The following is a 144,179-nucleotide window of genomic DNA, read 5'->3' on the forward strand; positions in this document are numbered from 1 at the left end:
TGTCAAAAATAAAGGAAATATATCGCATAATGGACTTGATAAATAATTTAATGAAAACAGAGTTATTGTCCTTGGATTCAATATTTTGAAACATATCATTGACTATTCAAATATAAATAAGACTTTTGATATATTTTATGGCTAACAAGATTTTTTATAATAACTATTGAAAAAGGTTCCAACAAAATTTATGTTCCTGTCATTAAATCATTGACTGTGCAAAATCCCATGACGTCACAGGAGTGTGGAATTACGATAAAACTATAATATGTTCACTCTCTTAATCCGTTGGAGTGAAACATTGATATCAGTGAAAAATGAATATATGTTACTTTTCAGAGATCTGCGGTCCAAATGAATTCAGGTGTAGTAGTCTTCGGGATGAATGTATCCCCATTGCTAAAGTTTGTGACCTAGAGACAGATTGCCTGGCAGGGGAAGATGAAGTTCAATGTGGTGAATATTCGTAAATGTATATATAATCCGGCTTGTATTTAAAATATTTCTTTGGTATTCATTAACTTGCCAGAAACAAATTTTCCAAATTCTGAAGAAGAAAAAAAACAACAACAAAAACAAATGAGCAATACTTGTAAACTACAATTAAACAAACCTGATATGTATCCAACAGATGAAAATTGGTTGAATTAGTTAACAGGAAAGTTTGCATATTTTCTGTGTATTTTAAATCAAACATTGTGATTTAACGGCCAGTAACTTTTAGATGTTCTTTTTTCAGATTGGACATTTATTAGATCGTCATGCAAACAAAATATAACCTCTCATGATGCATCGCAAATAGATCCGCAAGGAAACAATGATACCCTAGAAGTCGACAAGAGACTGTATCTTCCTCGTTGGAATCTTTGCGATGATGGATACAAGTGTCCGCTGAATTCTTCCAATAAATGCTATCTCAATTGTCCTATCAATTGTTCCTGTTCAGGGTTATCTTTTGTTTGCTCCTCTGTTAGTGCTCCCCAATATGCAACCTCAATAACTTTAACTGGAGTAGTACACGAGTATCTGGAATTTTACGAGGACATGTTCCCAAATTTAAAAGAACTTAATATTTTGTACTCAACAATTGGGATGCTAAATATAAGTCAAAAAGTCAATATTGATACGATCTCAATTAAACACAGTAAAATTGAAACCATCTTGTTGTACACGTATTTTTTACGGTACCTAGATATAAATCAATCTAATTTTGAGACGATGCAATTCCTTGATTCTAGATATTATAACTTTGAATTCCATGTGTACAATAGTTCGGTGAATATAACAGATTCTAAACTACCGCGTACTTCGGGGACACACATGATTATATCAGAGTCGCAAAGTTTTCCTAGTATAGCGGAAAAACTTAGCTTTATGATTGTTAATTTCAGTAATTGTAATTTAACTAAACAACCCGCTTCACAGTATGATACTGTTACACTTGATCTACGTAATAATATGTTAACAAAATGGCATATCCTATCTATCATGCAAATTTTATATCTCCAACATAATTTACTCATATCAATGAATTACACAATTGATATTTCACAATCAGAGGCCCGGTTACAATATATTGACCTATCCTATAATCAGATTGAATATATTAAAAATGACGATTGTACTGCATTGCCTAACCTTCTTTATCTTATGCTTCAGCATAATTTTATCCAAAATGTGGAGGGAAAAGCTTTTTCAAAATTATCAAAACTCATATATCTAGATTTGTCCAATAATCGATTGCGTGAATTAAGACGCAGTCACTTCATATATCTCGCAAATTTAAAGTATCTTTATCTTCAAAATAACAATTTAAAAGTTGTAGAGGGCATGTTTGATGGTCTGATGAATATTCTATATCTTCAGGTCGATTCATATACACTTTGTTGTGCACAGCCAAAAGCCGTGAGCAAGATACAATGTTTAGCACCGGTAAACAAACTATCCTCTTGCTCTAATATAATTGATCTTCCAGTCCTTAGCATAATAATTTGGTACATGGCGCTTTTGGCTGTAGTGGGCAACGTTTTTGGTACATTCAATAAACTTCAATTGATGAGAAAGAAATCCATCACGTCATTTGATATCTATTCTGTAAATTTGGGTTTTGCAGACTTTTGTATGGGTATATATCTGTATATCATAGCGGGAACTAATCTAAAGTACAGTGGACGATATGGTTTAGAGGATGACTCGTGGAGGCACAGTTCTCTTTGTACTTTTGCTGGTATTTTGGCTACTCTTTCTAGCGAAGCGTCCATACTTTTCGTTCTCTGTATCACTATTGACAGAATTCTTGTCATTCGATTCCCAGTTTCCAACCAAACAAAGAAATGTTGGATTGCAAAATTCATCTCTGCTTTTGTTTGGATCATCTCTCTCCTTCTGTCGTTGTCACCAATAACCGGAAGTGAGTACTTTTATGACTATTATTCTAGTTCTGGTGTCTGCATTTCTTTACCTCTGTCTGTCGTACGCAAACCTGGATGGGAATACTCCATGTTGCTGTTTGTTGGAGCTAACTTCATCATCTCTTTCGTCATTCTCATTGGACAAATCATTATATTTATGGATTTGATTCGAATTGAAAAAGACATGTTCTCACAACATTTTTTGCAAAGACCAAAGGAAGTGGTTGTAGCCAAAACTTTAATTGCAGTTGCAGTTACGGACATGTTCTGTTGGATAACAATTGGAACTTTAGGTAAGAATATGTTGCATCTTATCATAGTCCAGTAAAATGACTTATCATGAAAGAAGTTAACCGACGTACCTGACAGCATTAAATTAGAAATGTATCTATGTTTGTCGACTTCTCTTTAAATACTTGTACAATAAACCAATTCCAGGTCTTCTGACTTTTATGGGCATTGATGTCACGTCTCAGGTGTACGTCTGGGTCGTTGTTGTTGTTCTTCCTATCAATTCCGCTCTGAATCCACTCATCTACACCTTTTCTGTGATGGGAAAACGCGACCACCGGCAGGTATACCTATTTTCAATGTATTCCTGTATGAAACCTGTAACATTTTCAATGTTTTCCTATATAAAACGTGAAACATTTTCAAAGTGTTTACTTTCTACTTGACAAAACAACACTATCCAAAATGCATACGTCTTGTAGAGTCTTTCAAAGACATCAAGTGACATCAAAACGAAAGAGGAAGTGGAAATACACCAGGTATATTCCCTATTATGTCATTACCGACGTCTTCATCATTCCGTATTATGTCATTACCAACGTCTTCATCATTCCCTATTGTCTTCATCATTGATGTAATGCTACTTACTGTTTATAATGTAAATTATGATTTTCAGAAATTACAATCAGAAAGAAAAGGAGGTTCATCCAAAGGAACATGGATCACGATGAATGAAAGAAAAAGGACAACGGTTTACACTATATCAAAAGAACACATCAAAGTCGAGTAAAGTCTACATCCTTGGTTATTCGTTCGCAGAACTTTCCTTGTATTTTCGATGTTGTTCTTTAAATCTAAACTTGGTAATGATAATAGATGTTGTATATTTTGTAATTGTATGGATAATAACTACCTGTACCCGGTCAATAGCTATTGCTTTGAAGAAACAGATTGTTGGAGTATCTTTTTCCTTCACATACTAAAGTGTACATTTGGTTATAGACTAAATTTCAAAATAAAACCATAAAACACATCATTTTAGAATTCAAAAATAGTTAAGTCACATGATATGTTGGCGATGTGAATTCAATTTTTGTAAATTGATGGTTGAAGAATTCGATCATGGGGTAAATATAACGTCTGCAATCGTCCGAGAAATGCTTCAGTATTAAGGTGAATTCAGAATACATCAATGTACTTCCTGTTGGGTCACACTAACTTCAACTACTACATGTATCAGTCTTGCTGCATATTTGTACAAATGGATACTATTTTGCATTTTATCAAACATCCAGGGCTACTGCCCGTACAATCTCTCTTACATCTGCCGGTGTAGATTCCACAATATGGAAAGGTAAAGATAACAAACAGTGATCAATCTCATAATTCCTATAAAGAATGCAAAATTATTAGTATAGAAAACACGTAACTTTAGAGATAACCGAGGCGGGGCAGGATCCTAGAAGGAGTAAGCATCCAGTATCGACAGGTCACACCCGCCCTGAGCACTGCATCTCGATCCAAAAGCGGAGTAATCCGTAGTCAAAATCAGTTTGCAAAGAACAGTCTCAATTGGCATGAAACATTTCAGACAGTATTTGACCCAATGGCAGGCTTTATTGGTAAACTAGATTGGTATAACGGCCATAGGATTGTCTAAATGTTTTAAATGAGACTATTGAACCCCTTGGAACATTCATTTATTTGTCAGTAGCATGTCTCAATTTAAAAATTGACAATACGCAAAACAAGGTTTTGCGTATCGAGCACTTAAGAGAAATGAAAACCATATGTAGGTGATAATGGAATATTGCTACATAGATATGGAAAGTTGATTATGGAGAAGCTGAAGTCATCGCGTTTGTCTTAAAGTCGAGTTGTTAGAATATGCACCTGACAAATATGATTAGTATGTATATGTATGTATTATATAGAAAGTGGTAATAAAAATAGTATATTCCTGATCATATATTGCACGATTGTATACTGCTTCATACTCAGATATTTTATTGAAAGTAGACATTAATGGCAAACTGACAACTCAACTTTATGATAAACGGGATGATTTCAGCTTCACCATCATCAACTTCCCATATTTATGTAGCGATATTCCATTATCACCTAGATATGGTGTTTATTTCTCTTAACTGCTCGATCGTTTTTGTAATAATAGTAGGGGTCTATACATGTACTATACCACCTCCTAATAAAAGTATCATGTCCCCTTATTAGGGTGTGGTATGTTATAAACCCCTACTATTTTATTACAAACAAAATTACCAGTTCCTGTGCTCGGCCGCACGTGCACAGAATGAAAACAAAGCTTGGTTTTCCATACCCGTCTCAGACAACACTAGTGCACCTCATTCGATGCCAGAGAAGTTTATCTTACCTCTAATGTGGTTAATATCACCAAACAAACACAAGAAATTAATCCGAGTTCGAAATTTTTTAACAAATCCTCTTTCCGTAATTGTACTTCCAATTTCTCGAAGTGACATCATGACCGAATAGCACCTATAGTAATTATACCTACGCTGTTTAAAATCAGATATATTTGAAAAGATGGTAACTGTTTAAACCCAGTTCCGATTGTATAACTTTGATAAGTTAATGTTAACTGAACAATTAATCTTTTCTTCAGCATTGTGCACTTTATGGCATCACATTTTGCCTTCCATGACTGTTTCGTTAATCTCTACTTACCCCAAGAATTAGACGGGAGATTTAAGGTACATGTATAAATGAAAAATGCACTGTACACATTAAAACGGCTTCAAAAATGTAAATATAAGCAAACAAATTTTTTTTTAAAAGATGTAGTCTCATAACTGCAATGGTGTGTGCAAACCAATTTTCATAACGTGCGTTATTTAATTTGAATACACACACCGTTGCAATTATTAGACTACAACTTTCAAAAAATAAGAATGTATTACCCAGCAGTGTATAAGAAAAAGAAACGAAGACAGAAGCTGTATCATGCATGAAGCAGAAACTCAAGGTGGCGTAAGTAAATCGAGAATATCTGGAAAACAATTAAGGAACTTAACTCCCGAGCTTTTGAGCACAACTGCACAGGATGCTACAACTAAGTATTTACTGGTCCAATACTGATCCCATTCGTGCAAACATATCACACATCTATCACTGAACCCTTTCCAGTTGAAAAAAATGCTGTCAATTAAATTTTGAATGGGTTTTCCAGGGACTATATTTTGTGGCGGAAGGATTGATTAATCATGGAATTCCCATGGGCACGAATTGTGCTCCTCTGTTAGCTGACCTGTTTTTATATTCATATGAAGCAGAATTTATTCAAAACCTTCTACGTGAGAAGAAAAAATCTCTCGCTGTGACCTTCAGTTCGACTTTTAGATATATCGATGACGTTTTGTCTATTAACAATAATAGCTTTCATTCATATGTCGATTTGATATATCCCTGTGAGCTCGAAATAAAGGACACCACAGAGTCGTCCACTTCTGCTTCATACTTAGATATTTTATTGAAAGTAGACATTAAGGTCAAACTAACAACTCAACTGTATGACAAACGGGATGATTTCAGCTTCTCCATCGTCAACTTCCCATATTTATGTAGCAATATTCCATTATCGCCTGCATATGGTGTTTATATATCTCAACTGATTCGATATGCAAGAGCTTGTTCTGGGTATAGTCAGTTTTTAAATCGAGGTAAGCTACTGACAAACAAGTTGATGGTACAGGGATTTCAACAGTCTCGATTGAAGTCAGCATTTCGCAAATTCTATGGTCGTTATAACGATCTAGTTGGTCAATACAACCTCGCATTGGGTCAAATGCTGTCTGACGTGTTTCATACCGATTGTTAAGCCGTTCTTGGCACACTGATTTTGACTACAGATAACTCCGTTTACCTGATCAGGATATGTGGCTCACGGCGGGTGTGACCGGTCAACAGGGGATGCTTATTCCTCCTAGGCACCTGATCCCACCTCTGGTGTGTCCAGGGGTCCGTGTTTGCCCAACTATCTATTTTGTATTGCTTGTAGGAGTTATGAGATTGATCACTGTTCGTTATCTTCACCTTGCATTAATCAAAAAGTTCTAATTCTGCATGATATTACAGTTTCTGTTTCATCCAATATATCTTCTACTTTTATACTTCTATACGTGTTTTTCAATTTTATAATTTATGATACAAGTAGTTGAGACCTCTAACTAGTTTAAATTTTGTAATTTATTAATTTGGTTGATATATGTTTCCAAACAGAATACCGATTCTTAAAAAGGTTTCGAAATTTTCTATAAGAATTCAGTATTTTCGCAAATAATCTAAAAATTTAGACTCTAACCCCCACTTTTTATGGTCCATTTTAAATTCTAAGACAAGACCTTCAAAATTATGTAAATTTTTATTTTTAAAATGACATAACTTTTTAAAATATGTCCTTTTAAACTCTCAAATTTGATATTATGACTTTTTTCGTATATCAGATGCAAAAAGGTCATTATTTATTTCCAGTACTAGTAATAAACTTTTTTGTCGTCAATAGTGTTAGAAGACATGTTTATGTATCTATTTTATGTAATGATTGATTTGTGTTGCTTATGCTGTATTGACATCAACAGTCAAATCAAGTTTAATTGAATAAATTTTAAGTGCAAAAAGGTCATGTTTAAAACACTGTAGCTCAATAACAAGGTGAACATAACGAACACTATAATACAAAAATAGTGATTCTATCAAAGAAAGATGAAAAAAGATGTCATATGGCGGCCATTTTGAAATTGGCGGCCATATTGAATTTTGAGAGTGGGTCCATAGCTAATATTGCTTAGTACACCTAAATGCACAACCATGCCAAATTTGGTGCTTTCCTCATCAAGTGAGCAATTTTTTCACTAATCAGCCGGACTAATCATTCCACCTTAAATACTTTCCATGGTTGTGAGACAAATGAAGAACTATGTGCTGCCGTGTTGTATTGAGCTTCTGAAGATTTGAAATGAAAGCGCTAAAGCTTTACTGAACGTCTTCGTGTATCTTTTTAATTTTTTTTTACCTATACTTTTACCGATCATTGCGAAAAGTAATTATCTATCTAATCTATCTCTCTATCTCTCTATCTATCTATCTATGCAAGGTGAAGATAACGAACAGTGATCAATCTCCTAACTCCTACAAGCAATACAAAATAGATAGTTCAGGGCAAACACGGACCCCTGGACACACCAGAGGTGGGATCAGGTGCCTAGGAAGAGTAAGCATCCCCTGTTACCAAGTGTTACGACCCCAGTTTTTTGTTTTTAATTTCCTAATTCTCCTTCAGTGTAGAAATCAAAAATACACTTCCCAAAAAATTGACATTACTCCAAATCTCAGGTGCGAAACTCTTTAAATGCAAGGTGTACTTTTAATTGTTAATCAGTTGATATTCAAAAGCAACTGATTTTTAAAATCATTATGATTACTAATCGATTGCATCAATGATGTTTCAGTAATCTTTATTATTTCTAATTAGAAATACGTTTAAGAATTGAAATATGAGAGGTGGGGGTCATGTAGAACTGATAATGATTTTGTGCCGTCAGAAATTAACTAAAATTAATCGGGATTACATTGCAATTTCAGATGTGATTGATGAAATTAATTTGTATAAAATAAAAAAAAATCTTCACCACTTTACTTTATAAAGTAATGTATTACAGCTAATCACCGATTGCGATTACCCCCAAGTGTGTTACATGTAATGATGATAATAATAATAAATTTATTTTGTAAAGCGTAAAATCCATATTGCTCTAAACGATATTTGAATAACAATAAAATAGGTTGTACAAGAACAAATGACTAGTAGGTGAAGATAAGGAGTTGGTTATGATTGCACAACATAGTAATCTTAACTTAGATTTCATCTGCACAGACTAGTTGTAATGAGTTGTAAACAGATGAGTCTTTAGTTTAGATTTAAATATACAGACTAGCAGCAGTTCTGATATCATATGGTAGAGCATTCCACAGTTTAGGGCCAGCCACACTAAAAGCTCGAGTTTGAATATTAGATGAGGTGGTAAATGGCACTTGTGGTAGGCTCTTATCACTGGACCGCAGGGTTCTGGAGGGAGCATAGGGTGTTATGAGTTCCTGCAGATAGGATGGAGCCATGATGTTGACTGTTTTGTACACTAACACCAATACCTTGAAGATGACTCTTTGCTGAACTGGCAGCCAATGGAGGAAGCGTAGTACTGGTGTAATGCTGTTATATTTGCGGGTGCCTGAGATGAGTCTGGCTGCAGCGTTTTGGATGGATTGGAGCCGCTGGATCTACTTTATATTACATGTATAAATGCACCTTTATTACATACATGTATGTTGTTCTGCATTAATGTAGTGTAACTTTAGTTTACAAGACATGGAGATTACATAATAATACATCTCTCTTTCTTACTTTTTTCTCTCTCTCCATGAAGATGGAGTTATGCAGGATTTTCATATTTACATTGTTTTAAAATATAATTCAAGGGACAAAACAAAGAACAAGGTATGCTTTATCGTGTTTTATTGGACTATTGACCATGACACGTTAGGACACGTGGATTTTTCTCTTCATAGATCGACAATCTACTTTGTACAAGGGCTGTTTGAAGAGTTCGCGGAAAAATTCTAATGAGATTGAATTATACGGACGAAGCCAATAAAATTCTGTATACTTAAACCTTGGTAGATTCCAATTGATATGCAAATATTTGATGTTTACAGATGAATTTTAAGAATTATACAGCCAAATAAATATTTGAAAATGAGCTTCACAGAGCATATTTTTGGCACGTTTTCCTACGAAAAGTATTCTTCATTTTGATTCATCTTACTTTTTCAGCTCTTAAATGGAGTGGTTCACGTTTCTTGAAATATATAGTTTTTGGGAGTTGAACTATGTTCAATCTCCCTGGGTCATCACGCACTTTTCTGCGCAGTAATTTGTATTGATTTGTATAGTGGTCGTCAGCGGGGGTTCTGTGTCAGCTGATTTACTCCTAGGTAAATCAACATAAACTTTTATAAACATCCGCCATTAAATAATCCATGTAACTTTTCTGAATTAATCTAATTTTGATAATTGACATGCAAATAAATGCATTGATATTGTATTCAAATCAATTTGAATACAAGATTTCGATCAAATTGATACTGATGGACATAGAAAAATAAAAGATAAGGTTGAAAATTGTCGTTTGTAGCGCAGCGTCACCTATAAACATTGATAGGGAAACGAACGATAACTGCACACAAGCCCTATTGACACCGTGGCGCGAAATATCGAATATGGTGCGAAACCTCAGAAAATTTACAAGAAATAACTCTACAACATTGTGTATGTGTATATATTTGGGTTTTTTTTTTTAATGTGATATAAAAAATGCTTGATGTTACATGTAGATTGAATTAAAACACGCCATTCCCAGTCAACAACTTTCGATTGGGATCGGAATACGAAATAAAATTTCTTATATCCGGTGGCAAAGTGAAACTGCTTCATGCTTCAAGTTATTGAATTACGTAGTAATTGCACGTTACACATTAGAGAACTGTTCCTTTTAATAAAGAAAGTCACAAAATAGATACAAAATGAATGTACCTTATTCATTACTGTTACCGAGCTTTCGTCGACTATAATCTCGAAATGGCGTGTTTCGCTGCGCTTGATGACTGTAAGGTCCACATTTTCTACGTGAGTAGTGTGATATTTGTTTATGAATTTTTTGCGAATACATGGTATGTCTCGGCTAAGAATAATGGAAACTTTCTCACCTATGTATCTAAAGACATATTAATTTCTATTTTTAAAAATGTAGAACACTTTTATCAAATGACAATGTTTGAAAACGCTTAGAGCCCCGATGTCAGAATTTCCTTTTCCAAGACATCAATATGTCAAATTCATTATCCTTTTTTAATAGTATGTACCATATTTTGTACCAGTTATCCATTTTGAATCCCCTATTACAATGGGATTTTGCTGCACTCTGCAATGTTTGAGTGGATGTCATGAGTGTGTGTCAAACAGAAATTTTAAGAGCATGGGATAAGGTGCTGCCATGTATTACTTCACTATTAAAGTTTAACCCAGTTGCCACAATGTTGAATTTATGCTGCAAAAAGGATTGGAAATTGCTCTGGTCAAAACACATTGTTTATTTGTCTACAGATGAAAGAGACATGAGGATTCTCCCTCACAAACTGGAAAAAAAATAGTTATGGATCTTGTACATGTATAGTTTATTAATCACTATAGATTTCCAGCATCACAAGTCTGATTCCACTATATGCTTTCCATACTGTCAGATTCATTCACCCCCTGTTTGAGCCACAGTATAATATCCCAAATACCTTGGCAATAAATAACATTATTTGACTAGTGTTTCATTTTTAGCGGAGTTGCGGTGAAGTCGAACTCGGCTTATGATCTGATGAAGTGCCTTTGGGCGGGCGGGCAGGTGGGCACGCATCAACATTTCATTTCAGCACCATAGCTCTTGAGCAAATTATAGGATCTCATTCAAACTTAGATGGATTGTCACCCTCAGTAAGATGAGAAAGCCTATCGATTCTGGGGTCACTAGGTCAAAGTCACTGGCTATAAATAGACTGAAATTTGGAGAAAATTTTGTTTTTTGCACTATAATTTTTTAACAAATTATAGGATGTCAATTAAACTTAGATGGATTATCGCCCTTGATGAGACAAAGAAGCCTATTGATTTTGGTCAAGGGTTAAAGGTCAAGGTCACAAAGGATTTAAGTCGGCTGAAATTTATGTACGCAAAATTTTGCTCCCTGCTTGATAATTCTTGAAAACTTTTCTGCCGGTTCCCTCTATGCCCATTCCTTGCGCAACTCGGCTTGTGCATTTTCGATGCCCGACAATTTTTAATTTTTTTTGCATTTCATTTATTTTGAGTTATTATACAATTATTTACCATTCCATTGATCCTCTACAGGACTGTAGTATACTCAGGTGACAGTTTAACATATTGGACTACCTTTTCAAGTAATGAATCCTTAGAATTAGCTATAACTAGGATTAAACTTGAATGTATATATACAGGGGGAAAACTTCTTCATAACTGCAAGGCATTGATAACCATATTGATTTGAATGTTTGGGCCATAATATGTGGTCACATTTTTCATGAGAATATAAAGGGGTGAAATTCTAGAAAACAACAACACGACTTCAGTTACTCGAGGAGTGTTGTGGCCCATGGGCCTTCCATTATCCATGTTTGCTGTTGTAACGCTTTGAAAAACAACAACAGTTGATTTGTATCTAAAATCATGATAATATTCAGTCATTTATTCCCCTACCCTTCCAGTACTATCTTTTCTAACTGAATTTCCACAATGTTCAACTCCCACGAGTACTTTAAGTACTTTGATTCATTTTTTATGTTAAACATTACAAATATAACTCATTTAATATTGACAACAAAAATTTTGACCTTACGAAAGCAAACATAAAAGCAATACTTTAGTCTCAGTTCGGTAGTATGTACACAAAAACTCAAGTTTTTTTTATGTTTACAAACAAACTATTGAAATGTTAATTTTGTAATTTTAAAGCATAATAATTTTGCACAGTCAAAAATTTAATATTTAAACGACACATTTTACCAAAAGAATACTTGAAATATGATAGATATAATAAACTTATATCCATAGCCATTTCTTTCGAAAACTTCGTAAACAATGACATACTACAATCTTTGTTTACAAAACAAATAAAAAAAACTTTCTAAAATGAGCTTCTCTGATAATGTATAACCTTGATTTTTTGTGAAACATTTTAAACACATTAGACAGTAAATTCTGATCATTAAAAGTGAAAAACAAAATTTGAGGGAAAATTGTGAATCAGTTTCTTTAAAATCTCATTATATTTTATATCACGTCACAACAGTAATTGGACGTCATTTTGTAAAAGTTTTAATTATATCAGAGACATTGTTGCAGTAGAATCGTTCATTGTGGATAGTAAGGACATATAGCAAAGTTAAAAACGTCATCGTCACCTGATGTCATGGAACACCGCGCTATTATAAAACTGTGTATGCCGGAAAATCAGCGATCGTGACAGAAAGGTTTATGAATGCTGCTGAAGATAGATCTGCTAAAACCGTGGTGTATGAATGGAATCCCCGTTTTAAAGATGAAAGGAATGCTATTATTTCGGTGTTTGGAAGTCCTGAAACACCTCCATATACGTGTAGCCCGGATATCGCAGTCACAAATTATTTCCCCGTGTTCAGTGATTCTCGGATCTAACTGAGCTAAAATACGCAACAAAAACACAATGAAAAACACAGCATATCGTGTTATAGAGATCTATTATACATTTTACAATCGGCTGAAATGACACAACAAGTGTGTGAAATTGCACAAATAGAACAAATCTTGCAAAAGAAAACAAGAGTGGAGGTCTGTATCTTTTCATTATTGTTATCAAATATCCATGATAAGTAGACTCTGAAATAAAGTAAAATAGTCTAATTTAACAAAAATAATGGCATTAAAGTTTTTATCATGCATGTTTCTATATCATTTGTGACGGTTGAAATTTGATATATTAAGAAATTTTAGATATAGTTTTTGTCTTGCTATGAGAATCTTCAAAGTCGTAAATTTTGTTTAACTTGTGAAATTAACATTGCTATAGGATTTACGAAAGGCTGACATTAAACGAGACTGTTGAAACCACTGTAACATTAACTCATTTCAAAGTACGTAACCTGCCTCAATTTAAAAACTACCATTAACAGAACAAGCTCTTGTGTATCGAATCAGTTGAGAGACATAAATACCAAATGTACTACATTCAACTGATTCAGATAAACAACAGGATGAGTGGAAATGTTTCAGTGATGATATGTATGAAAACAAAAGAACGGTTAAAAGTCCAACCGCACTGGAAACACATTGAGTTAATGATCCGAAGTTTCCTCATAGTTTGCTTCAAGCTGTCATCAAGGTGTTGTATACTGTATCTTAAGATATACAAAACATGAAATCACTTAGTTTCGTTTGGAGATCAAATGCATTAATTATTCTTGAAGGCCTATTTGCACTTGAAACATAACAATTTACAGAACTTTTATTTCAATATCCGCGTTAAGACTGCTGCTTTCACATCTTCATGATACAGTGTACTATACTTTTTTTCTTGTGTGTACTTTATCATTTTATATTTTTCACTTCAAATGTTTTATCTATTGAAAATTTTCACGAGGAAGCCATAGCAAACATTTCTTCTAAATTAATAGTTATTTCATATCCAGTAGCTGACAATATATTGTAAAAAATACATGTAGATACAGGTAAAATAATGATTGAAACATTTTTCAATATATAGGGTGTGTACTGAAACATAGGTGGGATTCAACTAATACCGATAAAAAGAGTGGAAAAGTGTTGTATTTGAAGGTAGACTATTTGAATGAAAAATGTAATTTTACTCATATGAATAGGAATAAGTTTTATTGATTTGGGATAATTTTTCGAAGCAATTGAAAAGAGGAAATCCATAATAATAAAATAATGCATTGGTAATACATTTTAGTCTTAAGTTTTAAGTGCAAAGTGAAAGTGTAATTCACAGTTTAAATGCTTTTTACACTGCTCTCTCTCTCACTATGTCGAATTTCTTTTTATATTTCTATCATTTCTTCATCATTTGTTATGGTTTGCAATTGTTTTATTGATGATAGACGTTTATAAGCGTATTGAGCTGGGGTTATACGAGGGCTGTTCGATATATAATGTGTATTATACGATGTCTCAAAAGCATTCGACTCAAAAAGTGAAAGGAACATTTTATCCCTTTAAAGTATTCTCCACGGTTTGAAATACATAATTTCAATCTCTGAATCCATTTCTTAAATCCATCACGGTATATTGATTTAGGTAGACCTCTGTGGCACTGACTGATGCCTGAGCCAAGGGCTTGTTGGGACTTGTAACGACGACCAGATGAGAACTTTTTAAGTTTTAGAAAAAGTCGCATGGGATTAGATCTGGAGAGTATGATGGGTGTTGCAAGACGGTAACCTTCTTCGACTTCAAAAATTGCTTCACAAGCTCAGAGGTTTGTGAAGGAGCATTATCACGAAGTAGACGAACATGCCTAAATCCTGACACCGGGCATCGTTTATGATAATATTTCCTGAGCTTTTTTGGCATAACATCTCGGTAATAACGACCTGTAACACTTTTGCCCTTCGACACAGAAATTTGCACGGCTATACCATCACATTGCCAAACTATGAAAGGCAAAGATAACGTACAGTGATCAATCTCATAACTCCTATAAGCAATACAAAATAGATAGTTGGGTAAACACGGTCGATCTGTCACAGCCGTCGTGAGCCCTATATCCTATTCAGGTAAACGGAATTATCAGTAGTCAAAATCAGTGTGCCAAGAACAGCCTAACAATCGGTATGAAACACGTCAGACAGCATTTGACCCAATGATAGGTTGTATCGACTTACTAGATCCTTATAACGACCATAGAATTTGCGAAATGCTTACTTCAATCGAGACTGTTGAAATCCCTGTACCATCAACTTGTTTGTCAGTAGCTTGCCTCGATTTCAAACTTACAATACACAGAACAAGATCGTGCATATGGAATCAGTTGAGAGATATAAACACCATATGCAGGTGATAATGGAATATTGCTACATAAATATGGGAAGTTGACGATGGAGAAGCTGAAATCATCCCGTTTGTCATACAGTTGAGTTGTCAGTTTGCCGCCAATGTCTACTTTCAATAAAATATCTAAGTATGAAGCAGAAGTGAACGTCTCTGTGGTGTCTTTTATTTCGAGCTCACAGGGATATATCGAATCGACATATGAATGAAAGTCATTATTGTTAATAGACAAAACGTCGTCGATGTATCTAACTGTCGAATTGAAGGCCATAGCAAAAGATTTTCTCTTCTCGCGTAGAAGTTTTTGAATAAATTCTGCTTCATATAAATATAGAAACAGGTCAGCTAACAAAGGAGCACAATTCGTGCCCATGGGAATTCCAACAGACTGTTGGAAGATCTGATCACCAAAGACCACGAAGGTATTGTCAATGAGGAACTCTAGCATATTTTTTATTTCAACTTCAGAGTACTTGTGCGTGGAATCAGAGTGGTGTTTAATAAAGTAAGTTTTTGAATGACTGATCACTAGATATTAATATTTCCTTTATCCATTGTTTTTGAAAAAGCAACTGTCTATGATGTCAAAAAGTCTACTCTTTTATTTATCGCGAGAAATGGTCGTGTATAGTGTTGAAAATTGATAGGTTTTAATGTTATTGATTTGGGGGAAATAAGATATAAGATTGAACCTATAATTCTGAAAGGGTGGAATTACCTTATAATAATAATAATAAATTCTTTTATTTAGACAGGATAGCACAATTAGTACAAATGACTAGTTTACATTGTGGTCCTGTATAAAACATATTCACAGACAGGTAAATGAGAGAATAGAAAAATAGATAACATAATATAAAATATATACATAAAATACACACACCTTCAACTTATCATTGCCAAACCTCTACAGAAGTTCATATGAAAATGTGAAGATAACGTAAATCCTATAAACATTACAAATTCGAAAGAAGGGAAAACATGGACCCCTCAATGCATCAGAGGTGAAGTCCGGTGTCTAACAGGAGTAAGAATTTATATGAACTTTAAGGTGTATAGCGATACAGCTACCATGTATATTACCCATATAAGCTTCCTAGTTACGAGTTTAACCAGGGTGCTTAGTGTGTTCTCGTACTTCTAGATACAGTTCACTTTCACTTTCAAAATATCAAAAATGCAGTTGCTGCCATAGTCATGTTTGTCGATTAGTACCAAGACAACGTACACAGCAAGCAGTTTGTGTACCAAGTGCTTCTACTAGACATTGTCTTCAATTACTTTTCATATTTTGCACGTTGTTGAAAAGATGAATCGTAATAGAACCGAATATTGTATGTATATTGATAAATACATTAATTTACGTATATACAAAAAACTATGATTATCTGATATTTTAAGGACTTTAACGACATAATAATTCAATCTTTCTGACTTGTCTTTCTCTTGCTGATATCTTAGCTCTTGGCTAATACAAAAATTGCACTTTAATACGATTTACTCATTTGTCAGTTCTACAAAATTTAATTAACTGAGAAAAAAGCGTTTGATTGAAATACAATGTCGTCTTCAGGCAATTCGGAAGCATGTAAAAAGGTGACAGAAAAGTAACTTATTCATTCTTTAAGTGGTTCAGTTTACAGGAAATCAAGAGGAAATGAAAGCTAGTCAATTCAGAAGAAAACATTAAATCTTAATTACTTAAACTACCACAGGGTGACGAAATGATAAAACATATTGATAGTGTCAATAGTAGTGAAAACTACATTCCTTTGAAATATGACTTTTAACAATGTTTATCGTGCGTCGATCATTTTTATACCTAAACAAATGAAGATACCAAAAGTGGTAAATCTCATAAATCCTATAAAAATACAAACTTGAGAAAAGGATAAACACGGACCCTTGGATATGACAGAGGTAGGATCAGAGGCCCAAGAGAAGTGCTGACTGGTCACGAACGTCGTGAGCCCAAAATCTTGATACGATGAATGGAGTAATGCCTTTTCAAAATCAGTATGCAAAGAAAGGCCTAACATGTTAAGAATGGATTACATAGCTACTCAATTAATAATGAGCCATGTATTTAATATATTTCATGGTAAAGCCCCACATTATTTCTGTAATCAATTTGTTGTAAACAATAATAATACTAGAAGTGCTACCAACAAAAATGTTATCATACCTAAGATAAAAGGCAAAGAATCTTCTTGTTTTCTTTTTTGTTTTTTTTACATTGATTGGAATAATTTACCTTTAGATACAAAAGAGTTGACACTTAAGCAAGGTTTACAAAGAATATAACAAGATGATATGTCCAATTTTGTTTAATACTTATTTTGTAACACTTTAGTATTCTATTATAAATTACATGTATGCCTGAAGCTTGTCGCTGTTTAACGCATTATGCAACTATTAATCGAAACCTGCCAACATTCCAATTGTTAGTCATGTAATTTTTATGCTTTGGAAATAAGCTATATCAAGCTTTCATGGGTTATCCTTAGGTTATCATATCATCATTGGTCATGTTATTCATACAGTCACTTATTCTTTAACTGTTATAACTGTATAATGCTTTAGATTAGGCCAAGTTTCAATTTGTTATTTTAAATTATAATCATGGCATTTTGTGATATAATATACCTAAATAAAATAAAATAAAATGAATATTTTGGTATGAAACATTTCTGAAGGCAATGGACCCGGTGGCAGGTTGTATTTGCAAAGTTGATCATTGTAACGACCAAAGAATTTAAGAATTTGCAAAATCTTGACTTTAAATGAGATTGTTGTAACCTCTTTAACATCAACTTATTTGTTAGTAACCTGCCTCGATTTAAGAATTGATCATACGCAGAACATGACCTAGCGTTTCGATTTAGTTGAGAAACATATACACCAAATGCTGATGAAAATGGAATAATTTTATATCGATGTAGATAAGGGACGTTAAAAGTGGAGCGAATTAGGACATGCCTTATTTGTCCAAAGAGCTGATAAAAAAATGTTGGACATTTTGGATAATTAGATGCATTTTTCAAATATTTATACATATTCACATTGAACACCTTCGAACTACATTGATTGTAGGGGCGTATGTTGAGGAATGTGTTAAAGATTATAGCCTGCTATAAAACCACCAATCTAAGTGTGACAGTATTGGAACATAAAAAGTTGTTTTATTGTATTTCACTCCTTGGTGTGGTAATATTGATAAGTTTTATAGATAAAATAACAAATCGTAAGATCGAATAATATCAAACGATATTCAATTCATGAGACGGCAATATAAGAATACAACAATGAGGCCTCAACCGTGCAGATGTTTTTGGTGCGCCGTAAATCGAAGGTTTTTATAAGGGATGAATATGTAGCTCTCTGATTTTCACAGAGAGCTACAGTTCTGCAGCTAGTCGCTCATGTGAAACAAAAATCAATAAACCTATTGATGAAGGGAAACTGTTCTTTTATAAAATTATTGTTTAAGTTCTTTACATCACTCTACTGAAAAGATAATGAACAATATCAGGTTGGTTGCCACCTATTGGTTAATGGTCTTTGGCGCAGAATGCGTATTGTGTACAACTAATGAAGAGGATGCTTCCAAATACCACCCAGGTATGGTTTTATATTGTGTAAGTAAGTAAATGGTTTAACATAGTGATATGTGTTATGATAATTATAAATAGTTGATGCCAAATCAAACATCCGGTCCATTAAAGAGATTTGTCACTGTAAACGAAAGATTACAATACAAATTTGTATACTATACACAGCGATTTCTTTTTAATATAGATTGTACATATGAACTGATATTATGAATTTAGCAGTTTGTCTTGGAAAATTCATTAACTAAAAAATAATAATATATAAATAAGATATAAATAATATATGGTTACAACCAATGTTTTTAAACAAACACCTATTCTAAGAATTCAGTATATTGTAGCAGTACAATGTAGCAGGAGGTGGCAAGCATCTTCTATCATATATAAAGATATAAATTGTAATCAATCAATTATATCCAATTTGTATCTAACGAGTATAGATTTATAACAATTTAGAATATTCTTAGAAAGATAATTTTGTTTTGATATCTTACCTGGTCAAGATATAGGACTCACGGCGGTTGTGACCGGTCGACAGGGGATGATTACTCTTCCTAGGCACATGATCTCACCTCTGGTGTGTTCAGGGGTCCGTGTTTGCCCAACTCTCTATTTTGAATTGCTTATAGGAGTTATGAGATTGATCACTATTCGTTATCTTCACATTTCATTGATCACTGTTCGTTATCTTCACATTTCATTGATCACTGTTCGTTATCTTCACATTTCATTGATCACTGTTCGTTATCTTCACATTTCATTGATCACTATTCGTTATCTTCACATTTCATTGATCACTGTTCGTTATCTTCACATTTCATTGATCACTATTCGTTATCTTCACATTTCATTGATCACTGTTCGTTATCTTCACATTTCATTGATCACTATTCGTTATCTTCACATTTCATTGATCACTGTTCGTTATCTTCACATTTCATTGATCACTGTTCGTTATCTTCGCATTTCATTGATCACTGTTCGTTATCTTCACATTTCATTGATCACTGTTCGTTATCTTCACATTTCATTGATCACTGTTCGTTATCTTCACATTTCATTGATCACTGTTCGTTATCTTCACATTTCATTGATCACTGTTCGTTATCTTCACCTTTCATTGATCACTGTTCGTTATCGTTGCCTTTCATTGATCACTGTTCGTTATCGTTGCCTTTCATTGATCACTGTTCGTTATCGTTGCCTTTCATTGATCACTGTTCGTTATCGTTGCCTTTCATTGATCACTGTTCGTTATCGTTGCCTTTCATTGATCACTGTTTGTTATCGTTGCCTTTCATCTGTATACTAAGGTAACATAGTAAGGTGTTTTACCCTTACCAACTATTCATTTTCATAACACGTTATGGAAACATTATTTTGTTTATGTTTTAATACTTAGTATGTCCAATGAGATCTCGTTTTCAGAGTTAACTCGGGTAACTTTTCAATCAACAACCGCACAATCTGACGTGAGATTGATGCATATAATTCTATGATATCATCGCACAGCGATCGGTTAATAATGACTCAAGAAAATCTAAAACACATATGGCAGACAAAAATACCCGGTATCATAGTTTATTTTGTTGCCTTCCGTTACCAAACATCAGAAACTTTATATATAGAAAGTTTATATATTCCGATATTCGTTTTCTATATTCTGCCAATCCGAAAAAGAATCGGGCAGATATTTTTTAATGAAGATATCATCGTCCTTAGCCATCACTGATACATGTGTTACTATATAAAAGCTGCCCAAGTGACGGATACTTTTTGTAACTTCTATTTCTGAAGAGTTCGAAAATTTTAATAGTTCCTATATTCCGTATCAAAACCCGATTTGTTTTGAAACTCAACAACCTTACACAGCAGTAACTTATAATATATATAAATACAAATCGATTAAACTAATGACTTGATTTAATAGGTTCAGGTAGACTTATTACAAGTTGCTCCTCCTCCCGTGTGTCAATGTGTTTAGTAAATCTGCTATCGTCAATTAATAATTAGCGATTCCAGAATCGTATCGCGTGATGACCTGCTAATTCTAACTAAATATATATCTAGTCATTTTCAGGCGATATTGAATTAAATGTTAAATTACGCTATTGTTATGATCAGCTGCATGATAATCATCACAATATTTGTGTTATTTTTTTTAACAATATGATATCAACATTCCGACGAAAGAGATGAGATGAATAGATATGGGAACTAGGTACAGTGTATTTACGAGTATCAGCGTGTAAAGTTTATTAGATTTTAGCATAAGAAACTACTGTAAGCATATTTAAATCTATACAATACAAAAAAACTTACATAAACCAGGGCTCGAAATTATGGAGAAATACTCGCAAAATGCGAGTGCATTTGAAAAATAGCGAGTAAAGATAGTGGACACTCGAAAATCTTAGCGATTGGTGATTTACAAACTATGATCATATCGTATCCGTTTTATAGGGGGGGTGCACTATTCGCTTTTCTTAAACTTGCACTCTGAATCATACAAACGCTTACATGAACGACCGATTTCAACAACCGTTTCCATCCGGATTTTTCTTTTATGATTTTTTTTAAGAAACTCGGAGTCAAACATTTGCTTTAGAGGTCGGACATCACATTATGATGAAAAGTATAGACATGTGCCACGAGTCCCGTTCACCTATAGGGGTGATTAAATTGAATTCCAAGTATGAGGTTTATGTTATTCATTTATCTAAAAAAAAAAATTGGAGTCTATGTAAGTCTTCCGGTAGTCATTTTTATCAGAATCATGAGAATGTCCTATCTAAATTAATCTATTGTAATATTGGACATGAGGTCGAGTTGTAGTGATGACACGAGTGCACTGCTCACCGCGTAGACGATTATCAAAAAAGTCCATGGGGCTCATGATCATGCTGCTTATAAAAACCATGAGTCCGAGATTCGCTTTAAAAAATCAGTAGTAACAACCCTGATGTGGCATGAAATTGAAAGACTAGATCTAGATCTGCGGTTAATCTCCGCTGATATTCGGCTCGGCTGAATATTTGGACTGACGCCTTCACCGAATCTCTTTCAGCTTCGGCCAATTCTAGCAATTAAAGTGCACTTAAATGACACTGCTGTTCGCTTCAAATAAGTGATTTGACTATTAAACTTACTCTCTACCACTATTAATGCTGTATTACTTACTGTTTAGGTATAAAAAAAAATCCCAAAATGAAAACAGGCACTACATTTTCCGTTCAAATGAAGATTTCCATGGCACAATATTTTATCTCCTGGAATTGAAGAGTTCATATAGTCTGTTTTATCTAGTTACTGATACATCGTATCTCTACACATCTACCTGCATTTCGCTAATTAAAAAAACATACTTTAGGAACTCTTCAATTTTGGGAGATAAACTATTGCGCCATAGAAGTCTTCATTTGAATGGAAAAATTAGTGATGGTTTATTTTATGGAATTTACATATTTAGACGGTAAGTAATATAAGCATTAATAGTGATATAGAGGTAATCAGCGAAATGATATTACCGGCACCTTGTCAGTTACCATGTACATGCATATACATCTAATACCACATTGCTAAAGATGCATTGTCTGTTAAAGTAATGTTTCCCAATTAGTACGAAAATCAAAGATAACAGTAATCAGTATACATCACGTGCTAAACGTTCATACTTTATTTCTAGAGAAAAGAAGTCCATATCTTGTACCATTATTGAACTGAATTTGATATGCAATAATCAATATTAATAACATGAATACTTTACAGTTTTCCTATCAACTCAAAACTATGTGTGTTTGAGATTTCAAATATTCAAAGGACATATTATATTTTTCCGGTTACTATTTTTACTTTGATCTTTCACGCTCTTACTTATTCAACACGAAAATTGCACTTTAATATGAATAACACCTAAGCGATTCTATTGAGTGGAAACATTTGATTGAAATATAATTTAGTATTCAGGCAAATCGGAAGCAAGTAACGAGAAAAGTGACAGAGAACTAATTTATTTACTCTTTTAAGTGGTAGAGCTTACGAGAAAGCATGAGGAAATAGATGCAAGTCAATTCATTGCATAACATTTCAACGGTTGCACTTAACTACCGCGTAGTGAACAAGATATCAGAAAATATTGAAATTTACCTACGTGTAAATTGTAAACCACATTGCTTTAATATATGCATTTTATAATTTTGCGCCGAGTATATTTATATATACATGTAAAACTTATACGGTACCAATTTTGATGCAACAGATGCGCATTTCGACAAATAATGTCTCTTCAGTGATGCTCAACCAAAGTTATTGAAATCCGAAATAACAATAAACTATAAAAGCTATTTTAGGGGAAAACAGAGTGCCAAAAAGTGGAGTCAAATTCGTCCAAGGATAAGAGCTATGCATGAAGGAGATAATCCTTTACTTCGAAATGAATTTCTAAATTTTATCACAGCAATTAAATACACATCCGTATTTTCAAGCTAGTAACGAAGTACTTAGATACTGGGCTGTAGAGCATGTATTTTGATTACAATATGATTTTGTCAAATTGTGTTACAAGACCAGCAGTTATTCAACTGGAAAGAACGAAGAATGGAAAATGGAATCAATAGAGCTGAGACACTTCTTGTAAATTTAACCTCTGGGCTCAGATTAAATTGATCGAAGAAATACTCTGGTTCCTGTGTACTCTTACAATGTTTCCATATTAAACCCGTCAATCGTGCTCCTTACTTGTATCCTTTATATGCTGAACTATGCATTCAACATTTCATGACTTAAGGCAGATATATGAAAGTTACAGCTGATCACAAATCACAATGCTGTAAAGTGCACAAATAATTAATTATGAAAACTTGAACAGCTTTAGGTGATGCTTTTATGACAGCTTTGGTCTGATAACTCGAAACGATATATAAACTTAATAACATGATTTCTGACCATACGTTTGCACATTATTACGTTTTAATTTATCTTTTTTAACGTCTCTCTCGAGCATTTTCCACTCATATGGGTTTTAATTTATAATATTCTTTAAAATAATCATCTAATAGTAGAAAATGTATTCACAATATCTGGAAAATGAAGTGGAATGATTGTAGATACTCGTTCAAGGGATTAAATTTAAAAAGTAGGTAAATAGATAACAAAAATCAGTACCACTGAATTCAAATGAATATACAAAATGGCCAAATGAATGTAACATAGTTACATGTAAGATTCAGAAAAAGAAATTAAGACATGATGAGATAAAAGATACGAGTACAATATCATACCCTGTACATGTAAATCTGATAAAGATTTAGCCAACATTATTTTTGGTGACGTAATGGGTCTTATCTATGCCATAACGAGAGGGAACTCTATTAATAGTTGTTTCAGACTATTGTTCTACCTAAGGATGTAGCTTTGCAGCTGATAGAACTGCCCAGTAGATCGTGTAGCTATCACCAATAAATGGACTATTCAAACTCGACCAGTGCCATTTTAGTCCACCATACTGTGTTCTATAAGTTCGTCCGGTACCTCGAGTATTTTTCTTTGTTTACCTATATCATCCGCTTGTCTTAATGCAGCATACTGCAGGTTCTACCGCATGATTTGCTGAGGGGTATTTATCATTTATATGTTCGATTCATTATTCATAAAATGTGAAAAGGTGAAGATATATGAGGAATACAAAATTAAGAGTGGGAAAACACCAACTCCTGGACACACCTGAGGTGGGATCAGGTTCCTCGGAGGAGTACGCATCCCCCTGTCGACCGGTCACACCCGCAGTGAGCCAGGTAAACGGAATATTCCACATAGATTAACATTTGTTGGCGCAAGAGGAATTTGTGAAGATAACGAACAGAGATCAATCTCATAACTCCTATAAGCAATACAAAATAGATAGTTGGGCAAACACGGACCCCTGGACATACCTGAGGTGGGATTAGGTTCCTCGGAGGAGTACGCATCCCCCTGTCGACCGGTCACATCCATCGTGAGCCCTATATATCGATCAGGTAAACGGAATATTTCACACATAAAATCAGTGTGCAAAGAACGACCTAACAATTGGTATGAAACACGTCAGACAGTATTTGACTCAATGATAGGTTGTATTGGCAAGCTAGATCGTTATTATGACCATAGAACTTGCGAAATTTTAACTTTAAACGAGACTGGTGAAACCCCTGCATTGCAAATTTTTATCGACTTGTTCATCAAGTACGACAATTAGAATTTAGAATCTACATCGGTATGAAAGTAACTTGTGAAATATTCAGCTTGTATCACCAAAACATTTTACCAATGGAATAATATCGGTGGTCATATCTTTGAATCATAATGGATGGCAATTCATACTGGTGTTTTATTTCGCCTACGGGTGTGCTAGCTATCAGAAGAAGGGGTGTAGACTGAGGCTTGTTTTCACTTTAGCGAAAGTAGGTATAAAAAGCACTAGATTAACATTTGTCGGCGCAAAAGGAATTTGTGCCGTTGAAACAAATGTCGCCTGTGTTACTTGCATTTTTTTTCAATAGCAGTTGGACAGAGACCCGGACAAACTGCGAGAAAACGAATATGTTGGAGAAAGGTGAAGATAACGAACAGTGATCAATCTCATAACTCCTATAAGCAATACCAAATATATAGTTAGGCAAACACGGATACCTGCACACATCAGAGGTGGGATCAGGTGCTTAGGAGGAGTAAGCATCCCCTGTCGACTTCTCACACCCACCGTGAACCCTATATCCTGATCAGGTAAATGGAGTTAAGATTCAGCTGCGAACTGATGCTGTTCTAGTTTCTATCACTTCATAAAATCCACATTCGCACCTTCGGAATAAAAAAGGAACATTTCAACTACGTGCTCCCAGCTTCTTTAAAGACATTAACTCACGATATCAAATATAACTTAGTGTTCCTGATTTCTAACGACGTGTAGATCACAACTGAAAATGAAGCAAATATGAAAGAAAGGAATCATATTACTTGCGTTTTTAATCAAAGCATTGGGATTTGTACTCTAGATGTATATTTACCTATTTGATCTTTTACCGAAATGCACACCAAAGTTGTCAACGATAGTATCACAAGATGTTTTATCTTCTTATCTATGAAATGTTGATTGATTGATTGATGTTTTCCGCACACTCAAAAATTTTTCAGTTATCTGGTGGCGCCCAGTTTTTCATTGGTGGAAGAGATAACCCAGATACCATGTACCTGGGAGATGACCACCGACCTTCCGAAAGTGAACTGGGAAAGGTGAAGTTAACGAACAGTGATCAATCTCATAACTCCTATAAGCAATACAAAATAGAGAGTTTGGCAAATACGGACCCCTAGACATACCAGAGGTGGAATCAGGTATCTAGGAGGAGTAAGAATCCCCTGTTGACCGGTTACACCTGCCGTGCGTCCTATATCTGGATCAAGTAAACAGAGTAATACGCAGTCAAAATCAGTGTAAAGTAGAGTCCAACAACGGGGGACGGGTGTCCTTCGTTGAATGAGATATATAAGTAAAATAAGAAATATTAAAATGATAAATATGGGCTTAGTCAAAATTATTATAACTATCACTGAACACCTACACAATTTTATGCTGATCATATTGTAAACCATTTTCTCTCCTTGCCAGTAAGGCTCAAGAATGTGCAATTAGTATGACGTTGTCTCACTTCGTTTTGTCTCGGTGGTATAGAGGTCAGAACGTTCGCCCCGCAAGCGGAAGGCCGGGGTTCAAATCCTAGCCGCGACAGACCTAAGTCGTTAAAACAGGTAGTGACTGTTCCATCGCCATACGCTCGGCATCAGGTGTGAATGGTCGGAGAGGACCTTAAAAACAGATCTCCCGCGTCAAAAAAGGTGTGACACGCTAAAGAATCCTCACTGCTCAATAGCCGTACGTGCCGAGTATAGGTCTAAATTTGAAGCCCTTCACCGGTCTTGGTGACGTCTCCACATGAGTGAAAAATTCTCGAGAGACGTTAGACAAGATACAATCAATCAATCACTTCGTTCTGGAAATTTTCATATGGCTGATTCAAGACTGAAACCACGGATTGAAGAAACGAACAGGCATATTTTATTTATTCAACAATTATCAAAACTTATTTCTTCTGTAAGATCAACCCCCGGTATATCCAAGGGTCCGTGTTTGCCCAACTCTATTTTGATTTTTTAATCTATGTTTTCCGCCACACTCAACAATTCTTCAGTTATCTGTTGACGCCCAGTTTTTATTGGTGGAAGAGAGAACCCAGATACAATGTACCTGGGAAGAGACCACCGACCTTCCGAAAGTAAACTGGCAAACTTTCTCACGTACTGGCGCGAGCGGGATTCGAACCCGCGCCGACAGAGGTGAGAGGCCGTGCGCTTTTGAGCGTGATGCTCTAACCACTCGGCCACGGAGGTCCGTATTTTCTATTTTGTATTGCTTATAGGAAATATGAGATTGATCACTGATCGTTTTCTTCACCTTTCATAAAAATCAAGCATCGATAAATTATGAATTAACTTCATATAGTATTAACTTAAGTTGTCATTAAAAAAAGAAAACTGACTTAAATCCGCCACTTTACTTTCATTTTTGATATTTCAGGGTAGTTTATCGAAAACAAAAGGAGGTGTTTAATTAATTTTACTATATTTATTAATCGAGTAAGATTCTATTATAGCTTACGGACTTCATCTTATATAATTATGAAACAATATTAAAGGTGCAAGCAGTAACTCTGGAGCAAGCGTTTCTAAGTTTATTGGAGAAAAATGTTAATTTATAAATATAGATACTTATAAACTAGGTTATCTTCATTTGTCAAATGGTCCTGTAAATTTCTTTTCAAACGAATGCCTATTATGCATCATTTAACTGAATTGAAGGTATGGGTTGTACCGTATTTGTTTGTTATTTCATATCACAAAACACTGTCCCCTAGTTTTATAAGATTTTCTAATTCCTTTCTTCTTTCTTATAGGATCATGCGATTTTGAAAATAACAATTGTGAATGGACAACATATAAGGATCCAGTTACCTTGAAAACTCATATCCCCCTATGTGGCTGGGGAGGATTGGAAAATAGATGTGGAGGAGAAAATGAATTTCAAACTGCAGTTCGATGGCATAGAACAAGACTTCATTCAAATCACTCATTTTGGAAGTGTTAGTAGTAATAATAGTAGTAGTAATAGTAGTACTAGTAATGGTAGTAGTAGTAGTAGTCGTCGTAGTAGTAGTAGTAGTAATAGTAGAAGTAGTAGTAGTAATAGTAATAATAGTAATAGTAGAAGTAGTAGTAGTAGTAGTAGTAATTGTAGAAGTAGTAAAAGTAGTAGTAGTAGTAATAGTGGTAGTAGTAGTAATAATAGTAATAGTAGTAGTAGTAGTAATAGTAGTAGTAGTAGTAGTAGTAGTAGAAATAGTAGTAATAGTAGTAGTAGTAGTAGTAGTAATAGTAGAAGTAGTAGTAGTAGTAATAGTAGTAAAAATAGTAGTAGTAGTAGTAGTAGTAGTAGTAGTAATAGTAGAAGTAGTAGTAATAGTAGTAGTAGTAATAGTAGAAGTAGTAGTAGTAATAGTAGTAAAAATAATAGTAGTAGTAATAGTGGTAGTAGTAGTGATAGTAATAATAGTAGTAGTAGTAGTAGTAGTAGTAGTAGTAGTAGTAGTAGAAATAGTAGTAATAGTAGTAGTAGTAGTAGTAATAATAGTAGAAGTAGTAGTAGTAGTAATAGTAGTAAAAATAGTAGTAGTAGTAGTAGTAGTAGTAGTAGTAGTAGTAGTAGTAGTAGTAGAAGTAGTAGTAATAGTAGTAGTAGTAATAGTAGAAGTAGTAGTAGTAATAGTAGTAAAAATAGTAGTAGTAGTAGTAGTAGTAGAAGCAATAGAAGTAGTAGAAATAGTAGTAGTAGTAGTAGTAGTCATAGTGGTAATAATAGTAGTAGTAAGAGTAGGTGAATTTTTCACGCATATGGAGACGTTACCATTGCCGGTAAATGGCTGAAAAATATAGACCTATGCTCGGCACTTACGGCCTTCGAGGAGGGAGGGATCTTTATCGTGTCATACCTACTGTGACATGGGACCTCAGTTTTTTGTAGTCTCATCCGAACAACCACCCCATTTAGTCGCCTCTTACGACAAGCAAGGGGTACTGAGGACCTATTCTAACCATGGATCCCCACGGGCGGGTTGGAGTTATGAAATTGATAGGAGTTATTCAAGTCCAATTTGTTTGCAGATTTCTCTTCTCAAAGTAAAGAAAATTCAAAAGAATTGATCAAAACTTTATGGCTAACCTGTTTGAAATATTTGGGGAACAATTTGTTAAGGAGAAGTTTTTTCATGAAAATCTTTCTGAAATCAGTTCAGATTACTATGTAATATGTTACCAAAGGCGAAGACAATGAATAAGTGGTCAATCTCATAACTCTTATTAAGCAATGCAAAATAGAGAGTTGTGCAAACACGGATCCCTGGATATATCAGAGGTGAGATCAGGTGCCTAGGAGGAGTAAGCACCCCCTGTCTATCGGTCACATCCGCAATGAGCCGTATATTTCGATGAGGTAAACTGGGTTATCCGTATTCAAAATCAGTGTGCCTAGAACGACCAAACGATCAGTATGAAACACGTCAGACACCATTCAGGTAATGAATGTTAGCAAATGCGAAGATTCAGAAAAAGCTGTCAAATGTGTAATAGGAAGCGCGGTGATCTCTAAAGATTAAGAGATATACAAAAAAGGGCGAGGTTGAATGTGGAGATATGATCATATATATTGGCTTAACATCATACTTTATGATATTTTCATTTACACATATTTATAACATTGCCTTGTTATTGTAAGAGGAAGGTATTTATAGGCCATTTTTATTGCCTAATCCTATTCAATTATTCATTGAGTGAAATATTATTTAAGGGCATATACTTTGACGTCAAGTAAAAACTTCCCATCACCCTATAGCCTACTAGTCCCTCCTCCATAATTCCCTATGTGAATTTTGGAAACGAAATCAAGCCTATAATCAGATAAATCAGCATTTTTTTTTATCTCATTGACCACAGATTATCAAATTATTTGGATATATACATTGTTTTTTTAAGAATATATTGGTGCAGTTTTATTTATCTATCGGAATATCAGAATGAGTATCAGTTTGAAATTCTTAAGAAAATATCGGATTATTTTTAATTATTGTTGTGCTATAGATGAGGTAAGGTCTATGATAAGTTATTGTAGATCTTACAGGTCTACGTAAAAATGACCACTTATTATGCATGAAGAAACACATATACTCTTTACTTTGAAAAGGTTTGACTTTAACTTTAGAATGCTTATAAACAGCTGATAAAGATATACCGATAGGACGTAAGAGAAATTACCTTAGAAAAAGACATGTTTGTAATTTTCAATACTGATCCCCCGGATTACAACGAAGTGGAACTGTATGACCTGGCAGTTTTTGAAAATTTCGAAAAACTAGGTCAATGTCAAGGTCAACGCATCTGGTATAGTTGGAAAGGTCTTCTCACAAAAAAATTCACATGATAAATATAAAAACAGTACCTCTTATGATTTGAAAGATATGGCTTATATTGAATTGTCTAAAATAGATCTAAGGTCAATGTGAAGGTCACCAGATCAAAGATGTTGATATCAATGCAAAGGTCTTATCACATGAAATATACATATCAAATGGGAAAGGAATATCTCTTGTGATATAAAAGATATGACCAATGTTAAAGAATTTGCCACAGACAGACGGCCAGGCCAAAACCTAGATGTTCCCGAATCTTCGATTCCGGGGGAATAATAAGGGTCATCTACTAGTCAAATGCAAGCACATAAAATTTGAAAATAAATGGAACTCATCTACCCCTTATTTCAAGTTTGATGTCTATATAGCCAGAGATTTTCACGACATTGAGTAGATAATCTCCTGTGTGCAGAAAAGTTTGTCTTCTGACCCTTGATCTTATGATTTCAAAATCAGTCCTGGTTACCTACTTCTTGTAGTTTATATGCAGAATATATTTGGTGTCTTTCAAAATACCTCTTAATTGCTTAAGATTTTAACTATCTTACAATTTTTTCAGTGTTTTTGCATGTGTCAATATCATTAAAACTGAAATTATATGAATTTATTTAATGTGTATTTATTGATCATTTATAAAGGCTAAGAATTTCTGAAAACGTATGCCCATAAGAATATAAACTAGATGATGTACAGATGATGATTATGTGGGGATCCTCACGAAATTATTACACCAAATTTATTTTGTAACAGGTTAATAAAAGTAGCATTTTATTGAAATAAGTAGCTGTCGTAGTGATGGTTGTAGTAGTTGTTCTAGAATATACATCTCTTCTTACAGCTTTTGTGTCGATTCCGGATTCCATTTTCCAATTGTTTCAAAAACTTGACGACAGTTTGGTCATGGCATCAGCAAGAGATTACACTGACTGGAGGGCTGCCTTACATATATCTGATCTAGTTAGTGCAGAAATCCCACTTTCAATGAAGCATCGGTGTCTGCGCTATCAATATTTGATTCTTGGGCGAGGCCCTGCCCTAGTCGTTGCGTACATAAAGAATTATTTTAGACCATATGATCTGTCAAATTATTTGAACGTTCATGGTAGATCATCTGTGATTAAGTTCAGAAGTGCAACGGCTAATCTTCCAGTCGGTATAAAATTTAAGGTAAGGGTATTACAGATACGCCAATCGGCCATTTCGTTTTTTATTTCAAGATCAATGAAGGAATTTTAGTATATTTCATTATACCACGGTATGTTTTTGTGACAAAGTTAAGATTATGAACAGTGATCAATCTCATAAATCTTATAAAGAATACAGAATTTAAAGTAGGGTAAACACGGACCCCTGGACACACCAGAGGTAAGATCAGATGCCTAGGAGGAGAACGCATCTCCTGTGGAAAAGTAACTATCTGTGAGCCCTATAGATTAATTGGGTAAACGGAGTAATGTGTAGTCAAAAACATTCGCAAAATAAAAAACGCCTAAGAATTAGTATGAAATACGTGAGACATCGTTGAACAGGCTATATTTGCAAAATAGATCATTATAACGACAATAGAATTCTTTCAGAAATGCTGACTTTAAACGGGACTGTTAAAACATCTGCCATATCAAAATATTTGTCAGTAGCTTGACTTGATTTAAGTATTGATAACACGCAGAGGATGATCGTCCACATCGATTCAGTTGAGAGACATAAACTTTAGTTTGCCTTTAACATCTGTGTTCAATAAAAAAAAAATCCAATATCAAGCAGATGTGGAAGACTTTGTGGTGTCTTGATTTGAGTTCACCGGGACATATCAAATCAACATATAAATTAAGATGTGTAATATTAATAGACAAAACGTTGTCACTGTATCTAAATGTCAAATTGAAGGCATCAGCAAGATAGATTTTCTTCTTCTCAGGTAAAAGTTTCTGAATATATGAAAGTATCGTTGATTTAATTTCGCAACATTTTGCTTTGAACTAATAGCTTCGAATCACGCTTAGATGCAGATTTTTTCTTATGATTTGTGATTGGTTGTAGAATGTTAAACACGCCATATCCATACATAAAAATTATAACTAAAGCAATGTAAAAGAATATGGCTCATGGCGGATATGACCGGTCGACAAAGGATGCTTACTCCTCCTACGCACCTGACCCCACCTCTGTCCAGGGGTCCATGTTTGCTCAACAGTTTTTGTATTCCTTGTGGGATTTATGAGATTGATCACTGTTCGTTATCTTCACCTTTCAATAAACCAATAAGGACATTTGTGGATGAATTGCTAAGAATTTCGTCATTATAGGAACCAGAATACATAATAGATATACAATACATTGCATTTTCTGTATATTATGGGATATAACGGAAGTCGGAATTATAGGCGATTCTAAATGATCGCAATTTGACGTTTACCGTTTTAACTTTAACTAAATTGCTTTTGGCTAATTGTTCGAGTCACGACCAACCACAGACTTCTTATCGACCCCTTAATCGTTTGATAAACATATTACATAGAAACCTTTACATTTGTATTTATAGTTGGTGTTTCGTGGATTATTCTATAGAAGATCATACGGACTTTTTATCGACAATATTACCATAACCGACGGGCTTTGTGGTAAGCAGAAAATTGCATTATGTACAAAATAACGATTGATATTGCGTAATAGAATTGTATAATGGTATTTCAAATGTGAGGAAAGAGAGATTTAAAGAATCGTTCACATTTGCATTTTCAGAAGAGTGTGGTCCACATGAATTTAGATGCAATCGTAAGAGCGATGAATGTGTTCCGCTCAACAAAGTATGTGATTTTGAATCGGACTGCGTAAGAGGAGAAGATGAAGAAAGATGTGGTATGTATATACACTGGTATTCGTATAGTAGTTTGTGTTTACAAATAAAAATCTAAGGAGGAAAAGGAAACTGACAATTATTTGGAATTCAATTTATCAATGGCTGCTCGTTTCTCTGAGGTCCTTTACGTTATGATTATCAAAGTGATACCCCTAATCAACAAGTACGGTGCGATGATGTATTATACATTTATTGCATGATAGTGAGGGAGATATGAAGATTTATTCACCCAAGAAAAATCATATTCCCCGAGGGCAATAAATCTTCATATTTCCCGAACATTCATGCAATAAATTGTTTATTATACCGAAACAAAGCAAGACTACAAAAGTACGTTTGAAATTGGAGTCCGCTCATCTACATTGTAAGTAGCTGGGATCGTCCTAACGGTAACACCACGCCGTCAACGTATTACGGTAGAAGGTACAAACAACGAAATACAGTGCTATGATAACCAGTTTTTGTATTTCCATTCTCCTTGAGTGCTGATTTACTTGCTTGTTTTGGTATCAACCAAAACCATGCGATTCAATTGTGTATCAGAGACCTGCATATTTTGTGCCTTACGAACTATGAAAGTAGAATGACTCGGACATATTGTGACGTCACAATACACTTCGTCTACCTTGACGTTAAATTTATGTAAAATGCACGAGGCTGCCCAAGGGGTAAATATGATAGGGAGATATGATGTTCGAGAGGGAGATATGACGTTTTGTCCTCCCTGGCACGTGACCGTCTAGACCAATCAGATTACGTGTTGCATGGCATTCTCATACTGAGGTATAATAATTCTATTTCTGAAACATGAAAAGGAGAAGATAACGAACAGTGATTGATTTCATATCTCCTATAAGGAATTCAAAATTAAGAATTGGACAAACATGGACTCATGGATTGATTGATTGTATCTTGTTGAAAGTCTCCCTCGAGTGGAACCCTGGACGTTGCAGAGATCATGTACCTAGAAGAAATAAACATCCCCTGTCGAGCGGTAGCACCTGCTCAGAGTCCTATATCTCGATGAGGTATTACCCTGTATTCAAAATCAGTGTGTAACGAACCGCCTAACAATTAGTATAAAAGACGTCAGACAGCATTAAACACAATCCAGGTCGCAATGGCAAACTAGATCGTAGTAACCATCATAGAATTTGTGAAATGCTGACTTGAAACGTGACTGTTGAAACCCCTGTAACTCCGATACGCAAGAGCTTGTTCTGTGTATGATCAGTTTCTAAATCGAGACAGACTACTGACAAAAAAGATTAGATTACAGGGGTTTCAACAGTCCCGCTTAAAGTAAGCATTTCGCAAATTATATGGTCGTTATCATGATTTAGTTTGCCAATACAACCTATCATTTGGTCAAATGCTGTCTGATGTGTTTCATACCGATTGCTAGGCCATTCATGGAACTCGGATTTTGAATACCTGATCCCAACTCTACTGTATTCAGGGGTCCGTGTTCGCCCAACTCTCTATTTTGTATTGCTTATAGGTGTTATGAGATTGATCACGGCTGGTTATCTTCACTTTTCATCTAATAATATTGTTTTCTTATGCTTTCATTGTTGTTATTACTCGATCATCAAAAAAAAAAAATTTTTTAAAATGTTCCCGAGTGAAAAGAAAAAATACCAGAGAAGGAAATTTATATATAAAACACACAAGGAGCAAACACCATGCCCAGCGGACGCAGAATCCGCTTCACGCATGAACTAACTTAAGAAGCGAATCCAGGTTACGCTCTTAATCTGACCCAGAACTGACTCAGAGAGAACTTGGAGCTGACTGCGAACCGAAGGCGACCGTGGCTTCAAATAAAGCTGATGTTCACTTCTCCAATCCCAAGTCTTATCCCAGTCACCTAAATGTATACGAAATTTAGATACAATACAACATGGATATGTGTACCCACTATTCCGATGGTAAAAGCTAGTTAACCCCTAGTTCATCAGTATCATGATTATCACTAATGTTACATGTATACTAACTAGATTTACTCTTCATTCTAGATTGGGATGTAATTAGATCCTCATGCAGAGAAAATACGCTTCAAAATTCATCTTTGATGCTGACGGAGAATGATTCGTACACAAATGATGGCAGTTGGAATGTATTTCTTCCTAGCTGGAATATGTATGAAGATGGGAGCCAATCTTCAACCAATATGTCTGGCAAATGCCATCTATACTGCCCTGTAAATTGCTCTTGTAATGGTTTGTCCTTGACCTGTTCCTCTGATAACGCACCGACTTATGCCACTTCCTTAACTTTTCATGGTTTAGTGCAAGAAAGCCTGGAAATAAATAAGGAAAGGTTCCCAAATGTTAGGGAACTAAATATATTGCACTCTAAAGTTATATTTCTTAATGTCAATGAGTATCTGCAAATAGAAACCATTTCAATCAAATACAGTGAAATTGACACAGTTGTCATTCATAGATTACAGGAAGGTATATTTCGCTATATAGGTATAATAGGAAGTTCGCTAGTAAGACTCCGTATCCTTCAATATTGGATTCGATATGTTGAATTCCGTGTTCAAAACAGTTCTTTAAATGACACTACATCTGATCTCGAAGTGTACGATGGAGAAAACAGTTTAACAATGACAAAGACTCGAGGTTTTCCTGCTTTCATAAGGTCTAAGATTTCCATGGTAATTAATTTTACTTCTTGTAATCTAACTGAACAACAAGACCTCTACTACAACACCATTGTGTTTGATTTAAGTCACAACTTATTAAAGAGTTGGAAAATGATATCATACACGCAGATTTTATATATTCATCACAATTTACTCACCTCATTGAATTACACGGTTGATATCAGGCAATCAGAACCTCGCTTGCAGTACCTTGATCTTTCCTACAATAAAATATTTAGAATTTACAACGAAGATATGAGTAATTTACCAAACTTGTTATATCTAATGCTTCAAAATAATCGTTTAACATATATTGAAGATAAAGCGTTTGAAAAATTGTCTGAATTGATTTATTTGGATTTGTCAAATAATCAACTGAAAATCTTGAAGCGCAGTCATTTCCTACATCTTTCAAGCTTGCAGTATCTATACATTCAGAATAATTATGTTCAAGTAACTGAGGGCATGTTTGACGGCTTAATGAATATTTTGTACCTTCAGGTCGATTCCTATACACTTTGTTGCGCCCAACCTAAGGCTGTAAGCAAGATACAATGTTTAGCCCCTATCAATGAAATATCGTCCTGCTCTCAGTTGATAGACATTCCCCTTCTTAGTATCATTATTTGGTACATAGCCCTTTTCGCAGTTTTTGGAAACATTTTTGGAACATTCTATGGACTATATATAAGGAAAACAAAGTCCTCTTTCGTGATTTATTCCATAAACCTGGGTATTGCAGATTTTTTGATGGGTATCTATCTATATATAATAGCTGGAGCAAACATTAAATTTAGTGGCCGCTATGGATTTGAGGATAACGCATGGCGACATAGTCCTTCCTGTACTTTTGCTGGTGTTTTAGCCACTCTTTCCAGTGAGGCATCTGCTCTGTTTGTTCTCTCTATCACTATTGACAGAATACTTATCGTCCGATTTCCATTCTCAGTGTTAGGGCAGAGAATTCGGATAGCAAAAATTACATCAGGTTTTGTTTGGGTCATTTCTCTCCTTCTGTCGTTGTTGCCCCTGTTCGGAAATGAATACTTTGAAGACTATTACTCCAGTTCCGGTATATGCATCTCTTTACCTCTGTCTGTTCTACGTAAACCTGGATGGGAATATTCTATGGCTATTTTCGTTGGGGCCAATTTTGTGATATTTATCGGTATCCTGATTGGACAGCTTGTAATATTTGTGGATGTTGTTCGAATGGGGAAAGATGTGACTTCGCAACCACTGAATCAGAGAAGGAGGGAGATCGACTTGGCAAAGACCTTAATTGTAGTTGCAGTCACAGATATGTTTTGTTGGATTCCAATAGGAACAATAGGTTAGAACTGTAATGTAAAGCAATATACACTCTTATGACTTAGACTGTTCATCAGCTTAACTCTTTTGCGCGGTTATCCAGTAAATCGGTATTGATAGAACTTTTTAAATTTTCATAATCATCGACAATATATCACGTCTAGCACATCTCTTATTATTAGAATTGGTTGGCCGCGCCTTTGTTTCCGATACAGAAATTTAATGAACACAGCTATGTACCTTTTAGGACTCCTGACGCTCATGGGTACTGACGTTACGACTAGAGTATACGCATGGATAATTGTCGTAGTTCTTCCAATAAACTCGGCTCTGAATCCACTCATCTACACATTTTCTGCAATTTTGCGACAGAAAGGGCAACAGGTAGAAAGAAATATATCGATAAGTTTCTAAATCTTTGATCAAATGGAACATTTTAAGATTAATATGGGGTTTTAGTGTTACATTAAATATTTCTAAATCAATAATTCCCTAGAAATATTGACCTCAATTCAGACTGTTTATAATAAAATGTAATACAACATCCACGCTCACATTGTATATACCATTTCAGAGAGTCAGCTCTACGAAAACAAAAGAAATTATCAAGAACAATGAAGGTAATCAGGTTGATAAAGTTTCGGTATTATTCATCATTTGCCAGATTGCATGAATTTGAAATTCACGAATATGATTTTTTTTTCCTCTCTATGTTATAGTCGACACAATCAAATAATGGTGACATCCCTTAACGGATGCAGGGGGCCAAGAAAAGAGATGGAATGGAAGATAACATTTATTACGCATCGTATCAAATGGAGAACTTTAGCGCCATGCTGTGATAATTATTGCTGGTATTGGTGAATGGAAACTTCGTCGTGATACTTTGAATTAAGCTGCGCTATTAAGTTGTCTGTGCTGATGATGTAGCGGATCATATTGGTCTTGGTCATATTGTTGTATTATTAAGTCTACTTCTGGTACAATGAAATCGTATATAAAAATAAATCATACCTTATTGTAGAAGAAATCATCATGAATATACATTTTCAAAAGCATATTGTTTATAAGGGTCAAACAGCTACAGTCAGCACTCTACGAGGACCGAAGCTGCAAAACAGAATAAAGGATATCTTGGGGGGGGGGGGGGGGGGGGAATGGGCAATCTCTACCCAGAGTTATCGTTCCTTACACTCACTTACACGTCTCAAGGCATTCTCTTCCACAGAGTTATCGGTCCTTTCTCTCCCTTATATAAGGGAGAGAAAGGACCGATAACTCTGTGGAAGAGAATGGTCTCAAGGGTTATACAAGATTTTTGTAAAATGGCACGTATGCTCAAATAAAGTATGGTTTTGACTTCAGGTACAAAAATATACGAAAATAAATAAATATTGAGCAGATGCCAAGTCTTTGTGACACAAGAGGCATTGGTTTGGTTTGAAACGTGGATATTGGGTAGTTCTATCACACCAGGCCTATACATAGGTACATGAAGAATATATAGTAATGGGAAAAAATCTACAAATAGTTGCTTGTCCTACATTTTCCCTATATTTTATAAAATAGTGCTTAGTTTTATTAGCCGTAAAAAAGTGGATTTACATGTGGAATAACATTGCTTATTTTGAGACGTTAACAGAGGTGTAAGTGAGAGCAAGGAACGACAACTCTGGGTAGAGATTGGGAAAATGGGATAAGACTAGTCTAGTCCCATTTTTCACAAAACGCATGTTCTCCAGCTATGAGGATTGATGAATATCAACTTGAGAAATTGTAGAATTTCAAGGTTTATTAAGATTGTATAAGAAATAAAGTTAACGTTTGTGTGGATGTTGCGGGGTAACTCCAAAGTCTGGAAATGTTTTAAATATAAAACAACATTTAGATACCAGGGATGTCATCCTGCATTATCCAAGGAAAATCAAGAGCTTTATTTCTGTGCTAATACAATTCAGAAATATACAGCCAATCGGTTATCTATACAGCTATGAATCATGTCATTTCGTGACGTCATGACAGTTCCCAAAACGGACTAGGCTTACGCTTTTTGCTGACGAAAAAGGATAGATCTATTTGGGGGGGGAAATGCTAACGGATTACATCAACTACTTTGGATACATAGTCCAAGAAAATGACACATACTCGGGATATAAGGATTAACTTGTCTGTACAGTACCATGTTTGATTACGTGTATCGATCTCGGAATGCAGACGATTGATATATATTGAATGATAAACATTCTTCAGTCATTCATAATTTTCACAACATATACCGGTATTGAATTATCTTTATGATTACAAGATTGAATTATCATTTGTCAACTTTATTGTATTAGCAAACACGGACTGCAAGTGAGATACATATTGGCAGCAAACTAACAACTCAGCTTTATTACAAACGGGATAATTTCAGCTTCTTCATTGTCAGATTCCCATACTTATGTAGCAATATTCCATGATCACCTGTATATGTTTATATTTCTCAACTGATCCAATGCGGAAGAGCTTGTTCTGCTTACTATATGGTCAGTTTTTAAATCGAAGTAGGCTACTGACAAACAAGTTGATGGTGCAGGGGTTCCAATAGTTTCGTTTAAAGTAAGCATTTCGTAAATTCTATGGTCGTTATATCGATCTAGTTTGCCAATGTGGCCTGTCATTAGATCAAATGCTGTCAGATGTGTTTCACACCGATTGTTAGACCGTTCCTGGCACACTGATTTTGACTATGGATAACTTTGTTTACCTGATCAAGATATAGGGATCACGGCGGGTGTGACCGGTCAACATGGGATACTTACTCCCCCTGGGCACCTGGTCCCACCTCTAATATATCCAGGTGTCCATGTTATGAGATTGATCACTGTTCGTTATCTTCACCTTTCAAATACATGTTTAGTAGACTTGATAAGATTTTAAAAACTGTTTTATGTATATTCCTATCCAAAATTCAAAATCTAAATTGTGGACCGACTGTTTCCCCAAGAGTCAGAAGCAGATCCATGATTATTCACATTGTCTCGTGCATTAATTAATTGTTTGTATACTCCCATGATACAACAAGAGTCCTAGATACCACTAAATATAATGGATATAAACCTAGAGTTATTATAAGAAGACTAATACATGTACATGGTAAATATATTTGAGAAGGGGGTAGGGTTATAATATCAACCATAGCAGTTTAACTCACTGTTAATGAAGTGAATAGTTCTCATTACACAATCAACAACAAAACACATATGGTCTCTGAGTAGGTGTTTATTGAAACAATACTTGTAGATACTGTATTTCTTACAAACTTTTTGTATCACAGACAATGTCATACCAAACAACAGAATTTTTAACAATGAAATACGAAACTTAAGTCTGTCTTTGGTGTGTTTTTTTTTGGACAATTTATGTCTATTTGGTAAGGATAATTTTATACACACATTTTTGCAAAGGTACAGAGAAGCTAGAGTTACACTTAACAAAATAACACCATAAAGACACAGGATTTAGATAGGTCTGAAGTGAGAATATGGTGACTGTGGATTTATCTGTTCAAGAGAAGAGGATATTAGATGCCAACGACTGACATATAACGGACGTAAAGTGATTGGCCAGGTGAGCTAAACGTTCAAACTAGACTTGTTTCTTTAGAAATATGGGAATTCAATAATCAATATCAATAATTCATTTTTGTATCATTCTATGAAATAAATAAATACTTTTCTAATTGAATTACTGATTTTCAAAAGGCGAGATGAAAATAACTTGAATCAAAAACTATATAATGGGTTTCAACAAACAATGCCAGGCGCTTAAAATACTTTTTTGTCAAAAATGACAGTCAACATACGATAACATGCTCAATATCTGACATCAAAGAACAAGAAAGGGCATGAAATAGGTTGCAAATAATGCTTTGGATTTGCACCACAAAACACTGAAATTTGAATTAAATATATATTTTATCTTTCAACAGTTCTTGGATATTGTTTTATTTAAAAGCAAAAACAATGACTGCTTTGTTTTATTCATAAAATGTCACATTTTCTGGTTTGAGATGAATTTCGATTTGCTATACAATTCCTACATACATCAAATCAATTAAAACTGTAATAATATTGAATTGATTAGTATAAATGCACTTCTGCATCTTTTATCATTTAAGAAATAAAAATCGCATTTTTGTGTATGTTGCAGGATAACCTCAGGGGTTGAGAAATGTTGCTTTGAAAAATAAATGACAAGGCATTAGCAGAGTCTTTCATATTTCAAACAACATTTCAAGACTGAGTAGGTCATCCCGCATCATCCACGAAAACAAGAAATTTATTTCTGTTCTACTACAAATTAGGTCACTGTGACGTCATGGCAGACTATGCCTGAATGTGGTTTTTTTTTTTTTTTTTGTTGCTGTTTTTTTCGCTGATGAAAAAGGTGAGTGGTAGAGGTCTATTTTGAAAAATATTTCAAGTATTTAGTTTGATGTTAACGGATTATATCAGCTCCTTTGAATATACAGTCCAAGAAAACTACACATACTTGACAGAGGGTTACCTTGTTTGTATATTGACATGATTGTTTACATGTGCATTGATCTCGAAATGCAGACGATTGAATTATAGGGAATGACAAATGTTCTTCAATCATTTATAAATTTGTTTTGCATCTTATATTGGTTAATCTTTATGATTATAAAAATTTAATTATCAGTTATCGACTTTAATGCTGTATCAGCAAAACATGAAGCACAAGCAAGATCTGTATCCATTTTCTCATAATCAGTTATTACGTATGAAGGTATATCATAGAATAATGACTGCGGCATTCCTTTATCTTTGCAGCAACTGGTAGAATCACGCATACTTCATTCTTGTTATTGAGCCAATGTTTCTAAAACTGATTTCTTCTACATTTAAAAGCTGCCACAACGCAAGCATATTTTAAATCTTTATCTTTACTGTTGTCTCTGATAAAAACAATCTACAGCACCGATGTTTTGTGCCTATTATAAAGAATATCTAACCTATACAAGAAAATATCTCATTAGAGCATTCGAATATCTAACCTATACAAGAAAACATCTCATTAAATCATCGAATATCTAACCTATACAAGAAAACATGTCATTAGATCATTCGAATATCTAACCTATACAACAAAATATCTCATTAGAGCATTCGAATATCTAACCTATACAATAAAATATTTCATTTGATCATGTACAAACTCTTAGTCTTTTTTGTGCATGACCCACATACAGTAAATGAGACTTTGCTGTGGCAAATGAATAGATTAGAGGAAAACAGCCCCCTGTGTGTATAATTCAAACAGTTAAAGATGTCTCTGTATATTGGGGTTTTTTTTCATTGCTTTGTTCTGTGGCTATTCCCAGTTATTTGAATATAATATGATAAGCGGGATATGCCTGACTGTCGTGAAATATCACATACATCACTGGATTTGAAGGATTATCGGAGGAAGAGTCATAAGTCACATGATTTCCTGCCCCTGGTTTTGGTGGGAGTACATTCATGGCACCACTTCCCTGACATGCATCACCAGTGGCGACTTGGACAGAGAACATGTGCTTGTGTCCATTGGAGTCTGCCCGACAGTAGCCAAGAGAGTACGACGCATTCACAGCAAAATACACACCAGCTCCATATGCGGTACCTACAAAACATTTACAGAATTGTATTGTACACTGTAAGCCATGGACTTCAGGACGCTGATCATGTGATTGCAGTATCACGTTAGAGACTCCAACTGTCATAGTAGTAGCTGTCCTTGCTTTACCAGCTGCGTATGCGATTAGTTATGACATTAAAAACGAACTTCACTTTGGAATGTAGTACTCGGCTGTGATGTCACCACCATGTACATATCAGGGGTCGAAATTAACGTTTTCTACCACAGGCTAATTTTAGCCTGTGGGTAAAAAATCTACAGGCTATTTTAAAATGAAAAATTACAAGCTAAAATAAAAATAATGAAGCAGTGTTCTTTTTTGATATGCTTTTTTAAATCAATGATTTTCCCCATCATTACTGAGCCTGGAGGGTCAACAGGCATCGTTTGGACAAGACACTAAGTTACATAAGTCATATGGTGCAATATTTAGGTCTCTTGACCATCGCACCTATAATCCACAAACTGTTTACCGCAGACCTGTCTAGATTCAGTCTTCAAATTTCACGCCACATCAGGGTTGTCACTAGCGATTTTTCAAAGCGAATCCCGGACTCATGGTTTATAAGCAGCACGATCACGAGTCCCATGAACTTTTTTTTATATAAATCGTCTATGCGGTGAGCAGTGCACTCGTGTCATCACTACAACCCGACCTCAATATGACAATAAATTATTGTAGATAGGATATTCTGATAAAAATGACCAACGGAAGACTTGATAAAACATAAACTCCGACTTTTTTGATAAATGAATAACAAGAAATTCATACTTGGAATTCAATTTAATCACACCTATAAGTGAACAGGACTCGTGGCACATGTCTATCTTTTCATCACAATGCGATGTCCGACCTCTAAAGCATTTGTTTGACTGCGAGTTTCTTAAAAAATCATAAAAGAAAAATCTGGATAGAAACGATTGTTGAAATCCGTCGTTCCTGTAAGCGTTTGTATGATTCTGAGGGCAAGTTTGATAAAAGCAAATAGCTAATCCTCATATAAAACGGATATGATACGATCATGGTTTGTAAATCACCACTCGCTAAGATTTTCAAGTGTCCACTATTTTTACTCACTATTTTTCAATTGTACTCGCATTTTGCGAGTATTTCTCGCTAATTTCGAGCCCTGACATATAGTCATGTCTCTGTGATAAAGTTCTCAAACTCTAGAAAAATAGAAAATCACTGGTGTGGTTTTGGGTTGTTTTCAGTATTTTACAAACTTTTCTGCCAATTTACTAATCGATTCTGATGAAATAGACAACATAAATTCTATGTAAATCGTTCTTTTGGATTCTAAGATATTGATAAGAAGTACAAATTCCGAGTAACAATGTATATGATATAATCGACAGCAACAGGAGTGGAAATGTGGTTTTATGTTGTCTTAATTTCTATCTATTTATATTGCAGGTTATATATATATATATTTTACATAACCACACAATCTGGCCTGGAGGTTATAAAACTTTTAATGTACTCATACTATAACTCAGCCATGTTTCTTTTGATTACAACCCTGAACAAGCTTTAAAACATATTCAAAAAATCTTGAGCATGTACTCAATTTGAGAGCAAGAATAATTTTATTATAGTTTTATAATCTTCACTCTTGAGATTGAATACGATTTAGAGCACGGAGTTTGAGTTTGAAAACGTGCTCAAAAAAGTTTTATAATCTCCGGACCTGGAGTGTGTGTGTTGATAATAGGCAGGTGTAGCAATGAGAGAGCAAAAGGTTCAATTCTGCCAAGTTCAACATCAAAGTCAGCTTAAACACTTAATATTACCAGGTGTATTAAGTACACCAATTACATTTTGTTTCATGTGTTCGAAAATAATTCATTAACATGTTTTTCCCATAAAATATTAGCTTGCTTAAACCACAAAATCTTAACAACAACAGAAAACAAGAATTCAGATGACATGCATTCCCGAGAGGCTGTGTGAAATTCAGACAAAATTAACCTCAGAGAAAGTTTCATGGGACCATGGTGTAATTATAATTAGTCTTCCAGATGTGACTGATTTCTTGGGGAGGTACATGTATTATATATTATCAAACAAGATATGTTTGTGAAACACTGATGCCCCTATCTGACAGCTAAGTAATTATTATAATATACCCAAAGAAAGGTCTTGTCACATGGGATACACATGTGAGGTATGAAAATTATATCACTAATCATTCAAAAGTTATGGCCTGGGTTAGAATTATCAAAGGTAAATGTAGCTGAAATTCCCACGTCAAGGTCATGAGATCAAAATTTTGGTAATTGTCACAAGAAATACACATACCGATTGTTAGGCCGTTCTTGGCGCACTGGTTTTAGCTGCGGATGACTTCATTTACCTGATCAAGATATAGGGCTCACAGCGGGTGTGACCGGTAGACAGGGAATGCTTACTCCTCGTAGGCACCTGATCCAGGGGTCCATGTTTGCCCAACTATCTATTTTGTATTGCTTATAGGAGTTATGAGATTGATCACTGCTCGTTATCTTCACCTTTATAGGAGTTATGAGATTGATCACTGTTCGTTATCTTCACCTTTATAGGAGTTATGAGATTGATCACTGTTCGTTATCTTCACCTTTATAAGAGTTATGAGGTTGATCACTGTTCGTTATCTTCACCTTTATAGGAGTTATGAGGTTGATCACTGTTCGTTATCTTCACCTTTATAGGAGTTATGATATTGATCACTGCTCGTTATCTTCACCTTTATAGGAGTTATGAGATTGATCACTGTTCGTTATCTTCACCTTTATAGGAGTTAAGAGATTGATCACTGCTCGTTATCTTCACCTTTATAGGAGTTATGAGATTAATCACTGCTCGTTATCTTCGTCTTTCATGTGAAATATGAAACCCCTATAATCACCATCCATTCAAAAGTTATGGGCATGCTTAAAGTTTTTACAGACAATAGCTAAACAGACTAAAAGACAAACAGACAGACAGACCAAAAACTACATGTATATGCACCCAATCTCTGATTATGGAGGCATCAAAACAAATTTGATCTGAAGTTGTTAATCATGAAGCTCTACAAAGCAAACCTCAGACTGTACGGGGAGACCAACTGAAGGATGAATGGACAGATTGCATTTCACCAGTACGACTCTAAAGATTAAGCAATGTACACATTGATATACAGTAAATCATGTTTATAGCGAGCACTCTTAAAAAAAGAATTCACACTTATGGTACCTTCACACTCACGGATTTTTCTTATGGATCCTTACGTATTCCACAAATCCGTAAAAGTACACGGATTGTTACGATTTAGAAACTTTAAAGATCTATTTAAGAACGTTTTAAGAGCATTTACTGGCCATTTACAGTTTATTCCGAGTTCTTGCGATGCATTTACGGCAAACATTTACGATTTGTTCCGAGTGAACACGGACAAATACGAGCAATTTACGACATTTTACGAGCTTTTTAGGGATTGTTATCAGCATATTACAGAATTTTAAGAATTAGCTTAGCTTTTACGTGTAAATCACGACCTGTTAACGTGTTGATAACCTGCTGTTAAGAATAGTTAGGAGTTATAGTTACGATTGTTTACGTTTTTGACATAAAAGTGTTCGCAATTGGCTTTGTATCATCATTTGACAACTGACATTACTTGTAACAGCATGTATGTACATAATGTATATTGTATGCAAGATGTGTAACTTCTTTGATGTCTTGATAACAACTGAAAGAAACTGTTAGATTTTGCGTCTTTTATACTTTTCCTTAATCATAAAGTTTAAGTAGTACTCGTAAAGTAATCGTGTCTATACGTAAAGTGCTCGTAATGACTCTGAACAATCCGTAAAGCAATTATAACCTGACGTGAATGAAATCGTAAATATCACTTAGGCATTCGTAATAATCCGTAAACAACTCGTAAACTATCCATAACATATCGTAAACTAACCACAAAGATTCGTAAAAAAAAACTTTTTACAAATGTTTTACGGATTCTTACGACCAGTTTACGATACTTACTGATTGTTACAAGTTATTTACGGGTTATTTATGAAAAATGAAATCCGTGGACAATTGTGAATTTTTTTTTGACATGTCAAAAAATTTGCCCCTAGTTTCACAGATCCTTACGAGTGTGTGCGAGTTGTGACGAGTTATTAACGGATACCCGACGAGTGATTTACGAATGCTTGCGATTGACTACAAGTCAGAGATCTGTAAGGACTCGTAAGAAAAATCCGTGAGTGTGAAGGTGGTATTATTGTGAAGTAATATTTATTCCCCTATGAAAGAAAATAACAAAAAATTTATTGGATAACGAAGTTTGGCTAAAACGATTCATGTTTCGCTGGCCCTGGAAGCTCACTATATATAATCATGTTTTACTGCATTAGGGTAAATAGTCACCATACCATGTCTTCCACAGTAACTCCTGTTAAATCCATTGTTGATGACCTTGTCCACAGTGTCACCGTATGTTCCATGCCATAACCACTGCTGGGGGTCTTTCCCATTCTTCACTTGGATTTCTTTTCTCTTGGCAGCATATTGTTGATACAAAAATGGGTTCTGTACTCTTCTTATCTGAATGATATATTAATGATTTATACAGTGTACATATTCTAATGATCTTCAGACTGCACCAACAACATAGAAATCTCAACTGTTTTCTGCATATAACTCCTCATTTGTGAGAAGTCTAATTCTGTTCAAATGCACAACTGTCTTGATGAAAAAATGAGGTTCCAATGAATAATTTGTTCAAACATGTAATGAAATATAAATCGTATGATCTTGTTAATTCTGGCAGGGAAAGATCATGGAAATATGTGAACCGTGTAAAACCAATCTCACTAACAGTTACAAGTATGCTTCTGGTTATAACCATGACTCAAATAACATGGCTGATTTATGCCCGGAGAGAAATCTTACCAAAATATCCGTATCATGTCAAAAGTGCAGAAGTTCTGTTAATACTATAGAATCAAAGTACTCTAAACCAGGCCTAGATTTTTCGAAAAATAAATCGTTTAAAGTTAAAACTTGGACCGAGATTTTGCTCAAATTTTGACTGCTTAAATAAAAGAAAACTCAAACTTAAGAGAGGTTTTCCTTTCAGATATCCAAGCCAGCCTTTATTTGTGCATATTCACAAAATGTGTGTACCCCTTTCTCACAAAGATTTGTTGTCATGAATAACATTCATTTTATTTATAAATGTTTTGTATGTGTTGCTTGCCTCATCAATATATCATCGATCTTCTTGCAAAAGCCTTGAAAGTTTCAAATTGATGTTGAGAATAAAAGTAATAAAGATGGTAGATGTTATGAATGAAAGTTGGAATTTACAGACAAGCTAAAAAGACTGTTTCAAAAAAGGCTTTAAGAATTACAATATACATACTGAGAGCAGCAAGAAAAAAAGCAGGTTGATAGTCAACATTATAAGTCTAACCTAGTCTAATGGCTGTAACAGCACAAGGTCTGCTCAATTTGTTTCAACTATAAGATCTTTATTATTTTTAAAATTGCAAATATTTAGATTCATAATCCCCATTTTAAATCAGCAGAAATATTTTTTATAGATCTATATTAATATAGTTATCATCATGGAAGATCAAAAAATGGAATAATTATTGATTTGATAGAATCATCAGAAGAACAGCATAATTCCACAGGCAGTCATGCCAACTGTAGACAGCGTTGTATCAGTATCGCATTAAAGTAGGACGACTCTGTCATTGTGCATGCAGTTTGTTCATTCCTAGACTGAATCAAATCCAACCTCTACTATGCTGGACATCTCATACGTAGCAGACAAGCCGGTCTGTAGCTTCCTGCTCAGTTTCTATTTCGTAATAGATATATATAGATATACACAACATGAATGTATAAAGTAAAATGAATCAAGTTCTTGCACATCTTCTGCTTGATCACTTTCTTCATTTGCTATACGTATTTCATAATATACACACACACACAGGGATTATAACAGACCATCATTTTGATGTTACAGTACCATTTTATTCCCAAGCAGCAAATAGAAATATTATAATAGTACGCTGTGAAGGCTTTTGATTTTATGTATTTTAATACCGAGATTTCATGGGGACTTCATTTTCACAAATTCTGAGGATATACCCTTATCCAACAGCAATGGTGGATTAATGGGGGGGGGGGGGGGGGTTGAAATGCCAAATTAACTTAATCTCAAATGATTTAAAATATTTTAAGATATGATCAATTTAATTAATGTGCGCATCAAACGAATTATTGCTCTCATCAAATGAATTGATGTGCACATCAATTCAAATATTGTTCTCATCAATTGAATTGATGCACGCATCAATTCGATTGATGAGAGCAATAATTCATTTGTTGCTCACATCAATTTATTTTTTGATCTCGAGAGCAATATCATTAATTGGATATGTTGAATTGAAAGATATCTCTAATCTTACAGTGTATATATAGCTGCTCTCTCTAAAAGAATTATTGCAAGCATCGATTGAATTAATGATAATATCACTAACTCAATTAAAGAGTGCAATAATTCAATTATTGTGCACATTAATTGCCAATGAATTCTTGCGTGCTACAATTCAACTGACGACAGTAATAATTCAATTATTGTGAGCATTATTTGAATCGATATGCGCATTGATTGAATTAATGCTCTCTTCAGTTGAATTGCACTCCTCAATTCAATTGGTGCTATCATCAATTCATTTGAAGAGAGCAACAATTTAATGTTTATAGTTACATGTATCATCAATTCAGCAGATAATGCTATCATCAATTCAATTAATGCACGCAATAATTCTGAATTGAAGAGGTAATTAATTAATTGATCTTTAATTGAATTTTTGCATGCATCAAATGTAAAATGAATGATATCTTCAATATATTATATGAGTTTATGGTGCTCCATAGAGGAGGGGGGCATGTCCCCTCCCAGTCGTTGAGAGCTTAAAATTCAATTAGCACAACAATAAAGTTGTACTTTTTTTTTTTACAAGAGCTAAGGTAAAGAGTTATTTATCAAAATGTGTAAGCTATAATGGATATTAAAACCCCTTACTTCATACTGCGAGAGTGGCCAAACATTAATTACAAACAAACAAACAATCAATAGACAGATATACACACATACATACAGGAAGACATGCAATGCATGATGGTTAAGAAAATTATAAATTGACCAAGGCACAATTTATCATCATACCTTGTCAAATTAAGGACCCAATTTTTTTTTACCATGGGATTACCCAAGATGTAGATGTGGTCTATTCAATATAAGTGAACTCCAGGTTTGGTGGGATGCTAATTTTTATATACAGTTATCATGTGTATAAAGATTGGTGTCAGTCACTAGAATAAGCAGGGAAAAGTGGGACACCTCTAATCACACAACATTGGAGTATTTGTTGAATTGGACAATCAAATATTGATATCACAATTTAATTATTTTTTACACTAGCTACATGTATGACATTGAAACTTATTGATTTTCATTTACATGTATTCAAAATCAAAGTTTTCTTGACTTTTAAAAAATAAGTAGCAATTGAAAATATAATTTGTTTTTGTTCGAAACAAATGTCTCCCCAGCTACCCAAATTTAAAGTACATCAAATTACACCCCATCCCTTAATGTACTGCATGGGATGGAAAATAAAGCATAAGCAGGAACATAGACATTATAAACTTAGTACTTTGTACATTGAGGATAAAGATGGAGAAAAGATTCAACATCAATGTGACCAATGTCATTGTTGTATGTGATATGAAAATAATGAATGCTATGCTAAAGTACCAGTAGGAAAGTGACCCTAATCCTAATTTCTGATTTTAACATATCAATATAATTATGGTCTTCTAGATTAGAATAACTTGAATCATTAAGTTGATCAAGCTAATTAATGGACAAAAGCGAAAGTAGACATGTAAACATTGTCAAAACATAGGTAGTGTATCTCTCGTTGTGTCTTGATCTAAGAATGCCAATCATTATCAGCTTCTATTGTTGTCAAAACTCCTAACTCCCTAAAACAGGTAGACGATGCTCCCTAAAACGGGTAATCAACGCTCCCTAAAACGGGTAGACGACGCTCCCTAAAACAGGTAGACGATGCTCCCTAAACAGGTAGATGATGCTCATTTCCCGTGACTTCATGTGAATGTAAATATGCCATGACTGATTAAAATACAGTCCCTGAAATGGCGTTCGACTTGACCATTTTTCCGTTCGCTCACCACGCCTTCACTGTGTGCTCTCCGTTCACAGTTTTGCATTCAACGTGCACTCTCTGTTCAGTTTTACGTGCACTGTTCAACAACTGTTCATGTTCAACGTTCATATAACATCCACAGTGTACTCACTGTATGCTCACAAAGCGGTCAAGGTGCGCTCACCGTTCGTTCAGCGTTCAGTCTTTTGTCTTTGTATTGTCATTCGGAATACCAAAGTGAAAGGATCGATCTTGATAGAGAGGTGAAAATGAAAATAATAACCTCCCTCCTACACATACACGATTTCGCATGATCAAATTCGGGCAAAAACACGTTTCATAATTATTATTATTAACATAATTTTAGACATTAAGTTAACCCCCCCCCCCCCTTTTGAAATTGAAAAGCAAACAATACAATGTACACTTTAATGTTCATGCCTAAATGTCATTTGAAAATGATTTTACTGGGACTTTACATCTATATCTATGAAAGACACAGTGAATAAAATTATAGTATTTACTGCTTTTGCCAAATTTGAAACTTCTGTATCAATGGTCTCTCATACATCTTGGTATTAAATTGTTCTTTTTCATATCATAAGTTTCTATATTTGCCTCACAAATTCTAAGTGTGGTTCTGTACAGTAGTATAGTTTTATGTGCATCAAAGATTTACAAGTATTGAGCGATCTAAATGCAATCCTTGGTCACACTAAATCAATAATAATAGTAATAAATTTTGTACTTACATAGATTCTGGGATTATTGCCTAAGGTTAATATTGTTCCGATAAAGTGAATGACACAAAACAAGAATATTTAATCTCAGTGGGAAATGTTTTTTATTCTGTTTAGGAGCATAAAGGTGTTGACATGGGGTACCTATACAGTCTGTATTGTTTGTTTGATGCGTCTATTGTGACCCTTTTCGGGTGTTTGTTAATTGCATGCATCCCAAACGATGGAGCTCGTAAAGTTTGAAGCCACACATGAACACCTATAAATTCTGGACATCACTACAGTGCTGATTCCTAGTGTATAGTCTTTCCTTTTTCACATACATTGTGCATTAAAAAATACCACATATTATTAAGTCAAAATCTAATAGTATATACCTAGATGATCGATGCATCAATATTCATGATTTATCAAGAAAAGGTCAAGAATTCTAAATATCATAGAATATGATTCGAAACGTGCATTTTTTCTCTACTATTCCATGTATACAAGTATCTGTATAATTATGCAATTCTGTACACATGATTTGCTTTTTGTTTGTGAATAATGATTGCTGCGTGAATTGATGTGAAAATTGAGATAATTTCGTGATAAATATACATGTATATTCAGAACTTTTACAAAAATGCAGTTTCCCCGATTCTGGTATATTTTATTATTTATTCATTGATTAAATGTACATATCTTTTTTCTTTAAACCAGATTATGAAATAAATACAATCAAAGGGAAAAAATCTGAAACATTCCGAATGAATAGTTTAAAATGCGATCACCATGCACGTGCATTCACGGTGTGCTCACTGTTCACATAACGCTCCGTTCGCGTTTGAGCTCTGTTTGCGTTCTGCGTTTGCACACCTTTCTCCATTCACCAAACGGCGTTCACCATTTGCTCTGCATGCGTTTAACATATGCTCTGCATGCAGTCACCATTTGCTCTGTGTGTGTTCACCGTTCAATCTGCGTGCGTTCACCGTTCGCTCACCGTCCAAGTGGGGAAAAAGAATGTTTCCGGGACTGTATGTCTTAGGTCTATAGCTACCATGACCACACAGGGAGCATCATCCTTGATGATTTACACTCACTGTCACTACAGGGGTTTGCTCCTGTTTAAAAAAAAATGTTGTAAACAAGACTATATTTTAACTATATAGTATTGTTTACAATAGTTTTTTAAACAGGAGCAAGCCCCTGATCCGTAACATGGATAGAGATGAATGCCCCATATAAAACCTGAATGAAATACATGTACAACACGGACTGATACATAATGTAATTCATGTACCAAAAGTTATATCAGAAAATTACATCCTATTCTGTCCTCATCCTATACCCACAGGGTCATGGTTAAGTATATATATAAATCTGAATTTACACAAGAATCTGATTTTTATGTAACTTTTGGCTTTTCTGGTTCAATAGTTCTGAAAAGGAAAATTTTTATAACTATAGTACCCAAAAGATCTTACACAGTTTGGTAACTAACCCCCCCCCCCCCCCCCCCCCCCTTCTCCACTTCCTGGAAGGAACAAATGCCCCATGGCAAGTTTTTAAAACATCGACATTAGCATCTTGTTTTTTTTTACCTCTGCCACACTGACTGAGCCCTGGCTGGAGGCCTGGAACTTTGCAAGAACCTGCTTGTATTCGCTGCCATCAGGTTTCAAGGAAATTTCCACCATGGTCTGTTTACTTTTCATAGGAGTCCATTTAGCTGGCACCCCAACAGAAGACATTCCTAGAATATATATATTAACATGTGAATATAACATTTAACATCCACATAAAAGTACACTGTACAAAGGATAATTTTTGGAACTATATAAGGCAAGAGTAAAATTCTTTTCTTGTTTGTAAACAGCTTTTCAAATCCAAAATTCTAAAAACAAGCAATTCTATACTTTCCTAAAAATCAAATTTACTCTTTTCATCCTCCTCTGACATTCAGTAGTGTGTACTTTGTTGGAATGTGGTGAAATTGGTTGTTTCTGTATGAATAATCTAACATTCTGACACAAGATTGTGTTTTAATTCAAAATACAAGCCACACTCAAGATATTTGAACAGAAATAATTTTGCAAAAGGTGAAGATAACGAACAGTGATCAATCCCATAACTCCTATAAGGTATACAAAAATAAGAGAGTTGGGCAGACATGGACCCCTGCATACACTGTACCAGAGGTGGGGTCAGGTGCCTTGGAGAAGTAAGTGCCCCTGTCAACCAGTCAAATCCACTGTGAGTTCTATATTTTGATCAGGTAAACGGAGTTATCTGTAGTCAAAATCAGTGTGCCAAGAGTGTATGCATAAGTGCATATCTTTTCTTGTATTTCTCATTTGTTTGTCCGCTTTGCTGACTGACAGAATTTTCAATTCATACCCAACAGACAACAGAAACAAGAGTACTGAAAACTGTACATAATACACCCATCAAAAGCTTATGTCTAAAAACAACAGTACTGAAAACTGTATATAATACACCCATCACAAGCTTATGTCTATAAACAACAGTACTGAAAACTGTACATAATACACCCATCAAAAGCTTATGTCTAAAAACAAGAGTACTGAAAACTGTACATAATACACCCATCACAAGCTTATGTCTATAAACAAGAGTACTGAAAACTGTACATAATACACCCATCAAAAGCTTATGTCTATAAACAAGAGTACTGAAAACTGTATATAATACACCCATCACAAGCTTATGTCTAAAAACAAGAGTACTGAAAACTGTACATAATACACCCATCACAAGCTTATGTCTAAAAACAAGAGTACTGAAAACTGTACATAATACACCCATCAAAAGCTTATGTCTAAAAACAAGAGTACTGAAAACTGTACATAATACACCCATCACAAGCTTATGTCTAAAAACAAGAGTACTGAAAACTGTACATAATACACCCATCAAAAGCTTATGTCTATAAACAAGAGTACTGAAAACTGTACATAATACACCCATCACAAGCTTATGTCTATAAACAATAGTACTGAAAACTGTATATAATACACCCATCAAAAGCTTATGTCTATAAACAAGGCTACTGAAAACTGTACATAATACACCCATCACAAGCTTATGTCTATAAACAAGAGTACTGAAAACTGTATATAATACACCCATCAAAAGCTTATGTCTATAAACAAGAGTACTGAAAACTGTACATAATACACCCATCACAAGCTTATGTCTAAAAACAAGAGTACTGAAAACTGTAGATAATACACCCATCACAAGCTTATGTCTATAAACAAGAGTACTGAAAACTGTATATAATACACCCATCAAAAGCTTATGTCTATAAACAAGAGTACTGAAAACTGTACATAATACACCCATCACAAGCTTATGTCTATAAACAATAGTACTGAAAACTGTATATAATACACCCATCACAAGCTTATGTCTATAAACAAGAGTACTGAAAACTGTACATAATATACCCATCAAAAGCTTATGTCTATAAACAAGAGTACTGAAAACTGTACATAATACACCCATCAAAAGCTTATGTCTAAAAACAACAGTACTGAAAACTGTATATAATACACCCATCAAAAGCTTATGTCTATAAACAAGAGTACTGAAAACTGTACATAATACACCCATCACAAGCTTATGTCTAAAAACAAGAGTACTGAAAACTGTATATAATACAACCATCACAAGCTTATGTCTATAAACAAGGCTACTGAAAACTGTACATAATACACCCATCAAAAGCTTATGTCTATAAACAAGAGTACTGAAAACTGTATATAATACACCCATCACAAGCTTATGTCTATAAACAAGAGTACTGAAAACTGTATATAATACACCCATCACAAGCTTATGTCTAAAAACAAGAGTACTGAAAACTGTACATAATACACCCATCAAAAGCTTATGTCTAAATACAAGAGTACTGAAAACTGTATATAATACACCCATCACAAGCTTATGTCTATAAACAAGAGTACTGAAAACTGTATATAATATACCCATCAAAAGCTTATGTCTATAAACAAGAGTACTGAAAACTGTACATAATATACCCATCACAAGCTTATGTCTATAAACAATAGTACTGAAAACTGTATATAATACACCCATCAAAAGCTTATGTCTATAAACAAGAGTACTGAAAACTGTACATAATACACCCATCAAAAGCTTATGTCTATAAACAATAGTACTGAAAACTGTATATAATACACCCATCACAAGCTTATGTCTATAAACAAGAGTACTGAAAACTGTACATAATACACCCATCAAAAGCTTATGTCTATAAACAAGAGTACTGAAAACTGTATATAATACTTAGTTTATAAAAAAGACATCAAATTTACCAAAAATATATTAGATGAGTGTGGACTCTCATATTTGTGGACAACAGAACTTCTACATAATCCATTTTGGGTGATATAGGAAGTTAAAAGAATATTTTAAATAGACCAATTTATTCAGGAGTGGAGTAGCAATATTTATCTTTCTCCAAAATGTTTAAATTACATCTCAGACTTTTCAAAGATTCTCTGATATTTGAAAATTACCTCACCATTTTACCTCGAAAATACACAACTAATTTTATGTAAATTTAGATGTAATAATTTTAAGCTACATATTGAGTATGGAAGATGGAATAATACTCCTAGAAGTCAATGTTTCTGTTAATTTATGTAATCAATGCAAAACAAAGAAGGAAATGGACATGATCATTACATTTTTCAGACTCAGTGTACACACAACATAATATATCAATTGCCAGAATATCTTAATTTCCTGAAAATTTAACAAACTATTTACATCAACAAATCTTGCACTGCTTAAAACTTTATGTAAATTTCTATTTATTGTAAAGAAAAATGTATGTCAACTAATGTTGTCAACCAACATAAGAAACAGGAAATTCTCGGATCTACTTTGGACTATAATTTCATGTGCATCAAAGACTGTTTTGACAGACCGCTAAACCTGTGAATCCCGACAGATGAAGATATCACCAACTTCTACAGGAAGTAAAAGTGTGATGAAATGTATCAGTGATTTTTCAACATTTTTCAAAATGGTCCTGTGGCTTTCAAATTGGGAAAACTTATAATTATTTTGATCAAATTGGGAAAACCTAGTCATTATTGTAAATATATCATATCAAACAAGAAATCAAACACAAATTGATGTCATTCTCTTTATATCTTACATATATATATTTAACTTTCTTTTCTTTAAGCTCTTAAAATTTTCAACAATCCTTTCTAAATCATCTAGAATTGATGCATCTTTGTCATGTCGTACATAAACTATTCACATTGAACTTATTTTTTAACAAATATGTTTTTTCACCAGTTTTTATTATTGGGAAAAGTGCAAGTTAAATTGGGAAAAAATTGGTAGGTTTTGGAAGGCCAATATTCAGACCTAAAATGGGTCTTCAAAAATCACTGTGACTGAAATGTAAATAATTATGTTAGTTACTAATAAATTTAATTTTCACTTACATTAGTGCTTCATTATTTGTTTTAGTGCATGTGGTACACAATTTTGTACAGTCATTTGTAGTGTAATATACAGGTACATGTACAAGGTAAGCACATGCAAACACTCTGTACATGTAAATTTCAAGTTTAGTGTCATGTCAAATGAGGATGAGGATACCTTGACAATTATTGAAATTAAAGTGAAATTACATCTTTCACTTCTTGTAATATTGGCAGACAAAAGATTTAACTTTCACATTGTAAACTAATTTTCTCTGGAAGAAGGCAGAGTTGGTCGTGAAGCATGTACGAAACAGTTGTATTATAATAGTTACCTCTCTCTCCTCTATCTAGTCTTTGAACTTTGTACTTTTTGCTCGTTTTATTTTTTTCATATTCCTCCATGTTTTTGAAGTCAATAATGTATTCCGTTCCCGTCCTGTCCTTTATAGTACAGTTTCTGTCCTTCCTCTGGTATGCTGTCTCCAGCTGGTAGTTGACCTCATCTCGGAATGCCATCCATTTATCTGCCGAGACTTCATACTGCCATTTGACATATTTTTGGATAGTCTGGGCACTCTCTCTGTCCTTCATTTTTTGAAGATATTGATAAATTGCCACGGCTGCATCATTCACTTCTGTTTTTGGACCCTCAATCACAATGTTTTTATTTCCATTGACAGTTATTTCTGTGCCTTTTGTTATTCTTTTAATTTCTTCTATCTGAAAATAAACCAGATATTCTTTCAGAAGTTCTGCATGCACCTTAAATCTAAAGATTTTTTCTCTATATAACGAAGCAAATATACTCTTGATCTCTCAAAGTGTAATTTGGGTCGCATAAAACATATTCCATTGTTTTTCACTCACTATCTCTAGGAATGGCTTCGCGGATTATAAAGCGTAAACTGACCCAAACCAGGTTATACTCATATAACTTACCCCAGAATTAAAATCATTCCTCAAATAAACTTTTATGTTGATCTAAATCCTTCAAAATTGTTCATTATCCTTTCATTATGCATGGAATACCTTAACATGAAATCGCCACTCAGAACGACTACATACAGTAAATGAAACCCTCTACTCCTATGAGTTTCTGATAATATTTTTCTCATACATTTGCGCACATGCACCATAAACTTCATTCCTTTATAAATATGCATTAGAAAATTATCACATTTTCTCCTTCCATAGAGTAGACCAGTACTCTTTTAATACCCACATACATATAATTTGACGAAATTGTCAAATCATATTATTTTTCATAGTTCATCATACTGACAAAATTTTGATCCGGTTTTCAACATCGAACAAAATCTGTATAATATGGCACATAGAGCTTTAAGTAGGGGAAACACGTGTGTGTTATGAATTCAGCAAGCGGTAATATTGGACATCAACTGACTAATTATAATTGCTCAGAGGTGTTTACTTGGCTGATTTCGATCGTGCTATACATGATTTCAACCATGCATTGGGTAGATTTTTGGGGTGTTACCAGTTATTCGAAGTTTTGCTGCAGTTTTGCAACAGATTACACCCACCCTAACCCAATATTCTTGCATGCATTTCTATTTTTAGTAATGCTGCTTTGAATGCCCTTCTTCTATTGTAGAATGTTGTTGAAGTCTGACTGCACATTACAAGATTTTGTACATGCACATTATTTCATAAAGTCTGTTGTAACTGATCTCACCCTATATACAAGAGTTTGTGTTTTATCTAATAAATAATTTATGTTTGATTGAACTAGTGAATTAAAACCCAGATTTATTTGAAGGTTGATTGGCTATCTATATGTATTTATGTTCATTAGTGTAAGCTGACTTCCTGCAATGCATCATTTCTGCCATGTGTAAGGTAGATTTTTGGGTGTCTTAAGTCATTCAAGGTTTTGCTAACATCTGATACAACATAATATGACATATGCATGATAGAAATATCAAAATTATTGTTGCAGGTTCTGTACCAAACACAAACAAGAGGCCCATGGGGGTCACATGCTCATCTGAGTCACTGTGGCCCTGGTGTTCTTCCCAAGTTTTTTAAAAAAAGATTTTGAATCCGCTCTTTAATCCCAGGAATAATTTTGACCCCACATCATCACTTCACCCTAGTTCAAAGGAGGCATAAACTGGAATCCACACAACATGGGGATGCTTCAATATCTATATGACTCACATGGCCTTGCTGTTCTGGAGAAGATTTTCTATGTCAAAATTTCCCCTATATTCATATACAGCGTTAAACTTGATCCCCAGTTTTAGCCCTACCCTGACTCCATGGTCCATAATTTGAAGGGAAAAAAATTTGAATCTATACACAACTTGGGAAATTCACATATAATATGATTTAGTGTAACTCTGCTACACTTTGAAAAGAATTTTCCTACATATTCTTAATATAAGTAAATTTTTGAATCCCTGATCTGTAACTCGTGGGGCTATGATTCAAACTAACTAGAATCAGCACGATCTGAGGATGCTTGCATACTAATCAATGTCCTGTTGTTCTTCAGTAGAAAATCACATATATTCCCATGTAAAACTTTGAACCTGCATTGTGGTCCCTACTTATCCATGGAGCATTGATTTGATAAGACTTGAATCTGTACTATATGAGGATGCTTGCATATCAATATGACAAGAGTTTTAACAAGAGGCTCATAGGACATAGGCCCTGCTTTTTTTAAAGAATTTTAAAAGATTTTACCCTTTTTATTCCACTGACAAATTATGACCCCATATGTTATGACCCCAACCTAGCCCCCAACCTGGCCATGAGTTCCAAAAAACCTCAATCTACACTACCTCAGAGGATGCTTGCATATCACTACATGTCTCACTAATCATGGCCCTCCTGGACTTGAAAAACACTTCCCCAAACACTACCATGTAAAACTTTGATCCCCTATTGAGATCCCATCCAACCTCTGGGGCCATGATTTGAACAAACTTTCTTAATCTAGTCTCGTCAAGGAAACTTTCACATATTAAGTTTTGTCGTTACTGGTCCATTGGTTTTCAGAGGAATATTTTTAAAAGATGCCACCATAATTTTTCCCCGTTTCTTGATTGTATCTCGATCCTTTGAATGGGGTGTGATCCTTCCTTTGAACAGTTTTAAATCCCCTTACCAAAGGATGCTTTATGGCAAGTTTTGTTGAAATTGACCCAGTGAAGAAGAAGTAAAAGAATGTGTAAACTTTGGAGACAGAGTGACACTGGACAACAGGTGATCATACAAGCTCACTTGAGATTATAGCTCAGCTTGAGCTTATGAATACTCATGACCTTGCTGTTCGTGAGGAAAAGATGTTTAAAGATTTTCTCCTCTATAGATATTTTGTTAATCATATTGTGGCCTGCAAAGCCCACAATCTGAACAAGTGAATCTGGATTTCCTGGGGAATGCTTGCATATCAATATGACTAATCAAGGCTCTGCTGTTCTTGAAAAGATCTTTAAAGATTTTTTCTTATATATCGATCCCCATTTAAAACTTTGATCCCCAGATGTGGTTCCATCTTACCCCCAGGGGCTATGATCTGAATAATTCTGAATCTGCACTCTTTATAAGTTTAGTCTTTACTGATACAATGGGTATTAAGTAGCTGCAGAACTGTAGCATTCTGAAAAAAATTTCTGACAGAGCAGACATCAAAATATTTTTTTTTTCGGAGAGCTTCAGTTCTACAGCTAGGTCTTGAGAAGAATATTTTTCAATTACCCCATCCTATTTTTACAAAATGATAATTATCTCCCCTTGCAATGGGGCATAGATTTTGAAATTTTCAAACTTGGAAGTCCTTTTCCAAAGGATGCTTTGTGCCAAGTTTGAATTATATTAGCCCAGGCCTGCATGTGGTTCTGGAGAAGAGGATGAAATTGTGAAAAGCTCATGGACAGAGAGACAGATGTATAGATAGACAAATGGACAGACAATTGGTGATCAAGAAAGCACACTCCAGTTTTCAGTCTAAGTGAGCTAAAATAGTTTTTTAAAACAGCAACCTAAATCAGCCTTAACACTATCTTACCTGTTTTTCAGCTAAAGTGTGCTTAGATATATCAATGGTTGTTCTGCTGCATTCACTGTCGAGTACTTCATCTAACTTGCTTTTGGCTTTTGTAATGTTATCTCTGGAGTTGGACAGAATCAGAAAAGTGACCTTGCTGTCACCATGGTGATAACTGCCATGTCTGTCACCATGGTGATGACTGCCATGTCCTCTGTTGCCATGACTCTGATGTTGCCAATGTCTTCTGGTGTCCCCGTTTTCATCTTCATCATCATCCCCCACAACATCTTCAAAACATATACATACAAGATAAATTGAAAGTGATTTCACCTATACATGTAATTTGCATTGATAAAAATGATTAAATCCATGCAATTAACACTTGCTGGGTAATACTAGCCCCTTCTATTTAAACTACATGCACTATAAATTCAACAACAAAACTACAAATACTGTATGTACTGAATTATTTCAGGTAATTTTATAAAACAAGTCACTCATTTTTCTTTTAATGTACATGTAGTTTGAAATGTCCATGCTTTATTTTTGGGGTGAATTTTTATCTTCTGAACCTATGATTCAAATAATTATGAAATCTGGCATTTTTTACATTCTGTATTTTTTCATCATCCATCAGCCAAGTCAACATTTCCAATGTAACAGCTAGGAAGGAAGAAAATGCAATGGACAAAACCAGGATTCAAACCCAGGGCTCCCTGAATCTCTAATAAAGTGTCTACCAACTGAGTTCTCTGGACACCTGCAATCGAACCCTTCTAACCGCCACATTCCTCCCTCCTTAAATGTCTCCACACCTTAAAAACATCAATCCTGGTCACAGCACCCAATGTAACAGAGGGGGATAAAATGCAATGGACCAGACCAAGATTCAAACCCCTGGGCCCCTTGTATCTCTAGTGAGGTGCTCTACCAACTGAGCTATCTGGCCATTAATTTTTCCTCAAATATCGGTGTACGAAGACATCCTTGACAGGTAGTTACAAACGAGTCCCAAAATCCAGAAAAATAGTTTAAAGTTTGCCCTAAAATTTTGTCTGTATAATTTAAAAGTACATAAATAACAAAAGCGATTGCATGAATTAGTCACTGGATATGCAAGATGTACAAAGCTAATATTCTAGCATGGATTTATGAATTCATAATGCAATATAAATAAATTAACTGTATGTTATACCTTTATACTTTCCTGATATGAAATCCTTAGCCTGGGTAAAAATTCCCTGAGGGAGAGTCTTCAGGGTGGACAGGAAAACTGATACCATATCTTTCTGGAAAATGATCACTCTCACAGTGTGCAGGGTCTCCGGATTAAACTTCCTCATGGCTTTAAACATGGCTTTAGCAATCTCGGCAGGGTCACTGCTTCTCACCCCTACATAAAAGATGCCACTCTCAAAATAACATACTGTACATTTCACATCATTTGGGAATTCTTTTTAACCATAATTTTGCACATTTACAATACAACCTTAAAGCTAAAAAATGTTCTCATGATATCTATCAGTCCAACAATTTGATGACCAACAGTTACAATGTATAAAGATAAGCCTCCCTCTGACCTGTTCCTAGTGCTGGAAAGGAAATGGAGGAACATCCTGTTTTGTCAGCATGAGCCAATGCCTTGGAGACCATGCGTTCCCAACCCTCTGCTAACTTCTGAGCCTTCACGTGAATGATGTATTTACAGAACATTCTACCTCCAGATGACACAACATAACCCTCCGATGAAAAATTCTGGGCTACAACAAACAGCAATTTATGTTTTGAAGAGAAATGTACTTACACATTAAATTCAGGCACAGGGATATATATGGTATTGAGTAACAATTAATTACCCAGTAATCTATTTTTTAAATCCCCTTAAAAAATTTTTACACAATATTCATCAAGATAAATTCTACAATGAAATATATCATCAGATACATAAAACTACTTCTTTTAATTTCTTTAAAAAAAAAAACATTTTGGAGAACTAAAACTTAATAATATTTCTTAACTTTGCGTAAAACAAAACTATTCTGGCTAATTCTTTCATTATTCATTTAGAAATTTTATTTTGGGATACCTTTGATAATTTTGATGAGAGATTGAATCTAATACTAGTAAAGACCCTGAAACGTACTACTACACCACTTGCATGGACTGGTACTGTAAAACGATTCTTGCATGGAGTGCTTTACAGTTTACGAGCAATGTTAAATGGTTTAAATGGAACACTGAATGGTGTTTCTAGACCCTTGAACAGTTTGCACAGAACCATGAATGGTTTGCAAGTAATGCTTTGCATGAAACACTGCCCGCTTTGTGAATGCTCTGCACGGTTGGCATGAAACGGTTGCCAAATGATCACTTTGTGAAAGCTAGGTTTGAATGACACTATATAGGAATATGGCTTATATGCTTTGATGTTTTGGGGGAAATTTTTCAGCTCTTTATGGGGGTGATTCAAATATGAAATAATTTTTATATGACAATAATAATCTTGGTAGATATTCACAATTAAATGAGTACATAAAACTTGGAATGTTTACTAGTAATTAGTTTAACGACTTTCAAAGGCAGGTAATACATTGCATCGTAGTAAACAAATATTAAATATTTTTTAAAACAAAAACTGTACTTCATTTGCATATTACAATACTGATGTTTAAACTGTAAAACAAATGACTGTGTCCGTTTCATTATATCTCATGATCATTAAAATACAAGCACGATGTGTACATTTCTCGAAATATTACCAAAAAAAACTAACAAAGGACAGCTTCTTCTCATAGACAAATTAGAATAAAGGCGTATGAATACATGATGCTGACTGTATAACTAACTGATAGTATATTCAATGATCAACTAAATGTGCCAGCCACAATCAGACTTCGATGTGGATAGTCTCGTGGGGATCCGGGTTAGAAAAGGTCCTCAGTACCCTTGCTTGTCGTAGAAGGCAACTAAATGGGGCGGTCCTTCGGATGAGACTGCAAAAACCGAGGTCCCGTGTCACAGCAGGTGTGGCACAATAAAGATCTCTCCCTGCTCAAAGGCCATAAGCGCCGAGCATAGGCCTAAATTATGCAGCCCTTCACCGGCAATGGTGACGTCTCCATATGAGTGAAATATTCTCGAAAGGGACGTTAAACAATATTCAATCAATCAATCAATCGATGTAGATGAGTGGGTGTGATAATTAAAGATAATTATTGTACACTTAACAATGCATAAGTTATTACAGTGTATGTTTGTTGTTTTTTTCATGGGGGAATACCCGAACATACTTTAGTATTTCGATCCAACATTTCATTTTCAATTACCACAGCACTCTGACATTACAGATACATGAAATATACAGAAAAAATTTCAACCTTAATTTTCTTTCTTGGAGCAATGTCATTCCGATAAATTTGTTTAGTACGTAATTCCAATAACCTTGTACATATTGCTGTTTGTCATTACTGTAATTGTCTCAGAAAGCTAATAAAAATTATTCGCACATTACACAGCCATTTTTGAAAAACATTCATATCATAAACACCTCTTTTATGCTTCTATTTGCAAGAAGTCAAACACTTCACAGACCCCTCTTGTCATAAAACAAATTCGAATTTGCAGAGAATATACAACTTATTTACTAGGTCATTGCATTATCAAACGAGCTCCAATAGACAACTTACTGAATAATGAAACATGATGAAACAAGTATAACAGGATAAGTTATTCCTACATGTTGAGAAAAATGAATACATAAATAATTGAATGAATGAATAAATAAAACTACCAAACGTATTAAATTTGCTTCAAGGGCTACGGATTAATGTATCAGGTTTTGCTCTGTCTGGTGGTTTAAATAGTATGGAGAATATGCCGAATTTTCATAGATGAAAGTTCATCTTTGTGCAATTTTAGAATTATCACTCAAGTACATCCACCTTTTCCAGATCCCATAGGGGAACAACTTGCACAGTCTGTAAGTTTTTAAGGGTGGGGCTTGAACAGTCTACAAGTTCCTATGGGTGTGGTTTGATATTGCATGAGATGATTTTTACACAAAACAGTTTGCATGGAATGTAGAACGGTTTGTGCAGAATGGAACAGTCTCAGTGCTTTGGAGGTGTAGTAGCATGCTTATGGGTTTGTACTATTGTGTTCACGAGGCATTTTATCAAAAACATCAGCCTACCTCCTCTCTTGCATTCTGCCAGTATGCCGTTACCAGCTGCTTGGAGAATAGCTTTAGAGGCAGCTCCTATATAAAGACACACACTCATTATCTAACAAATGCAAATGATATCACAATTTCGTACACAATACATTTAACAAATCACAACTATGATTGATTAAATCTATTGTAAATGTGGAAATTCATGCAGGGGGTGGGGGGGGGGGTAGGGGGGGATTAAACTATATACACAAGAGAACGTTTCACATATAAGTACAGTATATATCCCCTATACCAGTTTCTTTGTACTGTACAGGTATTTCTTGGGAACATATGTTGACATTGCAGAAATAATACCCAAGAATTAGTGTTATCCACTGAACATTGAACACAGAAATTTCTACATTTGCAGTATATAAACAAGCAATGCTTGTTCCTGAGAGTATTGCATAAGCAATAAAGAAATCTCCACAATAAAATTTGCAGTATAAACAAGCATTCTGAAAGTACTGCATGAGCAATACAGAAATTTCCACATTTGCAGTATAAACATGATAACTAAGCGTAGCCATATGTCCCCCGCTGCCAAAAACAAAATTAAAGCACAAAAGTCCCATAACTCCTGTAAAATTTGTAAAATCTGAATTGTTGTGGAGTTATCAACTACATATCGTGACTTACAATCTTACAAAATATGAACAAAATCCATTGAGCGGTTTCTGAGGAGTTACACTGACAAATTGTTCCTTTTGTGTAGCATGTTCAAAGTCAACAAAGTCCCATAACTCCTGTAAAAATTGTCGAATCAAAATGCCGCCACAATACGATCAATTACATATATACCATATATATTCGCCTATAAGTCGGTCCACCTATAAGTCGGTTGTATTTTTTAAGGTTATTTTCTAGGAATTTGCCATTGACCTGCTTATAAGTCGGAACAAATTTTTGTCAGAATCGGTTGACAATTTCAAGTGAATGCTCTAGTGTTTTTACCTATGTTTCAAAAAATATTTCGAGAAATTAAAAATTATGAGGTGCTCAATATCCAAGCCATATCTGTTTGGGGTTTAAACGCAACCCTTGATCTATTATGGACAATGATCCCTTGTTTACCTACGCAATTATGGTCTCCTAATTACCAGTACCTGACACCGTGTTTACTTAGTGGCACGCGCCTCGCAGTTATGGTGGGGTTCCAGTATAATTCAATGTATCAACAATAGAGTTTTTAAGAGTCAAGAATGATGATCTAAATTATCTGTTAACAATATTCAATCTTTTATGAAATATATTTCAGCCGGTATACATATGAATATATCAATATTAAATCGGGCTCGTAATTCAATACACGATAGATTAGTTGAATTGAAAGTATTAGCTACCGGTATGTAAATAATTTTAAACAAGATAAAAATATGTAAATACTTGTACTTTATACATAATTTTAAAATACATAAACAATACAATATGTCTACATATTTGTAAACAATAATCATTTGTGTGGTAGTCCATGATAATCGTCGGAGTTGTTTAAAAAAAACTACATTACGCCGCCTAGAATAATACCAATCTTCTTAGGACGCGCCTATAAGTCGGACATAGACTTTTGGACCAAAAATTGACTCCCAAAAATCCGACTTATAGGCGAGTATATACAGTAGTGACTAACAATCCTACAAAATTTGAACAAAATTCCTTTAGCGTAGCATGTACAAATTCAACTCTTGTAAAAATTGTTGAATTAAAATGTTGGCACAATGTAATCAACTACATATGGTGACTAACAATCCTACAAAATATGAATAAAAGAGGCCCAAGGGCCTAGAATCGCCCTTCTGATAAATTGTACAACCCCACCATTTCTATTCTTAGCCTCTTAGTATTCTAAATCTTTAGTTAAATCCTAAGAATTCAAAAAAAGTAGGTCAATGTGACCTACTTTTTGGTTTACACATTTTGAGAACCCAAGAAATATTAACTAACAAAATTTGATGATTTTAAGCCAATTAGTATCTGAATATTGAAATATAGCTGTCAAATTCCAATCGTAGGTCATGGTGACCTACTTTTTGGTCAGCGAACTCCGAACATGCAAGACCCATCAACTGACAAAGTTTGATGACTGTAGGTCAAATAGTATCTGAAATATATAAATATAGCCGTCAAATTCCAAAAGTAGGTCAAGGTGACCTACTTTTTCGTCAACACCCTTCAAACATGCAAGACCCAACAACTGACAAAGTTTGATGACTGTAGGTCAAATAGTATCTGAATTATATAAATATAGCCGTCCAATTCCAAAAGTAGGTCAAGGTGACCTACTTTTTGGTCGAAACCCTTCGAACATGCAAGACCCAACACCTGACAAAGTTTGATGACTGTAGGTCAAATAGTATCTGAAATATATAAATATAGCCGTCAAATTCCAAAAGTAGGTCAAGGTGACCTACTTTTTGGTCGACACACTCCGTAGACTCAAGATGCATCAACTAACAAAGTTTGATGATTGTAGGTCAAATAGTGTCTGAAATATAGTAATTTAGCTGTCAAATACCAAAAGTAGGTCACGGTGACCTACTTTTTGGTCGACACAAACTGAAGACTGAAGACGCATCAACTGACAAAGTTTGATGATCCTAGGTTTTACAGTGCCCAAAATATGCATCTAAAATTGAAAATGTGAAATTTGAATATCTGCAAAATTCAAAAAGTAGGTCACTGTGACCTACTTTTTTATAAATATGTTTCAAGGCCTCAAGATGCATCAACTTACAAGATTTGATGATTCTAAACCTCTCGGTATTTGAAATAACAACTTAAAATATATCTATAAATGATACGCCATAAAATTCAGAAAGTAGGTCACTGTGACCTATTTTTCAGTTGACGCATTTCAAGGTCCCATGATCCACCAACTGACAAGTTTTGATGATCATAGGCTTCAAAGTGTCCAAGATATGCATCAAAATTAATTTTAAAATAAATACCTGCAAAATTCAAAAAGTAGGTCACCGTGACCTACTTTTGAGACAACTTGACACAAGGTCCTAAGATGCATCAACTGTCAAATTTTGATGATCCTAGTCCTTATAATGACTAAAATATCAAAGATTTAAGGAAATATAAATTTAGGTCAACTTTGAAGTGACCTTGAGACCACGCCCTTTGCCCCAGGGTAATGCCTTGAACAATTTTTAATCTACAACATATCCTCATCCTTATGTGTAAGTTTGGTGATAATCTGCCCAGTGGTTCTTGAGAAGAAGATTTTTTAGCAACCACTACTTTTGTTTGTATTTTCCTGATTATCTCCCCTTGTTAAAGGGTCACATCCCTCTATTTAGTATGTATGAAAGCCCTTGGGCCAATGATACCCTGTAACAAATTTGAAAAAAATTGGCCAAGGGGTTCTTGAGTTATAGCCCTTTTTCTAAAAAGTTTACGCACACCGCACAAATGGCCATAGCATTAGCTCTTTGAGCCTTTGGCTCAGAAGAGCTAAAAATCCGTTGAGCAGTTTCTGAGGAGTTGCGTCCACAAAGTGAAGTGGGTGGACGGATGGACACCGGCATTTCTATGTCCCCTTCCACGTTGTGGCGGGGGACAACAAGCATTCTGAGAGTATTGCATGAGCAATACATGTCCTTCATTAATTAATGGATGTAATATCCGAGAGACTGTACATTTAATGTTGTTTGACCTTGAACTGTGACCTAAAACATTAGTATCAAGTCACCATGTTTACCAGTATCAAATCAGTTTAATCACAGGAGTCAGCAGTTTTATCTGTAGAGGTCTACAATGTAAACGTCAACCACTGAGCTTCAGTTTAATCACAGGAGTCAGCAGTTTTATCTGTACAGGTCTACAATGTAAACGTCAAACAGTGAGCTTCAGTTTAATCACAGGAGTCAGCAGTTTTATCTGTACAGGTCTACAATGTAAACGTCAAACAGTGAGCTTCAGTTTAATCACAGGAGTCAGCAGTTTTATCTGTACAGGTCTACAATGTAAACGTCAAACAGTGAGCTTCAGTTTAATCACAGGAGTCAGCAGTTTTATCTGTACAGGTCTACAATGTAAACGTCAAACAGTGAGCTGCGAGCACTCAATTTGCTCGCGAAGCTCAGTGGTTGTTGCTTACATTGTAGACCTGTACAGATAAAACTGCTGACTCCTGTGATTAAACTGAAGCTCAGTGGTTGTTGTTTACATTGTAGACCTGTACAGATAAAACTGCTGACTCCTTTGGTTTAATGTTTTTGTTGCTCATACAGTTGACAGGTAGTTTTTATCAGGGATGAAATAATCTTAATTAGAACTCTATAATTTTTAAATTCAAGTCAAAAACATATAGCATTTATCCTAAATGTCACAGTAAATTTGGGTCTGCAAGCATAATGGAAAAAAGTCTGGAAAACCAATGGGACAGACAGACAGACTGACAGACAGACTGACTGACAGACAGAATGATGGACAGACTGACTGACAGACAGAGTGATGGACAAACAGAACTGAGAAGGAAGATATAGTCCCCTTCGGTTTTACAAACAAAATAGGGGACTAATAAATCACATGCCTTTATTTAAATCCATACTCTCGGTAACACTGTTGACAACAGCATCTGTCCTCTCTTGAGTTATGTCCCCCTGCCTGATCTCGACATTCAATTTATGCAATTTCCAACTCCTGTCACCACTGCCTGTACCTAGAAGTGGCAATACAAATAGATTTACCATTTTCTTCTAATACAATAATTTCTGTTATAAGTTTATACAGAATAAATTTTCATATTTTAGATAACTGACCTGTGGATTTAGGCCGCTCTCGCCTGTATCTAGGATCAGACTGTCCTTCTGCACCTCTACTTTCATTTTCTGACTCCTTTGTTTGGAAAGCCTAAACACAAATATAAAGTAAGCAAAATATTTCTGGCTTCCTTTTCATATATCACAATGAATATGTATCAAATGGAACATACCGTATAGTAGGTTTTTTTTCCAAGTGATAAATTTGGCTTATTTTAGCGGTTAGATAGCTTTCATCAAAATGTCACTCACAAAATATGTACACAATTGCGACTTCAGTATTTACAAGAGAGATAACTCTTCCTTGTCCGCCAAAATTCATCCGATAAAATTATTAGCATACCTTTGAACCAATGATTAAGTTGTCAAATTTTAGACCCGCGGAAAAAAACCGCTATACAGTAATTAATATTTTAAAGAGAGAATGTGAGTGAGTTACTTGGAAAATTTCTGTATCTTTATGATATATCACAAAGAATATTTCTTTCAGAGTGCTGTATCTGTTTTGGCGATGGAACTCTCTACAACAACTGAACATTGTCTTTGCGATTAAATCAGCTGGGTAGCCGAGTCTGCCAGTTCCGAGAGCTGGGAATGCGATGGAAGCCATGTGATTCAAGTCTGCCAAACGTAGACATTCCTCCACAAAACCTTTTAATGTCTGAAAAGATGCAGTCGCAGGCGAATAGAAAGTTGTAGTGATGTGTTTGTTATCAAAGTCAAGCTCTATGTACTAAATGAATTATGATAAAAATGACATCTTTTAACATCTGAAAAGTCTCCTGACATAAAGGAAAGGTTAGATATCTGTACTCACTCCAAACGCATCCCCCTTGTAGTGGTCCCAGCGTTTTATTGTCCCATGATACACTTGTCTGCACTTGAGGTGGCCTCCTTTGGTAATAGCCACTTCTCCGGGCTGAATGCCGTCTTTATATTTCAATCTACACTCACTCTGAAGAGCTTCTCCTCCAGCGTGGAATAGACTCTTGGATGTTGCTCCAATAGATAGATCCAAGGACTTGTCCACAGAGTTTACGATCACATCCACCTGTTAAAATCAATTAACACAATAAATAATCGCCCCTCCCCTGGCAGTGGTTTACGCTTTCACCGCTATTTTACAACAAGACACACCTTCATTTTCGCCAACTCTCCACTGATGACTTGAATTTTCCACGTTTTCTTTCTATCACTTGACGAAAACCTGCTCTCCTCTCCTTCTGAATCATCACCCTGCACTGGCGATTGATGAACTAAAATAAAGCACACTGAACTTACAATACAGGTTTCAAAATAATGTTGCACTACTAGGACTGCCTGTGTTACATGTAAAACGATAACCTTACAGAAGTAAACAGATCTCTAAGTTTATAACCTTACGTGTAGATTGAATAGCATGTGGTCTCCACTTGTGAGAATCCTTTGCAATTTTAACCTTTAAAGGTGATGGTTTCCAGTTTTGACTTTGCACGTAAATAACTGAGGGGTTTCTATCTGACATACATGTATTGCACATTTTGTTATCTATATAGATTCGAGTTACATGTAAACTATGAAAATATAAACATCAGACATATTACTGTTTACTGTCTTTGTGATAATGTTTATTGATTTTGATATATGTTAACTTTTTAAGACTTTAAAATGTATACTATGATCGTACAGGTATAAACTCCACATACATGAATTCTTAAAACTTCATTTGATTTAAAAACAAACCATCATCTCCATCAAATTCTCTAAGTTCCTGTCCAAACTTTCTCTTCAAGCAGTTCATAAACGCCATAGTAATACTGTCATCCACGTCACAGAAAAAGATCTCTTCTAGCTTGGATGATTTACCCTCCCGGGATTTGAAATGAAACTGAATAGAACTGATGATGGTATCCACTGATTGGCTCACAGGGTATCCAAAAATTCCCGCGCTGAGAGCAGGGATGACAATGGAAGAATATCCATTTCTGTCTGCTAACTCCAAGCATTTTATAATGGCTTTCCTGAGCTTGACTTCCTCTTCATTATTTCCTCCCTGCCATCGTGGTCCCACAGCATGAATCAGCATCTTACAGGGGAGAGAACCGGGTCTCGCTGGGACTGCATCCCCGTCTGGAACTGTAATGTTGGATTTCATGTACGCGGTGCTCTCTTCTTGTATGGAACGTCCTCCTACAAATTAATCATCAATACAGTATACAGCTTCATCTTCAATGCCTTTTTTATTTTTGCTGATTGTCAAACTTAGACTACACTAAAAATAACACAACATGCACAGTAGCCTTTAGATAGGCAAAAACCCAATAAAATCCTCAATTTAATTGCATTTTTTTTTTAGATTTTGTAAATCACTTGTATTTCTTTTAAAGCCTTAACATTCATTTAAGAAATGAACATCACTTTTGAGCTGTTCATGGTCAGTATGAATGGATTTGGATTTGAGGCAAATTCTGTGAATCGCGCTAGCGATTCACAGAGAATTTGCCTCAAATCCAAATCCATTCATATTGACCATGAACAGCTCAAAAGTGATGTTCATTTCTTATATTTATATTCATTTACTAAAACACCGTTTGTTTACATTGCTTCTATTTTGTTGCATAAAAAGAACTCCTAGCCTCTGTCACAGTAGTTATTGTGACGTACGTCAACACATAGACATGACGTCACATTTAGTCTCACCCTGCCTTTTATCAACATTGCAAGGTGCACTGTATTTTGGAGCTAGGAGACCGCAAGATTGGGATGATAATCCACGTAAGTTTACAATCTTAATCCAAAGGTGTGTGACTTGCGAGATCTTTGTAACAGATGTTCTTTTTTTCCTTCAAATCATTACGCTCTCTCAGTCGCATGCTTTAAGTTAGTTCATAATCCGTTCATAGTCAATGTGAACGGATTATGTCGCGTGTTGAAATTGGTTGGTTCATAGAGGAAAAAGTGATTTGTAATATAAATATATTCTTTTTAACTTGCAAGCATTTTATATTTACTTTATTTCATATAAACCAAATTACTTATAAGAATGTCATGGCAACCTCACAAATTAATGTGATAATAAAGATTGTGTGACCAGAGAGTTGTTTTACTGTATTACATATGCCATCTTCGCACTGCATCAGATCCTAAATGCCACTCGCTCATGTAGGCCACTGTGTATAGCAATCTACGTGAGCACATCATAAAAAAGAATAAATATGACTCTATTGTGTAATACAATTGTACTCGCGATTGACACTTGTGACTTCCAACAAAATTCTAGACATTCCCTTGCTTTAAAAATGCTTATCCGAGTTCAATAGAAAGGTGTAGTACCTGTTTGCCTGCACTGTATTCTTTCAAGAAAAGGAATTATCTAAAAGTTGTTTTCGTATAAATAGCCTGTAAATTTTGTGATGAAAAGCAATCAATAGAATTACATTTGGATATTAAATTATTGTGGACTGGATTGGCCTTGACGGCTAATTTGTGACGTACAGATAAATATTTTGATGTGTGAATTCAGCTCAGCCATAATTTAACAAACATCAAAAACTGTTCTGTGAACTTTGATAAGATCTATTTTCCAGAGCTGTTAGTTTTAGGGTTATGTACCATTATATCCCGAAAATGACAGTTTATTACAGGCGATCTTTAATCTTTAACATGGTCTTAAAGTTAGACAAAAAACAGCAACATCAAACTTGTTACACAAATATTTGATGTTGCAAATTATGACATGGCTATCTCCTCACTTGTTTACTTTATTAAACCCAGACTGCATTATGAACGGAGCAATATCATTGGATAGTTTATCTTTGCATTATGAACGGAGCATTATCATTGGATAGTTTATCTTTGCATATTGAACGGAGCAATATCATTGGATAGTTTATCTTTGCATTATGAACGGAGCATTATCATTGGATAGTTTATCTTTGCATTATGAACGGAGCAATATCATTAGATAGTTTATCTTTGCATTATGAACGGAGCAATATCATTGGATAGTTTATCTTTATGAAATCACATAAGGTGAAGTACATGCCTGACGTTTTGATGGCAACATTTGTCATGGGTTTGTATACAAAGCGCAAACACTTGATTGTGTGAAGATGATTAGGTACGAGTATTATATATATTATTTCGAGACTTCTTTTTTTTAAAAGAAAGTTCTAACCTGCTTTGGAAATAGCCAGTGCCAGTCCCCCACAGTGGTCTAAATCCCCATTGGCTGCATTCACAATGACATCAACTCTCAACTTTGTAACATCACCTTTCATCACAATAAATTTCTTATCACTGGGTAATAATTTGCATTCTGCCACCTTGACTGGTAATTTTGGTTTTGACCATCTTTGATGTCCTTCAAATGACCCACTTCCCCTCTTTTCTACATGCTTTACTTTATCTTTATTCATGATGATGCAGAATGTTGCTTTTCCAGTGCTTTTCAGATTTTCTATTCCTTTCACCGAGTTAAAAAATGTCTTAGCACCCGGTCGTGATACACTGTGAGTATCTTCCTTAAGTTCATTAACAAATTTCCTCAATTTGTCATTGGCTTTTCTAACCTCCTCTTCATTGCCCACGACCTCTATAGAATGATCTTCCTGGGTTTTTTTGATTTCCAACTCTTGCTCATGTGCATTTTCTTTTATTTGCTTCATCTGTTTTTCCCCAAAATATTTCAGGTAATTGAACTGTATTTCAGTCAACCTTACAACCTTGCGATCCACACTGCATTTCTTAGAACAGGTCTCTAAAACTTGTTCAACTTTCTCCAAAGCAGTCTGAAAAACACTTTCTATGGCTGTGACACACACTTCAGAAGCAGACGACAAAATATGTACTTCTTCTCCATGGGATTCTCGCATCTGCTTAATGCAAGCTTGCCATTCTGCTGTTGTTAAAATTTTCACAAGCCCTTGCACTTTAATACCTTTCTCTGGAATGAATTCTACAAATATTTTCAATGCGTCTTCCACCATTTTGATATTTGATGATGTCATTTCTATTTTGTCTTGATTCACATTCCAGACAGCCTTATTATTTTTACTTTTCAACTTGGCAATAAAAAGATCTCGCACATGCTTCTTAGAAAACAACTCGTGTCTCCCTTTTGAGATGGTTAAAGACTTTGATTTTGTATTCATCAAATATTCATGCATTTTTATCATAGCTTCATTAACTTCTCGTGGTTTACCAACAAAGTTTACCTCATGTTTGTTAACTTCAACACTTACATCAACATTAGGAAAATCATCTTTTATTTTTTTCCCAAAATGTGTCTTCCAAAGTTGCTGGCATTTGTGAAAGCTTAAATCAACACATTTTGAGATCTTCTCTTTTTGACTTTGAACTGCAGACTCTTCAGTATTAATGAGATCTAAGATTTTTCGAGTTAATGCTTCTGTATTTTCCTCATATCCAACAACAATAACTACATTTTCTTTGCTTTCTAATAAAACAGCAACTTTTTCTGGCTGGTCAATGTTCAGTGTTTTAAGCTGTGCAACAAAACTCTTCCACGCGTCTGGTAAAACGGAGTGCTTTTGTGCCATCAATTTTTCCAGTTTGCTTTCCATCTCTTTCTTTGCATCTTCTTTCCAGTTTTTCAGAATACTTTTAGCATTTTCCATATCTTTAGTTACTGTGCACAACAGCTTGACATTCATGTCTGATTTGGACTTGGGCCATTCAACTCGAACAAACCTCTTCTGCAATGCCAATTCAATTTCACTGCATACTGCTTTACAACTTTTGATGAATTTCAAGACATGCTTATCACAGTCAACACTGACACAGGGAAGGTCCTCCCAAACAATTGGTTGCTCTGGCAACCCAAGACAAGGATGAAAAATTTCCACATTTATTTCTTTTCCATTTATTGTGAACATTTTCCTCTGAGCCACATTTTCTGCATCTATCAAATAATAACAAAAAATATTCAAAGACAATGTTATGGGGGTTTTTAAATACAAAAGTACATATGGCAAATGAAAGAAAAATGGGGAAATGAAAATATCCATTTTGAAAAATAAATATCTAAACATGTCATAAAAACATATCCTGCAAGTGTCCAATATACTGTAGGTTTTTAATGTAAAGTTGCTTTGTCATATCTGTATCCAATTCTGATAGGCATCTGACTCCTAGACTGCAAAAATAAAGAAATATGCACATATAATAGGAAAATGTACCTGATGGATTTTCAAAATGAACGATATAGTATCCGTCATTTGGATTATAATTCACATCTTTAACGTCTCCACCTCCACTTCTTCTCCTGTTACAGAAAAAATTCTCCACTGTGTCGTAGGTGATGCTTTCATCAATGTTTCCGACATAAACCGATCTACATTTTTCCACCATTTGTATGAACAAAGTATTGCCATCTAGTTGTTTCGACTTGCACCGTTTTGACATTTTTGCAAAATCTGTGTAAAAAGTGAATCAATAACATTTCCTCAGATGCATGTTAATATCACATCAAAGATAAAGCAACACTTCCTTAAATTTTAAAATCATTTCTTAAAATAATCCCAACTACACTGCAAATACCATTTGAGTTTATTCAAAATAAACCTTGTGATGTTTAGAATTTCAGTACATGTATGTAATTACATTGAAGCGACACCTCCTTTTTCCTTCTTACCTGGTTTTTCATCAAAGACCACAATGGCAGTGCTAGGTTTTGTTCCTCTAACCACTTCAAGAGGTTCGACCCCAGCAGCTGGCTCCAGGAAGTTTATCAGTGTGTCGTTAGTAGTGACATGACTCACTCCTGTCACCAGTACTTTGTTCATTTCCCACTGGTCAGGGTCATTTGGGTCATATTTTTCCACTGTTACTGACTTGCCACCTAATGTATGTGTTTTCTGTAAGCAGCTCCTGGCATCTAAAGATTAACATACACAGTAATGTTCAGGTTTTCCGAACTGCGTAATGTTAGTAAAAATGAGACTTCACAAATCTGTCATTATGATAATAATAATAAAATTTATATAGTGCCTTATATAAAACAAATTACTCTAAGGCACCTTACAAGGGTAAGATGAATCAATAAACATTCCTTTGATCTTTGCAATAACCATGGTAGAATTCTCTCTGTTTATAATGAAATCGTTGATAAAGAAAAAAGTCATTTGAATTAACAATTCAAATGAAATTGGACGTCCACTGTACTTTTCTATAACCATGGTTTCTGATACATGTTCTTCACCATCTCACCGCCAAGATTTAAGAACATATCCTGATTAACTATACGTAAAATTACCTTTTGACTCTGTAAATGTGATTAAAGCTTCCTTGATCTTTCCATTTTCCTCTTTAATGGACGTAACAGAATTAATATCACCTCCCCCAGACCTCTTGTGGTTCTCGAAATAGTTCTCTAAGGCATCCTGTGACGATGGCTGTACAAGTCTTACTCTGATCGTATCAAACGAATTCTCACTCACAGCAGCTCCTACAAAACAGACAGATAAGGGATACTTTCATGGTTATAACAAACTCTCTAACCACCACACCCCCCCCCCCCTGATAAATTACAAATAACTGACAACACATTTTCCATCTGGAAGTGAATAATTATGCTCAATTTAATTAGTGATTTATATATCTACACATTTTTGTACACCAAAAAAAATTTAAACAGCACAAAAAAATTACTTGAATTAACCACAAAATTGATTGATTCTCAACAATGATAATATATATTAATCAATAATCTTCTACAGTAAAATATCTGTATCTCGAATATGGTTTGTCTCGAATACCCCGCTTGAGTCGAAGTCGACCGCCGGTCCCGGCCGTTTTCCCTATATAAATGATTTGAAAAACTTCTGATATCTCGAACACGGTAATCTCGAATACTCCGCTATGTCGAAGTATTTTCAAGGTCCCATGCCTAATTTCACCTGGCTTATCTCGAAGTGAAGTCAATTTTCCGGTCTGCTTACCATACCTGGCGTCGTTAAAACACACGTCTCCGCACGCGGCTACATCAATTATAATTAATGACCGCTAATCCACGCTCGCCTTTTCCGAGTAGTCACAGGTGGCCATAATTGTTTCAACAGCTCAGGTGATTAGTGAAGCCTTCCAACATTACGGATTAAGTCCACCGCCAATTATGAACCGACACGCCCGATTCCAGCGATGGTGTTTTGATTGATACACGCTATATCATTAACATGTGGGTTAGATAAACGCACAAAATTGTCGAAGTGAGCTTGAAGTTAATGCTCATAATAACGATAATGCATTTAATAATACACGCCTCATCATTAAAACTAGAACATAGAAAACACGAAAATCTTCAAAGTGAACAGAAATTAAACACTTTGGATCACAACAATATATAAATAGAGACCCGTGAAATTTTCATCATTCGACAACATGTCTCAAGACAGTAAAGACAAGCTGCTAATCCCTGGCATTAAAAGAGAGTTAAAATCAGATACCATAGAAACTAAGATTCAAGCTATTGCAGATGTAGAGAAAGGAATTGACAGTAAGGCGGCCATCGCTAAAAAATACGAAATCCCTCCAAACACATTATCAACATGGATAAAAAATGCTGAATAAAATAGCATGCGTATTAGCTGTACTTAATAAGATATTGTATTTAATAAACATAAAAAGTTCTTTTTAAAAATCTGTCTTTTTTGTTTCTTACGTGATAGGTTCTTTCACTACAACGCAATAGCTACATCCTAGTCGGGCCTAGACATCAGTAAAGTAAGCATACAAATTGTACGATCATCTTAATTTTGAAACACATTGTGAATGTGATGTTTATAGATATGGAGAAAAAAAACACCGAAATATTTGCCTTTGAAATCCCACAATATCAATCAACTTGCATTATAAGAAACGGCAACGGGGTTGTTGTTTATAATGCAAATCCCATACTATGCATCATATATCCCCCTTCAAAAAAAAATTCAAGATCGATTTTGGATATCTCGAACCCCCGGATATCTCGAAGTTTTTTCGAAGTCCCTTGAACTTCGAGATAGAGATATTTTACTGTATATCAAATATCACAACTACAAATTTACTCAATCATACTCAACAAGAGGCCCATGGGCCACATCACTCACCTGAGTCACCTTGGCTCATATTTAAAGATTTTTCCTATATATTTGCACGTAAAACTTTGATCCCTACCGTGACCCCAACCTACTCCCAGGGGCCATGATATTTTCAAAATTGAATCTGGACTATGTCAGGATGCTTTCATGTGAATGTAAACTTTTCTGGCCCAGTGATTTTTCAGAAGATTTTTAATGATTTTCCCTATATATATTTGTATGTAAAACTTTGATCCCCTATTGTTGCCTCATCTTCCCCCGGGCATGATTTTAATAAACTTCAATCTGCACTATGTCAGGATGCTTTCATGTAAATATCAGCTTTTCTGGCACATTGGTTCTTGAGAAGAAGATTTTTAAAGATTTTCCTTAAATATTTGTATGTAAAACTTTGATCCCCTCTTGTGGCCCCATCATACCCCCGGGGGCCATGATTTTAACAAACTTGAATCTGCAATATGTCAGGAAGCTTTCATGTAAATTTCAGCTTTTCTGTCCCAGTGGTTCTTGAGAAGATTTTTAAATGACTCCACCCTATTTTTGCATTTTTGTGATTATCTCCCCCTTGAAAGTGACATGGCCCTTCATTTGAACAAACATGAAAGCCCTTCAACCAAGAATGGTTTTGGCCAAGTTTGGTTGAAATTGGCCCAGTGGTTCTGGAGAAGAAGTCGAAAATGTAAAAAGTTTACAGACAGATGGACAGATGATGGACAACAGGTAATCAGAAAAGCTCACTTAAGCTTTCAGCTCAGTTGAGCTAAACACTTTGCACGTGTACCAGTAATTGTTTCATCATCTTTGGGGGGTGCTCGCTGTTTATCTCTCCCTGACTGTTTTGCATCAGTAAGTGATTTTACTGCTGGCTCTCTCCTAGCCTCGGGAACTCTCTCTCCTCCAGTGAGTGGTTTTACTGGTGGCTCTCTCCTAGCCTCGGGAACTCTCTCTCCTCCAGGGTGTGTCCCTGGAATCTGCGGCTCAGGCATAGGAAACCGCTCTGCAAGATACAATCATATCGTACCACAATGTGCACTGTCAAATACAGAATTCATACCTCTTCACTCTCTTTACAGTTCATTTTTAAAAGCTATACACAATTTAATTGAAATATACTTTAACCTTTATATGAATCGCTGCAATACTGTAGCTCTTTGGGGAAGAGGGGGGTGGGGGTGTAATTACCAATCTTTCAATCTTTTTCCTGGAGCTACAGTTTGGCCGGTATTATGACATAAAACAATGAATTTGCATCCCTGATTACCAAATCCCTGTATTACACTCTGTACATAGCATGAACCCTGCATCAGCTAAATTTTACACACTCCCAATTTAACGCATTTACGTAGATTCGATCAAAACATCAGTTAATAATTTCTTTTAGCATTCCAACAACAGATGATAAAATGTCAACAAACATCCATGTTTTTTCTTTCTTTAAATACTGTCAACCAACTTTTATGCGTGAAGACTTTATTTTGCAATTTACCAGTGATAAACTGGTTCGCGGTGACAAATTTTCGTGACTGACAGTATCTTAAACATAAAAGAGACATTAAAGGACTAGTTCGCAGCAAGAAATATTTGCGATTATGAGGTTCTTGCGAACCTCGTGAAAAATTCTCGCACGCAAATAAAAGTTGGTTTATAGTATCCTTATTTCAAAATTGTTTCCTTGTCATTAATATATTTTAAAATACTGATTTAAAAACCATATATATACTGGTTTAATATCACATACTGTGTCAAATTCCATTGGCTAGAATCCCATAGTGGACTATCTAGTTAATATGTATTGAATACAGATTTGCCATTAATTATTGGTATTCTTTATGGGAATCTTTTTTATCAACAGCATAGGACAAAAAATATTTTAAAATGACTTGGCATCACCTGTAATCATTTACCATTATATATATCCTGCACTACAAACCTTGAGTTGGCAGCTGCGGAAAGGGGAAATTTGGCATTGGGAAATGAGGAAACTGTGGATATGCAGGAAACTGTGCAGTGTGTTGCTGGTCTTGTGTTCCCATCATCATGCCTGGTGGCATTAAGCCATGTGTCTGAGGATTCATCATCATGAAATTTTGAATCATTGCTGGGTTAAAACCCACACCAGGCTGTCCTTGTGGAGCCATAAGAGCTGGATTTATCTGCATTAAATGTGGTGGTGTATTTCCTGGTGTCTCTACATGTTTTGTTTCTGTCTCTTCTGTGGTGCTTCCTGTCCCTCGGATGCCACTTGCATTGTCAGGTCTACTTGACCTTACATCTTGTTCTGATGCATGTTGACTATGCACTGGCTGTCTTAACAAGTTCAAATTCTCGTACAATCCATTGCTGGACATTTCTTTTCTGGGTGTTCGGCTACCTGTACCTTGGTTTATGTCTGACATTTGGTGGGTTGTTTTTGAGTCACCTGACTCTTTACATGATGTTCTCAGATAACCAGGCTCTCCGTGTCCTCGTTCTAAAGGATATCCAGAATCTCTCGGTGCTGCTCTCTGACTGGTTGATATTTGTGCAGAATCTCTCGGTGCTGCTCTCTGACCGGTTGATATTTGTGCTTCTGCCTGACCCCCTGGTATCCTTCCGTCACTTACCACAATGTCCGAGGTTGTCTGCTTGCTGTGACTAGTACCTAGACTAGAGAAATGTTCCGAAGATTGTTTAACGTATAAAACAGTATCCTGATCATCACTCTTGATATCTGTCTTAGGTTGTCTACTTGGCACTGATTCAATGTAAGCTGAAGAAGACACTTCCTTGCTTTGAGTTCTGTTCATCCTTTGAGGTACAGGGGGTGATGCATCATGATCAACATTTTGTGATCGCAAAACTCCATCATCCATACTAGCTCCAGGTGTTTGGTTTCTATCTAATTGCTCTGTTGGTACACTTGTACTCTCGTTGACTACATCAAGCTGACTCCTTGTCATTGGTTCCATGTAAGTTGAAGACAACACTTCCTTTCTCTGAGATCCACGTGTCCTCTGGGGTACAGGAGGTGGTTCATCAGGGCCCCCAATATGCGACTTCAAAGCATTATCATCAATGGTATGATAAGGGTTCTCGTCATCCTCTCGCCGTTTGGCACTCTCAGACATTCCCACATTTACTGAGTCACTAACATGTGGAGACACGGATTTATCCGTCCTCCGGGGAAGTGGAACTGGAGGGTGGTTTTGCATTTCTTCGAGTGATTCCATGTTTGTTAATTCCATATCTTGTCGTGATTGTTGCGACTGAAGTCTAGTGTATATATGAGAGTCTGCTAAGTCTAACTTGCAAACAGGAGAAGAAATGGCTGGAATAGCAAATGGTGGAATGTAGGTGTCCTGACTTTCCATTTCTCCTGGTTTTTCCACTTTTGTGTAGTCATCTACTCATATAAAAAAAAAATCATCTAATGTTGAAACTTTATCTCATTATGAACACAAATGTTAAAAATAATCAAAAAGAACATACTAATTCCTGATTTACATTCACATTATCATATAAACGATTTTTTTTACCAAACTGTGAAACTGTACGGATTATACATACATGTAAAACATGCAGTTGATCTTCAGTATCTCAAACACCAATATTTTACCATGGATAAGTCAAAGTAAGTTGCAAGTCCCAACTACATTTTCTTTATATTTTCTAACCTTAATATCCCAAACTCTTGGATATCTCAAAGTTTTTTGTGGGCCCAATTGAGTTTGAGATAATGTGGTATCACTGCATTTTAAATTCCTTTACGTTTATTAGTGTGGCTTCATTAAGCGTATGAGTGATAATTTAATATGTTAGTTCTGTCGTAAAATCTGAAAAACTAACAGGAGGCATTAAAACATATAAACAAACAATTTGAAAAACTTTATTAATATAACAATATATTTAAATTGATTTTGAGAAATTGCCAATCAGCAACAATTTGCAACAACAAATTCAAGATTATACTTTCTGTAAAACTTTATAAGAATTTGCTATAACAGTAATTCTAAAAATATATAAAATTAAACTTTTAATTTTGTAAGAAAAAATTTGATTTAATTTGAACAGTATCATTCATATATAGAATTATACACATCAGCAATACACATAAATACATATACAGGCTTTATATACATGTAAGCCCTTTCCATTGGTTAAGGAGGTATATACTACACCAGAGAAATGATATAGATGGAAATTTAGTGGAGGATACATAATTATGTAAGAACAACACTATTTTGAAAATGAAAACTTTCAAATTTACTTTATTGAGTCAAAATATGCAGTTTTAATAGAAAGAATTCTAAAAAAAAAAAAAAAATCAAAATCCTTGCTGGACTCAAACTCTCAATCTACAGATTTGCAGTCGACATGCTAACCTACTGAGCCACTTGGCTAGTCAATGAAATTGTAAAGGAATAAACGAATATTGCTGATATTTAATTTTCATCCATGTTGTAAAAGGAAGTCAGCCATTAGGATGGTGTAGTTCACCTCCTTAATAACTGTGCATGAATAACATAGAGCATGGAAAATAGCAACAGAAAGTGAAATGATTTGAAAAGAGGAGACAATGTTAAAAAAAGGGAGGGGGTGGGGGAGAAACAATGAAGGGGTGCCGTTTTTGATAAAAATAGAACAAATACACACAGGAGTTACTCAGAAGCACATAAATTTATACATTGATGTATTTAGTAGTTAAATAAAGTCTTGTGCAATTAAAGCCCGAGTGAAGAAAAATACACAAGCTCTACAATCTGTGCAACTAATACGTCCAATCATTCCCATGTGTTCAAGTAATTTCAGTACAAGGATAACGAATATTAATTTCTTTCTTTGTTAATGGAAATGACCATAAGAACAGAGATCTACAGTATTTCAATACCTGAGCCTTGCATCATTGAGTCACATTTCACCGCTCCATCTACAGGCATGCAAAAGTACATATTGAACAGTTATAGCAATTCATTCACCGTTAGAAAGATCGACATTTCGAACATAGAAATTTCTTCAGCTATAGAGTTTAAATTGCTTTTTAGTGACAAAGGTATTTTTCTTGAGTCCTCAAATACAAAGACATCTGTTAACAGTACCAAGAAGACCACTGACAGACACACAGGCAATATAGTACTCCACCTAGCTAATAGAGTAAGTCTGTTGAGCTGGATGTCAGCAGAATCAGATAATCTAGGGTTTTAAAAATTCCCAATCTTACTGCTCAACCACGGTATTTTGGTATCATATAACAGCCGATACAGATTTGCCTGTACCCTTGGGCTATCAGTATGCTATTCGTTTGACCAGCTTCTTTTCATTTTGATGAAATTGAATTTAAAAGAGATGAAAAATCTTCACTGTATCTCTCAGTCACAACAAAAACATTTTCATACATCTGAAATCCATGAAAAACCATCTCCAGGGGTTCACTGATGGATTCCATGATCCAATTTAAAACATCCACAAACACGTATGTACAATGTATGTAAACAAACATCGCAGAATGAATATCTAGATTAATTTTACTTTTGTTGAATGAATGTCTAAATTAATTTTACTTTTGTTATCATCAAACATGATTTAAATTGTAAAGTTTGGATATTGTGCTATCTGAAAGGTTGTACAATTCAACAAATGAATGCTAAATTGATATATTTTGCTTTGAGTATGTTGCTAATGATATTAGGTACATTAGTAACAGCCAAACTTTGTGAAAATGATTCTTTTAGATAAAATGATATCAGTTACATTATTAACAGCTAAGTAAACTTTGTGAAAATGATTCTTTCAGATAAAACAACACATATTTTGTGGCATGTATACTGTTACAGAAATTTTGATTGAATTCATATCCATATCCTAAACCTCTGTAATTGAATAGAAGGTAGAAGCATAATATACAAAGTAACTTTTAAATTACATCCATTGAAAATTAACAGTATGAGACATCCCTCAGTGTATGAACAGCATTTGAGTGTTTAGTGACTTCGAGTTACAATTTCGTGTGACTGGGTAAAAATTAATCAGATGCATCATGAGGAACTGAATCCCTTTCACCTGGACCAGAAGTTTTACACCTGAATAACATGGCTTCTGTATGGAATAGAACCAATGTCATTGATTGAGCAGAATGATGATGAAAACATTTGGAAATTTTGTGAGAGATGGAGGCGAGTCACAGTGAGGAGCAGCAGGTATACTTCTCTATATTGGAGTGATGTTTCAGCCTCTCTGTGGGAGATACTGACCTAGATAAGAATGGTTTCCTTCCTCTTCTCTACATCTCGTGCTCTCCATGCCTATACTATCCTGCAGTTCATCCGAGAAAAACTGAAGCAAAACAAAAAGAACAATAAGAAATATTACAAGTGATATAAGTTGGAGATGGTAAGATGTTTATTCATTATAAACAGATGAAAGTGCACAATACAATTAAAATCATGTCAACCTCAACTGATGCAAAGATTGCACCAACATCTTTGCTTTAAGGTTTGAGGTAAAATCAAGATTATTCCTTGTACTGTGTCTATTGCACATTGCAATTGACTTGTCAATATACATGTATCTCTTGAATTGTTGAAATAACTACAAAAATATTTCAAAACATATTTTCATTTTATTACATGTATTTAGATCATTTCTTTCACATGGTATGAATTACTTACTGTGGGTTCTCCATAACTAAAGGAGTGACAAATAATTTTCACAGCCTTTTTACATTATATTCATTAATTAATCTTTAACTGGACAGATGCAATTTGGCCCTTATCAAAATGATCTTTGCATGTCCAGCTAAACTTTTTGAAACATCAAGGTCTAGATCATTATTCCCACGAGATAATTCCTCTGTCTGTTGTGTGATGTGCATGTTAAGTTGTGCAGTACAATACTGCATACATCTATATCATTAATGTTAAAAACAAAATATAAATACTTCATACTATGTAGCTAGCCTACATTTTATCATTTCTTTTCTAATGATTTTTAATAACAATTTTGGGTTTCACAGCCTTCTTACATTATATTCATTAATTGCTTCTTACATTATATTCATTAATTACTTCTTACATTATATTCATTAATTAATCTTCAACTGGACAGACTGTAATTTAGCTCTTATCAAAATAATCTTTGCATGTCCAGCTGAACTCTTTGAAACACCATGGCTTAGATCATTACTCCAGAGGGACAAATGAAAACTGAATTGACCAGATAGAATTTGTCTCTAATGAAACACCTTGGCTTATATAATTATTCCCATGAAACATTGTGTGATGTGCTCGTTAGGTTTTTTTTTCTTTCTTTTTTTTAACACAACATTGCATATACATGTATTTATAATGTTAGAAAGAAAATAATTATTCATTTTAATTGTTATGTAGCTACATCTTATGAAGAATGTGCATTTCTTGATGTAATGATTATTGAATAGGGTTACAGCATTACTCCTTACATATGTATAGGGATTACCTCCCTTAAAACAGTTTTTTAAAAAAATACTTTCCATTTCAAAAGTTTCAATGACCTGATCTAAAGCTGCAATTTACATTTCTCTATAGACGCACAAATTGACAAAGTTTGCTGATTCTAGGACAAAAATCTACACGAGCCCAAAAAAGCCTTATATGGCCATATCCTTTAATTATAGGTCACAGTATCCTTCATTTTGAGTGCAACGTACACGTATACCTACTACTTAAGATGCACCAAGTTTGATGATTCTAGACCAAATAATTGTCCAGTTATGAGTCAGACGGGATTATGCCTCATTTGGCCATATCGTCTTAATCAAAGGTCACAGTGACCTGACTAAAGTGTGACCCACCCTCTACCCAAGATGTATTAGATGACTAAGTTTTATGATTCTAGGTCTCATAGCATTTAAGTTATGAGCCGGACATGAGGTGGGACAGACAGACAGATGAATAGACACGATCACCATACCATAATATGCTCCATCTTGGACAGGCGTATAAAAAGTTTTGTTTCTTCGTTTCGCATCCCATTCAAGAATTTTTCAATCAATATAAAGATGTCACCATGCAGCCGTAGGAGAAGAACCACAAATTATGATTTATGCTTAACTGCACATGGCTGTAGCAGTGACTGTCTACTATGATAACAGATCTCTGTTTACAAGGACATGTCCAAAAGACTCGCGACTTCCACTTCTAATGCCGGGTGCTTGCTGAAGGAACAGTCACTACCTTTGTTAAACACGTCTCACATTTGATGTCGATCAATCGATCAATCAAACCTGGAACACAACCCCCGCCCCCTGCTGTGAAGTGAGCACCCCGCCCCCTGCTGTGAAGTGAGCACCCCGCCCCCTGCTGTGAAGTGAGCACCCTGCCCCCTGCTGTGAAGTGAGCAACCCGCCCCCTGCTGTGAAGTGAGCACCCCGACCACTAAGCCACCATGACCGATCAATATAATAACTTAATGTATGGAAATGAAATAGATACATAATCCATATTAAGTTCTTCTAATGATCTAACAAGAGAATCGTTCACGCTGCATATGAGATTGATCACTGTTTGTTATCTTCACCTTTCATAATATGCCCATCTAACATATCTAGTAATGCAGTACTTTAAATAATCAAAGAATGGATTAATATCTAAATAAACCCTTCTTTGGTCAAATATTATGCAACAATACATGTAATAACTTCTTCATATGGCCTACAAACCATCTACTTGAGGTATGCTGGCCTCTAGTAGTGTAGCGCAGGGCAAACGAGGAACTCTTGTGTGCTGAATGGGAATACCTTGAGGTAAGAGGGGATATTTTTCTTTTTGCATAATGTAATGCATTGAAATCAAATTATCACAACCAATATTTTGCCCTATTTCTAATTATACATGTACCATATAACATTATTTATCATAATCATAATTAATCCAAGTATATGAGTTTGAAATTACTGTACTATTCCGTTGTTCAAGACAAATTTGGGCAATAAAGCGGGGCTGGCATTAAAATGAATTCACCAGTACGGACAATGCACTGAGCAGTCTAAAGAAATTCAATGCCATCAAGTCATTTGGACTCCATTCTGTATAAACATTTAGATTATTTTGAGTTTAATACAGCAATTATTAGTGATTAACCTGACCACCTGAATACCTTGTCCAGACTGTCACACTCCACTGCACCACTATCAAAGGACAGGTGTGATTACAGATGGGTGTAAGGTAATTAGCATTATTATCAAGGGTAAGCCCTATAAAATTTGACCATTTGTTTGTGAAAATCAGTGGCATATGGCATTATGCAGTATAAGGTGGGTTTTAACATCAGAGGAAATCCGTTCTTTAGGATTTTCAGGCAATAAGCGGGGTTGGCATTATAACGGGGGGCAATATATTGAGAGAGCACTGTATATGTGTCTGAGTCAATGGTAGTCAGGCACCCTAGATGAGGAATTTAAGGGTCTCTGCGGGGACTTTAACCCGACTATTAGTAAACCTGTTACTTGATAAAACAAGACTTGCATTTTGATTCAAACAAAAAAAAAGGAAAAAGGTTACGCCTAGATCTATATCATTTTGAGTATATTTCAAATTATTCCAAAACAATATTGTGAATTCTCATTAATATTTTATATAAACTTTTGTTTCTTCTCAATTTATTAGAGCAAAGAAAAAATATCTAAATTTCTTATTCGTCTAGTACGACTTTGTATCAAAATCACATTACATTATCTCTAACCTCAAAGTTTGGGTCTATAATATGATTGCTTATATACAAGATAACAAGTAAAATTTCTGTACCAGTACACATTTTGAACGAAAGTTTAATACACAAAATCCACAGGCCTCACCACTTTTTTGGTTTTTTTTATCTATACAATAAATACATGTATGTACACTACACTGATAAACAGATGTATAGATATCTTTTACTTTATTTCATTTCAAATTAAGTCAAGAGTTGATCATTTAAATGCAATCTGTCTATAAACAGCAATATTTAGTACTCCATTTCATACAAATCATAGGTGGGTTACTTGGTACGATATGACATCATTACCTACTTGTTTACTAACTTCCATACCACACGTACTTTTCTAATCATGGGGTTTTAATAACCTACGCTACGCAATTCAAAATATGTCACAAAATATTTGCTTCCTATTGTAGCACAAGAATTAGAAATAAAAAGTACTTTAAGGAACTATAATACTGCGTCTGTATTTTGAAAGAAACACAAACGGGTGTGAAGAAGCTCCTGCATAAGCACAGTAAAATGTCATTTGTTTGGAATACTTCATCAGCCGATAGGAATACTTCATCAGCCGATAGGAATACTCCATCAGCCGATAGGAACTGTTTGTTCAATGACTGTTCAACCCTAATAATTGGCATGTGCACCTAGCGTTTAAAAATGGTTCCCACTGTCCCACAGTGTTTTTTTCAAGACTTTTTCTAATATTGGAGAATACCGGCGTCATTAAAATGGCTTTGTTAAACAACGAACTGAAGATTTCAGTCTAAATAAAATATACTCAAGAAGCAACACTCTTAACATTCAAAATACACATCATGGGGAACAGGTACACCAGATTAATGATCCTAGTTTTTCCTCTTCATCTCTGAAAGTATGGCATTGACCTTTGACCTTGAAAATTCCTTTACCATGAAGAACATGTGTACCAGATTTGATTTTCTAGCCTTATTAGTACCTTTATCCTTCCAACAAGGTACTGCACATCAGATCCACAGACAACACACAGACAGACACACTGCATTGTACAAAAATACAACCCGTCTGTGATTGTTAAATATGAGTGTCAAGTCTGATCCTAATTTTATTTGTTTTGTTTCTATCCTGTTTTGTGCCTACGAAATAACCCATGTAAGTTTGACCTCAGTCTTTGATCATGAAACAATAGGCTTCTTTCTCTAATCAATCAAAACATGTACGAAGTTTAATGACCCTAGTCTCATTAGTACTGCTTTTGTCTGACCACAAGAACCTGACAGACAGGAGGACAAACAGACACACTGCATCAAATCATAATGTGACCCATCTATGATGGTCAAAAAGAATATGTGTGCCATGTAAAACATACAACCATTCACACCTCTGTAATTTACATACAACTATTTCTTCACTCACTGAAGCATTTGATCTGGTTGAGCAATTTTCCACCCACTCATCAGGAAGAATACATTCCGGACAGCCTCCAACTGGACAATTCCACTCCTGTCCATTTGAAATCAGAGTGACCTGTCCATCTCTGATTAGTTTCTCTGCAGCTGAAAATTACAAAGGGAAAATTGCATTATATAAATCAATCTGATTAAAACCATATCTAATTCTTTGATCCGCTTCTATACTATATCGGAGCAGATCAAACAAATTGATAGTAAAATCCATACCAAGTCATCATCCCATGTAGATCATATCTGACCATTTAGGCTAAAGATCCAAGGTCTCATATTGACATTATAGCTGATATGACATATGATATGAATTTCATCATCTTGCATTTCATTTATCATGTATACATTGTACTTAAAGGGTTTTTATCACGATTTTTATTGCTTGTAAATTTATATGAAAAAGTGGTGTTTTGAATTGTGCTATTATTATTTTTTCGATATAAAGCGTACTTTAGTGATTATTTTGTATCGAAAGTGCAAAAAGCTAGATATGCATATTCTCGTTAGAGATTTCCGCGTCATTAGTATGTGACGTCATACGTGTCAATCACGGTGAAGCGAGCAAACATGAAAACATTAAACAAGTTGTGAACAGCACATACAGCAGGCTATTGATACAAAATGGAAAGATTCAACAGTTACAAGTCCAATTATATTGTGTTGTACAGTATATAGCTGTAATAATCAGCACACAAAAGAAGACGTTCTTTACTTTTACCAATGAGGCAAGTCGGAGAAATTTTGGGAGCTTAGAACTAAATTTAGAAATACTTCAAACCAATGGAAAACCATCTTCAATGACGAACTTACATATTGCATTCTAACCCATATAATTCATGATATCGACATTTCTGTTTACAAATTAATAGGCTCGTTGTCCTTCAGACTGGACATAATCAGAGACTGCCTTCAGTTTGAGAACTCTTATAGCCTACCAGGTATTGAGGCAATCATTGAAGTCGCCGCGGGTCTGGCAACCACAGATATTTCTGTTTAGGATACACTTTTAATATATATATGCACCTTTGATTTCATATGCAACGATATATTGCCCCCCTCCCCCAAAATACTATATAACTACATAAGAAAGAAAATAAATATGATGTCAGATGACAATATTGATTAATGAAACTAGATCTATATATTTTTTTTAAAAAAAAACCTATGAGACTTCACAATGTTCAACGTCCTTAACTCCCACCTATCCTAGCTGTGTTAAAAATTTACCACTTTCAGTTGTTAGTAACACAATCCATCTTATTTCGCCTTTCCCAAGACTGAGTTCGTTATGGCGCTGACAGCTTTCTACTCCCTGAACACAGCTAGTCAGACAGTTTTCATCGACTTCATCATGGACCTCTTTTACGAGAACACATCGTCTTGATAAAGATTCTCTGCTACACATACTAAAGCGTCAACAAGACCCTAGGCCTATTGTTCATATGCACTGTAACATCTAATTATGATCATTTGAAAATCTTCCTCCCTTATTTGTTACGTAGGCTAGTCAGTGCTTGGAATTTCTCTACTTTCGTTTTCGAGATTGCATGATCTTGGATTAATAAAGCGCGGATCTAAAAAATTATGCGTGAATTCAAAAAGCTTGGGAAACTTTTGCACAAGTTTACACATGTAATTAGTGCTATACATCATAAAAGTCTATATGTCAAAGTTACAGGTTTACAATAGATATAGATATATATTGCAGGGGAGGATACCGGTATTGCGGTGTGGGGGGGGGGGGGGGGGGGGGGGCAATTTTATGAGGCAGGTGCATGGTCTGGGGCCCGCCTTGAGGCCCCCAGTGGGTCCAGGGCGAAGCCCCAGGAAGCCCCAGGAGTTTACAGATTTTATAGGCTTGAAACAAGTCTCCTATGTAGTCATTTTTACTATTTTAGAAGATGTCATTTTTGATAAGGTGAAATTAATCAAATGACGCAAATTTTAAAGGTTTTGGGGGGAAATGTAAGTTCTCCCAATAAAAGTAATTCAATACTCAAAATATTTTGACATTCATTTCTCCGAGAGTGGAAGAAATTATTGCTTCTTTTATCGTTCACATTTTTCTAAACGACAGACCACGACTTACCTTAAATTTGAAACTTTTAGCCCCCCCCCCCCCCTAAATACGCCACTGCATTGTACATTATACAACCTAATAAAAAAAACTAATAAACAATAAGGGGGTTGTATGGTATAAACCCCTACTATTATTATTAGAGGCAACATTACCGGTTCCTGTAATGCAATTTAAATAGATTTAGATGCATATATAATTTGATCCTCGATCTCACATAGTGAGTATATACATACATTTTGATTAGAATCCTAGGTAGTATATCATATGGTTTGATAGGACACAATGATCCCAAAGTACATAACAATCACGTAAACCTGTCCGTCTATGTCACGAGAATAGTGATGATAAATAATGTTAGATCTTACCCACAATACTACGAAAGCCGATTGGGCTCATTTTTGAAAGAAAAAAAATCTACCTCGTTATATAACGACTTAATTAGTATCTCGTTATAACGATAACGAGTTGAATATCTCGTTATACTGTAAATAATTCATTTCACGAAGTAACTGACCATAGGCGGATCCAGGAATTTGTGAAAGGGGGTCTAGCAATTGATATTTCAGGTACTGTTTACAATTTTTCACCCCATCCCATTGTACACCTTTTGCTTGTGTTTATAACATCTTAGGGAGATCTAAGACATTTTATACGTGAACATGGCTTTCTTAATTTACTATTTGTTCCCCAAGTTCCAGTCATTGTTATCGCCATACTCAGATCAGACTTTAAATAAAAAGAAAAAAGCCCAATAGGTCTGGGGCCCACTTAGGCCCCCAGAAGCTCTGCCTTAAATGGTGCAAAACCCTGCATTCTGAGCATTTCCTAGCACTTCTATTTCACTTTAAGATTGTCTACTTCTTAAACAAAACTTTTATGTTACATATGCTTTTTCAGAATTCTTATCGATACTTGTATCTGACGAAAATATCGTATATATATATATATATATATAGATAGATAGATAGATAGATAGATAGATAGATAGATAGATAGATAGATAGATAGATAGATAGATAGATAGATATATATATATATATATATATATATATATATATATATATATATATATATATATATATATATATATCAGTGTTTCGTCTTATTTATCGTAGAATTAAATGATACACTGGAGTTGATAAATTTGAATGATGCAATTACATGCAAGTATCCACCTTTCGTATCATTTTGACTCCAAGTCTCGTTAAAATTGATAACTTGAATAATTTAATCCGCAAAAAGGGGGGGGGGCTGGATCCCTCCTCCTTGATCCGCCCTTGCTGACGGAAACGGTTCAGGGCCTTTTCTCTTGTTCCCTAAATTTAAGATTAGTTCAAAACAAGTTGTAGATATGGAATAATTACATGTACAAAAAACAGATAAAAATACATTATCACTAAAAGAAATTAAACATTTTTGCTTATTCAACTTACAGTTCTCAACTCCACCTTCCTATTGATTTTATTTATTTTCAAAATACACACATGTTGTAAAAATCATCAACGTATATCAATTTGAAGAAAATCTTATCATATGTGACTTAAGTCGTACATACGATTAATATTTGAATGAATGTTGGTTTTTCTCTGTGGGGTTTTTCTGTGATTTTAACAGCTGAAATAAAACCAAGTCGAAGCTGTGGGCTGGGTTGAACCACATTTTCATTTAAAAGAAATTCAAAATCAAACATGTAAAATTAGAACCTTTTTTGACAATGAACATTATCTGTTATTTTCATATGCAAATGAAGATATATTGGGTGACACCCCCCCCCCCCCCCTCTTCTTTTCATAGCAGTAGTGAATGCGAAGACTGTAAGAAATGAAGCTTTGTAGCGAAGGATTGGCGCCCTCTCCCCGAATCAAACCGTGTGGGAAAATTTGAGGTAGTGTTAGCTGATGAAAACCTGAATTTCTACCCCTCCCACGAATTAGGATTTTGAAGATGTAACGAGATAACAAGCTCGTCAAAACAAGATATTAACTCGTTATAACGATATACATGTACAAACTTTTTATAACGAGATAACTAACTCGTTATAACAAGATATTAACTCGTTATAACGATATACATATTTACAAACTTTTTATAACGAGATAACTAGCTCGTTATAACAAGATATTAACTCGTTATAACGATATACATATTTACAAACTTTTTATAACGAGATAACTAGCTCGTTATAACAAGATATTAACTCGTTATAACGATATACATATTTACAAACTTTTTATAACGAGATAACTAGCTCGTTATAACAAGATATTAACTCGTTATAACGAGATAACTAACACATTGTAACGAGATAATTCTAAAAGTTATAACGATATATCTAAACCGTTATAACGAGATAAATAACTTGTTATAACGGGATACTATATAACGAGTTAGATTTCTTTTATTTACTTTTTTTTAAATGAGCTATTCAGTTTTCGTAAAATACTATTCTATTACCTTTAAACAAAACTTAGACGTGCATCAAACTTTCAACAACTCTGTTTATAAGGCGTAACTATCATTCGAGTTAAAAATGAAACTAGGAATTTAAAAAAAAAAAAATATCACTTTGTACGGTAGCAGTATTTTCGAGGCTCATTGTAAGGAAATGCTATCAAGCAATGACAGCTGGGTTCTAAATGCCAGGAAGGAACTGTCTCATTTAGAATCGAACTATTTATGGTATGAAATATTCCAAATATCAGTAGTCTATTGATATTGTAAAACAAAGAAGTGTGGATGCTTATAAATAAACTACTGTGGGATAAATAGATCATCTAACTGTGTCTCATCGATAATGTTTGTACACATAGATTCAGAAGATGTTATGCACACCAGTGTCTAAATATTAAAAATAAATATTATCAATGATATTCAAAACGCTTTAAAAATTTCACGTAACTGCGTGTTCGACAAGGAAGCAGTAAGGGATGATGGCCAACGCGTTTCACACCTTGCAAGTTTTCTTGATTGGTAATGAATGAAAAACAAGGCAAAATCTAAACTCATCGTGACAACCAAACCAATGTGATTTCTGTCGTTTGAGGTACGAATTAGACAGAAATCAATTTCTACTTGGTGTAATAATGAATTACTTGTTCGGAATTACAAGGTTTTCATTCGAATACCTGTTTCTGTCACGTGGTTCTTTAGAACCTGTTTCATAGCAAAGCTTTATAAGGGAATGCATAGGTGTTAAATACCAGTTTAGGACGACACGGGCAGCTAAACACATGAGTTTAAATTTAATTTATGAAATGCATTTTTAAGTAAATTTATTTAATCCAACTTTATGATATATGATATACAATTATGTATTTGTACATTTAATATGCCCAGTATTAAATAGTTGCAGCGTGTCGTTGCTAATTCCACATAGTGTGTTATTTATTAGTATTCTACTTTCGTTAGAAAGTAATGAATGGACTCAAAGGAGAACAAGGAGAATCTAAACGGCTTCGAGAGTCTCTTTCCTGTATTCAAGTTCCTCTTGTTGAAGTAAAGAAATTATCGCCAAATTAGATTTTAACCAGGAACCAAAATCATAGATATTGAACTCGCAAAATTCTCCAAAACCAAAACGATGCCACAACTCGCGTGTAGCTACAGATTAAATCCCTAGATAATGCAGTGCCTCCAATCAAATGGTCTCCTCATTGGCAGTAACTGGCAGCTCAATCTTGAGAATTTACAACGAAATAAAGTAAATTGATCCTGGGTATTTTCTATGATAGTTCATTGGTACGGAAATTTGTGGGTTATGGCAGTGCATGGCTGTACAATATACAATATAGATGGGCCTCCTAGAATTGTATATATATCTCTTATATATGCTTGTGATTAAGTTTGACCAAAAGTCTTTGTACAAGAGCTCTGAAACTTACATATGATACAGAGACTACACTAACTATGAAACTCGGCGTGATATCGTCCTGAACCCAGAGATGTAAACGATAAATTGAAATTCAGTGTCATCATAATTTTTGGGGCCTCCGTGGCCGAGTGGTTAGAGCATCGCGCTCATAATCACACGGCCTCTCACCTCTGGTCGGCGCTGGTAAGTGAGAAAGTTTCCCAGTTTACTTGCGGTAGGTCGGTGGTCTCTTCCCTGTTACATTGTATCTGTGTTCTCTCTTCCACCAATAAAAACTGGGCGCCACTGTATAACTGAAAAAATGTTGAATGTGGCGAAAAACATCAAAACAATCAATCAATCATCATAATTCTTTCGTATACCTTGACTAAAATCTGATGAAAGCATGCCTGAAAATCCCTCTAATAAGACAAATATTCAGTTACACCTCTCTTTCTTTCTCCTTTAAAACCCATTCATTTCTGATACAAGATCAGTAATAAAACAACATAACACACTAAATGAACTAGCAACGACACATAGCAGCTTTAATATTTTAACACCATGTCGATACAAAATGGAATAGTAAAAAATTCAAGCGTGTCGTCCTGAACGTTACCCGATTAAAACCGGTTCTATTGGACCGCATGACTGAACATGCCGATACAGGTATTCGAATTGAAAACTTAACACATCCGGGGAAAAAATCCTTCATTATTATTGCATGTTCACATGTAGCTAGTATATATTGATTTCTGTCCATTTAATTAATCAAACAAAAGAAATCACAATTTTTTTAACTATACCGCACGGAAATCTAATGAGATCAAATATGAAAAAACACATAAAAAGTCGTAATAGCGAAATAAACACTGATAAAAAAAAAAAAGCTGTAATTACGACTATAAAAAGGTGCGGGGAGAAGGATCAGAATAAAGATGTGGACCCACACCACAGTACACAATGCAGATTTATAGGAAAATGAAGGCGCACTGAAAGAGGTTCGCACCTGAAATTTGGAGTAATGTCAATTTTTTTGGGAAGTGTATTTTTCATTTGAAGGAGAATTAGGAATTTAAAGAGAAAAACTGGGATCGCAATGCTTGTTATTGAGCTACAGTGTTCTAAACATGACCATTTTACACTTAAAATCTATTCAATTAAACTTGATTTGTCAACACAACAAAAGCAACACATATGAATCATTACATAATATAGATACATGCGTCTTCTAACACTATAAAAATAAGTTTAATACTAGTAATAGAAATAAATAATGACCTTTTTGCACTTGATATACGGGGGAAAAAATTCATGATATAAAATTTGAAAGTTTAAAACGACATATTAGGAGTAATGTTAATTTCTAAAAATTCACATAATTTTCAAAGCCTTGTCTTAAAATTTAAAATGGGACTTAAAAAGTGTGGGTTAGAGACGAAAATTTTAAATTATTGGCAAAAATACTGAATTTTTATGCAAAGTTTCGAGTAAATTAATCTAAACGTTTTTAAGAATCAATGTTCTGTTTGGAAAAATATATCAACCAAAGCAGTGAATTACAACATTTACACTAGTTCCAAGTCTCAACTACCTGTATCATGAATTATAAAACTGAAATACACGTATAGGAGTATAAAAATAGAAGATATATTGAATGAAACAGAAACTGTATTATCATGCAGATTTAGAACTTTTTGATTACATGTAATCAATCCTTCAGTCACAAAATATGGTTACTGTCAAACCCTTTCAAAATTGGAATTGATACAATTTTTTTCAACTGGATTGGGTTCAATAATATATGTGTAATATGTTTGCACCAATGGGATCAGTATTGAACCAGTAAATACTTAGTTGTAGCATCCTGCGCAGTTAAGGAGCTATCTTCCTTAACAGTTTGTAATCGTTATGGATGCAATGTTCCAAACAATTATAAGGAGTAATATCAAAGTAAGAAATAGTGACCTAATTATAGATGTCTTACAGAACCATCATCCAAAACTGAACAAAGGCCAATATTACCCTACTCCCCAAAATATCGTTATAATGCAGGCCTGCATGGGGTATTTCAATTATTGATATCATTAGAAATATATACCTGTGTGTAGTATTCTTTTATCATTAACTATTTTCATTAATATTTTAGCATCATTTCTATAACATCAACATACAGAATATGGAATACTCTATTTCTAATTCAGAGTCCAAAATAGATACATAAATTCCCGACTTCCTTGAGCTTAAAATCCCCATAATCGAAAATTCGCATATCATCAAATTTAAACAGCCAATTGTGACACAGCACAGCTCCGGTCAGGTATATAAGTCCGTGCTGAGACAGTAAAAGACAGACGATAGAAGAAGCTAGACATGGAGTTCCTAAAAGTCCTCGTGGTTTTCTGCGTAGTATTTCACGGTAAGACATTTTTTCCACTGTCTAGATTGATATACTTGCACCATTCGAACACTCATAAAATAGGAGTGTAAAATTTTACCATGCTTTACATTATGTATCATTTTCTTTTAATCTTCATTTTTAGGTTCATTTTCAAATCCAAATAGTTCTGAGGATGATGTACGTGTTGTCATTGAACGTGTACAGGGACTCATAGAAAGGTGGCATGAGGCTGGCAGGGATACGATCGTATCCCCTTTGCCCGACACCCGCCCTCCCACCGAACCACAACTATCTGTTCCACGTGTACCACATAAATGGACCTCTCTGAAATATAAAATGCACCACACCATGCTTGAGAATCTTCTGAAAACATACTTTGGTAGTTTCCCAGAAGGACCATATACAAGTGAGTGTAATTATTGATTAGCATTGTTAAGGATGTATTCTATATCGTCATAATGGCTGACTTCCTTTTAAAACATGTATGAAAATGTAAATATCGGCAATATCAGTCTATTCATTTCATAGCTTATTGCCTAGCTGAGTAGCCCAGTAGGTTAGTACGTCGATTGATGAACTATAGGTCGCGGGTTCGGGTCCACCAGGAGTTTTACTTTTTCCTCGGATTGCTTTCTTCTAAAACTGCATTTTTGACTAAAGTAAATTTGAAAGTTTTCGATTCCAAAATATTTCACTTTTCATCCATATCAATTTCTCTGGTGTAGCATGCAATCAACACTGTACTGATGGCTAGTTCCTCATGAACATACCACAATATATTTTCAAAAAATGTCTCTTGAATTTCCAGCGGAGATACCTTTAACACCACATAAGATTGTGACAATGCTGAATGCATGGTTCAACAACACTAACCAAATGTTCACAGAACGGACTGTCTTCAACGTCACCAAAGAGCTGTTGGGTGCCTATTTTCAGTGCGCAACAACAAAAATAAACCAAATGGTTTTCTGTGAGTATGGTTGTATTTTAACCAAAATGATTAAAATCAGATCTTTAAAATTGGTCCGTTTCGTTATTGTTGTGGTGCTACACTTTAAAGTGACATAATAATGGAGCGGATCAAAGATCTGATTTTAATCAGATTGTATTTTAACGTGAAAGTTCTGCTTACGAATTTTTCAACTTTTCTCTCTAAGTAATATGGAATCTGTAAAGGGGATAGTATATTCAGCCTAAACAAGATTCTGACCCAAGTACAAACTGCATGATCTATTTGTCTGTTCATTGCATGATTCTTCTCCAAAACAAATGGGGGAAATGCATATACATGTACATGTATATTAACCGATTTCATTCATGATTCGTGCTGCATCTCGTTCACAAAATGAGTAAGAAAGTACTTTATCTCACTTCACCCATGTAACACGTGTGTCCTTAATCTATATACAGATGTTTTGAATGACCAAGCACGTGCCATGACCGAGGATGACCAGAATATGTACACGTCTGTCCGGACAATTCTGGAGAGCTGGATACCGCACAGTTCTATACTGGACAATGTGAGCAGGAGGATTGCTGTCACTGCTCACAGACAGATCTACGGGACGTTCATGAAACACGTCACGCATTTTCAGCTGAAAGGTACATCTACCATGTTGTAAGACGTCCTTCTCACTGTCCGTAAACTAAAACATGTAATCAATAAAAACGAGTGTACTGGATGCATAGTCTTCCTCAAGGCTAGTACATGTATATCGTTTTGTGTTTGTGTATGAACAGTTAACATTTGATCTGTTCAAGTATTTTTTGTCTTCAATATTTCAGATTTGATGAAATTCTTGGGGCAGATGAAGATGTTCTTACGTAGAGCTGGACGCAAACAATGGAGTCTTGGTACGTTTGATGATGAATTAAATAAACGTTTACAGGACAATGACATCAACTTAAAATGTCCGAGTCTGGGAACTTTATGGGAATTCCACCGGGAAATTGCTGCCAGTTTTCAATCACGGTAAGGGTATTGTAAGACTGATTATATCATCCCGTTTGTGACAAAATTATTTTTCATACCAGATCTAGTCAAGTAATTCTGTTATTTTAAAGAAACTTAGTAAAATTTCAAAATTAAAAATATAGATAAAACTTCGATTATTGTAATTATCCCCTGTTCCGTTTTTATTTTTTATTTTTTCACTCCTAAACTTCGAACAACCTAGACATTTATGTATAACGACCAGTGAATTAAATTTCGTTTGATCATAACAGGTTTAAAGACATGAAGCCTGTAAGTGAGATAGAGGCCTGGCTGAGAAAGGTCCTACCCACATACATAGCTACGTACACCACCCCCGCCATCACTGCCATCCTCCAAGTCTACACGGATTACGTCAGAGAAGCAAAGCGGAACTTTGAAAAAGTGGAAATCCATATGACCACCGGAAACAGGGCTGACATCATAAACTTTGTGTCCATGTTCCTTAGTAAGTAGCTTGCAATATTTCTAGTCGTTTCTTGCTCTTATTATACCTACTTTGAAAACATTTAAGCATATACTTTCATGCAGACAATTTGGAAATTAGTTACGATAAATTCTAATGAACACAATTGATTATAGCGCCAGATCAGCTTGAATATTTGGAGTCCATCATTGAATACCTGGAAACCCCAAATACTAGAGGCGAGAAGATGCACTTGGACTAGATGACGCGGATTTTCCATACATGGAAGTTATGTGAATGTACCAGACACGGAGAAAATTCCGATTGTTCATGCCTAGAGATTTGTTATTGAAAGTTTTCTGTTTTTGGTTGCTTGAAAAATAAACAGTTAAAACTTCTGTTGTATAATACAATGAATGAACATAAAACGGAAATATTGAAATAAAACTTGGTTATAAAGCATTTTATAGAATTCTATATTGGGATTTTTAAAAACATTTTCAACTGTTTTTTCTGTGATAACCCAAGAGGCCTATAGGCCACATCGCTCACCTGAGTCACCTTGGCCCATATGTAAACCTTTGATCCCTATTGTGGCCCCAACCTCCCCCGGGGGGCATGTTTTTAACAAACTTAGATCTGCACTATGTCGGGAAGCTTTCATACATGAATTTCAGCTCTTCTCGCCCAGTGGTTCTTGAAGATTTTTAAATGACCCCACCATATTTTGGCATTTGTGATATCTCCTCTTTGAAGGGGGCATGGCCCTTCATTTGAACAAACTTGAATGCCCTCCACCCAAGATGTTTTGTGCCAAGTTAGCTTGAAATTGGCTCAGTGGCTCTGGAGAAGATGAAAATTTTACGCCAACGACGACGGATGACGGACAATGTCGATCAGAAAATCTCACTTGAGCCTTAGGCTCGGGTTAGCTAATAAGCTCCGATGTGTTGATTTGCAAATCTCTCAGTTCATGCAAAATGAAACTTAAGGTCAATGGGTGGGTACTATAGAAATTAACGGGGAATATCATGTGTATTTCTATTTGACAGTATTTTTGATACGCCGATTTTATATTGCTATCGTTCCAATAACAGCGAGTCACTTCGCTTGATCCAGCATGCAAAATTCATTCACTGAATGTATGGTTTGTTTGGATGACTACGTTTTGCCATTCTTTCAATGTGATTGGTCGCTGATGGTTTGTTTGGATGACTACGTTATGCCATTCTTTCAATGTGATTGGTCGCTGATGGTTTGTTTGGATGACTACGTTATGCCATTCTTTCAATGTGATTGGTCGCTGATGGTTTGTTTGGATGACTACGTTATGCCATTCTTTCAATGTGATTGGTCGCTGATGGTTTGTTTGGATGACTACGTTATGCCATTCTTTCAATGTGATTGGTCGCTGATGGTTTGTTTGGATGACTACGTTATGCCATTCTTTCAATGTGATTGGTCGCTGATGGTTTGTTTGGATGACTACGTTATGCCATTCTTTCAATGTGATTGGTCGCTGATGGTTTGTTTGGATGACTACGTTATGTCATTCTTTCAATGTGATTGGTCGCTGACAGCAAATGTAAAACCTGCATCAACGCACATTGAAGTTTTTCGTCCAATTTTCCCTATGATCCCGCCATCAAGGATTCATTTATTAAATAACGAGATTTATCACATCTCTGTACAAATATACTTTTGGATTTTGTTATCTCGAACTTCTGGAAATCGCCGTCCATTTTGACTACATAAAAAAATGGCGCATGTTTCGCAATGTGTTATCAGATGTATGTCTTCTTCATGAAGCGAGCTAATGGCGCTCTATGGCTCCAGAGTTTTAATCCTGCTGAGAATACACTTGCGGGTAGACTGATTTAAGAATAGTAAAAAGCAGCAAAGTTGCTCATTAGTCCTGTTAAGATAATAATTAACAACGGAAATGCTTCATTTCTAAGAATTTCTGAAAAACTGCCATCTGGAATCGAGTTTAACAGCATTTTCATTCCGTTGTTTGTTTGACTGAAGGCCCTCAGAGTACGGTTATGGGGAGTTATCGCTCTTGCCCTTACCGACCGTTTGTCCAATCTCTCACCAGAGGGTGCATTACGCATTACGTATTAGTGGAGCGTAGCGGGAACGATAACTCTGGGTAGAGATTGCCGTTTGTCCAAAGTAAATTATTAGACGTAAATTGTTTTGCAGGCGCGTAGCTGCCTGTACGCAAGTACGCAACTGCGTACACATCATTTGCACATGATGTGTAGGTAGTTGCGTACTTGCGATTTATAATCTGATCAACATTATAATGTCAATTCAATCAAATTTAAAGTCCTTTTTGAATGTTTCTTTTTCAAAAGAGACATCTCTTTAAAATAAGAGATATGTCGTTCGATAATTTTTCGTTTTAAGGTCATAAGATAATATTCATTTAAAGTCGGGTTTTACAAACAGAAACATTAGGTCTTAAGAGATATTTTCCGACTACATTAAATAAAACTCACACGAATAAATGAATTGAATATTCGGATTAGAATTGTTGATATTTTTGGAATCACTAAAACACGTTTATTTTACCTATTTTGAAGAATGTCGCCAATTTCATATTAACTTCCGATACTAGTACAAGAGGTTCTCGTTGTAAAGTGATTCAGCTAGCATTTTGTTAAGATAATCAACAAAAAACTAGAATTCAATAGTGGCACCAAGATTTTATGTCATTTTAGTTATCCAGGAGAAAGTTTTACATTCTATTTGACTGAAAGGGAAGAGCGAAAATACTAAACGGTTAAGAATTTAACTTCCGTGACCACTATTTTGCTCATAATATTTGAAAATATCAGCTCTAGTCGATATGAAAAGAACTTTAGTTTGACATCTGCAAAACATGATTTCACAAAAAGAAAACTGAAATTTTATCAAAATACATGTATAGAATAGCTCCATTCTCATGGGACTTATCACAATTAATGGTTCAAAGTAGGAAATTTATATTGATTTCCACTTAATTCAGTTATTTTTATAAATAAACGAAGAAAATATATATGTTGCCAGATTTTTAAAGATGCCAAACATGCGAAAGTTATTAACACCAGAAAATCGCACGTTTTCATTTAACAGCATGAAATTTTTTTCATAAAAACTGGTTTAAATGACCAAATGTTAATTTAACCAGTTTAAAATACTGCCTCTTTGTAAATATATATGAATTGGAATTGTGTATCGATATCAAGAAAATCGAGGTCTTGAGTTTGAGCGTATAACGTGTATATATGAAGCTTTGACCACAATTTTAACTTCCGTTACCTGAAAATTTACCTGAAATTCAACTGCTCATAATTTTTATTAGCGGAACTTTTTAAAAATTTTTTTTACGTACAATGATTTTAATTTTGAATTTGTGACTATCTAGCTCAATTTTAACAACAAACTCGATAAGATAGTAAAACTTTTATTTTTTCGTGCAGAACAATAATTAATTTTCACTTTTTTTTTTTGAATGACCCTGCACAGACAAAATTGATATGGATGAAAAGTGGAGGATATGTACAACGATATTTTGAAATCTATAACTTTTAAATTACTTTATTTAGTAAAAAAAAAAAAAGTAGTTTTAGTAGAAAGTAATATTATTTCAAACCCCTGTTCGACTCGAACTCTCGATCTACAGTTCAGCAGTCGACACATTATTTTTAGTATTTCGAAACGTTCAAAGGGAATACCAGTAGACAAATAGTGCTTTCAATCTAATTAAGCAAATTTGGTCTATTGTTAATATTTTATTATCAGTTATCATTCTGTGTTTCTACTGCTATATCAATTCAGTTATTCTTCCATATGAGTCCTTTATTCGAAATGCAATTCACTATACCCTGTAGAAGAGGCCCATGCAAGGAAAATGAATTATGAATTTAAAAATACAGACATTTTCCTTCATTAGAATTAAACTTTATCTAAAGCTTCATTTGTGTCATATTCAGAGGAAAATAATAAATTATATAATAATAGAATCATACATTACTTCCTTGAAATCCCCCTCAACCAAATTCATGTGTCATCAAATTTTAGCAGCCCATTGTTACAAGGCACGACGCCGGGTAGGTATAAAAGGAGTGATCGAGTGAATGCGAGCACTTCCAGACGACAGTTACTGAGGTCACGTCACAGAAGCTAGGCATGGAGTTCATGAAAGTTCTTGTAATTTTGGTCGTAGTTTTTCACGGTAAGACTTTTTGTCACATTTTTTTTTTCACTTTCAGTGGATTAGCAAGTATTATCTAGCGTTATTGAAAGAAACTGAATCATTCGAACACGCACGATGCGTTGAGCACGTAATGTTAGTATTGTCAATTTAACAAGCGAAGGATTTTTTTGTGTTCACATGAAATGTTTATATTTTCGTTCAGGTTCACTCTCTAAGCCTATTGGCTCTGAGGATGAGTTACATGTCGCTGTCGGACAACTAGAGAGACTCGTAGCACGCTTAAAGCAGTATGTAGTCGATACCAATCTGCCCGAGTACTCGATGAGCGGTACAGGACCATGGAGCGAGTCTACGCCAGAATTTACCAGATCCCTATTCCACCTACGGGGACTATATGACAAACGCGACCCATTTTCATCAAATGAAATTGTTAAAAAGCTTCTCAAACCATACTTCGGCAGTTTCCCAAATGGACCGTATAAATGTAAGAATATAATTATTTGGATACCAAGTGAGCATTGAGGACCTTGGCATAATCATGTTATTCGCTCTGCAGTTTATTCCGTAATGCCATATGCAAACGTTTGAAAATTTGCATATTCCTATAGTAATTTAACAGAATAAACCAAATTTAAAGAGCAAATAACTCTTACTAAAGGAAAAATAAATCTTACACTTTATCGCGGAGCGAATAACATGATTATGCCAAGACCTTGAGCAATAGTATTTCTGGGATTGTTTACATTGATTTGGTGTCCTTTGAATTTTCAGTGGAGCTGCCATTAACATCCCATAATATTGTGGTAATGCTTGATGCATGGTATAACAACGGTGAACAAATGATGTTCAAAGAACGGACTTTCCACAATGTTGCCAGAGAGCTCCTGAGTGCCCATCTTCAATGTGCAACCACCAGAGTCGACCAGATAGTTTTCTGTGAGTACTGTTAAGAATGTACTGTTATGAAGTCGTGATTAATTTTTGAACAGTTTGCCATTTGAATTCACTTACCGTTTTAACATAACATGGCACTAAAAACAAATGACAAGTTTGAAATGCTTTGTTGAATCTTGCACATGTTTCGTGCTATATCCCCATGTATTCCAGAAACTTTTCCTTTCTCCAGATGTTTTAAAGGGCCAAGCACTTGCAATGACCGAGGATGACCAAAATATGGACACTCGCTTGAGGAAGACTCTAGAAAACTGGATAACAGATACGGCCACTGTGAAAAACGTCGCCCAGAAAATTGTTTTGGCAGCGCATAGACGTACATACGGAGATATTGTGGATCATATTCGATATTTCCAGTTTAAAGGTAAATGTAGATCCTCGCAAATCTTGAAATATATAAATTTTGATTTCACGTTTTACAATGAGAACCAGAATTTATTACAATGTTTCAGATATCGTGGAATTCCTTTCAAAAATGAAAATGCTCATGTGGAAAGCTGAACAGAATAAATGGTCCTCAGTCATGTTTCATGAGAAACTAAGTCAACTTTTGACAGACAATGACTTTGCCTTTAAATGTCCAAGTATGAATAATCTATGGGAATTCCACCAAGAAATTGTTAGTCGTGTTCAAGAAAGGTAAGGCTGAATGTGCAATTCGTTTTTCATCCTTTCAATATATTTTTTATATACTATTACTAAATATTTTGAAATTGACTACTAAATTCAAAATTGATAGTTGACAACGCAACTACAAATCGCTTTATTTCCAAACAAGATTATCCGAAACCAAACTCGTCACCGAGACGGAGGTTTGGCTGAAAGAATTTCTACCTACCTACATAACTACACGCACCACCCCCGCCATTACTGCCATCCTCCATATCTACACAGATTACATCAAGTCCGTCAGGTGGCACTTCGAACAAATGGAAAACCACGTGACCACCAGGAATGCGGCAGACATCACTAACTTCATGTCTAAATTTCTAAGTAAGTACTTGGTATATGTTTATACTACTGAATATACACAAGCGGACAGTTTTACTATCATTGTAAGCTAAACAGTTTTACTTACAAAGCAAAACTTATGAGACTTTATCAATACAATTGCAGCACCACATCAACTCCAATATCTGCAGTCCATCTTTGAATTCCTCAATACTAGGGATACCAGCAACGTCATGCAAATGGAAAGTGGAAAACCTAAACAACATGCCTTCCAAGAGTAGATGTACCGAATTCAACGGAAGATGTCAATGAGATTCCTAAACAGCATGATGAAAGGGGTATCGACATGTGATGTTACTCAAACCGCGCGTGACGAGACCTTTCCATTACAGAAAATCAAGGACTCTCCTATCCTAGTGATCTCAAGAACTTGTTTTGAAAAATAAAATACAAAAAATATTAAACAGTAGTTATTACTCCAATAAGAATATAGGCAAAGAAAGCCAAAATCCAGTATTCGAAATGGCGGATCGGCTGTTAGACCGTTTATATCTAAGGAATAGATTTTATTGAAAATGAGGGTATATGCTGCGCTTTACGAAGGCGTACTTCATCAAGGTATTCAATGTATAACGAAAGGATAATGAATAATTTTGTAGGATTTATATCGACATAAATGTAAAATGAAGTAAAATTATCAAAATGTACGAGACTGGTAAATGATTAGAGAAGCCGACATTTAAAATATGACGTAAATCTCTATTTTTCAGCAATTTCATTTTAATAAATTTTTGTGTGACAAAGTGACAATTATTGCCCCTTTAAGCGTTAAAACTGCCGGTGTCGAGCTTTGCATTTATACTCTCATATATTCCAAATTCTATTTCATTCGAACAGAAGCGCTATTGGAAGTGCAGTTTATTTTATATACATATGTATAGTACAAAACTCACAAGACGGCATATAAATAATAAATATGGTTTATTGAGGGTGGGTGGGTGGGAAAACGTGTTACTGCATTGAGAGAGCCTTCGAATGCGGTAAATTTTTACCAAAGAAAGTGGGCCAATCAGATCGCAGGGTAAATACCAAACACCAAGTAAACACGTGTTCGATAGAACGTGTTGTAATCCAATAAATACATGTACAAACTACACAAATCTTATAACTTGGTACATTTGAGAAAGATGCCCATTGTTTTTGAAGGTCAATGTCGTAGGATTTATTTTGCGGTTTCATCCGAAGGATCGAATCAATTAGTCCCTCTTACGACCAGCAAGGTGTTCTGGTGACCAATTCAAACGCGGATACACGCGGCAAAGAAAATTAAAAAATGAAATATAATCACATGGAGCAGTATATCAACAATGCTAAGATTGTAGTGTAATATCAACTGCATGCACAAGTATGTAACTAAAACAAAATACTGATAAAAATCGTCTTCTCCATTATGCACAATGAGGAAAAGGGAGAATACCAGTAACATGTTTAGATTAATCATGTCCATGTCGGACCGATAAAAACGGCCGGTTTACTGAGAATTTAGCATTTAGAGACATTGCATCTCAATATTGTCAAAGTAGGTACTGTTCACTTTGTTCTGGTGATCTATGATAAATTATCGGTAGAAATCAAATTAGTCCGTTTCTACCTGCAGGTAATTATAAATTCTCGCTGAAATCATCTAATTTTAAACTCAATTTCTAGAAGCCTATTATTGGAATTCCTCTTACCTATAAACACTCTGTTTACATTCATCGCTTATATCATTAACAAATTTGTTTTGACGTTTTTAAAAAGTACAGTAGTAAATATGAAATTGTAATCTGAATATTTCTTTGGAATTTTAAGTCAATGGAAACCAAGAAAATTAATTTATTATCTAATAATTATCATTAACAGTAATTGAAGACTACAGCAAGAGATTTCTTCCCTATCTAAATCTGTATTAGATCTTATTATAAGGTTTAGCATTCAAACATGTTTTTGAAAAAAATTAAAACAACACTCCCAACCCCCAACCCCCAAAAAACCCAAACAAACGAAAAAAAAAAAGGGGGGGGGGAAAGAATAACTTATATATAATGTATTTAAATGTAAGTAAGGTGAAAATAAGTGTCATGCACGTATGTTTTGTCCATACATTTTATAAACCTGTTAAATACAATACTTTAGATTTTTCTTCAAATTCCATTCCTTTGGCAATTCGTAATGAAGATAAGGGATGCTGTTACGGTGCAACCTCCGGAAAATTCGTCAATCCGTGGACAACTCGTCAATCCGTGGACAACCCATCAATCCGTGGACAACTCGTCAATCCGCGGACAACTCATCAATCCACGGACAACCCATCAACCCACGGACAACTCGTCAATCCGTGGACAACTCGTCAATCCGCGGACAACTCATCAATCCACGGACAACCTATCAACCCACGGACAACTCGTCAATCCGTGGACAACTCGTCAATCCGCGGACAACTCATCAATCCACGGACAACCCATCAACCCACGGATTCATCAATCTGCGGACAACTCGTGTATAGGTTAGAGCTGTAGGTGAAATACCACAAATTTGGTCCGTAGCAATGCCGGTTCTTTAATATGCCAACGCCTGCGGCGATACGAATTATCTATGTTTACCACAGACAATTGCATCGCTTGGATTCGGATTTACTATTAAAGAGTAAAAGTATTGAACTCTAAATATAGGGTATAAGTTCGCCGATGAAAAATTAGTAAACCAAATGGTATAAAATTCTACTATGTATTTTAACTTACATTACATATTCAATATACATTGCTACCAAAGTTCATCCCAAAGTTCCGTGAGCTTCGTAAGACATGCAAAAATCAATTCAGAAAAATGCCCATCATATTTGAAGTAAAACGTCTTAATGTCAAAGTAGAGACGTTGTCTTCAACGGAGCTAGTACATGTAATTCACCAAACAATAGAGAACCAGTTTGTTTCCATTGTTGTCATTTATTTGAAAATGACGAAATCCAAACATCGTATAAAATTACTGGGAGGCCCATTCGAACACATCTATACTTATAAATAACAATTTTTGCCAATAAACTCCAAGACACTTGATCCAGAGTTACTGCTTACACCTTTAATATTGTTTCATATGCGAAGTGAAGTCCGTAAGCTATAAAAGAATTTTACTTCAGTGGTAAATATCGTAAGATTAATTAAGAACTTACTTTCGTTTTCGCTAAACTACCCTGAAATAGCAACAAGAGGCATAGCTCACCTGATTCACCTTGGTCCATATCAGAAGACTTTCTATATATATTTGCATGTAAAACCGTAGTCCTTATTGTGGCCCCAACCTACCCCTGGAGGCCATGATTTTTGCAAACTTGAATCTACACTATGTCAGAAAGCTTTCATGTAAATGTGAACTTCTTTGGGCCAATGGTTCACGAGAAGAAGATATTTGAAGATTTTTCCTATATATTTGTATGTAAAACTTTGATCCCCCTTGTGGCCCCATTCTACCCCCAGGGGCCATGATTTTAACAAACTTGAATCTGCACTATGTCAGAAAGCTTTCCTGTAAATATCAGCTTTTCTGGCTCAGTGGTTCTTGAGGAGAAGATTTTTAAAGATTTTTCCTATATATTTGTATGTAAAACTTTGATCCCTATTGTGGCCCCATCTGACCCCCGGGGGCCAGGATTTTAACAATTTCGAATCTGTACTATATCAGGAAGCTTTCATATAAATCTCAGCGTTTCTGGCACAGTGGTTCTTGAGAAGAAGATTTTTAAAGATTTTCCCTATATATTTGTATGTAAAACTTTGATCCCCTATTGTGGCCCCATCCGACCCCCGGGGGCCATGATTTTAACAATTTCGAATCTGCACTATATCAGGAAGCTTTCATATAAATCTCAGCTTTTCTGGCTTAGTGGTTCTTGAGAAGAAGATTTTTAAAGATTTTTCCTATATATTTGTATGTAAAACTTTGATCCCCTATTGTGGCCCCATCCGACCCCCGGGGGCCAGGATTTTAACAATTTCGAATCTGCACTATATCAGGAAGCTTTTATATAAATCTCAGCTTTTCTGGCTCAGTGGTTCTTGAGAAGAAGATTTTTTAATGACCCTACCCTATTTTTACCTTTTCTTGATTATCTCCTCTTGAAAGGTGGCCTGGCCCTTTATTTTAACAATTTAGAATTCCCTTTACCTAAGGATGCTTTGTGCCAACTTTGGTTGAAATTGGCCCAGTGGTTTTTGAGAAGAAGTTAAAAATGTTAAAAGCTTACAGACGGACAGACGGACGGACGCCGGAATACGGGTGATCAGAAAAGCTCACTTGAGCTTTTAGCTCAGGTGAGCTAAAAATGAGAGTACAGTGGCGGATATGCTTTGGCGGATCTAAGCTAGGTTTTTTTTTCTTTATTGGTTTTAATCTTACAGAAGAAAAAGTTTCGCTAGGCCTAATTGTTGAGTAAATAAAAGATGCCTGTTCATTTCTTCAATCCGTGATTCTAGTCTTGAATCAGCCTTAATAGAACCAGAAGTGAGTACGAAGCCCCCAGAATTAGGCAACATCAGAGACGCTTAGGTCGCCGAAAAGCTGTGATTGGTGTACAACATGATCAGCATAAAATTGTGTAGGTGTTCAGAGTTAGTTACATTTATATATAGTTTTGACTAGGCCCATATTTATCCTTTTATGAAGATTTATAATTACATGTATATTACTTAAGAACACCTCATTCAATGAAGGACCCCCCCCCCCCCCCCTCCCGAGACCAACGATCTGACACATCGATAAAATTTTGAATATTCATCTGATATTTTCAATGTTCTTTTCCCCCATGATTGTAGAAGTCACTGTTCCAACTTATTGTAATAATTTATTAAGCGTTACTGATGTGTTGAAACACATGGATAAACACAATATTTCAATTTTTTAATTTAGTTGAACATGTTTTGTGATGACACAGATCTTAAAATTAAGTAATAAGTCGAAAACTGTTCAATATGTCAGATATCGAATGGTCCAGGACTGTTTTGGGAAGTTTGCGCCTTATAACTTTAAAGCTCGAGCAATTTATCGAAATTAGGTTGTACACTACCTGACATTGTCAAAGAAATCAGGCCACTGTTTACAATATTTCTTCTTTCTGGTTTTTTTTTACTCCTCCTAGGCACCTGATCCCACCTCTGGTATATCCAGGGGTCCGTGTTTGCCCAGCTCTCTATTTTGTATTGCTTATGGGAGTTATGAGATTGATCACTCCTCCTAGGCACCTGATCCCACCTCTGGTGTGTCCAGTGTTTGCCCAACTCTCTATTTTGTATTGCTTATAGGAGTTATGAGATTGATCACTGTTCGTTATCCTCACCGTTCACATTACGTGTCCGTGTACAAATGGTGCTTTAACTTAGTAATCTGATTAGTGTAGTATTTGCCTTCAGTTTGGGTGGCCTACCAGATTTTATACCTTGTTAGCACACTGGTATAACACCTTGTTAGTGACATATTTTTGGCCACCCTTTTAGCCTTTGTTTTATCATTTTTATACTGGGAGACAACATGTACATGATGCATGTGATCTGCCCAGTTTTTGGGCCTATATTTTTTGTTTTATTCAATATATGTTCGGATTGGCCTCCCAGTATTTCTATACAACGCTTGAATTTCATGATTTCCAATGAATGACAGTTATGGAAACAACCTGGTTTTCTGTTGTTTGGCAAAAGCTATCTTCATTGAAGGCAACGTCTGTAGCTTTGACATAAGAAGTTTTACGTAAAGAAAAATTTATGGTATAAATTATTTTAAGTAAAGTTCCGTTTCATTAATTACATTCATTTGATTAACCATCTTGAGTCCCTCAGATTTTTGGTGGCGAGTATGATGTTAGTATTTATCCCGTAGTGGGTCTCTAGTGTGTTACAACTTTCCAATCAGTGTCCAGCATCTTCATTATTCTGTGTTTTATGTTGAGAGTGGCTGTTATTTTTTTTTTTTTGCGCTACCCACCTCCATCTTAGCTAAATTCATACCACCTTGCAATATCTTATCCGCTTTGTTGAATATACGTCGTGTAACACCTTCTTAGTGACATGTTTTGGCCACCCTTTTTTCTTTTCTTCATCATTTTTTACTGGGAGGCAACATGGTACTCAAGTCCTCAACAACAAGGTTTTCATAAAGCTGCATTTAACCTTCAGGAAACAATATTACATCACATTGAAAAAGGATCACGTGTATATGCCTTTGATACAGTATGGGAAAAGGGACAGCTTTGTAAGTTAACGAAATGGGTATCAAGGGAAAATTATGAACATTGATAGACGACTGCCACATTGATACCAAAAGTGCTGTAATTGTAAATTACCAACAAAACAATCAGACTGGTTCCCAGGAATACGGTAAGGCGGTATCTTATTTGGGTTTTTATATACAGTTTATGTATCAATGACTTACTAAATGAATTTTCTCACACCAACAAAAACTTTGGAATTCATAGTATAGAATCATCGACCCCAATTCTTGCAGATTATATTGCCTGTTTATCGTCAACTCCGCACTCACTCCAGAATATGTTGGATGTAGCATACGATATTTCTTGTAGATGGATATTCTCTTTCAACGATATGTTACATTTATTATAGTATTTGGTAAATCTCACAATGTCGTCTCAAATAAATGGTTAATTGGCGACGAGGTCAGCCCTGTAAAGAGTGAAAATTCAATCACCTTGGAATCATTCAAAACTCTCATTTCAAATCTCTCTCCAGGACAAAGGAGGCATGTGACAAATGCAGACGATCTTATTACTCCATAAAACACTTATCCTCAGAAAATTCTAATCCAGTCACAGAATCTTTATTTTAAAAAGTAGTCATACCTTCTACATTATATGGATGTACAATTTGTAAAATTAACACCCAGGATCTTCAGATGTTGCATCGACTTCAATATTTTATCGTTAAAGATATTGAAAGCTTAAATATATCAATATATCAACGCGGTCCGATATGTTTGAAAGCTTACTAGGTCTAAGGCCTATCATATCTGAAATTGATAAAAGAAACTATTGTTTTTAGGAAAACTGTGCAATTTCTCTCACAATGTGCTGACGAAACAAATATTTCTGTTCAGACTCTTTACATTTTTGTGTAACCCATGGGAAACCACGCACGGATTCATTAAAGACATTCTAGTCATTCTGGATAAGTACTCCTTGACGCAATATCTTGCATCTTACTTTGAATCTGGTGCCTTCCCAAACAAATATACCTGAAAAACTGTAAAATCCACTATTTCTCTTTACGAAGATTGTGAATGGAATAAACGAACGTATCCTGACTCAGATTTTACGCGATTTATACAGTTACATGATGGAAAGGGGTTGCCAAGAATTTGGAAAATCATATGGTCGACACAAGAAACCAAAATTATTAAAACCTTAGTTAAACTCTGGATAATACCTCCCATGAGAAACATACATACTTTGTAATTCTGAATATAATGATATGTTTAAACACATAGCCTGCAGTTGTCCCAACTTTTCCTCAAACAGAGAACAATTTTGGGACGATATTACAAACCTTGATCTGTGTATCTGTGCAGAATTCTGTGAAGAAGATTTATCTACATATATGTTAGGTAAAGCCCAAATTTATCCACTGCCAGAACAGGAGGAAAAAAGGTTTTTACTTATGCAAAGTGAAGATAACGAACAGTGATCAATCTCATAACTCCTACAAGCAATACAAAATAGATAGTTGGGAAAACACGGACCCCTGGACACACCAGAGGTGGGATCAGGTGCCTAGGAGAAGTAAGCAGCCCCTGTTGACCGGTCACACCCGCCGTGAGCCCCATATCCTGATCAGGTAAACGGAGTTATCAGCAGTCAAATCAGTGTCCCAAGAACGGCTTAACAATCGGTATGAAACACGTCTGACAGAATTTGACCCAATGCGAGGTTGTATTGACGAACTAGATCGTTATATCGACCATAGAATTTGCGAAATGCTGACTTCAATCGAGACTGTTGAAATCCCTGTACCATCAACTTGTTTGCCAGTAGCTTACCTCGATTTAAAAACTGACTATACCCAGAACAAGCTCTTGCATATCGAATCAGTTGAGATATATAAACACCATATGCAGGTGATAATGGAATATTGCTACATAAATGTGGGAAGTTGACGATGGAGAAGCTGAAATCATCCCGTTTGTCATACAGTTGAGTTGTCAGTTTGCTGTTAGTGTCTACTTTCAATAAAATATCTAAGTATGAAACAGAAGTGGACGACTCTGTGGTGTCCTTTATTTCGAGCTCACAGGGATATATCAAATCGACATATGAATGAAAGCTATCATTGTTAATAGACAAAACGTCATCGATATATCTAAAAGTCGAATTGAAGGTCACAACGAGAGATTTTTTCTTCTCACGTAGAAGTTTTTGAATAAATTCTGCTTCATGTGAATATAAAAAACAGGTCAGCTAACAAAGGAGCACAATTCGTGCCCATGGGAATTCCAACAGACTGTTGGAAGACCTGATCACCAAAGACCACGAAGTGTGGGAATTATTTGATTAAAGTATTTGCCATATACAAGAGGTGCATATGAATGTAAACTAAAAGTTAGTAATACACTGAGTTCCTTGTATATCACATTTCCTTTCTTTTTTATTCATTTGCATGTAATTATGTAATTTTTTTTTTCTTCTTCTTTGTTCTCACATTTTCTAATATTTCTAATATACTCTCTACAAAGAGGAATAAAATAAATGAATGGGAGGCAACATTGTTTTTACTCGAAATTTACCCGAGCCCTGGCACTGCACCACTAATCCCAGTAATAACTCCAGGTGACTGAAATTTGTAAAACTGTCTGCACTTTCGTTTAAAAGAATAATTCAGGTCCTTCATAACTAACCCAACCCATCTATAGCATTTTATGTTTATTTTTACAATACACACTTACACTGATGAAACTATGGGGGATAATGAGAGGATTTTTTTTTTTTTTTCTTTTTTTTATTTTTTTTTTTTGAATTTTAGGTTTTGGCAATTCAGCATTCGATTTCAAAGTATTAACAATAAACATACATTTTTGTCATCGTACACTGGGTAAAAAGCCCGAGTGTTAGTGTGTGACAATAAATCAATCAATGCTTTATTCTCATAAATGTACAGTCATACATTACAGAGAGGATAAATGTACAGTCAGACATTACAGAGAGGATAAATGTACAGTCAGACATTACAGAGAGGATAAATGTACAGTCAGACATTACAGAGAGGATAAATGTACAGTCATACATTACAGAGAGGATAAATGTACAGTCAGACATTACAGAGAGGATAAATGTACAGTCAGACATTACAGAGAGGATAAATGTACAGTCAGACATTACAGAGAGGAGAAATGTACAGTCAGACATTACAGAGAGGAGAAATGTACAGTCATACATTACAGAGAGGATAAATGTACAGTCATACATTACAGAGAGGATAAATGTACAGTCAGACATTACAGAGAGGATAAATGTACAGTCAGACATTACAGAGAGGATAAATGTACAGTCAGACATTACAGAGAGGAGGTTGGACAATTTAGAATAATGCATATACAACATGTACAGGAATAAATATTTTTTATATTGCTATGTATAAAGTGGAGAAACATTGATTCAACAAATGAACATTACCACGGAACCAAGTTGTATCCTAATGAAATTATTAAAGCTACGTAAGGTCCACATTTTCCTTTACAACAAATAGAAATTTACATAAACTTTTCAGTAGTGCAAGATTTGATGATGTAAATAGTTTGTGGAATTTTATAATATTTGGATTCTTTGTTCAATAAAACTTTTCTGGCATTTGTTAAATTATGCTGTGTATACACTCAAAAACGTAATGATATTTATCTCCTACTTTGTTTTGATTACATATATAACAGAAACGTTGACTTCTAGGAGTATTATTCCATCTTCCATACTCAATGGGTAGTTTAAAATTATTACATCTAAATTTACATAAAATTAGAGGCAGAATTGTGAGATAATTCTCGAATATCAGGGAATCTTTGAAAAGTCTGTAATTTAAACATTTGGGAGAACGATAAATATTACTCCGCCATTCTTGAATAAATTGGTCTATTAATATTCTTTTAACTTCCTGTTTTACCCAAATTGGATTATATAGAGATTCTGTTGTCCACAAATATGAGAATCCACACTCATTCAATATATTTTTAATAAATTTTAACCATTTGATGTCTTTTTTATAAACTAAATGATATATTTTAACGGACAATTTATCAGTGTTACTAGGGAAATGAAGTTTCGCCCAAAACACTATCATTTTTATCTTGACTATTACTAGAAGAGGGTATCTCCCAAGCTCCCAATATATCATTCCATTTGTTGTCTTAGTACTCAAACTCAGTATATATTTACAGAATTTTAAATGCAATTTTTCAATAAATATGTTTTTTGTAAAACCCGTTATATCGCATCCGTATAATAATATTGGTTGTATTATTTTGTCGATTAAGTCCAACTGACAATTTATAGATAAGCTGTGTTCTTTACATCTTGCGATGACGTTAAACATTGTTCTTGTAGCTTTATCAAATCTTTATTTTATATTAATTTTAAAACTTCCGGAATTTGTAAATGTTACACCAATATATTTGAAACTGTCTACAACTTCTAAATTAAAACCACCATATGTGAAGGAGGGGTAACTCTTATTTGTATGTCCCTTGCCAAACATCATAATTTTAGTTTTATTTGCGTTGACTTTTAATTTCCAAAAGTTGCAATAACACTCAAAGCAATTTATAGCGTTCTGCAACTTTTCAGGTGATTCGGCAAATACTATAGTGTCATCAGCATATAAAAGAATTAATAGTTTTTCTGTGCAATTCGTTCAAGAACATTTCGAAAATATGTTGTAAGCCATTAACATTATTTGTTTCTAAGAATGATTCCAAGTCGTTTAAATAAATGGAAAATAGAAATGGGGATAAATTTTCACCCTGTCTGACTCCCAGTTGACACGAAAATGGATGTGAAAGATCACCATTTAACTTTATTTGTGCTTTTATTCCAGTATACATATTATTAATTATTCTAAAACATTTTCCATCAATGTTACCATGTAGCAAAATTTTATTCCAAAGACCGATTCGCCAACAGAATCAAATGCTTTTTCGTAATCGATAAAAGCACAATAGAGTTTCTTTTTACTAATATTAAATAGTTCAATGATTACATGCAAGGTGAAGACAACGAACAGTGATCAATCTCATAACTCCTACAAGCAATACAAAACAGACAGTTGGGTAAACACGGACCCCTGGACACACCAGAGTATATGATCAATAGTAGAATGACCTTTGGGGAATCCCGCCTGTTTTTCTAGTATCAAATTACAATGACTGCTACAGAAAATGTTTAGTGTTTGAATGCACGACAAAGACGCGGATAATCCTGATTAACCAATCCTAATTATTCATCAGGTGAGTAAATTACCCATGTGTAATCGTGCATACTTTCGTACAATCACCTGTAACCCCGGGGGACCCCACGGATCTGCAGTCTAATGACTTAATCCACCAAGCCAACCAGATTTACAACACCACTATCAGTAAAGGGATACCCGATTACAGGAGACGTTGTAAAAATTACACTAATTGTCGCTATAACAACCAATGTCCAGATGTTGATACATGGTATCAGTCGGGGGTTCCTGCATCCTCATCACACTTATCAGGTGACCTACTGCTGACCGTTGTCCGTCATTAAGTTTTGAGCATTTTTTATTCTCAGAATCTGCAGCGCCAATTTTCTTCAAAATTGCTGTGGAACATCTTGGGAGTAGGGGAAAACTTACAAATTTTGTAATCCCTTTACTTTCCGGACCCTAGTAAATAGTATCGAAACCTAAAAGTAGTACAATCTTTCTTCTTCCAGGAAACAGGCTAGGCAGATAGTTGTATCAAACATGGAGGTGGTTACCAAAGTTCGAGATTCATGGTTCCTGGGGCAGACATTCATGGTTCCTGGAGCAGACATTCATGGTTCCTGGGGCAGACATTCGTGGTTCCTGGGGCAGACATTCATGGTTCCTGGGGCAGAGGTGCAGGTTTGAGGGAGGGAGTATAGAGATCACATGATGGAAAAGCAATAAATGTTTATAAGTCTTCTTCTCTATTTCTGAACATCTAGGAAACAAACTATGTGCATATCTATATTGAACATAGAGGCCTCTTGCATAATAGTAAAATTCATGGATTATAGGTTCAGGCTCCAGGGCGGAGCTCTAACGATCATGTAGTGAAAATGTAGTAATATCAAGTACAGAACCTGATATGTAGGGATAATTAGCACGGGGGTCTCTACCAAACTTACCCTTTTCGCTAGCACTTTCGAAGCTTCACTGACCCAAACCAGGTTATACGCCATAATATTCCCCCAAAATTAAAGTCACCCCTTATGATTTAATGTAAAAAGACAAAACTACAAGCCTTCCTTTCATTAAAAATGTGAATAAACACAGATAAAACCAAATATTGCATTTCTGACCACAACTCCTAATATGAAATCTGTGATAGGTCAAAATGACATGAAAAGTGTGAATTGACTACTCATGACCATTTGGACCAATTCCTTTATTTACCCCCCAAAAGGACGCAAAGGTCCAAAACGATTTAAAGACTGAACTATTAATTTTGATTGATAATGAATTGATAATTAAATATAGTGCATAAAGCATGTTAATAACAGATCTTTATAGAGATAATCAGCTCTTATTATGTCTATTTTCATTCAAAGCATGTTACTCCACTGCATTTGCCCCTCGAGGTAAAAAAGAAAATTCCGAAAAATTATTGCACGTCTAAAGGACACCACTAGTTATTTCTCAAAAGATGATTTGGCTATTGCGTAAACTGTAAGAGGAGTTCTGGGAACCAATTAGTTCCAGGGTGAAAATGAAAATTCTGAAGCCTTATTGCACATCTTTAGGACACCACCAATTATCTTTTAAAATATATTTTGATTACTGCGTAAGATGGAAAAAGAGTTCTGGAAACCAGTTACATGCATTTGCAGGAAAATCTACTATTTGACCCCATTATGCCCCCTAGGGTAAAAATGAAAATTTTGAAACCTTATTCCACCTCTTTTGAACATCGCCATTCATCTTCCAAAAAATTTGGCTACTGCGGAAAATGTAAGAGGAGTCCTGGAAACCAGGTGTTTGTAGAAAAACGTCGTTTTTAAACCCCTATTTGGCCACCAGGGTGAAAATAAAAATTCTGAATTTTAAGAGAATATGTCAGTGGCAGACTTGCAAAGGTAATAAGATTGTAACTCCGGTTGTAGTCAAGTCGTGGTCAAGCGAGAACTGGTTAAAGATGAAAAGTTAATGGGAACGTCTCAGAGATGTGTTCTGATAGACGGAACATTAAGCACAGTTGAAGAAGTCTCTATTGATGAAGACACCATTTTATGATACATGAAAGAACCAAGCAAAGAGGAAAGAGATTGATCCAATGAAGAATTGCAAACGGTACAAACAAGGGCCACAACAGAAGGGAGAAAAACAAACAAGGTATGCGAAAACTTAACGTTACAGTTTAGTGGGCACATATATCAAAGAAGATAGGTTGAAGCAGCTTCACAGTAAAGATTCATCACTAAAGGTCAAACGAGGGTAAGCAGAATCTAGCAGAAATAGACAGATCGGAGATAGTGTTGCGATAGGGCTTAGTATGGAGAAAGAGCTGTTTTACAGACATTGTCAGTCGTACAAGGTGGGTGATGAAAAACATCGTAAAGAATTTGTTATTCCAGTACCACTTCGTAACAAAATTACGAAGATAGCACGCGATAGCATTCTAGGAGGATATCGTAGTACTAAGAAAATATTGGAGTGTATCACATCAAGTTTCTATTGGCCTGGTATCCAACGAGATGTGACCAGACCGTAAGAGATGTGACCAGATACGGTCAGTCATGGGACACCTGTCATAGAACGTTTCTGAAGAGAAGGTAACAAAAGTACCAGTGGAGAAGATCCCTCTAATCGGCACATCCTTTGACCATTGACTTGGTAGGTCCTATTTCATCAGTTACTGACCAGGGATCGTAAGTCCATATATTTTGACTGTGTAACTATAATACCTCCTGATACCCAAAGGCAGTCGTATTGAACAACATTTACACACATTCGGTTGAAGTGATGTTTTTCCCCTTCTTTAGATTGTTGGTAGCCAACTCCTAATGCAGTGTAGACGTCCTTTTAAAATGAAATATCAGAGTACAACCAGAAAAGGCTACGAAAGACCAATCAAACGACGAACATTTGTAACATATTTTAGAGATAAAAGCCCTTTTCCGATATCAAAGTCAATTATTCATTATCATCAGACCAACTAAGGTACTTTTTTCCACGGGTTCATAAGTCCGCGGAATCACAATTTCTGTTTATTCCGCGGGTAGAAATTTAGGCGGATTTATTAGATTGCCACTTAATGTCTTTCATTTACTTTAAGTACGCTGGGATAAATTTCCGCGGAAAATTTGTGACCGCGTACATAGCGTAAATTAATACCGCGCGGAAAAAAGTACTTCTACAGTATGTGTATAACTTACTGCAAGGATTTCAGGATGTATTTACAAATCTTCCGGGGAAAAACTATGTAACCCAGCATGATGTTCATATGGCAACAGATGAGCCAATCAGAAATAGGCCATACAAGATTTCTTATGCAGTCAGAGATCCAGTCACATCAAAAGTATGGTCGATATGGACGTCATTTAACCTTCGGAACGCCGTTTGTCATCTAAACAGATAGTAGTAGCAGAATCGTCTTGTCTTTCGAAAATTGAATAAGGCAACTGTTTTTTTTTTTTATCCAGAACCAAAGCCTGACCCAGATGAATTTACGACAAATGTTAGCAACAACAAGGTCTTTTCCAAAAGATCCCTATGAGAATTCAATATCGAGACCCCATCATATTTAACAGACTTATGCGAACGCTTAGAAAGATTTAGAAACCACGGATTGTTTTCTTCATGGAATTCTCATTCATTCTGAAACATTTGAAGAACATCTGGTAGAATGGCGGAATGTGTTGGGAAAGACTCGGATAAGTACACTTGCCAACAAATCATCATAATGTGAGATCATATTTTGATTACGGATAAATCCGTTTACCTGATCAAGATATCGGGCTCACGGCGGGTGTGACCGGTCGACAGGGGATGCTTACTCCTCCTAGGGACCTGATCCCACCTCTGGTATTTCCAGGGATCCGTGTATGATCAACTCTCCATTTTGTATTGCTAATAGGAGTTATGAGATTGATCACTGTTCGTTATCTTCGCCTTTCATCATGCAGACAAGCCTAGAATACTGAGGTCATGTCATAGGTGAAGGTGAGATACAACTGACGAAAAGTGAACCGAGAGTCATCGAATCAGCATCAAGACCAGAAATCATAAAGCAGGTGAGATCATTCTTAGGGCTAATTGGATACTACAGGAGATTTGTTCCACGTTTTGCTAAGATAGCAGGTGCATCATAGTTCAACGGATTACCAAATAAATGTGAATAAGAAAGTGATCGTGCAAATACATAAACACGTCTGAAGCCAATGTTACTTGCTACTCCTGTTCTCAGGTTACCAGAACAGGTGTATCCAGCCTTGGGAGTGATGCAACATGAAGGTTGGAAGTACTCTGTGGTCGATTGCTATCGGAAATTGCTAGAAAGGAAACAAAGATACACTGTTATATATGTAAAGTCCCGCAGCTCAGTCACATTTTTGACATTTAACTTTACTCTCCGTTGGTATGGTGGGCCGAGCGGACCCAACTTTAGTATTTGGACTCCACAATCTATGAAGGATACTTGTCCAGAAATTCCCTGACTAGGATTCCTTGTTGCCTGTATGTGATAATAATGTTTGTACATCATCAGGTGTTGTCATCCGACGTTTACTTGTAGTAGTCGTGGACCTTTTTGATTTCTTATTTCTGTTCCTATCTAGTTCACATTGTTTAGTTACTATTATTTTGTTCTTTGATTGACAGGTGTCATCCCCGAGTTTTACAAATTTTAGGTTAGCGCTTAAAAACCCAAAACAACCCAAGTTTCAATTGTGAGATCAGAACTAAATGTTGTCAGTGTGCTCAGCCAATCAAATCGTGTAACTGATAAAACCAAATCATATAAAAATATTGCAAACTTAACTTCAAAATTCAAAAGGCATTTAGCGGAGAAAATTACTTTGAACCTTATACCTGGTTTCCATCGCAACATAAATGTCCGGGTATACCCCGTGTATGTGATCTCTGAGGAATAATTTTATTAACAGCATGCTACTCTAAGATAATGCGTGTACATGAATGATTTCTCCCTTCATTTGAGAAACGTAAATTTATCTTTCTGCGAGAAAAAACAAGAGAATCTGAAGAAGAATTGTACCATATTAAATTTGTGGAATCGATATCATTATTTTAAAATTTCAAGAACAGATAAAGGCATTTAAAAGTTGTGAAAACTTCAATTCGAACAGATCAGTTGAAGTTTGGACTGCATTAAATTGGTGTTTGTCTATTCTATGACTAATGTCCTCAACTTCTTGGTGTACATGTAATTCTGATGTATTTGTAGGAAAATGCTAATACGGTATATATGTATTTTTTTTAAATGTTGAAGCCTTATGGTATCTGGCCAAGTTTACAATTCATGAGGCTCTTCTTTGGAAATGCTATCGGTACATTAATTCTCAAGAATACTACTTTTGTAAACAAGGCTTTGTTTGCCAACTTTACTGCTCTTTTCAAATCGGAAATTTGAACGATTTGGATGCATTTGAATGAAATTTAAATCGACGCACTACCATTTTAAAATTCCCTGTGCATGGCCCGTGTGACAGTCATCAAACGATACCTGAGCGTTAACACATTACACCAGTGACGCAATGTCAATCTAATTATTCACAGTGACCCCATGGCCCATAGGAAAAAAGAATCTACACACCGTATATGTTTCGCGATGTGATTGGAAATTATTGACTTTTACCTCTTTGATACTTAACTTTTATTAACCTCCGAATATGGGGCGCTCCATGTTTGTGATTTTCGTGATTGTGTGTTATTTGTTGTGTGAGAAATTATCGGTCATTAATGGGAGGAGAAAACACTTTGGGACGGTAAAAGGATTAGCTACCTTACCAGAGCAAGCCGAAACACTGAACATAAAATGCACAGGTGAGTTGGCAGTTACGGACTTGCATTTGTACACTTTCAGATAAATTGTCCATGAATATGTTTTGTGTGTATGTAAAGCACGATTCAACGGTAACACATATTTTAAATGTCATGATAACACATCCTGAATAAACACGTGTAATTATTGATATTGGGGCAAAAATGAATGAAGTGTAAAATTAATATTAAAGGCACACTACCAATTTCGTATATATGTTCCAATCAAAACAAAACACCACAACATAATCTTTCGTGTACATAGTAATACACGGTTGTAAAGATTTAAACGTCGATGTATTTAAGTCAACTCAAATAAATTACGTAAGTTAATTTCATGTTAATGGTTATTTAAATTTGAATGTGTATTCATAAAACTGGAATTCCATAGACCCAGCCTTGCAGATAGACATAGAGCTTATCGTAAAAAATAAGTTCTATGTATATACACATGTATCAATCTAATAGGATTATCTCACTCTCACTCTCTCTTTCACAATACTTTACGAAAAGCTTGATTATCCGATATAATTCAATTGGGGGACATTAACTTCCTATTTAAGTGTACTATGACTGAGGAATGTAATTCATTGACAAACGTGTATGGAGTCGTGTCTGTGACAGCGGCACAGAAAATCCGGACTGTATACCACTAAAATATCCAATAATTGTGTTAACTGTCAATTTTTGATAGCAAAACAAGTAGATGGCACGTGTTTAGCTCGAAATTCCTCTGCCTAAAGTCAAACAATATAAAACACCCTTCACATTTATTCATAGACAGTTTCGGCTTGAGATAGTTATCTTGCTGTATGAGCTTGACTATCTTTCGAAATTTACGTTTTATAATCAACAATAATTATGGATAATTCAAAAATGGTGTAGCTCTTTTATCTCAATCTCAATTTATAGTTCTGCACCAAGTTCAAATTTTATCTGCACACACTGGTACAACACTGCACCTTGATCACAGCATGATATGAATAATCTAAATTGTTATGAGAGCAAATGATTGTATGTGACCTTAATGTTTGTCTGGTCCGTCGACAAAATGCAGTTGTGACAAATTATCTGTCCCGTTGTATGGGAAACATTCATGTCGACAGATTCACACTGCCGAACGAATCACACCATTTAATCGCTCACTCTTCATTGGATAACCTCAAACATACGATGTATTGGAGGAATACATGTAGTTATATTTTTAACTTGCGATAAACACCCACTTTCACTTTATTTTGATAAGTTAACAATTTCACCGCTATATACAATCCCTTTTTTATTTTATTTTGCTGGTATTGAATTCAGATAGACACACAAAAGAAACGTTTAAACCTTTTAAAACATAAGAACTTAATAATACCTTTGGGTTTAGATAAACCAAAATGACTCGATGAAAATATTTTGAGAATTTATCAGTCAAATGTAAATACAACCAGCATGGTTTACCTTGTGCCGTGCATTACCTCTTACTTCGATACTAAATCTGTGTTGATCGAATCGTTCGGTTTCCATTGATGTAGACAAATGCTAGTGCAACTAAATATATGATTTACATGTATATGTACTAAATTTTGTTGAATAAAGAGAACGTTGTATTTCCTTACTTTCACTTTTCTAGACTGCACTTACAAAGATCAAACTGATATCAAAATTCGACAATTACCCACACAAAGAATTACTAAATCAAATCAGCGGAAGACACACCATGGCAGAAGAAGAAATCGTGGGAAAATCAGAAGACACCATAGAAACAGGAATAACTTAAAACCCAGTCATTATCGAAAACCTTCCAACATCATGGCAGCATCAGATCCTTCTGCGCATCACGTGATTTATCCATCCAATGATCAACGATACTCTCCTCTGTTACCAGAAGCCGCAGCTCGATTGGTAAATTATGACACCGGGTATTATGAATTAAAGAGCTGGGGATTATGTATTTGTAATGAAGAAAACTGAGTCGTTCATTACTTAAAACAAATATGTATATGTAATATTCTTGACTTGGTGACTAGTTTCTTGCTTAGAATAGCCAGTACAGTAGAATTAAATTCATAAAGATGTACCAAAAATCACAACTACATAAGTGGTGACAAGTTTGATCTTTTGTAATCAAAGGCGAAAAATGCGAACGTTTCGCGATATAGAACTTGCTCTAATAGTAAATAATTCATGGAAATTGTTGTGGTTTTTCTTTCACGAAAACAATGTAGACTTTTCGAACATTTTGAAATTAAGAGCCCGTGTTGTAATTTAATGAAAACGATGTTTTCCATTAGCTTTATCTGATTTTATGATCCACGATTTACTCGTTGATACTGCCTGCGTTGATATCGAGTTTATTATTTTTTTTTTTTTTTTATACTTTTCTATTATGTAACTTAGGATTTTTAATGTTGCTTTATCCATAATGAAGTCCACTGCAATGTAGTATCTTTATAAGAACGGAAGTCATTACTTTAAACACATGAACTAGGATCTTTGAATTTATGGTGTCTGCAAACAAAACGTAGGAATTTTTTTTCTTGAAGTCTGAATTGAGAAGGTACCACTGACTGTAACTAACTCAGACACAGCTATTAAATCTACCTGCCTTTAGATCTAGCCTAGCTTTTTTCCACCTTACGTTTCCTCTTTAAATGCAGCATTCACAATGGTACGTGATAGCTTGGTTTTCATAGCAACATGATACGGACTCGTTTTACACACCAACGCTCTCCCATTGCTTGTCGGTGTTATCATATGCTTTAAATGAATTTGATTTCGAATTCAGTGGATAATGTATTACGTATTCTAAAATATACAACTGACATACGAAATAGACATGTAGTCGAATTTCAATCTTTCAGTTTAATGTAGTAGGGCACATGGTTTTCATTGCGTATTCTATAGACTTGCTTCAGCATGTAATGAGGCTGGCTCAGATATCCTAAACTGCCTGTAAACGCTTTGTCCTCAAATTTAGATATAGGTTTTTGTTGGTGGGTTGGTTTTTTTTCAATCCGGAAAAATCATCCATGCATCATTATTGCACCTTACCAGAAATATTCCTAACGAAAATTAATTTATTATATTTCTATCTCAGTGGAAAATTTTGTTATTGTTTTTATATACATTGACAGGAGGCCAGGTTACACCCTTCTCTGACAGCATCTGTCCGTAAACTTAAAGCGACGCTTACAGACATTCTCCAGAAGATGAAACGAAAGATCGATGAGGTAAAAAGGATTTAGTTCAATTTTCTCCCCTAAGGGTATGTCCCTCATAAAGCGCATTACAATCTCTACTGTCATCTTGAAATGGTAAGATAAAATTGTCGTCGCAGAATATATTGCTGTAGGAATATTTCAAAATGTGATGTCGCTGAATTTATTGCTGTAGAATTATTTCAAAATGCGATGTGTATTTACGCAGATGCATATTGAACGCAGAGGCTCACAGTTAACAGCCAGAGACAACATGATGAAACTGCGAGAAGAGCTGCAGCAAATCACGCGAGAAAACAACAAGGCATACGGTTAATACCCGACAATTTCTCACTTTGTTACCATAGAAAAAATATCAGTATCTAACGGATATAAATTGGAAACAGATAATGATGTGTTGATAGGAAAAAATTTGATTTTAAAGGGCATTAGCTGTAATTCTGTCACCAAAAAAATTGAATTCAATGAAAACTGCTCTATATTTTGTATTTCGGTAATAACACAAGTATTTAATTATGTCAAACATTATAGATTTAACCTCAAAATAGGCACATATGATTTTGGCGATTAAATGATTATTGTCTTGCAAGATAATAATTCTTCCTTATATATTTCTTTACAATAAAAGCGGTTATCTAACGTAGTGTTTTAGGTCTCTTTTGTTGTTGTACAAAATATGCCATTGAGAGATTTTGAGAAAAAAGTGGTTGCCATCACTTTCACAGCTAATTTAAGGATGTTGTGTTATAACTTTCACAGCTAATGCCCCTTTAAGGATGTTGGGTATTAAAGAAAATTAAATGGTGACATACTGACAGCACATCATTTCTCAAATAAATGAACATTCTGCTTTCTTTCAGACGTCATTCTCGATGTGTCGCAGCTTACTAGAATGGTGATTTTGAAACTAGGACGGCACGGAATACCGGGACCCCAGCACCACATGCAGAAGCCTCAATGGTTAAGGGAGATACGAGGCGGGAACCACCAGCAAATGACAAAAGCCAGTAATACCAGCTATCTAGTAAATGGCACTTACCGAAAGGTCATGGGTATGAAAATGTAAGGATATGTAGCAGTTCTCGAGTAATTAACCTAATGATATATTTGAAAATTTGAAATCCCACATTCTAAATGATGTAATTTTTTCTTCTTCGTTTTTATGATGCTTCTCCAATTTTTAAACCCTATGAGCTGTATCAAATGAAATTGTATTTTGTAATTTGCATTAAATGAATTCAGCAGATTATCAATTTAGTTTATAGGGTTTTTAAGATGGGAACGAGTAATGAAAGCATACTATTTTGTGAATAAAATATCGCTTATTGTAGATTGGTAAAAATGAGAATCGAGTAATTATATAAAATATGATAGAATTAGAAACCAAAGAGCCGTCCAATATCTTGGCTGTAGTATGTGTATATACATCGTGTCAAATTATTTGTACAGTAATTCTGTCCAACAAGATTCCCAAATGGGAAAGTTGAATGACGTCATGAAGGCTGGATTATCCGATCTGGAGCGACTGAGAGACCTGAAAATGCACGCCCGGCGTGTCCTCAACGAGCTGCATATAGGGATAGAACAAACCGTCCTTCAAAAGAAAATAGACCGATACAGGGTAAATAGAAAATAGACAGAGACAGGGTAAACAGAAAATAGACAGGGACAGGGTAAATAGAAAATAAAACAGCGACAGGGCAAATAGAAAATAACAGATACAGGGTAAATAGAAAATAGTCAGAGACAGGGTAAATAGAAAATAGACAGATACAGGGTAAATAGAAAATAGACTGATACAGCATAAATGGAAAATAGACAGATATAGGGTAAATAGAAAATAGTCAGAGACGGGGTAAATAGAAAATAGACAGGGACAGGGTAAATAGAAAATAGACAGAGACAGGGTAAATAGAAAATAGACAAAGACAGGGTAAATAGAAAATAGACAGAGACAGGGTAAATAGAAAATAGACTGATACAGCGTAAATGGAAAATAGACAGATATAGGGTAAATAGAAAATAGTCAGAGACGGGGTAAATAGAAAATAGACAGAGACAGGGTAAATAGAAAATAGACAAAGACAGGGTAAATAGAAAATAGACAGAGACAGGGTAAATAGAAAATAGACAAAGACAGGGTAAATAGAAAATAGACTGATACAGCGTAAATGGAAAATGGACAGAGACAGGGTAAATAGAAAATAGTCAGAGACAGGGTAAATAGAAAATAGACAGAGACAGGGTAAATAGAAAATAGACAAAGACAGGGTAAATAGAAAATAGACTGATACAGCGTAAATGGAAAATGGACAGAGACAGGGTAAATAGAAAATAGTCAGAGACAGGGTAAATAGAAAATAGACAGAGACAGGGTAAATAGAAAATAGACAGATACAGGGTAAATAGAAAATAGACTGATACAGCGTAAATGGAAAATAGACTGATACAGCGTAAATGGAAAATAGTCAGAGACAGAGTAAATAGAAAATAGGCAGATACAGAGTAAATAGAAAATAGACAGATATAGGGTAAATAGAAAATAGTCAGAGACGGGGTAAATAGAAAATAGACAGAGACAGGGTAAATAGAAAATAGACTGATACAGCGTAAATGGAAAATAGACAGATATAGGGTAAAGAGTCTCAAAAGTAGATATATAGTAAAGAGTTTTAAAAAATGGACCGACACAGAGTAAGTAAGATTGAAAAAAATAAATAAAAGTAGACAGACACAGAAAATAGACAGGCAAATAGTGTTAGTGAAGTAGACAGACACAGAAAATAGACAGGCAAATAGTGTTAGTGAAGTAGACAGACACAGAAAATAGACATGCAAATAGTGTTAGTGAATCGAAAATAAAAAGCAGATAGACACAGCGTTAGGGATTTATAAATAGAAATCAGACGGACATAGCTTTTACGGAATGGACAGACACAGCGTTAGGGATTTGTAAATTAAAAGTACACTTATATTGAGTAAGAAATTTAAAAAAAAAAAAAAAAAAAGAGTGGTTGACCAAAAATAAAATAAACGACACATAGTAATGAATTAAAAACGAAAATGGACGTAAGTAAAAAATATAGACAACTCTAGAACAAGAAGTTTAGAAAATAAACCACTTTAGGCTAGTATTGTTTGGATTTTAGACAGATGAACGAAGGGCAATAACTCAGATTTAGAAAATAGGAAAAAAAGAAAGATCTTTACAAGTAACATTTAAATGTGCATGCAGGGCCGTAACTGCCGATGAGGCAGACGAGGCAACTGCCTCGTCTGATTTTTTGGCAAAAAAGAAAATAAAATTATATAAATGTTATATTATAGGATATATGTTTAAAATGAAGACAAGCACCTTTGTCTTTGACACCATATTACGATTCTTTACATAGTACAAATGAAACACAAACATGATAAATTGGGATTTAAAAAGTGTCATTTTCAGTCGTAAAGTCAATCGGCGGCCCCCAATCCCCTGCCTCCCCTGATTTAGAACCCTACTTACGGCCCTGGCATGTCAGGGGTTTATCGTAAGTAAACTTTTTATAGGTATTGAAATAGATTAAATGTAAAATATAGTTACACATGAATAAATATCGACCCAGGATGTCATAAGGGGAAGAAACACAATAAGGAAATACACTGTAGATACGAAAGATAAAGCATTGTGTGACCTTATTGGTTTTGAAACGGAAACACCAGAGACAATACACACATATAGCTATACATACGAGAAAAACACTGCTTTGGGTGATGAAAATAGATTAATGATGCCTGCGATTCAGTAGATATTTGGGCTAATTAATTATAAAAATCCTGATTGAAAAACTATATCGCAAAGTTGTAGACCTGTATGAATCGCTGATTAGAAGATTTCTGCATTTCTATCTCTTATTTAACAGAGTCTAATTTTCATTTAAAAGCATTTCCAATGAATATCATTTGCAGCAATTTGAGAACAACATAAGAAAAAACGTGAATGAGTCGCACGTATTGGCAACATCAGCATACAGAGACCTCAAGTACTCCCAACGCACGTACGAAGTGAGTAAATTGTTCTAATGATATAAAAATGAATGATGATACTGACCAAAAAGCATCACAGTGCCCGGGGTGTAAAGCAGACGTGGTCGATAATAAAGACCTATTATATACAATATAAATTATTCCACACAACTGGTCCTCAGTGGTCGATCTGTCGCTTCATAACCGGGAGGTCGTGAGTTCGAGCCCCGTTCCTGCCATGGCCGCATCAAACCTAAGACGTAAACATAGGTAGTGATTCCTCCTTCGCCAAAATGCGAATTTAGAAGTGAGAATCATACATGGGTCTTAGAATATGACCTTAAAAACAGCACGTCGCGTCAGGCGTTTGCACGCTCATAGAACGCTACGGCTCTGGGCGCTAAGTATGGGTCTACATTTGTTGTACTTCACCTACAAGGAGTGAAAATTTCTCGAAAGGACGTAAAGCAAACAGTCTTTATGCCACGTTTGACATATAACTGCATCTGATTCGTTTGACATATAACTGCATCTGATTCATATTCATTTAAAGGACAATCTGCATCTCAAAAAGAGTATAGAAAGGGAACGAAAAAGACGAGCTCAGCCCTCCAGAAGACGCAGGAATGTCCACGTGGACAGTGCCGACTACCGGACACTGGTCGACATGACATATTCCAAGTCCAGGAGGCTACAGAAATCCGAGGAAACACTTAATAGGTGTGTGTTATGATCAAAGACTTCCTCAAAACTTCCTTATCCGAAATAATTAAATAATTTCATAGTATTCTTTCAAAGTATACTTAGGAATTGACTGAGATTATGTACTCCTCGTACTGTGTTAACTGAGATTATGTACTCCCCGTACTGTGTTAACTGAGTAGTGGAAAATGAGTTTTATATCAATCTATTTCTTCAGAACAATCTTACCTATACTATCAAAAGCTCGACAAATTACTCATGGAGATGGTGCCTTACCTGTAATGCTTCAGGTACAGAAAATTGACGACAGACTAAAGTCTTACATGAAGGTAAGAGAAAAAGAATGATCAAGGTTTCAGCAGTTATCTATCTTTATCTGACCAGCTCAAGTTCAGAACAAAAGCAAATAATTTTAACATGAACTTTTGAGACAGTGAGCATCTTGTTAATACGAGGGGAAACATTTCAACATTATTTTTACCTGGTGGAATCTGTATTATTGATACATGCAAAGCAAATAAATAAACAAAAGAATAATTTTAATGTATTTTAGACTCGTACGACATAACACTGTAAAACCACATTCTTTAAAGAAGGGAAAGTTTATCGTTTGACAATAGGTTACTGTGATCTGTGTACAAAAATTAACATATGTTAAAAGGGTCACCTTTTTATCTCTACCTTGTAAAAATAAAACCTTTTTTTTTTCTTCAGAAAATAGATAGAGTCCTAGATGATCTCAGAAAGTTTTTGGGTGATGAGGACGTTATCGCAGAGCGATGTCATAAACTTATCGCGTTAGGAGAATTTGAGGTGGAGACGAGTGTCCTGGACTGCAACCCATATTGTGACGGTAAGACACGCTCGTCAGGACGGCGAACTCGCTGATTATGCTTAATTTTAGCCGCATTGCTATCTATAAACCCAGATCAGATGTACATACTACGTTATGATATAGTTTCAATACATTTATTCACATCATATGTATTGATTAGGGATTACTGACAAATTTTGCTGCTAATTTTGAAAGGATTGTTCGCCTACTCAGCAAACATGTGGTAGACTTTTCTTGATAATCACTATACGTCTTGTAGAGGAGGGAAGCGGAAGTGGATGTGGTTCCGGTGAGGGAGAAGAGATCATTGACCCCGACACACCGCCAGTACCGTCTGTTCTGTCTCCGCTGAACGAGACAGATTCAGGAACAGAATCCATCAGCGACGGAGACAGTGACTTTGTGTTCATTGATAAGGATAACATCACCCTCAAACCTTTGAAACCGGATGTGATGACAACTACAACCGTGGCTTCCACTACAAAGAAATTATCTTGGTGGGATACACTTTTCAAATCAAAATCCAGTACACCTTCCATTACAACAACTAATGCCGTTCAAACAACACTACCATCGTTAACAATGATTACCTCGACAGAGAAAACAATAGAAACATCAACAGCAATGTCCACCTCAACAACACTACAACCGCCAAAAACTACAACCTCAACAACACAACAGCCGCCAAAAACTACAACCTCAACAACACAACAGCCGCCAAAAACTACAACCTCTACAACACAACAGCCGCCAAAAACAACAAAGAAATCCACACACCCACCCAGTACCAGAGAAACAACAAAAGCAACAACGACAACAATCCATTCAACAACACCAAGTACAACAACAAAAGCAACAACTACAACAATCCATTCAACAACACCAAGTACAACAACAAAAGCAACAACGACAACAATCCATTCAACAACACCTAGTACAACAACAAAAGCAACACCTTCAACATCAACAACAACAAATACACCTTCAACAACAGTAACAACGGCACCAAGAAAACCGACCACAGTCACTGCTCCATCAACAACAATAAAAACAACAGATGCATCAAATTTGGTTGATATTGCAATAAGTGGTAGTGGGGATATTGATGATACAGAAACTGAAATTGAATTACAAACCACCAAATTATTACCTAAAGTCACAACAACGACGTTATCAACATTAATTGAAATAGGTAGTGGTGACGATGATTTAATCATTGTTGATGAGGACGAAAAGAAAGAAATTCCCAGTACCACACCAAAATCATTTATTTGGCCCTGGGGTTGGGCAGGAGACGACCCGAGAGCCGGAATTCCAAATTTATTCAGTATGTCAAATGAAATTTTGTGATGATAGAATGTATTTACCTTGTTTTCTGTAAATTTGGATCATTGATTAGTACATGTATATGTAATCTGAATTAAAGATTCTGAATTTACTTATTTTGTCATCTAATAGGAGACAGGCTGAGCGAGAAAGCAAATATTTTTAAATCTAAAGCTGTTGACTTGTTTGAAGAATCAGTCAAACTTCGAGAACGAGTAGCCGGTAAGTCATCTACCTAATAATTCCTATCTTTCGTTTATTGTAAAGGAAGATTTTTTCCTGACATTTTGGGACTTTTTCTTCTTCAGATATTACCCAGAAAAACACCCTTCTTGCGGTACGAAGGGAGGGTCTAGAAGTGTATGTGTCCAACCTCCAGGAAACATCTTACCTTTGGAACACAACAAAAGTCATAGTTAACGATGCAAAACCTCGGATGAACAAGATTTCTAAACCTTTTCTCAGAAGAATTGAACAAATTGTGAACAAATCTCGCGAGTTTGGTAAAATAGCCACAGAAAAACTAGCGGAGTATGAGGGAGCCTCGGTATCATCGAAGAGGAACGAAGAGTCCCGAAAGACAGCCCAAATTCTCACCGATTTATTATCCAAAGGTAATGTTTTTAACCATTGAATTCACACGAATGAAAGTCTTATTATCTTTTGATGTTTCAGCAATATATTTACAAATCAGTATTGGTTTTCAAAAAATTGTGAACCTTGATTTACTGAACTTTGCTCATGCAAATTAAGAATCCGACTGGAACCAAACTTTTCAATGTTCGTACAGTATGATCTTAAAAATTTACTAATGATTTGCAAACATGTATTGCCTTTGATTATGTTTCCACTGTGACGTATTAAACTACCTTACGTTAATCTGCTAACTTTTTACTTTTAGTATCGGATATTAAAAAAAGTAGGCAGGAGATGAAAAGAATTTTGACATTGACCACCGACCCATGTTCAAAGATACAAACAAGTGCAGCTTCTCTGCGGAATAATATAGCAGATTTAAGGAAAAAAATAGAGCAAGCCAAACGCATCGCCAGTGCTATGCCGGTATGTAATAAATCCATTTTACACTGCTGTGTATAAGATGACCATTTTTCAAATTGAATTATAACCATCGTTTTTCATTTTAAAAATTTGACATGCCTTTTATTTTGAAATAAGTCATTAAAGTCAGTAAAGTGAGGACGAGAACAGAAGACTGGTGAACTGTGTGTGTGGGTACTGGAATGCAATGTGATATTGCACGTGTGGGTCATACAAGGAATATGCTCCTAACTATTCATACAGTACAAGTAACAGTGGGGCTTACTGTCCCTACACTCCTTGTATGTCTCAGATATCAAACCACAGATATGGGAAAATAAGAGAAAAATTAAATTCAAAGATGATAAAGATATGATGAAAACACACACAGATGTGTATGTACAGTGTATATGGAGAGAGAGAGAGCAGCACATATGTGTACATGTATGTATATGTAGAGAGATAGAGAGGAAATGAGCGAGAAAGGGGAAGAGAGAAAGAGAGAGTTGAAAATCATGTTATTATTTTGTACTTTTTTGACATTTGTACTTATTGCATATCACCATGTCCTTCTTTCTTGATTTGATAATTTCATGCTGATTTGAGAAAGTTTAGTGAGCCACCTTAAACGTGTCTGAATGTTATCAAGAAATATGTAGTACTTGTAGATTCTATCCAAGATACCATGGTGTACAAGAACTGATTTAAAGAGAGAATTATAATTACATACAATGTACTAGAAATGAATGAAATTGTTTGTGTAATGATTCATGTCTTATCCATTGACTCCTGTAAGATCTTTCACGTTTCTGTTCAGGATATATTGTCAGTTTTTATTTGTTCCCAGGCTTCCATATCAATGGATGGCAAAGAATCGCTATCGTTGACCGTAACCTCGTCTTCACTCTTCAAATCACCATTCTCTGCTTTCGGATTCTGTCTCAAACCAGAAAAAAGTTCCATGGCCATTGCAACTTTGTATAACCCAGCATCGGTGAGATTTGTTTATTGAAGCTACAAGATAAAAAGAAATTAAGATTATACAGCTTTAGGCTTTAGGTAGAGCAATGATATAAAGCAGTGTAAGAAATTTGGAATCAAAATACGTGTAAAAAAAAAATGTAATAAGTTGGTTGCTTCTTGTGTTTAGCGTCCTTTCTTGAACATAATTACTTCTAGATAAACGTCACCAGCTTTAGGGATGGTCCACTGACATAAAGAGAGCACTAACAATGTGTGTAGCTTGCCCATACTGTACGTCTTGGGTCTACTCTATTCAGATGTATGAGATGTCGTTGATATTATATTTAGAATTATTGCTTGTAGAATAATATGCATGTATATTTATTGCATAATAGTGAGGGAGAGATTTATTCACCCAAGAAAAATCATTCATCTCGGTCTTTGTCCTCAAGGAATTTGATTTTCTTGGGTGAATAAATGAACATTCATGCAATAAATTGTTTTTTATGCCGAAACAAAGTAAGACTATAAAAATGAAAGTAGAATGCGAAAGTAAACCATATATCCGCTCATTTATATGTACAACAGCTGATCTAGCCCTAACAGTAGCACTTCGCCGTAAACGTATTAGAATATACAAGTAATGAAATAAGAGTGAGACGATAAGCACTTATCACGTTTCCTTTCTCCCTGAATACTGGTTACTTATTCGGATGAAACTTATAAGAATAAGTATAAAAATCTTGCGCCTTACAAAGTATCAATCACATCAACTATGGAAAATGATTTGGATGTATTATGACGTCAATTTAATCACGGTTTACCTTGATGCACTCGGACAACTCGGCCGATTACACCTGTATTGATGAAGGGTACCGTAATCAACCGAGGTGTGCCGAGTGTACCTTGTTGTAGAGTTTATGGAAAGTAGACGATGTCGCCCGAGGGATTCCGTACACGACGTCCCAAAACACATGGATGAAAATTTGTAGACTCCATCACGTGATTTGTTCAACCAATAGTATTTCAATAATCGTAATTTGTCATTCCCTTGGGGTATAATAATATGGCTTGGATTAAAAGAAAATGTGTGTTTCTCCTTTTTAACCTGTGGGTCGGAAAAAGATTTATCTTTGGCTGTAAATATATATTTACATCACTCTGATACCACGCACAAGTACTCTAAAGGTGAAATGAAAAATATTCTTGAGTTCCTCATTGACTATATCTTCATAGTCTTTGGTGATCAGGTCTTCCAACAGTCTGTTGGAATTCCCATTGGCACGAATTGTGCTCCTTTGTTAGCTGACCTGTTTTTATATTCTTATGACGCATACTGTATTCATAAACTTCTACGTGAGAAGAAAAATATTCTTACTGTGGCCTTCAATTCGACATTTAGATATATCGACGACGTTTTATCTATTAACAATAATAATTTTCATTCATATGTCGATTCGATATAGCCCTGTGAACTCGAAATAAAAGACATCATAGAGTCGTCCACCTCTGCTTCATACTTAGATATTTTAACGACAAACTAACAACTCAACTTTATGACAAACGGGATGATTTTAGCTTCTCCATCATCAACTTCCCATGTTTATGTAGCAATATCACCTGCATATTGTGTTTATATATTTCAACTGATTCGATACGCAAGATATTGTTCTGTGTATGATCAGTTTTTAAATCGAAGCAAGCTACTGACAAACAAGTTGATGGTGCAGGGGTTTCAACAGTCTCGTTTAAAGTAAGCATTTCTCATATTTTATGGTCGTTATAACGATCTAGTTTTCCAATACAACCTATCATTGGGTCAAATGCTGTCTAGCATGTTTTATACCGATTGTTGGGCCATCCGTTTACGTGATCAAGACAAAGGGCTCACGGCAGGGAATATCCAGGTATTCGTGTTTGCCCAACTCTATTTTGTTTTGCTTATAGGAGCTATGAGATTGATCACTATTCGTTATATTCGCCTTTCATATAGTAGCGTTTCATAAAGTTTTTACACAACCTATCACTCTCTTGATGAAACCTATCCTTTAATTAAATGAGTATTAGCCATATTGTGTATAACAAATTACCGATATTAGCGACAACCTACACTCAGATAGGTATGATAGTACTTTGAACTGAAAAATGATTGTTCAAGGCACTATCTTTACCCACGTAATGACCGTATAAGACGTGCGGCCTACTCATTCTACGACGAGGCTTCTCTTTTTCTTAGTGCTTCGTTTTATGCTAAGACATGCATGTGGCTCTATGACCATGTTTGGAATATATGTTAAGTTGACGATGAAATGAAAACCTCATACCTATCATACATAAGCCTGTATAAATTAGGAGAAACGGTATTATAAAGGATTCGTGACATAAGATTCAAATTTATTTCTTTGATTTTCTTTTATGCTTATTATAATTGTTGAACATAATTTACTGATAATTAGACAAATTTTGAAGAAGAAAAAATATTTTGGAAGTTATAGCCTCACCATTCCAAAAGTCTATTCTCAGTTTATGATCATGGAACCAGTTTACCGATCGAGATGGTTTACTGGTAGAGTGTTCGCTTTGTGACCCGGTGGTAGTTAGTTCAAGCTCCTATTATACCTTGACCACGGCAAATCTAAGACTTAAAATGACCGCTGCCTCATCAAACACTTTGCATTTAGAAGTGAAAGTCGCGAGAAATGAGACCCCAAAACCCGAGGTCCCGTGTCACGGGAGGCGGCAGTATAGGACGAGCGTATGCACCGCACATACTTTATATTTTGAAAAGGACGCAAAAGAAACAAAAATTGACGTCAGTTTATTTTTGCTTAGGATTATTTCTGATTAAAAACAAATTAAGAATGATAAATGTGTTAAAAAAGAAATGTTGACCATTGCAACTTCTGCAAACTTGTATTTATAAAGTCAAACTGGGTAGTGGAACTAGAGGACAGTAAGCCAAAAATCACCTTCTACGGTACCAATGGAGAGAAAACGGGACAAATGCAGTCACAAACAGAGGTTCAGCTCGGGAAATGGATTGACTTGAAAATTTCCAGGTACTGAAATGTTTGAACATGCTGTGTACTTGTGTAACTGTGGTCTTTTAAGTTAATAAGGTTTCCATGAATCATTTTGTTACACAACATGACAGGATGCTGAGTATATTCGCGTTGCTGTTTCCAACAGTACAAACCCGCTTGCTGAAACGCACGCCTCATGCAGAATACACGTGATGAAGTAGTGATGGTGCAATACTACTAGGCCATTTTTACTTACCTACCAAGTCACCAGCCATATACGTTCTCATTTACAAATATCATAACGCTCGACACATTCACTTTATATTTACCCCAAAAAACTATGTTATCTATATAGTATTAGTCTCACGAATTCTGTGGGTAAATTCAAACCACATACAACATATGTAATAAAGGAAATTACGTGTCACGTATCCTTATTAGTGCAAACTATTGATGAAATGTGTATGCAGTTACCATTTGAGCGAATTGTGTGGATACCGGGTAGTAAGGTCCATGTGAATTTATCCGGACCTCAGGATGTATGAGAATAAAGATTTGGTTTCTCAGATTATAAGTGAGTTAGAATCCGTCACATCGTCTGTTTTAGTTCCTTTCAATTTGAAAAAAAACCCACCTTCTCTCTAGACTTGCTCAATTCTCTGTTGTTTTTGTCCAATATATATTTGGCATTATTTAAAAAGTATTAAACATAGAGACTTGAGCAAGTCCAACCTCCCTCCTGAAGTTGCTTAATTGTTTATACACCGTCATTGATATACCAGCAACTGTTTAAAGTCTTCTTCACAGAAAAGATGATTTGTCAATTAATTTTGATGTTTTACATTCCTACGGTGTATACGCCTTATTATTCCTTGTATTCAGATATTTCAAACACGCGTCTACCTCCTACAGGAAAACTTAATTATAGACGGAGAAGACATTTATAGACTTAACTTTATGATTATGCCTTTGAAATCTTTCAAATTGTTATGATCGACATTTTTTCATGAACGCGCTGCAGTTGTAAACAGTGTGCGTATGAATACAGAATTACTCGATGAATATATGGCGTCAACTATAACGGCTATGAATTTCGACAGAAATGAAAGTAGAATGTAATTATAAGGAATGAATTTCAATTCTGAAAATACATGCAGATATGAACTGCAATGTTTCATGCCAGCATACTCTTCAAGAAGTACTAGTACGCCAACGTGAATTGTCACAGTTGATACTCTCATGTACTTTCAATAATGATAAACATTTCTTGAATGACTTGGTTATCAATCTTTTTCTGTATGGATTAAACTATTTATTACAGTGGATTAAATATTCTTTACGTCATAGACATTATCATGTTGTATAACAATATTATTCTTTTAAAATTTGCAAAAGAAGGAATAATGAATCATTTGCCTTTTCCTCTTTAGATATGGTAGTTCTGTTTTGTTAAATACAACCGATCTCGAGACATCTAGAAGTGTGGTAGAAGCAAAGGCCATTAGTGAACTCCCTGTAGTAATAGAACAGCCAAAGTCAGCCATTGTAGGATTTGCAAAGGTATTACAGTGAGAGTCAGGCAGACCTATATTCGTATAATTCTGTAGATAGTTCTTGTATGAAATATGTACTGAACACAGAAAGAAAGGTATTACAGTGAGAGTCAGGCAGACCTATATTCGTATAATTCTGTAGATAGTTCTTGTATGATATATGTACTGAACACAAAAAGAAAGGTATGGTCCGTTCAGTTTGCTGTTATTTTATCATTTTTTTTTTTACAATTACAAACATATTTCGTAATCATCACAGGGTACAAGTATTTAACAGTATATAAAGGGATCAAATAAACATGTAATAATGCTTCAATCGACCCTTGGGTAGGGTTTGACGTTCACAAATCAGTATCATGTGCGACCATATCCTGCATTCAGTACTGCAACACATCTTTCAGCCGGTTCGCCCTGTCTGCGCACTACTTCTACTGCGCACTGCTTCTACTGCGCACTACTTCTTCTCCCTAAATCATTCTGAGCCGTGTTCACCACAGTTGAAATTCTGTTCTCCAAATGTAGCATGAGAATTTGACTGTCCTCTCTCGATCGCAATTCTGGGTCTGCCACTGCAAGGCTAATCATCAAAGGATCCTGTGGTTTGAAACCGTCTCCAGAGAAGGCTTATTGTCTTCTGGGTAGTTCCCACAGTCCGTGCTGCTGCAGTTTGGGACACGCCTGCTTCACAATGGAGTATCCCTATGAAATCCTCTCGCTGCCTTTTTTTTTTTTTTTTTTGATAGTTGTGGCGTGTGGAAAAATGAGAAAAAATTGGAAATAATCTTATGTTCTTTAAGAATTAACGGTAGACGTTTTAGAAAACAAAACTAGTGGTTAAAATTAGCTAATACCCAATCCACACTTTACTATTGCACGCCTGATTACAAAATGAAAAGACAAACAATTTACTAAACTGCATTGTAGCGTACCGTGCGAAGTGACGCCTTTATTTATTGAGTACAGACATGTATTATTATTATTTTATTCATTTATAAAGCGCAAAATTACCTATAGTTTCTATGCACTGTACAATGTTTGTGCTAATAATCAATGATAATATACTAATAAAAGACCTGCAAGAGCTATAAAGGAAATGATAAAACAATAGAAAGAATTTAAATAAAACATGATAGTAAAATGACAGTGGTTGACTTTGACTTGACAAGGAACAATTGGTATATAGGTATTCGTATGCTGGATCAAAATTCAGTTTGCAAGAGCTTGCACATGGAATCCTTGATATTGCACTGAATTTTACATTCACAGGACATATTCACGCTTGAACAAGAGTGTTTTTAGGTTCTTGCTGAATGCTCCATGTGCTTCAAGCTCTCGAAGTTCCAGTGGCAGTTTATTCCACAATTGTGCACCTAGTGTTTTTATGGCTCTTGTTCCGTATTTGTTCGATGACTTCTTCACTACCAGTTTCCATTGGTCGGATGATGATCCCAAGGTCCCATGTGGCTGGTAAACAGGACATGGCTCTCTCATGTATGCTATACCAGCATGAGAGAGAGTGTAGTGACTTATGTATGGTTGTCAGCACTTTAAACACAACACATTGCTTTACAGGCATGCAGTGTAGTTGTTGAAGTACCGTTGAAATATGTTGTCTGTAGCATATTCTTGTGAGACAACGTGCAGCGTTGTTCTGAGCCACTTGTAGTCGGTGCATGGGGCGATCGGTCATACCAAGCAGGAGGGCATTGTGATAGTTAAGGTAGGATATGACTGTTGCATTGATGACCTTCGTACACGCTTCCTGGGTGAGATGGTGTTTCACCTGGGATATTCTCCTGATATTGTTTATACCACAAACACGTAATAAAAAGCAATCATAGGCATTGTTGGACAAAACACACACTCGTATGTCATTTTCAAAATACTATAAATGTGCTTCCCTCACCGCCCAGGAAAACCCATAGATATAAACCACAGCGTTTGTGGAAAAACTATGGAAACCTGTGTGTCCGCGGCAATATAGTGCGAGGTAAACAAAATAAATGGCAGACCCTCATTTTTACAAAAAAGAAATTGCTGTTTTATTTCAAATATAACTGACATAAAAAAAACTTGACTTCCTCAAGAAGAGCGTGCGGTAGAAAGTGACAATACAACCCCGAAATTCTCAATCGAACAAGTAATAATGATATACTTAAATCTCATTGGTCATTGCCATGTAAACTTTTCAAAATAACCCCCGACACTTCCGCTATTGAAAATCTAAACATGTCGTGAGGACAAATATTTCTCGCTATACTATCGTAACGCGAGAAATTACAATTGTACTCACTTGTTGTTTAAAACAGCAACGTTTGTATCATCACAATGGTCACTGAATAATAGCTACAGTGAATATTTACAATATTAATAGCTATAGTGAATATTCACAACATTAATAGCTACAGTGAATATTCACAATATTAATAGCTATAGTGAATATTCACAATATTAATAGCTATAGTGAATATTCACAATATTAATAGCTACAGTGAATATTCACAATATTAATAGCTATAGTGAATATTCACAATATCAATAGCTATAGTGAATATTCACAATATTAATAGCTATAGTGAATATTTACAATATTAATAGCTATAGTGAATATTCACAATATTAATAGCTATAGTGAATATTCACAATATTAATAGCTATAGTGAATATTTACAATATTAATAGCTACAGTGAATATTCACAATATTAATAGCTATAGTGAATAT

The 144,179-nt window shown here is 35.1% G+C and overlaps 5 protein-coding genes across 10 annotated transcripts in view; 4 read left to right on the forward strand and 1 right to left on the reverse strand.

Moving 5' to 3' along the window:
* The first annotated feature begins 35,502 nt into the window (after nucleotides 1-35,502).
* Nucleotides 35,503-38,418, forward strand: LOC125660162 (G-protein coupled receptor GRL101-like). The gene is made up of 2 exons (XM_048892001.2): nucleotides 35,503-37,348; nucleotides 37,574-38,418. Exons 1-2 carry the CDS (start codon nucleotides 35,503-35,505, stop codon nucleotides 37,738-37,740), a joined length of 2,013 nt encoding a protein of 670 aa, XP_048747958.2. The 3' UTR covers nucleotides 37,741-38,418.
* Nucleotides 38,419-40,574: 2,156 nt separating this feature from the next.
* Nucleotides 40,575-92,217, reverse strand: LOC125659461 (protein mono-ADP-ribosyltransferase PARP14-like). Of its 6 annotated transcripts, none has more exons than XM_048891133.2 (25): nucleotides 91,906-92,217; nucleotides 90,632-90,771; nucleotides 85,756-85,837; nucleotides 84,396-84,434; nucleotides 81,459-82,910; nucleotides 80,310-80,525; nucleotides 77,707-77,898; nucleotides 77,086-77,328; nucleotides 76,631-76,867; nucleotides 74,608-76,353; nucleotides 72,174-72,620; nucleotides 71,589-71,707; nucleotides 71,269-71,502; nucleotides 70,891-71,112; nucleotides 70,452-70,542; nucleotides 70,223-70,351; nucleotides 65,662-65,727; nucleotides 63,050-63,229; nucleotides 62,665-62,862; nucleotides 61,488-61,756; nucleotides 57,781-58,168; nucleotides 53,558-53,709; nucleotides 48,786-48,848; nucleotides 47,413-47,584; nucleotides 40,575-42,996 (listed from the first exon to the last, which is right to left on the reverse strand). In XM_048891133.2, the coding sequence occupies exons 1-25, from the start codon at nucleotides 92,081-92,083 to the stop codon at nucleotides 42,716-42,718; spliced, it is 7,536 nt and encodes a 2,511-aa protein (XP_048747090.2). In that variant the 5' UTR covers nucleotides 92,084-92,217; the 3' UTR covers nucleotides 40,575-42,715. The 6 variants fall into 6 exon arrangements, with proteins under 6 accessions (XP_048747090.2, XP_048747091.2, XP_048747092.2 ...); XM_048891134.2 differs by having other exon boundaries at nucleotides 70,241-70,351; nucleotides 91,906-92,185; XM_048891135.2 differs by lacking the exon at nucleotides 84,396-84,434.
* Nucleotides 92,218-98,900: 6,683 nt separating this feature from the next.
* LOC125659406 (uncharacterized) lies at nucleotides 98,901-101,871 on the forward strand. The gene is made up of 7 exons (XM_048891075.2): nucleotides 98,901-99,027; nucleotides 99,152-99,415; nucleotides 99,818-99,979; nucleotides 100,420-100,611; nucleotides 100,795-100,981; nucleotides 101,236-101,450; nucleotides 101,585-101,871. The coding sequence occupies exons 1-7, from the start codon at nucleotides 98,982-98,984 to the stop codon at nucleotides 101,668-101,670; spliced, it is 1,152 nt and encodes a 383-aa protein (XP_048747032.2). The 5' UTR covers nucleotides 98,901-98,981; the 3' UTR covers nucleotides 101,671-101,871.
* Nucleotides 101,872-105,487: 3,616 nt separating this feature from the next.
* Nucleotides 105,488-107,981, forward strand: LOC125659405 (uncharacterized). The gene is made up of 7 exons (XM_048891074.2): nucleotides 105,488-105,630; nucleotides 105,815-106,096; nucleotides 106,384-106,548; nucleotides 106,739-106,930; nucleotides 107,019-107,205; nucleotides 107,345-107,559; nucleotides 107,683-107,981. Exons 1-7 carry the CDS (start codon nucleotides 105,585-105,587, stop codon nucleotides 107,796-107,798), a joined length of 1,203 nt encoding a protein of 400 aa, XP_048747031.1. The 5' UTR covers nucleotides 105,488-105,584; the 3' UTR covers nucleotides 107,799-107,981.
* A 14,460-nt stretch (nucleotides 107,982-122,441) lies between these two features.
* The window catches only part of LOC125660163 (uncharacterized), a 38,835-nt gene continuing 17,097 nt past the window's right edge, over nucleotides 122,442-144,179 (forward strand). Inside the window, exons 1-17 of the mRNA XM_056148339.1 lie at nucleotides 122,442-124,805; nucleotides 126,424-126,695; nucleotides 127,928-128,023; nucleotides 128,220-128,322; nucleotides 128,872-129,073; nucleotides 129,461-129,632; nucleotides 131,960-132,055; nucleotides 132,570-132,736; nucleotides 132,936-133,047; nucleotides 133,433-133,571; nucleotides 133,813-134,880; nucleotides 135,012-135,101; nucleotides 135,188-135,493; nucleotides 135,781-135,941; nucleotides 136,765-136,911; nucleotides 139,806-139,939; nucleotides 141,334-141,463. Of these exons, the coding sequence (XP_056004314.1) occupies nucleotides 124,652-124,805; nucleotides 126,424-126,695; nucleotides 127,928-128,023; nucleotides 128,220-128,322; nucleotides 128,872-129,073; nucleotides 129,461-129,632; nucleotides 131,960-132,055; nucleotides 132,570-132,736; nucleotides 132,936-133,047; nucleotides 133,433-133,571; nucleotides 133,813-134,880; nucleotides 135,012-135,101; nucleotides 135,188-135,493; nucleotides 135,781-135,941; nucleotides 136,765-136,911; nucleotides 139,806-139,939; nucleotides 141,334-141,463 (3,549 nt within the window). The 5' untranslated portion in view covers nucleotides 122,442-124,651. The remainder of the gene's footprint in view (nucleotides 124,806-126,423; nucleotides 126,696-127,927; nucleotides 128,024-128,219; nucleotides 128,323-128,871; nucleotides 129,074-129,460; nucleotides 129,633-131,959; nucleotides 132,056-132,569; nucleotides 132,737-132,935; nucleotides 133,048-133,432; nucleotides 133,572-133,812; nucleotides 134,881-135,011; nucleotides 135,102-135,187; nucleotides 135,494-135,780; nucleotides 135,942-136,764; nucleotides 136,912-139,805; nucleotides 139,940-141,333; nucleotides 141,464-144,179) is intronic.

The sequence above is a fragment of the Ostrea edulis genome, chromosome 9 (assembly GCF_947568905.1).
Source record: "Ostrea edulis chromosome 9, xbOstEdul1.1, whole genome shotgun sequence".
NCBI classification, from domain to species: Eukaryota; Metazoa; Mollusca; class Bivalvia; order Ostreida; family Ostreidae; genus Ostrea; species Ostrea edulis.

Excerpts from the sequence above, each read along its gene's own strand:
- LOC125659461 (XM_048891133.2), bottom strand. The coding sequence starts at position 92,083 with ATGTGTAGCAGAGAATCTTTATCAAGACGATGTGTTCTCGTAAAAGAG. Across the intron at positions 76,354-76,630 it reads TCATTTTGAAAATCCATCAG|ATGCAGAAAATGTGGCTCAG; the intron begins GTACATTTTCCT and ends ATTATTTGATAG. Across the intron at positions 71,708-72,173 it reads AGAATTTGATGGAGATGATG|TTCATCAATCGCCAGTGCAG; the intron begins GTTTGTTTTTAA and ends GCTTTATTTTAG.
- LOC125660162 (XM_048892001.2), top strand. The coding sequence starts at position 35,503 with ATGTATGAAGATGGGAGCCAATCTTCAACCAATATGTCTGGCAAATGC. Across the intron at positions 37,349-37,573 it reads GATTCCAATAGGAACAATAG|GACTCCTGACGCTCATGGGT; the intron begins GTTAGAACTGTA and ends TGTACCTTTTAG.
- LOC125659406 (XM_048891075.2), top strand. The coding sequence starts at position 98,982 with ATGGAGTTCCTAAAAGTCCTCGTGGTTTTCTGCGTAGTATTTCACG. Across the intron at positions 99,028-99,151 it reads TTTCTGCGTAGTATTTCACG|GTTCATTTTCAAATCCAAAT; the intron begins GTAAGACATTTT and ends CTTCATTTTTAG. Across the intron at positions 100,982-101,235 it reads GCTGCCAGTTTTCAATCACG|GTTTAAAGACATGAAGCCTG; the intron begins GTAAGGGTATTG and ends TGATCATAACAG.
- LOC125659405 (XM_048891074.2), top strand. The coding sequence starts at position 105,585 with ATGGAGTTCATGAAAGTTCTTGTAATTTTGGTCGTAGTTTTTCACG. Across the intron at positions 105,631-105,814 it reads TTTGGTCGTAGTTTTTCACG|GTTCACTCTCTAAGCCTATT; the intron begins GTAAGACTTTTT and ends ATTTTCGTTCAG. Across the intron at positions 107,560-107,682 it reads CTTCATGTCTAAATTTCTAA|CACCACATCAACTCCAATAT; the intron begins GTAAGTACTTGG and ends ATACAATTGCAG.